Source organism: Phaseolus vulgaris, chromosome 3 (assembly GCF_000499845.2).
Source record: "Phaseolus vulgaris cultivar G19833 chromosome 3, P. vulgaris v2.0, whole genome shotgun sequence".
Classification (NCBI taxonomy): domain Eukaryota; kingdom Viridiplantae; phylum Streptophyta; class Magnoliopsida; order Fabales; family Fabaceae; genus Phaseolus; species Phaseolus vulgaris.
In genome coordinates this window covers 16,688,384-16,832,562 of record NC_023757.2, presented here as the reverse complement: position 1 = coordinate 16,832,562, position 144,179 = coordinate 16,688,384, and the positions used below count along the sequence as shown (strand labels likewise).

At 38.2% G+C, this 144,179-nt stretch overlaps 8 protein-coding genes and 1 long non-coding RNA gene across 9 annotated transcripts in view; 3 read left to right on the top strand and 6 right to left on the bottom strand.

The window, feature by feature from the left end:
* The window catches only part of LOC137839232 (uncharacterized), a 4,834-nt gene extending 1,188 nt beyond the window's left edge, over window positions 1-3,646 (bottom strand). The window contains exon 1 of the mRNA XM_068648356.1: window positions 2,086-3,646. Within this exon, the coding sequence (XP_068504457.1) occupies window positions 2,086-3,646 (1,561 nt within the window). The remainder of the gene's footprint in view (window positions 1-2,085) is intronic.
* Window positions 3,647-4,493: 847 nt separating this feature from the next.
* Window positions 4,494-6,260, bottom strand: LOC137839231 (uncharacterized). The gene has a single exon (XM_068648355.1). It carries the CDS (start codon window positions 6,258-6,260, stop codon window positions 4,494-4,496), a length of 1,767 nt encoding a protein of 588 aa, XP_068504456.1.
* Window positions 6,261-35,254: 28,994 nt separating this feature from the next.
* Window positions 35,255-36,508, bottom strand: LOC137839230 (uncharacterized). The gene has a single exon (XM_068648353.1). It carries the CDS (start codon window positions 36,506-36,508, stop codon window positions 35,255-35,257), a length of 1,254 nt encoding a protein of 417 aa, XP_068504454.1.
* A 30,438-nt stretch (window positions 36,509-66,946) lies between these two features.
* LOC137839229 (uncharacterized) lies at window positions 66,947-67,705 on the bottom strand. Its single transcript, XM_068648352.1, has one exon. The coding sequence runs from the start codon at window positions 67,703-67,705 to the stop codon at window positions 66,947-66,949; it is 759 nt and encodes a 252-aa protein (XP_068504453.1).
* Window positions 67,706-79,030: 11,325 nt separating this feature from the next.
* On the top strand, window positions 79,031-80,023 carry LOC137839228 (uncharacterized). Its single transcript, XM_068648351.1, has one exon. It carries the CDS (start codon window positions 79,031-79,033, stop codon window positions 80,021-80,023), a length of 993 nt encoding a protein of 330 aa, XP_068504452.1.
* A 10,098-nt stretch (window positions 80,024-90,121) lies between these two features.
* On the top strand, window positions 90,122-94,281 carry LOC137806797 (heavy metal-associated isoprenylated plant protein 7-like). Its single transcript, XM_068607080.1, has 5 exons — window positions 90,122-90,287; window positions 90,497-90,662; window positions 91,030-91,226; window positions 92,390-92,480; window positions 93,649-94,281. The coding sequence occupies exons 1-5, from the start codon at window positions 90,279-90,281 to the stop codon at window positions 93,969-93,971; spliced, it is 786 nt and encodes a 261-aa protein (XP_068463181.1). The 5' UTR covers window positions 90,122-90,278; the 3' UTR covers window positions 93,972-94,281.
* LOC137806798 (uncharacterized) lies at window positions 93,855-94,985 on the bottom strand. The gene is made up of 2 exons (XR_011080413.1): window positions 94,711-94,985; window positions 93,855-94,310 (listed from the first exon to the last, which is right to left on the bottom strand). It is a non-coding gene; the product is annotated as an uncharacterized lncRNA (long non-coding RNA).
* A 40,207-nt stretch (window positions 94,986-135,192) lies between these two features.
* On the top strand, window positions 135,193-139,521 carry LOC137806794 (oligopeptide transporter 3). The gene is made up of 6 exons (XM_068607078.1): window positions 135,193-135,875; window positions 136,291-136,388; window positions 137,245-137,814; window positions 138,005-138,260; window positions 138,369-138,551; window positions 138,660-139,521. Exons 1-6 carry the CDS (start codon window positions 135,375-135,377, stop codon window positions 139,275-139,277), a joined length of 2,226 nt encoding a protein of 741 aa, XP_068463179.1. The 5' UTR covers window positions 135,193-135,374; the 3' UTR covers window positions 139,278-139,521.
* A 946-nt stretch (window positions 139,522-140,467) lies between these two features.
* LOC137806795 (SNF1-related protein kinase regulatory subunit beta-2-like) lies at window positions 140,468-143,572 on the bottom strand. The gene is made up of 4 exons (XM_068607079.1): window positions 143,290-143,572; window positions 142,846-143,024; window positions 142,598-142,760; window positions 140,468-141,065 (listed from the first exon to the last, which is right to left on the bottom strand). The coding sequence occupies exons 1-4, from the start codon at window positions 143,401-143,403 to the stop codon at window positions 140,745-140,747; spliced, it is 777 nt and encodes a 258-aa protein (XP_068463180.1). The 5' UTR covers window positions 143,404-143,572; the 3' UTR covers window positions 140,468-140,744.
* Window positions 143,573-144,179: the final 607 nt, after the last annotated feature.

The following is a 144,179-nucleotide window of genomic DNA, read 5'->3' as shown; positions in this document are numbered from 1 at the left end:
TACCCTGAGTCTTTAACCCGAGATAACTTGATCATTGTTCCCTCATCTGGGGGTGGAGCCGCCTTTCGGATCCTTCTCTACCTCCCTGAGTTTTAGAACGAAGACTTGGGTGGTGAGGTGTCCTCTGTGAACCTTCCCCAGCCATCCTTTAACTTCTTCCACCCTTCACACCGTACCCGAGCTCATTCAAGACGAGAAGGGTTTTATCTATCTTCACAACGCCCGCAAGCGTGGAAGTTTTAACTGGTCTTACTAGGTCAATATGGATGTTTCACTTAAGGGAAAAGGCGTTTTCCATCAACCTTCCTTTCCCATACTCAAGATCATTAACACCCCTGACTTTTCAGTTTTATCTTGCCTGAACTCACTCGAGGGTGAGAAAGACTTTTCCTGGTGCCTCAACTTGCCCAGGGGTTACATCTCCTCCTCCCCTGGATGCACTGAGGACTTTCAACTTGCCTCAATTTGCTTACGCCAAGAGGTCTTGCAATCTATTCTGGCCTGCACCCGCTCGAGGCGAGGAGGTCCTTTTAATCTCTTCTTGCCTACACTCACTCACGGTGAGGAGGTTTTTTTACTTTGTTCTGATGTCTCCGATCGCACGAGGGCGACGAGGACTTAAAACTTTACACTAGTGCCTCCGATCGCCAGATGGCGATGAGGACTTAAAAACTTTATACTTTAAAATTTTGTACTGAATGCATGCGATCTGAGTTTACCGTTGCCTTAAATCACGCAAGGGCGACAAGGTCTCTTTTCCGAAAACTTAAAAACGATAAGCATGCAAACTTAATGAACTTGGAAACTTTGATAAACTTTGAAACCTTCTTTGTTGGGTGGCTTCGTTAAAAACCCTCCTTAGGGAAAAAAGAGTGCCCCCTTGAAAAGCTGTTTTAACTGAAACTGCTTTAAACTATTCAAGTTAACCACCACTTACAATGTTTTAACTGTAATAAAACTTGAGATGGGTGGCGTTCCAAGTGCGGGGAATCGCCCCTCCTTCCAACGTCTCCAAGCGGTACGCACCGTTTTCGAGTGCTTCGGTTATTCTAAACGGTCCTGTCCACTTGGGCGACAATTTGTTCTCCATCTCATACTGGTGGGCCTTCCTCATCACCAGATCCCCATCTCTGAATTGCCTTGGTTTTATTCTAGAGTTGTACTTGCGTTCAACTCTTCTCTTCACTGCTTCAGCCTTCACCCGTGCTTCCTCCCTGACTTCATCCAGCAAATCCAAATTCATTCTCCTTTCTTCATTCGAGTCTTCTGCCACAAATTTCTGGAATCTCGGCGAGCTTTCCTGGATTTCAACTGGAATCATCGCATCACACCCATGCACAAAACTAAACGGGGTTTCATGGGTTCCCGATTGCTCAGTGGTATGATATGCCCACACTATACGGGGAACTTCTTCAGCCCAAGACCCCTTGGCCTTCTCCAACCTCCTCTTCAAGCCTCTCAACAAAACCCGATTGGCTGACTCCACTTGCCCATTCGTTTGTGGGTGCTTCACAGAAGCAAACACCTGCTGTATTCCAACATCCCCGCACAGCTTCTTCAACAGGTGACTTGTAAACTGAGTCCCATTATCTGATACCAAACGCTTAGGCACGCCAAACCGAAACACAATATTCTTCCACACGAAACTCTGAATCTTGTGCGCGGTGATCTGGGCTACTGGTTCTGCTTCAATCCACTTCGTGAAGTACTCGATCGCCACAACCAAGTACTTCATTTGCCTGATCGCCAATGGAAAGGGTCCCAGAATATCAATTCCCCACGTATGGAACGGCCAGGGTCTGTAAATTGACTTTAGCTCTTCTAGAGGCGCCTTGTGCCAATCGGCGTGCTGCTGGCATTGCTTGCAATACTGGGCATATTTCTTGCAATCTTCCCTCATTGTGGGCCAATAATAACCTGCACGGAGAGTTCTTGTTGCCAAAGCTCGACCCCCGATGTGACTCCCACAAATCCCCTCATGGAGCTCAGCCATAATTCTCGTGCACTTCTCTCCGTGTACACATACTAAAAGAGGATGTGTAAACCCAAACCTATACAACTCGCCATCAACGAGGGTGAACCTACTGGAGTTCTTCTTTATCTTTCTAGCTTCTGTCAGGTCCAGTGGGAGCACGCCATCCGCCATGTAGCGCTGGTATGGCGTTATCCATGTATCTGGCTCATGGATAGCACAAACTTGCATCATCTTTACCTCTCCCACTGGATGTGCTCTAACTCTCGGCGTCCTCAAAGTCTCCTGAGTCAAGGATCTATGACTCCTCGCCATCCCTTCCATCGACTTGCAAATTTGAAGAACCTGGTGATCTGCCACAAATGCTCGAGGTGTCTTCAAAGTTTCTTGTATGACGGTCCTCTGCCTGCCCCCCTTGCCCGAACTGGCGAGCTTGGCTAGCAAGTCAGCTCGGGCATTCTGCTCCCTTGGCACGTGTACCACTTCAAACAAAGCAAAAGACCCCTTTAACTCTTGCACATACTCCCGGTAAGCCGCCATTTGCGAATCTTTGGCCTGAAACTCGCCAGTTACCTGCCCAGTGACCAACAACGAATCACTGTTGGCCGCCAGCACCTTTGCTCCCATTTCCTTTGCCAACAAAATTCCGGCGATCAAAGCCTCATACTCCGCTTGATTATTGCTGGCTTTGAAGGCAAACTTCAGAGATTGTTCTATCAACACACCATTGGGCCCCTCCAAAATAACTCCAGCTCCGCTACCCTGCTGGTTAGACAACCCATCCACTGAGAGCACCCAACGAAAATCATCCCCCTCACTCTGCGCTGTTTCAGAAGAGAGCTCGACCACAAAGTCAGTGAAGATTTGCCCCTTGATCGATCCTCGGGGCTCATACTTAACATCGAATTCTGACAACTCCACCGCCCATTTTACCATCCTTCCAGCTACATCCAGTTTCTTCAAAACCTTCTGGATGGGTAAATCAGTCATTACAAACACTGTAAAACTCTGGAAGTAATGACGCAACCTCCTCTCCGAAAACACAACCGCCAGCGCTGCTTTCTCTAAGGCCTGATATCTCATTTCTGTGCCCTGCAACACCTTACTAACAAAATAAATAGGTTTCTGGACTTGATCTTGATCCTGGACGAGTACCGCACTTATCGCCTTCTCAGTTATGGCAAAATACAACCTGAGGGGCGTTCCCATTTGAGGTTTACACAGAACCGGCGGGCTCGCCAAATACTCTTTGAGCTTCACAAAAGCTTCTTCACACTCCCTCGTCCAGACAAACCTATTATTCCTCTTCAGACATTGGAAGTACGGGTGACCTTTCTCTCCACTGGCAGATACGAATCGAGACAGGGTGGCCATCCGACCTGTAAACTGTTGCACCTCCTTTACGGTGGCAGGACTCCTCATCGCCAAAATGGCGGCACACTTGTCGGGATTTTCCTCGATTCCCCTCTCAGTCAAGAGAAATCCCAGAAACTTCCCTGCCTCCACGCCGAAAATGCACTTCTCGGGATTCAATTTCAGCCTGTACTTGGCTATTATAACGAACAAATCTTCCAGATCAGTAACGTGCCTGCTCTTTTCCAGAGATGTCACGACCATATCGTCGACATATGCTTGCACATTCCTCCCAAGCATAGGCGCAAGCACCTTATCCATTAGCCTCTAGTACGTGGCTCCCGCATTCTTCAGCCCAAAGGGCATCACCTTGTAGCAATAGCACGACCTTTCCGTCATGAAAGCAGTCTTTTCCTCATCCATCGGATGCATCTTAATCTAGTTATATCCCGAGAAGGCGTCCAAGAAACTGAGCAATTTACACCCTGACGCACTATCCACCAGGGCATCTATACTTGGCAAAGGATAAGAATCCTTTGGACAGGCTTTATTTAAATCTGTAAAATCAACGCACATCCGCCATTTCCCATTGCTCTTCTTGACCAGAACGACATTGGTGAGCCATTCCAGATATTGAATCTCCCTGATATGACCTGCCGCAAGGAGTTTCTGCGTCTCGTCCCTGATCGCCTGTCTCTTTTCTTCGTTAAACTTTCTTCTTCTTTGTCGGATTGGCTTGACTTGAGGATCCATCGCTAGGCGATGACACAAGAAATCAGGGTAAATTCCCGGCATGTCTGAAGCAGACCATGCAAACGCGTCCAGATGTCTATTTATTACCTTGGCGATCTGGTCTTGTGTCTCGCCATCTAAAGTCTTCCCCAGCTTAAACGTTTTGCCGCCAATCTTCTTCTCAAGCCAATCCTCGACCGGCTGAGGCCTCTTCTCACTGGCGATCACCGCTCTCATGATTCCTGACTCCCTGGCGACTTCTGGGAAGTCCTTCTCTTCTTCAACCCGAGCGGCGTTCTCGCACCTCGCCTCAACATCCGCCATCACCACATCCCTTTCAGTGGCCACCTCAAATGTTGTGTCCACCACTCGCCGATTTTCCTGTTCAGGCCCCACACCAGGGGGCGGCGTTGTGGTTACATGGCACACCGATCTCTTATTCTTGAGGCTCTTTTTTATCATAGCACTTGACCTTCATGTGCCTTGTTGAAGGAACAACTCCTATCATGTTAAGTGTTGGCCTTCCCAACAGGATATTATATGCCGAAGGAGCGTTCACAACAAGGTACCTGATCCTCTCTGTGCGCGAGGCTACCCCATCCGTGAACGTCGTTCTTAACTCAATGTACCCCCTGACCTCCACTTGATCACCAGCAAAACCGTATAAACAGCCCCCATATGGCCTCAGCTGGTCAAGGGATAGCTGTAACTTTTCGAAAGTCAACCAAAACATAACATTTGCCGAGCTTCCTTGATCGACCAACACCCGATGAACCATCCTCCCCGTCATAACAAGCGAGATTACAATGTAATCGTTGTCATGAGGCACAACATCCCTAAGATCTTCTTTGGTGAACGTGATGTCCACATCGGGTGAGTGATCCTCAAAAGCTTCTATTGACATCACGGACCTCGCATATTTCTTCCGCTGTGATGCATTAGACCCACCACCCGAGAATCCACCAGCTATAGCGTGGACCTCGCCGTGAATGGGTACTTCATGCTGTTGTCCCTCACTGCTCGCCGGTTGTGAACCTGACGACTGCCCTGTTTGCTTCTCCAGCAAATAGTCCTTCAATAACCCACACTTGACCAACTCAGCGAGTTGGTATCCCAAAGCCAAGCACGAATTGATGGAGTGGCCAAAGCTCTTGTGGAACTCACACCACGCGTCCGGTTTTGGCCCCAACACCTTATCCGTCGTCTTCTCAGGTACTTTGAGCCTAGCATCAATGTTCGGAATGGCGATCAGATCAGCCAATCCCATCACAAACTCGTACATCGGCGGGCGATTAAACTCTCTAGGCCGCCCTGGCCCCTTCCCCTTGCTCTTCTTTGGATCATAAGGATGATGCATACTTTGATCCTTCTTCCCTGCCGCTGCCTCCATCACCCTCTGCGGCTGAATCGTCGTCTGAGCGCATGGCTTAGCTGGAGCCACATTTCCTCTCTTCTCGGAAACTTCGCTCTCAGCGGCAATGTGAGCCACAACACGTCGCCGGATTTCAGCGAACGTGGCGGGGTGGCTCCTGATCAGCGATTCACTAGACGGTCCAGGCAACACGCCCTTTTTGAAGGCATGCACAAACATATCTTCATCCTTACCTGGCAAGCGAACAATCTGAGCTCCGAATCTGTTTAAAAAATCCTTCAGAGACTCCCCTTGATACTGCCTCACATTGAACAGATCGTAAGACACCAACGACGGTGCCTTGTTTACTATGTACTGCTCGACGAACATCTTGGAGAACTGCTGGAAGGTGGTAATGTGGCCGGTAGGTAGACTGACGAACCACTCCAACGTTGTTCCACTGAGAGTACTCATGAACACCTTGCAGTAGACTGCATCTGAACCGCCTGAGAGCATCATTTGCATGTGAAACGCAGTGAGATGAGCCTCAGGATCCTCCACCCCGGTGAAGGATGCTTTCACCGCTAGCGTATTCGCAGGAATCACCGTGTCCATGATATCTTGAGAAAACGGCATTGGAAAATTACGCGGTGCAGACGGGGGTGTAGATTTGTCCCCAGTCGCACGCTTCTTCTGTCCCTGAAGGGCTTTGCGTAACTCCTCATTGACTCTATTAAGCTCTTCATTTCTAGCATGTGAGGCCACTAGTGCCTCGTGCATTTTCTCTTGTTCAGAACATGATGCAGCCACGTTCTCCTGCAATGTCCTCATCATTTCCATCACCTGCGCCATAGACACAGCGCCCTCTTCGGTTGACGCTGCGACTGAACTGGATCGCGTTGCCCTCATCCTTTGTCAATAAAATTCAGGAAATCACACCAAAATCGTAATCACAAACACTCCGAACCAGAACAAAGATTCCAAAACCTTCGAACAAACTTCAGAGAGACGATTGATCCAACAATCAATCGATAGAAACTGCAACAACTCAAAGAAACTCCAAACAAACAGTGAAACTCCAGAAAATCGATTGCGACAGCAAGCAGTCGAACAGAAATCACCAAAACTTCAATAAACTCGAACTGTGGTTGGGAATCACCTTTTACACGGCCCTACGCTGGGTGCCAGATGATCCTGCCGGTTGACCAAGCGCAAGAAGGATGCCTCGTCACGATCTTTCCTCACCAGCTTTAACACCACGTGCGCTTCAAGTCCACGCTACAGCTTGTCTCTCTGAGAACCTGAAAACACAGTATGGTGCCTCTGCGGCCGGTGGCGCTCCGACGCTCAAGTCAGTAACAGGAACACCCAAAAACTGAGAGAAAACTAAGTGCTGTAGAACCCTGCTCAAGTGTTCTCAACCAGAAAAAAGAGTCGTAATGAACGTACCTCTACAAATTCTGTTAAGTTTACCTTTTATACCTAGGTATTTTCTCTCTCCAGACAGTTACACTTTGGACGCGTGGATCGCATCCAACTCTACACGTGTCATCATCTGGACTAGAGTGACTTAAGCGCCATTTCTATGCAGCATCCAACCCTACACGTGTCATCATCTGGGCTGGGGTAATTTGAGCGTCATTTCTATGTAGCATCCTGCTATGCGGCCAAATCTCCTATTCAAGGTGTAAGCTAGCACGTAACACGCTCTGGAACGCCACCCGACAAAGCGAGTATCGGATGCAACAAAGTACATCATCTCTGTGATATCGCTTGTCGCAGGTGCCACCTTCCTCCCCGCCACGCCATGCATGTTCTAGCTGGTCTCCATCGTAACCATTTAACCAATTAAGCAACATTTCTTAGTTGGTTATGAGCACATGAAAACCACTTTCATGGAATTACAACATTCACCAACTTCATGCAAACCACATCCACGTTGAAACCAATGTAGAGACATAGTGGTAATGAAACATCAATAATCAATCTTTCTATGTAAATCACCACACTTCAGATGTCCCTCCCAACTCGTTTCTTTCTATGCAAACCAGCTCAAATCCTTCCTAACGAAATGTTATATTAACAAACATTTTCAGTCTCCAAATCTTCTTGCAATTGCAACAACTCCATCCAAACAAACCTGTAAGTGTATATTAGTTTGTTTCTTGCAAAACTAGTACCACAACAGTAACTACAACACAATTAGGCACTGACGATCGAAAATTTGCTCAAAATTAACCTTGAGACTCATTTTTGTCACTTAATCAATAATGTGATCGATCAGCTCGAGAAAGAGGTATCCAACTTGATTTTAATATTGTGCATCGAATTCAATAGTAACATGCAACATGTAACAATTAACTTAATCTAATTAGATAAAAGCACGACTGCCACATTTACTTAATAAATTAAGGTTTAATTACCTTTTTCGTCCCTATATTTATAGCCAATAGTCAATTTGGTACAGTGGTCTTTAAAAAATTCAATTTGGTCCCTAAGTTTTTTAAAATGTATTCAAAATGGTCCTTTCTGTTAAATATCACAAAACGGCGTTAAGTGGTGCTTATGTGGCAGACACGTGTAAGTTACGTGGATGGTGCAAACAGATTAGTATCATGAACAATTAAGAACTTTGATTTGGATAACACAGCAAGAAAATTCAGAGCAAGCAGAGGCCAATCTCATCAAAGACTAAATAAATGAAGGAAAACTGTGATGTTGGGCGATGTGGATGAGGACAAGCGGAAGGCCAATATAATCGCCAGTCGATAAAGCGGCGATCTCTATGTGTAGGTAGTCGGTTGTCGCCGAACGATGAAGCGGCGATCTCCGTTCGTACGTAGTTGGTGATCGCCAAAGTTGTGTATCATCGCCATCCTTGAAGAACAGAAGGTCATTGGAAGTGAGGGGCGATGTGGATGAGGACAAACGGAAGGCCAATATAATCGCCAGTCGATAAAGCGGCAATCTCTGTGTGTATGTAGTCGGTTGTCGCCAGTCGATAAAGCGGCGATCTCCGTTCGTACGTAGTCGGTGATCGCCATAGTTGTGTATCATCGCCATCCTTGAAGAACAGAAGGTCATTGGAAGTGAGGGGCGATGTGGATGAGGACAAGCGGAAGGCCAATATAATCGCCAGTCGATAAAGCGGCGATCTCTGTGTGTATGTAGTCGGTTGTCGCCGAATTTGTGAATCATCGCCGTCCTTGAAGAACATGGAAGTGAGGGGCGATGTGGATGAGGACACGTGGAAGGCCAATATGATCACCAGTCGATAAAGTATTGCGTAGTCGGTGGTCACCGAAGGTATGCATCATCACTGTGACCAACATGATCGCCGGTCGGTGAATAGGCGGTATCTGTGCGTGTGTAGTCAGGGATCGCCGAAGTTGTGCATCATTGTCGTCTTAGAAATGTAGTGGTGATCTCTGAGCGTGAGTAGAAAATAGGGTTTGGGTTGTGTAAAGGGTTGGGATACCCCTCTTGTATCCCCTTAATTTAAATTAATTCTTTGCTGATAAAAAAAAAAATAATAAATAAATAAAAATAAAGGTAAAGTATGTAAAAGTAATACAAAATATATGTAATACATTAGAACATAAAGCACAAACAGATTTTCTTCACTAATGAATCCATAAGAGCTACCACAGTTTGGTCCTATAATAATTGTTTTTCAAAATATATATGTTTAGAAATGAGTGAGTTCACCATGGGGACGCAGCTCACCATCGTAACTCACGATCGCACCACAAAATCGAATGAGGGGAGCACACCTCCGAATGGAATCGAAGCAGGGAAGCGCACCACAAAATCCAACTAGGGGAGCAATCCTAGTATCAGAAACCCTAAATCAGAAATTCGAAATCCCCAATTTGAATAACCTAAACCCTAATTCAGTATTCACCAAAGTAATGTAAGCACAATCCACGTAACTTACACGTGTCTGCCACATAAGCACCACTTAACGTCGTTTGGTGATATTTAACAAAAATGACCATTTTGAATACATTTTAAAAAACTTAGGGACCAAATTGAATTTTTTAAAAACCATTGTACCAAATTGACTATTGGCTATAAATATAGGGACGAAAAAGGTAATTAAACCATAAATTAACAATGACAACAAAAATTAAATAGTTATAAAAGTGAGTACTAAATTAACGAGAGATTAAATTGGATCAAAAAAGAATATATATGATGATTACATAAGAATCACAAATCCATATACATTTGAGCCAAACATGTGAGATTAAACTAGACGAAAAAGAAAAAGGGAAGAGAGAGAGAGATAGAGAGCTTCCGACGAAGGGAAGGGGCTAACACTATGGCGGATACTTCATTTTTTCACAAATTTTCTAGATCATTTTTTTGAAAAGGATCTTTGGAAGGTCTTCCAGAGGTGGGGACGGGTTCTGGATGTGTTTATTTCTAGTAAGCTTAATTCTAGAAATCGGAGGTTTGGCTTTGTTAGATTTCAAGGAGTGGAAGACGCATATGAGTTGGAAAAGAAGTTGGATGCTATATGGATTGGTACATGGAAATTACAGGCGAATCTACCTAACTATAGTAGGTTTGAGCGGGCTGTTAAGAAGAGAGGTGAGCAAAATTGTTTTAGTGAACGGGTGACTAAGAAAAGGGGAGAGTAACGTAGTTTTACTGGGAGGGAGCAGGTGCAACAGATGAGGAGGGTTACGCAAGTACTGGTTGGAGGAAAAAGGAGCAGGTGCAACAACAACTCACTTTTGCACAGGTAGTGTCGCAGAAGAATGCGTGTAGGTCGCAGTCGGAGGAGAGTGTGACTCGGTTTAGAGTTGAGGTGGAGCGTTCTGCTTGGCTAGACAATTGTTACGTAGGTTGTCTGTTAGAGGCATCTAATATGCAATTAGTTAAAGAAAGCTTCGTCTTGGGTGGGTTTGGTGTGGTGCGTGTAAGATATTTGGGGAAAAGTTTGTGCTATTGTCGTGTGAAGAGGAAAGGCTTATCGGAAAACTGTTAGAAGAAAACAAAGATTGGTTTGTTGGGATGTTTGCTTCGGTTGTTCCTTGGAATGGTTCTTTTACAGTACACGAGAGGTTTGTATGGGTAAGGTGTAGAGGCATCTCCTTGCACCTTTGGAGTAGACATTGCTTTGAAAGTGTTGGTGCGCTGGTCGGGAAGGTGGTAGAGGTGGATCGAGAAACTTTAGCTAGGGAAGTGTTGGAATACGTTCGTCTTCGGGTTAGCATTCCGGTAGGTGTTTTTCCTAGCATCAAGAGGGAGGTGAGTATTAACGGCATATCTTGTTCGGTGGTCTTTAAGATGGAGATGTGTATGCCGGATCATAAGCTAAGAAGTTTCTTCAGTAAGTGGGGCCACATTTCAGTACTGGAGTCTGTTGCAAGTTCGAAAGAAGATAGAGGAAAGGAGTGTTTGGACTCCGGGGGTTCACATTGCGACGACGAAAAGGGAAGTAGAGAAGGTGAGGAGCTCACGGTACACTGTCCGGCGGTGCAGGCAGAACCTAGCCTACGCGTGGCTCAACAAAATTGTGTATTGAATGTTGTGTCGGGTCTACGGGAGTAAACCAAGGATGGTAGGTTAGTAATTGAGCAAGGTGCCATACGTCATGAGCTGTGTGGTATTGTCTCTTTGGATTCGTCAAAGGTGGTTGGGAGAGTGAATATGGTTAAGCCATTTAATGTGGAGCGCTCAAATAGGGTCTTACGTAGTGGGGAGATGCATGCAGCTTGCCATTATGGTAATCATGATGGAGAAGTGAATATGGGTAACTCAGTTAACGTGGGACGAGTGGAGTTAGTAGGGAGAAGGGTGTTCTAGTGAGGGAAGTAGTTGAAGGGGTGCGGTCTCCGAGGAGGGATGGCCGGGTGGGACATGAAGGTTCATATCTATGCCGCCAACACAGGGGAGAGGGGCAAGCGGCGGTTGATGGAGATGGTGCGGCGGTGGGGGTAGGGATGGGTTGTGTAGAAAGATCACGGTTGATGGGCGGTTCGGAGAGTATTACGAGAATGGAAAAGGTAAAGGACTTGGCTTTTTTTTTTAAGGCTAATGAAGTTAATGGTACAGAGTTTAGTGGATAGAGAGGTGGAGGGCTTTAGTGAGAAAGAGACAGATTTGGCATCTTCTCCTTTTTGAAGAAAGTAATTTGGTCGAAGTTAGGGTGGTCAGCCAACTATTTGGTTCAGCAGCCGGCGTTGAGGTCAACTCCTATGCAATTGAGAATTGCAATAGAATTTATAGGATGAAAAAAAAGGAGTTTGAAGCAGTTAGAGTTTAGAAGGTTAGCAAGAAAATGGGTTTCACATGTTCTGGTCAAGAAGATACTATCATTAGTAGGCTACAGTCTTTGAAAGTTCGGGATAGTTGTAAATTGAGGAATGACAGGGGAGATCAGTGTATGGGTTGATGAAGATAATTAGTATGAATATAAGGGGGATATGAGACTCCTTAAAGAGAAATTACTTAAGAACGTTGATTGGTAATGAGCAAGCAAGAGACGAAATGTTCGGAGCTTAGTAAGGAGAGTTTTTTTTCTGTTGTGGGGTTCTAATGAAATAGAGCAAATAATAATGTCGGGGGATCATTACGATATGGAGAAAAAACTGTTTTCAGATGTCCAATTTTTTTAATGGCAGAAATTTTATTATCATTGAGAGGTTTTGGAAGGTCAGGACGGAAGTCCTTGTCACAATCGTGAATGTTTATTTTTCTGGGTCAGTACAAGAGAAGAAGGAGGTTTGGGATCACAATTGCCTAAAGCTTGGTGTGTAGTGGGAGACTTTAATTCAATCAGAATACGAGAGGGGAGGAAGACTCTGGTGTCTGTGTCCGACTATAGTAAAGAAATAGATGGTTTTAATGCTTTTATTGAGAAAACAGAATTGATAGATATCCCACTGACTAGCAGGAAATTTACGTGGTACAAACCTAATGGTTTAGTGAAGAGTAGGATTAACAGGGTTCTTGTGTCAAAGGAATGGGTCGAAGCATGGCCGCATTGTAAATAGTGTCTATTAAGTATATTTGTTTCCGATCATTGCGCAATCGTCATTAGAAATGAGTACGTTGATTGGAGCCTGAAACCGTTTAGGAGTTTGGATGTTTGGCAGAGCGATAATAGATTTAAGGTGTTTCTGAATGAAAAATGGCCCAAATATAATGTACAAGGTGGACGTATATATGTTTTCAAAGAAAATTTGAAGAAACTCAGCTGATTTAAAACTTTGAATAAGGAGATTTTTGTGGATGTGAATCAGGAGGGCGAAGGATTGGAAAAAAAGGATCAGGGAGTTGGATGCAAGAGATTATGAGCTTGATCTGAATGAGCACGAGAGAGAGGAAAGAAAATTCCTGTAAGCATATTTTAACAAAAATATTTTTAAGCAAGAGGCGGTTGTGAATCAAAAAGCGAGGCAAAAATGGTTAAAGTAAGGAGATCTTAGTACGAAGTTCTTCCACTCGGCTGTTAAATGGATGAGGGTTAAGAACGAGTTACATGAGGTGCTAGAGAATGGTCGGTGGAGTGAGAATAAGGATGAAGTTAAGGATAAGGTCAGATATTTTTTTGAAGACAGGTTTGTTGGGAATGAAGAGTTTCTGTTAAGTTAGAAAACGTTTGTTTTAACTCTATTTCCGAGGAGGATAATCAGATGCTGGTAGGAGCCTTTCCAGAAGAGGAAATTAAGGAAGCAGTGTGGAGTTGTGATAACTCGGAGAGTCCTGGTCCATATGGCTTTAATATGGGCTTTATAAAGTTTTGTTGGGATTTTATTAAAGCGGATGTTATGGCGGCGATGAAGGGTTTCGAGTCCTGCAGAAAATGGCTTCGGGGTACAAATGCATCGTTGATGAGCATATATTTATTCACACTCAATAGCTTTAATCATGGATTATTAGACTATAATAATAAATAAATCCATTGTTTTAATTTAGATTCATATAATTGGGTTTATTTGGGCCTTAACTATTATTATTGTTAACTTTGTGTTTTTAGAGTAAATTATTCGGAGGAAGCATCTACCTTTGTGAATGGGCCAAATATGCAAAAGTCCAAGTTGCTTCTTGAACCAAAACATGAAACAAATTTTGAGGAGAAAAAAGAGAAAATAAAATCTACAATATCTTAGAAACAGAATTGGAAGCAAATCTTCTACAAAATACAAGAATTCTGGGAAGTTGGAAACTTGAAAACTGTTAACAAAATATAAACTACAATATTTTCCCAAGATCCTTGGAGCAGAAAAGCCTATAAAAGGACATAAGCATGAAGGAGAAAGGGGGAGCTTCATAGGGTTTTCTTAGTTTATTTTTTTCTTTGTAATTTTTTTGTTTTGCCTCTGCATGGAAGGCTAAATCTTTTTGGTTGATTATTTTGTAATTCCCCATTGAGTTCTGAGGTTTTGTTCAATAAAAGTTTCGATTTTAATTCTTTATAACAGTTGTTTTAATAGTTTAATCTCCTAGAAAACTGGTTTTTGTGAGAGGTTGTACTTGAACGCATGATTGAGAGTCTTCCTTATCTTAAACTTTGGTTTCTTAGTTAGTTCGCATTGTTCAAATTAATTTCTTGGGCGCATGATTCAAGAGAGAGGAGGTAAGCATTCTCATGGAGTATACGCATGGAACAAAGTGAGTATTGATTAAACTAGTAGATGCATGCTTTACTGTTGAGTTTTAGTTGAATTAGATTGGGGCATGTTCAATCTAGTTTAACTCTGTTGGAGGATTGAGAAAAGATTAATCTTTAGAGAACCTGTTAAGAATTCAATGGTGGAAGAACTTGGGATCAACTGCTTTTTATTTGTTGTTTCAAATCTCTTTTATATTTCCGGCATAACTATCTTAACCCCCTTTTTATTATTATTATTGTTATTACTAACTTTTCATTGCTTGCAAATAGGTTTTGAATTCGGTTAACTGAATCACTATTGGATTCGTTGGGAGACGACTTGGGGTCATCTGACCACAATTATACTATCATATCTCTAGTGTTAGACAAGTCTACGCTAGAATCACATTTAATTTGACTGCTAAGAGATGAAGAGAAGGAAGACAATTTGTGTCATCTTCAAAGTTGATTTTGAAAAGTCATACGATTCTGTGAGATGGGAGTTCATTTATTATATGTTAGAAAGGGTTGGTTTTTGCAGCAAATGGGCTCGTTGGATAAAGGGATGTTTAGAGTCAGTCTCGGTTTCAATTCTTATAAACGGTAGCCCGACTAAGGAGTTCTTTCCAAAGAAAGGACTTCGACAAGGCGACCCATTAGCTCCTTTTCTATTTCTTATTATGACGGAAGGCTTGGCGGGAGTGTCCAAGATGGCGATTGAGAAGAAGTTGATTGATAGCTTGGAGATTGGTAGAGAGAAAGTGAAGGTAAACATGTTGCAATACGCTGCTGATACTATTTTCTTTTGTGCAGCAAATGTTAAAAGTGTTTTCGTATAAAGGTGGCCTTGAATTGTTTTGAACTCTCTTCCAGGCTTAAGGTGAACTTTATGAAGAGCAAGATAGGCGGTTTAGGGGTAGAGCAGATAATGATTCAACGGTTTGCGACAATTCTTAATTGTGAAGTGATGATAATTCCTTTTGTATATTTGGGTTTGTTAGTATGAGAGTGTCATAAGAGAATGGCGTTTTGGGCTGGGGTGGTAGATATATTGAAGAGAATATTAAGTAGGTGGAAAGGTAGATTCTTGTTTGGCAGGGAGGATTTGCTTGATTAAATCGAATCTTTCTTCTATTCCATTGTTCTATCTATCTCTATTCAAAATGCCTATTGCGGTGATAAATGAGATAGTGAGAATTCAAAGGAATTTCTTGTGATGGTGGGGTTCTGATGGTAGAAAGGTTGCTTGGGTTTCTTGGAAAAATGTGTGTAAAGCTCGTGTGGATGGTGGTCTTGACATCATTGACTTAAGGACTTTCAACTTGGCGTTACTCGACAAATGGATTTGGTGTCTGGAGTCGGATAAGGGTGGTCTGTGGAAGGAGGTAATTGATTCCAAGTACAGGGGTTGGAGAAGCCTGAGAGAGGGAAGTAAAGATAGTAAGTAATGTTTGTGGTGGAAATATTTGAGAGAGGTCTGGAGTTTGGAAGGTTGGGGTGGGAATTTCGAAAAAGCCATCAAATGAAAGGTGGGTATTGGGAAGGACGTTTTGTTTTGGGAAGATAATTGGGTGGGTAGTGGGGCGTTGAAGAGTGTTTTCCCGAGGTTGTTTTCCCTGAGTTTATCAAAAGCTTCTACGGTGGTAGAATTTGGGGCTTGGAACAGCAGAATTTGGGATTGGAATTTCGTTTGGAGAAGGAATCTTTTTGAATGGGAAAAGCATTTAGTGTGTCTACTTCTTCAGGAAGTCCAAGGTGTAAGTGTTGACTTGGAAAAGAAGGATAGATGGGTGTGGAAGGAAGGGAGGAGTTAGGGTATACAGTTAAATCTGGGTATCTCCGTCTAAAGGGGGGTAGTCAAGGGGAGAACGATACGGTGTTTAAGAAGCTATGGAAGAGTAAAGTTGCACAAGTTACCGCTTGGAGGGTGTTGGTAAATAAGTTAGTCACTAAGGCTAACTTGGAAAAGCGCGGGATCACGGTTAAAAGTTGTATGTGTAGTCTTTGTGGGGTGGTGGAGGAGACTAGTACCCATCTGTTCTTTGAGTGCAAATTTTCTTGGGTATTGTGGAACCAATGTTGTGTATGGTTGGGCGTGCAGAGTGCGTCCCATAACGATCCATTGCTAAATTTATCCTAGTTTAGGATGTGTAATGCGCCTGCTTCGATAAATGAGGTTTGGAGAGTGATTTGGATTGCAGTTGTCAACGAGATTTGGAAGCATAGAAACAATGTAATTTTTAAAGGGGGTGTAATAGATGTATTGGAAGTGTTTGCTTTGGTTCAACAAAAGGCTTGGTCTTGGATTACATCCAAGTCACATTCTGCGCATTTCTCATTCTCTGATTGGTGCCTTGATCATTTGGTTTGCATGGGGATAATTTCATGATATATTTTTTAAGCTGTATGAGTGATTTTTTTAGGTGATTTTTTTCCGAATTTAACTAAGAGAGAGAAGTTAAAGGTTGTGTTTCATGTATAAGGTTAAATTCCTAAAGTAATTCATATTTTTTATTTTTTATTACCGATAAAAAAAAAGAAATGAAAAAAGAAATAGGAAAATCCATTTCGATGATAAGTGCTACGTTACCAAGATGCAGTTGTCAATACAAAGAGTCGTATGGATGAGCTTATATAGTAGCAAGAACTAGGACTGTTATTTTATTAGTTTTGAAGACAAAACTAAATCAATAATATAAAATTTAATTATTTTTATATAAAAAAATTAAACTAAACTGTTATAATTACTTAATTATTCTTTTATGGACCAAAACTAAATTGAAAATCAACACTAATATATACTCTCTCTTTTTCTTAACAAAATAGATGCAGGAAAAAATAAATAAATAAAAAGTGATAAATAAAAAAATTATATAAGTTTTCAAAACAGTGTCTGGGATATGAATTAAACTGCATAGAAGCTAAACCAAATTAGAAAATAATTTCCAAAATTAAACTGATCCACGATGTAATTCAAAATTAATTTTATAATTTTAACAAATCAGATATTAATTTTATGATTCTAATAAATCAGATATTAAACTACTTCACTAATTTTTCAATTAAAGGTGTAGGGAAGCAAATATAAGAAGAGATATGTACGAATCTATATATGACAAACTACACATTACATCACACTGTTTGGCCATTTATTTAACTTTACTTTTCAACAGCTGACACCAACTTATACAACTCATAAATATCCACACTTCGTGTGTGTGTGTGTGTATATATATATATATATATATATATATATATTTAAAAATGTTACAAAGTAAAATCTTAATCGGTTTTTAAAATAATTTTGAATAAATAGGAGTTGAAAATTGTTTTTCTAACTTCAAAAACTTAATAATTGATCCCTAAATCTGGTTTTCACCACGATCCCTAAATGATTAGATACAAGGATAATTAGTTATCTGGTTTCAAAAAAAAAATTGCGTTAGGTGAAGTACATAATAACCATTATAATTAATTATACTCAATTATCATAATCATTAACCATAATAACTTTTCTTAAACAATTTTAAAAAGGCAAGTATTCTACTCTTTTTTTTTAATTACAAATACATTTAAAGAAATATTATTGCTCAAAATATTATTCAACAAGTTATAAGTGCTATAAATTTTATGTTATAATTCTATTACAAATGTTATAAGTTTTTATGTTATAATTCTTTTAAGGGGCATTTGTTACTCTATTGATACCTTTATTTTTTTTACAATATTCTTTGTTGTAATATGAAGTTAATTATTTCAGTGTTTTTCAAATTCTTTATTTTTTAAGGGTTTTCTTAAGAAGGATATTTCAAGTTTTTATATTAGTTTGCAAATGTCACTAAAAAAATCATTCAAAAAAATCAAGTTTACAGACAAAAAATAATTAGTTGTTATAGTGACTAAATTAGAGACTATTTTAGATACTAAAAAAATTATTGGTCTCTAAATTAGTTTGTATTATTGATAAATAGTTTCTAAATTGGTATCTAATTAGCTAACAAGGTTCTAATTACCAATTATTTAGATTCTAAATTTGGTAGAAAAACCTTGGTAGCTAAAAACTTCTCACCCAAACGCTTAAAGATTTATACTGGTACTTCTCACTCCCTGCCCTTATGAGACAAACTTTTCTATCAGTGCTAACCATTTATTCTCCTTTCTTTGTAGGGAGCATGCTATCTCAATTTAACAGGAAGGAGCTAGAGGAGATGGCCAAAAGGATGAAGGCGGCTTCTAACGCGCCTAAGGACCCAAAGATGAAAGCTCTCCTAACTGCCCAGGCCAGTACTGATAAAGAAGAAACTACCTCAGGGCTGGTTTTCACGAGGAAAAGGAAGATCTTAGCAACCACCACCGACCACTCATTTTCAGTTGGACGAGCTCCTTTCTACCAGGAGATGGCCAAAAGGATGAAGGCGGCTTCTAACGCGCCTAAGGACCCAAAGATGAAAGCTCTCCTAACTGCCCAGGCCAGTACTGATAAAGAAGAAACTACCTCAGGGTTGGTTTTCACGAGGAAAAGGAATATCTTAGCAACCACCACCGAGCACTCATTTTCAGTTGGACGAGCTCCTTTCTACCAGGAGATGGCCAAAAGGATGAAGGCGGCTTCTAACGCGCCTAAGGACCCAAAGATGAAAGCTCTCCTAACTGCCCAGGCCAGTACTGATAAAGAAGAAACTACCTCAGGGCTGGTTTTCACGAGGAAAAGGAAGATCTTAGCAACCACCACCGAGCACTCATTTTCAGTTGGACGAGCTCCTTTCTACCATGTTGTTCCATCTGGAGGCCAAACTACCCCTCTGAACATGGTAGATGTCTAGGAGTGCGAAGAGAGGAAGAGAGGAAGAATGATGCAAATCAAGTCAACAAGAAGATACCCAAGGATGTTAATTTACACAAAGAGAAGTCATCACAAAGTGGAGACCTCACCGGAGAGAGAATTGGACATAGACCAGAGCATCTAAAGTTCTTCCTACTAGTCTTCTTAATGATTAGAAAATGTTGTAAATAAATTGGGCTCACTTTAGGGGTCCAAATAGTAAAGATAGGCTAGAATAAGGCACCATTAGCATAATAGGGGGTGTGGGTAGCATTTTAGCTTGTTCCTAGCCCTTTCGGAAGACATTTTGACCTAGTTTCTAGAAGGACAAGCCTAGGATGCGGGTTTGACTTAGTCAAACCCTAAGGCTGCCCATTTTTTCCCTTTTCCCATCCTACCCCTTTAGCTTGTTATCTGAGTCTCCTTCACCTATAAATAGGGGACCTATGAATGAAGAGTAAAGTTACTATACAGACATTGTGTTAGAATGTGTGAGCATTATCTCCCTAAACCTTTGTCTGATCTTGTGAGAAATTGAAAGCTCTCAAGTGGCGCCATTCATACTTATCTTGGAGCAAATCACCAATCCAATTGGCGTGTTTCACCTTCTCAAGCTCATCTCCTAAGTTTCCTTTCACTCATCTTTTTCCATTCCATTTCCATTTCAATTTCAATTCCAAAATATGTCTTGTTCTTGTTTTGCTCTTTGAATTCAATTTGGTCCATGTATTGCTCACCTTGTGTTTGTTTAAATTCTGCACCTATTTTTGGCATTCATCTTCACCATTAATTGTGTTTTTCCTTTGGCCTTATGGAAATGAACCTTCACATCTACTTAACATTTGTTAAGTTAATGTCCAGTGGGAATTTTCATTAGGCTTTTCACTCTTAATTGTTTAACAATCTCAATCTTAAATCTAAAGTGTCATCTAAATGAATCAATCTAAAATCAACTCACATCAAAGAAGCTCATGGCCCACGATGAAAACCACTTGTTTCGTGAAGCCATGAGACAGTTTAGCCAAGCCCTTGCAACCAGCTGCTTGGCTACTACAAGGCTGAAAGAGAGGATGGCAGCAGAGGATGCATGAACTCAAAAGACTTCCAGGTTGCACAAAGAGGTAGAAAGGCTGTAGAAGGAGCTCCAACTTTCCAAGACTTCTCAACAAGAAATGGAACAACACCTAGCTGCCTTGACGAAGACTCTTGGCCGAAGCTGCAAAGCTTAAGGAGGAGTTGTCCAACCCGAATGAAGAGTTCACCAAGAAAGTTGAAGCTTGCAAGCAGGATGCCACCCGGGATTTCCTTATGGGATTTGAGGCGGCTGTAGAACAAGCTTCAGGTTTTCATCCAACATGGACTTTCTGAACTTGGCCCGAGAAAAACCATGGTCAACGACCAATTTGTGGAAAAGTAGTATTCTTGTACAACTTACCACATTTTGCAGTACTCTGAACAATGCTAACTTATTAAGTATTCTTATGCATGCATACTGTAGCATTTCTTCTGCCTATTTAGCCTTTTATCTTTGACAAACTTCAACTAGTGTTATTCATGCTTAACGAAAACATACCAATTCATACTTATGTTAATCCAATTAAGCTTAAAGGACAACAAACTTAAAACTTCCATCAAGCACAAAAATTCACAATTCTTTGGAAATCTAACCTTGGGATGATCCATACTCTCGGGCTACAAAGAACCTCTTGATTTGCCTGAGTGCTCTTCAGCTACCTAAATAAGGAACACCTACTTTGATCTTGTTAAACAGGGACTTTCTTACTCAGAGATTCGCATTTGATCTCTTCTCCCTATGTTAAGGATGACTTGTTTACAATCATGACACATTTGACTCGAGCGTTGGCTTACGCCTCCAGTTGATTCCTAAACAATCATCTTCGCTTGGAACATCTACCTTGAGTGTTGACTTATTCACCAAGTAGACAATTATCCGGGCTTATAACATCTAACTTAAGCATTGGCTTACACACCAAGTAACATTACCTTTGTTTAGAGCATCTTACTCGGGTATCGGCTTACATCCCACGTCAACTCTTAAACTTTCACCTTCATAGTGCATTACTACTCCACGGGTTTAATCTCAGCCTTCATCTGTAGAACACCCGAGCTCGGGTGGTTTCTCCAACACTGAGGTGGGTCGTATTACCTGCTCATAGATGGAGAATCTTCCTCTAAACACCTACCCCGTTATTCTAACCGAGTAAGGTCGTCTTATTTGCGTTTAGCCAAACGATCTTAGTTACAACTAATAGTGATTATGGGTATCTGGACTCAGAATCTTATTGAGGAAAGATCGTGCTACCTTATGGTGGATACTCAGGGCGCCTACTCGGATATCTTACCGAGACAAGTCGTCTTACCTGACTTAAACCAAACAATCTTAGTTATGGAAAATAAAACTTTAGAGCGCCTGAACTTAGAGTCTTACATAGACAAGGTCGTCTTACCTTACAGTGCATACTTAGGGCACCTGCGCGGATAAGCTTACCGAGACAGGTCGTCTTATCTAACTTAAGCCAAGCAATCTTAGTTATGGCTGATTAAACTTCAGAGCGCCTCAGCTCAGAATCTTACTGAGCCAAGGTCGTCTTTGTTGAATCAAGTGTGTTCAAGCTTTGAAGAATCCAAATCCTTTGTGTTTGATGGAAGGCTGGAAGTGCTTTAGAATAGGATCTGGGGTAGATTATATTTATAATCCACTCTTTGTTGAATCTAAAGCTTAAGTGCTTTCAAATCTTTTAAGTTTAAAGTGTTTTTCAAACTAAGTAAAAAGCAACCTGTTGTTTTGTCGAAACAATCGATTGTTTTATACTTAGGTGTTTTTGAAAAATTTTGAAAACTGTTTTGGATGGTTGACTTGCTGTCAAACCCAAACAACCGATTGATTCGCTATTTCAACCGATTGTTTGTTTGGAATCCTTACAAAAACAATTTTGTTTGTTAAAAGAGCTTTAATTGATTTCATAACTGAATACGCTCCTACTTTAAATGTTGTGACCAAGATTTGAATACTATAAATAGTTTGTTAATGTTTTATAACAAATATCAAGAAAGAAAAACAGATTTGATTTTTTCAAAGTGTTTTCAAGCATTTGAACTTTCACTTTGAGCTTTGGTTATTCAAGAGAGAAGTGGAATAGGATTACTCTGTATTGATTTTAGTTGATTCTGTAACAGTGTAATTCGTTCTGTGATTTGTGTACATTCTGGTGTTGTAAAGCCAAGAAGGGTTGTGTGCTCTTGAGGTTGTCAAGATCAACATTCTTGGTGGTGTACGTGCTGAGCCAAAGTAAGTATGTGTCTTGAGGGGATCAAGGTCACTTCTTTGGTGGTGTGTGTATGTAATCTGGATTTGATTACCTAGTGGATTCCCCAGTGGTTTCTGGGAAACTGGATGTAGCTCTTGGGTTAAGAGTGAACCAGTATAAACTGTTTGTGCATTTCTCTCTTCCTTAAACTCTTCAATTTCAGTTCCTGTTACTATTACTGGTATAAACAACCGATTGTTTCTGCGAAAAAACCGATTGTTTCTGCGAAACAACCGATTGTTTTTCTGTTGCTTTTTTGTTTAGAGCTTTGTCCTTGGCAAACTAAATTCCTCAATCTGGTTTCTTGCAAAGAATTTCATTCTATCTTGAAAAGTTTGTGAAAACCCTCTTTAAACCATTCACCCCCCCCCCTCTAGTTTAAAGCCATACATTCTAACAGTCTTACCGGACACTACATAACCAGTTTCACACATGACGCTTACTCAGATAATATCATCGACAAGTTGTCTTATCGTGCGCTAACAAACAAATAATTCTAATGCATCATCTTTCTATAACAAATTTCCATTCGGTGACCTCGTTAAAAAACCCTCGAAAGGGAAAAAGAGTGTCCCCTTAATTACCACATTGTTCATAAAGAAAACATCAGCAAAACATCTTAACTGAAATAAAATTTAAGTTTCCCCATATTCCATGTTCGGGGTATAGCTTCCTCTTCGAGGGTTTCAAGCCTGTAGGCTCTGTTCCCGAGCACCTCCACCACACGAAATGGGTCGGTCCACTTTGGAGACAACTTATCCTCTAGCTGATAGGGGTGAGCCTTTCGCATCACCAAGTCGGCAACCCGGAACTGCCGAGGCTTCAACTCAACCCTTCTCTTTAAAGATTCAAACCTGATAAGAGCTTATTTGCACAACTCATCTAGCAGATCCAGGTTCACCTTGTTAAGTTTGATGGCTACAAGAGGGGGGTGAATTGTTTTCAAACTATTTTCACAAATACTTGGCTTAGAATAAAACTTTTTCAATCAACCCAGAAAAGCAATTCAGAAAGCTAATCAAATTACCAAACAGAAACAGAAGCAGAATTTTAATTGGTTAAAATAGCGATTTAACCGGTTGTTTATGATAGCAGAAAATACAAACAGATATAGAGAGAAGGGATAGAGAGAATTACATACAGAGATTATACTGGTTCACTCTATCACAGAGCTACATCCAGTCCTCAGTCAAACCACTGAGTTTTCACTATGTAACCAATCACAGAATACACAAACACCACACACAAAGAGGTGACTTTGAATCCCACAAAGCCTACTCACCCTCTTTGCACACAACAACCACCTCAAGCCAGAATCACATTGACTTTACAGGATTTTACACAGTTATACAGAATGTTATATGAACAATTACAAGAACTTGAACAGGATTAGAAAACACCTGTTAAAACACAATATACCAGCACCCTATAGATCAGTTCTTTGAAAGATAGCAAAGCACAAAGGAATCTTGCTACAAACTTGGTAGAAACCTTTTCACAAACAGTTTTGTAATCTCTCAAATCAATCTCAACTCAGAGTATCAAAAGATTTTGTTTCATCAATCTTTAAACGTTTGAATCAAAAACATATTTATAATACTTGAAATGCTAACGTTAAAGCAAATCTAAACAACCAAGTCAGTTAAAACAGATTTTCAAAAAGCTGTTACAAGGACATACATTTAATCGGTTAAAACCACGATTTAACCGGTTGAATGCTCTTGTCAGTTATAAAACAGTTTCAAAACCTTCTTTGCCAGCTAAGTTGCAAACAACAGATTATTTCGAAACTTTAATCGGTTGTTTTTCCCTTTGCATGGAAAAACACTTTAATCTTTAAAACTGATTGAAATGAGCTTTGTCTGAGATTCAAAATTGATCTTTACAAAGATTCTAAACCCCAAACCAAACCTAAACCTAAAACATCACACAACTTAAGGCTTCATTTGGATTTGACACATCAAAGCTTCCTATCTTCAACACACCTTTCTTCCTTCATTAGATTCCTCTATCACGAACTTCTGGAACCGAGGTGAGCTTTCTTGCATCTTTACGGGTATCATGGCGTCTGGCCCATATACCAAACTGCAGGGCGTTTCCTTGGTGGTGGATTGAGGAGTGGTGTGATAGGCCCAAAAAATTTGAGGCACCTCTTCTAGCCAGGTCCTCTTGCCTTTCTCCAACCTCCTCTTCAATCCTCTAAGCAAGACTCTATTGACAGACTCGACCTGACCATTTGATACGACCCAAATCCACAAGAAGATGACCAAGGATGCCAACTATGAAGGGTCATCTCAACAATCAAGGGAAGACCTCATCAATAGGAGGAATGGACAAGGACCGGAGCACCTAAAGTTCTTCCTACTAGTCTTTTTAAATATTTAGAAAAATGTTGTAAATAAGTTGGGCTCATATGAGGGGCCCAAATAGTAAAATAAGCAAGAGTAGGTTTAAATAGCATAATTAGGACAGGATTCCAACTTCTCCAAGGTGATGTTCTACTCATCTTCTTCTGCATAAACCTTTGTAAAACCCTGATCACTACGAATGATTTCATCAAACACCACATGTACAGACTCCTCCACAGTTATAAGCCATCAACAACACCAGATCAGACTCTTTATTCTTGAAGTTTCTTTACATAGGTCATGAATTTTAACTTGTCAAGAATATGAGTAAGGTGTATATGCTCTTGAACCATAAGCATCACTTTGATCATTCTTCATCATAGCACCTGTACTTGAAAGGTTCTGTAACACAGAATTGATGCATATACAAAGCAAGTATAGCACCAAGATAACAAGACACACACAAACTAGTTTTTTGCATATACAACTTTAGCAGAAAAAACTAGAAAATTTGAAGTAATCAAATGCTTTCAAGTGCAGAGAAGCAACAACATAATGCAATAGTTTTTAATGCTATCTTATACAACCAAATCAAGCATAAACAGCTCCCCCTATTTGCTCTCACAAATAGACAATGAGAAGGGTTGTACAAAGCAAAAATCAGAATGATAATATAGTAGACCCGCAGTACAAACAATGTTGACATTTCAAGAATAGAAAATGATATAGAGCTTTCAAGAAAACAAGTGGATATAATCTTTTATTATCAAATTCTGAGGCACATTCAATGTATATTTGTCCAAAAGCAAGATTTGAAAAAGAGGAATGGTTTAATCATGCATAAGCAAACTTGGCAGCATTACACAGAGGTGCCAGAGGAAAAACAATCGGTTGTTTCGAAAAAACAATCGGTTGTTTCGAAAAAACAATCGGTTGTTTCAAAAAAACAATCGGTTGTTTCGAAAAAACAATCGGTTGTTTTACTGTGACAGCAAAAAAAGAACATTTTCATAACCATAAATTATCTTTTAAATTGATGAAAATGCAGTATGCAATTTGTTCATACCTTTGCACAGAAAACCCCAATAGATTCACTCAAAAAGAAGACTTTGAGATGTTCATATGTTCACAAGGCACATTTACATAAATTAAGAAATGAAAACACACATACTCTCTTTGAAGTTTCTCTTTTGATCAACACTATGCATGTGCCAAGGATGTCTATTGACATTCAAAGAACCTTGCAAGACATATACAATTGAAAGTACAAGCACAGATACAAACTTTGTTTTTGATGGTTTTCCCTTTAGCAGTCACTCTTCAAGTCCAAAAGTAATTCTTCGCTGCCAAGGATACCTACAACAAAAGATTAAGAAGCAAGATTTGGTCCCCTTATGAATTTGGGTCAAATGATGTTAGTAGGAACCTTAGGAACCCATTTCAAAATACCTTTAGGAACAGAAAACCTTCTTACTCTGCAGAATCTAATAGTGTGGCCCTTTTTCATGCAGTAATGACAAATTTCAACCGGTTGTTTCGATAAAACAACAGGTTGTTTTTCAAAGAAACTTGAAAAGGGTTTTGAAACAGATTTATTCTTATTGTTTGGATTAAACCCCAACCCAGCCTTGCCAAAAACACATTTTTGAGAAGCAAGAACAGTTTCAAGATTGGATTGGCCTTTGGAAAACTTGTCCATGGTTTTTAAAAGATAGTGAACCTTCTTTTGAAGAGATTCAAAATTTTCACAAAAGCTAGAATCACACTTGCAAGAAGAGTTTTTGTAAATCATTTCCAAACTTTCAAAATCTGTTTTTGAATGGTTCAACTCTTCTTCCAAAGTCTTGACTCGATTTTCCAACCAGTTGTTTAAACCTTTCAACCGATTGTTCAAAAGGGCCAACCTATTAGCTTCTTCATAAGTCTCATTGAAGGCCTCAAGAAGTTAGCTATAATTTTCAACATTAATGGAAGATCTTGAACTTACACTGCTTGTGTCACTTTCCTGTCTTGTCATTTTACATAAATTTGCTTCTTCTTCATCACTTGAATAGGAGCTTGACGAGTCATCATTCTAAACTCTTTTTGATTTTCCTTTCTTCTCATGCTTCTTGAAGTTTTTCCTCTCTTTGTTGGGACATTCAGTTTTAATATGACTCTGTTCACCACATCCAAAGCATGTATATTTGTTAGTATTAAACTCAGTAGGTTTCTTGCTATCATACCTGTTGGATGAGTCACTTTTATTGTTTCTCTTCTTTAGGAACTTGCTAAATTTCTTAAACAGCAAGCTAAATGTTTCCTCTTCACTCTCATCACTTGAGTCTTGACAGTTTTTGTTTCCAGCAGCTTGACTTGATCCAGATTCTTCTTTTGTCATAAGACAAACCTCCTTTCTGGATTCTGAAGAGAAAGATTCAGAAGAAGATTCTTCTTTGTCCATGAAGGCACTCCTTGGATTCTTGTTGTACCGACCAGGTCATCAGGTGTGATGACGTCGACAAAAGAAAAGTAGTTGGTCCAGAAGTCAACGTAATCGGTCATCGGCAAGATGAGTCATCGCCAGGAGAAGGACATCGTTCGAAGAATCAACCCGCGTGACAGAAGCATTTCACAGAGAAGAGGGCCCACACGATGGAATAACCCTAAGTTGGGTGGCGGTGTTGTGGGACCCTCCACACAGAGTAAACGATCAAGTCAAAGGGGGCACGTGACAATGCCCACGTGCTCATTAAAGACCTCCAAGGAAGGCTGCATGCATGACACGTGATTAATTAGGGCACTCAAATAGTATGATGGCGCGAGAAATACAGTACCTAAGTTAGAGACCAAGTGGCCGCAAGGTGATTCATTGCACTCTAGATAAGGGAATCCCATGGGCCAGATACGCTAAGATCCTAAGGATAGCGGCGCAAGGACCTTCTCCAAGGAACCCTAGATAATAGCAGCAACACAAAGGTAAACCCTAGTTTTCACCTATATAAAGGGCACGAAGAACCCTAGTAAGGTACGTTTTTCACAGTTTACAAGCTTTAATCTAGTTCTCATAAAGTTACTCAGGACATTAGACCCTAGTTGTTCTTGACGGCGCACCCAGCTATGAGCACAAGCAATTAGGGCAACACAGTTTTAGCCACACAGTTTCAGTCATTGAGATTATCATACAGTTTCAGTCACTTTGGTGTTTCTCGCTAGCTGACTTGATCGTCGGAGTGCAAACGGCCGCGAGGGCGCCCCTTTGTTCACTTCTTTCAGGTACTCACAGACGGAGCAGGACGAAGGTGCCCTAGCTCGCGAGGACAAGCCACGCGCAAAGACGATCCCAGTCAACCGGCAGGAACATCTGGCGCCCACCGTGGGGCCGATATAAACATCGGTTCCACCACACAAGTTTTCAATTCCAGTTTTCAAAACCCAAATAAATCGAGAGGATCTCTAGAGAGCCATGACCACCCGACTAGTACGCGCCAGGAGCGAAGAGATGACCTTACAACAACTCATGGGTATGGTGCAAGGGCTGCAGGACGCAGTGGCAGCCTCAAAGGTGGAGCAGGAGCGCATGCAGGACGCAATGGCAGCCTCGAAGCTGGAGCAGGAGCGCATGCAGGCGGATCTGGCAGCTTCTCAAGCAAGAAACGACGAGCTCCACCACGCCAAAGAAGAACTACGTCGTGGATGGCGTGGCAGAGACGAGCCTGAGGCTGCATCCCCACCCAGGGAATTCACAACACCGTTTTCACAGGCAATTTTGGAGACAGCGATCCCCAACACGTTCACGGGACCCAAAGCGACCTTCACGGGGGTAGAGGATCCCGAGGCACACCTCACAGCGTTCCACACACAGATGTTGCTGGTAGGCGGTTCAGACGCCGTGAGGTGCAAGCTTTTCATGAGCACCTTGATGGAGATGGCTATGGATTGGTTCATCAGCCTCCCAGAGGGCCACGTCACGTCCTTCGCCCAAGTCTCACAACTATTCAGGGAGCAGTATCTAGCCAACAGAACTCCTGCCCCAGTCTCATATGATCTCTTCGACGTCAAGCAGTTCCAAGGCGAAACCTTGAAGGAATACATAAGCCGTTTTGGGGCACAAGTGGTGAAAGTAGGCACCTCGGAAGAACCCATGATCGTGTATGCATTCAGGAAGGGGGTACGGCCCGGATCTTTTAGTAAAATGCTCAACTGCAGTCGCCCAAAAACTTTCGTTGAAATAAGGCAACGAGAAGTAGAGCACATTGCCTTAGAAGATGAGGCGTACGAGAAGTGCACCAAGCCGCCCGCGCGGCCCAAGGCACAGATACGAACACAACCCGTTAGGGTTCACCAAGCCGCCACGGAGAGGAAACATTTGGACAGGAAGCGCGCCTACGAGCCAAGGAGGACCCAGCCTCGGGGTCGAGCAGAGGGGAGAAGAGAAGGGAACAGGCCACCGAGACACAACTTCGTAATGGAACTCAAAGATCTGATAGCGGTGCCTAACATAGCCGACAGGCTGAGGCCACCTGAGAAGTCCGACAGAATGCTGGGACCCCACAAGGAATTGTGGTGCGAGTTCCACGAAGCATTTTGACATCGTATTAACAATTGTTTAGCGTTGGGTCACCAATTAGACGAACTCGTGAAGAATGGTTTCCTGAAGGACTACTTGGTGGAGAAGCAGGCAGGACAGTCGTCGGTTCCACAACCGGCGAGCGGCGAGGGACAGCAGCACGAGGTGCCCATCCACGGCGAGGTCCACACCATAGCGGGTGGGTTCTCGGGCGGCGGATGTACGACATCGCAACACAAGAAGTATGCTAGGTCCGTAATGTCAGTGGAGGCTTTTGAGGATCATTCGCCCGATGTGGACATCACGTTCACTAAAGAAGACCTCAGGGATGTCGTGCCCCACGACAACGATCCCATCGTGATCTCACTTATCACGGCGGGAAGGATGGTTCATCGAGCACTGGTGGATCAAGGGAGCTCGGCAGATGTGATGTTCTGGCCAACGTTCGAAAAGTTACAGTTGTCCCCAGACCATCTGAGGCCGTATGGGGGCTGCCTATACAGCTTTGTTGGTGACCAACTGGAGGTCAAAGGGTACATCGAGTTAAGAACGACATTCACAGACGGGGCGGTGTCGCGAACAGAGAAGATCAGATACCTGGTTGTGAATGCCCCCTCGGCATACAACGTCCTGCTAGGAAAGCCAACGCTCAACAGAATAGGAGTTGTGCCCTCCACTAGGCATATGAAGGTTAAACTACCTTCAAAGGAAGGGGTGGTCATCACCATCCGCTCCGATCAAAAGGAGGCAAAGAAATGCTATGAAAACAGCCTCAAAAATAGGCGATCAGTGTACCATGTAAGCACAACGCCACCCCCTGGTGCAGGTCCCGGCCAGGAGGACTGGCGAGTAGGCACAACGCTCCAAGTAATCACTGGGGGAGATGCGGCGATGCCAGATGCGGCGAGCATCGCAGAGATAGAGGAAGAAGGCGACCGCCTGGAGGCCACCAGGGAGTCAGGAATCGCAAAGGCGATCATCGCCAGTGAGAGGAGGCCCCAGCCGGTCAAGGAGTGGCTCACAAAGGAGATCGGCGGAAAGACATTCAAGCTGGGAAAAGCCCTAGACGACGAAACGCGGGATCAAATCGCCAAGGTAATAAGTAGACATCTGGATGCGTTTGCATGGTCCGCCTCAGATATGCCGGGGATTGATCCCGACCTCTTGTCCCATCGGTTGGCAATGGACCCCCAAGTCAAGCTGGTCCGTCAAAGAAGGAGGAAGTTCAATGAAGAAAGAAGACAGGCGATTAGGGAGGAAACACAGAAACTCCTATCCGCATGTCACATCAAGGAAGTGCAGTATCCAGAATGGCTTGCTAATGTTGTGTTGGTAAAGAAGAGCAACGGGAGATGGCGAATGTGCGTCGATTTCACAGATCTAAACAAGGCGTGCCCAAAGGATTCCTACCCTTTGCCCAGCATAGACGCCTTGGTAGACAATGCAGCAGGGTGCAAACTGTTAAGCTTCCTGGATGCCTTCTCGGGGTACAACCAGATAAAGATGCACCCCATGGACGAGGAAAAAACTGCCTTCATGACAGAAAGGTCATGCTATTGTTACAAGGTGATGCCTTTTGGGCTGAAGAACGCGGGAGCTACGTATCAAAGGCTAATGGATAAAGTGCTCGCGCCCATGCTAGGGAGGAACGTCTAAGCTTATGTCGACGTCATGGTCGTGACATCCCCGGAAAAGAATCGGCATGCCGCCGATCTAGAAGAATTATTCGCTACAATAGCCAAGTACAGGCTGAAGCTAAACCCCGAGAAGTGCATTTTCGGCGTGGAAGCGGGGAAGTTTCTGGGTTTCCTCTTAAATGAAAGAGGAATCGAAGCGAACCCTGACAAGTGTGCTGCCATCCTGGCGATGAGAAGCCCTGCTACTGTCAAGGAGGTACAACAGCTTACAGGTCGGATGGCCGCTCTGTCACGATTCGTATCTACCAGTGGGGAAAGGAGCCACCCGTATTTCCAGTGTTTGAAGAGGAATAACAGGTTTGTCTGGACGAGAGAGTGTGAAGAGGCTTTCGTAAAGCTCAAGGAGTACTTGGCGAGCCCGCCGGTTCTGTGCAAACCTCAAGTAGGAGCGCCCCTCAAGTTATACTTCGCCATCACCGAAAGGGCGTTGAGTGTAGTGCTCGCCCAGGAGCAAGATCAAACTCAGAAACCTATCTACTTTGTCAGTAAAGTGTTACAAGGTCCAGAGGTGAGATACCAAGCCTTGGAGAAGGCGGCCCTGGCGGTCGTGTTTTCGGCGAGGAGGCTGCGACATTACTTCCAGAGTTTCGCGATATGGGTGATGACTGACTTGCCCATCCAAAAGGTCCTAAAGAAACCAGATGTGGCCGGGAGGATGGTGAAATGGGCAGTGGAGTTGTCCGAGTTCGACATCAGGTATGAACCCCGAGGACCGATCAAGGGGCAAATCTTCGCCGACTTTGTGGTCGAGCTGTCCGCTGAAACAACGCGTAGTGCCGGAAACAACGATCAGTGGATACTCTCGGTTGATGGATCGTCCAACCAGCTGGGTAGTGGGGCTGGAGTCATTCTGGAAGGACCCAACGGCGTATTAATAGAACAATCCCTGAGATTCTCCTTCAAAGCCAGCAATAATCAGGCGGAATACGAAGCATTGATTGCCGGTATTCTATTAGCAAAGGAAATGGGGGCGAAGGCATTGATGGCCAAGAGCGACTCTTTGCTGATCACCGGGCAGGTAACCAGCGAATTCCAGGCCAAGGATCCGCAAATGGCGGCCTACCTAGAGTATGTGCAGGAGCTAAGAAGTTCTTTCGCCTTGTTCGAAGTGGTGCACGTGCCAAGGGAGCAGAATGCCCGAGCTGACTTGCTTGCCAAGCTCGCCAGTTCGGGCAAGGGGGGCAGGCAGAGGACTGTTATACAAGAAACTCTAAAGACACCTCGGGCTTTCGCAGCAGATCCCCAGGTTCTTCAAGTTTGCAAGTCAACGGAAGAGATAGCAAGGGGTCATCGATCATTAACTCAGGAAACCTTGAGAGCGCCGAGAGTTAGGGCGCACCCAGTGGAGGAAGCGAAGACAACGCGAGTTTGCACCGTTTACCAACCAGATACATGGATAACGCCATACCAGCGGTACATAGCAGACGGCGTCCTCCCAGTAGATCCAACAGAGGCCTGAAAGATAAAGAAGAGCTCCAACAAGTTCACCTTGATCGATGGGGAGCTATACAGGTTCGGATTTACACACCCCCTATTAGTATGTGTGCATGGAGAGAAGTGCGTAAGAATTATGACTGAACTCCACGAGGGAATCTGCAGAAGCCACATCGGAGGTCGAGCCCTGGCAACAAGAACTCTCCGCGCGGGCTATTATTGGCCAACCTTGAGGGAAGATTGCAAGGAATACGCATAACGTTGCAAACAATGTCAACAACATGCTGATTGGCACAAGGCGCCCCCAGAAGAGCTAAAGTCGATCTATAGCCCCTGGCCATTTCATACGTGGGGAATCGATATTCTGGGGCCCTTTCCATTGGCGATCAGGCAAATGAAGTACTTGGTCGTGGCAATCGAGTACTTCACGAAATGGATTGAAGCGGAACCAGTAGCCCAGATTACCGCACACAAGATTCAGAATTTCGTGTGGAAGAACATCGTGTGTCGTTTTGGTGTACCAAAGCGTTTGGTATCAGATAATGGCACCCAATTCGCGAGTCACTTATTGAAGAAACTGTGTGAGGATATTGGGACGCAATAGGTGTTTGCTTCTGTCGAGCACCCACAAACGAATGGACAAGTGGAGTCGGCCAATCGGGTTTTGCTCAGAGGACTGAAGAGGAGGTTGGAGAAAGCCAAGGGGTCTTGGGCGGAGGAAGTCCCTCGCATAGTGTGGGCATATCATGCTACCGAACAATCGGGAACATACGAAACCCCGTTTAGCTTGGTATACGGGTGCGACGCCATGATCCCAGTCGAAATCCAGGAAAGCTCGCCAAGATTCCAGAACTCTGTAGCAGAAGACTCGAACGCCGAAAGGAGAATGAATTTGGATTTGCTGGACGAAGTCCGGGAGGAGGCGAGGGTAAAAGCCGAAGCAGTAAAAAGAAGAGTGGAACGTAAGTAACCCTCCCGGATGAAGTCAAGGCGATTCAGAGACGGCGACCTGGTAATGAGGAAGGCCCACCAATACAAGATGCAGAATAAGTTGTCGCCCAAGTGGACGGGACCATTCAGAATAACCGAAGCGCTCGGAAACGGCGCTTACCGCCTAGAGACATTGGAAGGAGGGGCGATTCCCCGCACTTGGAACGCCACCCATCTCAAGTTTTATTACAGTTAAAACATTTTCAAGGGGGCACTCTTTTTCCCCGAAAAGGGTTTTTTAATGAGGCCACCTAATAAAAAGTTTTCGAAGTTTATCAAAGTTCCCAGAGTTATTTAAATGTACGCTTATCTTTTTAAGTTTTTGAAGAGAGCCCTTGTCGCCTCTACATAGTTTAGTGCAAATGTGAAAGTTAAAAAATTTTCAAGTCCTCATCGTCAGTTGGCGATCGGAGGCACAAGTTAAGTTCCAAGTCCTCATCGTTAGTTGGCGATCAAAGGCACAAGTTAAGTTTTAAACCCTCATCGCCACCTGGCAATCGGAGGTGAAAATTAAGTTTTAAGTCCTACTCGCCTAGAACGAGTACAGGCGAGAACAGAATAAAAAGTCCTACTCGCCTAGAACGAGTATAGGCGAGAACAGATTAAAGGTACTACTCGCCTAGAACGAGCGCAAGCGAGAACAGATCGAGTATAAGCGAGAGTTTAAAGCAAGATGACAGGTATGACCAGTATGAGTTAAAATCCGGGCGCCTAGTCCTTGAGCAGGGGTTAAGGGATTCCTTCGGGACGCCCCCTCCTCAAGTATGAATAGCTAGCCCCGGTACCAGAGAAAGTCCTCCTCACCCTCGAGTGAGTTCAGGCAAGATGAGATTAAAAAGTCCTCAGTGCATCCAGGGAAAAGGTAGCCCCTGGGCAAGTTGAGGCACCAGAGAAAGTCCTCCTCACCCTCGAGTGAGTTCAGGCAAGATGAGATTAAAAGTCCTTAGTGCATTCAGGGAAAAGGTAGCCCCTGGGCAAGTTGAGGAACCAGAGAAAATCCTCCTCGCCCTCGAGCGAAGTTGAGGTCAGTTAATAGTTATCAGTTAAATCCTCCTCGCCCTCGAGCGAAACTGAGGTCAGATATCAGATAAATCCTCCTCGCCCTCGAGCGAAGCCGAGGTCAGTTAAATAGTTATGAGATAAATTCTCCTCGCCTAGAGCGAGTGCAGGCCAGAACAGAATACAAGACCTCTTTGCTTAAGCAAATTTAGGCAAGTTCGAAAGTCCTCAGTACAGAATCAGGCCAACAAAGTTTTAGGCGATGACCTAGAAATACACATGTCACTTGGCAGATCAGGCAAGCGAGATTTCAGATGCTAAAAATGACTCCCGCCTACTGCTCAATAAGTAATTTCGTGTCAAATGTTATTGCTATAGACTAACCGTTTGTTCAAGATAAGTTGATTTCCAGGAAATTAAGCATCAGTTTGTGCTAAGTTAATTGGGTTGAGTAAAAACCAACCAAGTTATCAGGTGATCGCACAACGGATAAGTTATCAGGGTGGAAGAAGTCACAGGGTGGCTGAGGTAGGTTCGTAAAAGACACCTCACTACTCAGATCAAATTGTTTCAGATTAAAGGCTCAGGGAAGGCAGAGGGGGGTCTGTTAAAGGCAGCTCTCCTCCCAGAATGAGCAGAATTGATAGCTCAAGGTATGAGGCCGCTCCCCAGAGGACGCCTTAGCAGATAAAAAGGAAAATAGCATCCAAAGAAGCCCACGGCTTTGTGATTGAAGCTCGAAAGAAGAAGTACACGGCGAGAACTAAGTTAGTAGAGTTTGAGGGGATGACATAGAAGTGCGCATGTCACTTGGCAGATCAGGCGAGCTAGATTTCAGATACTAAGACTGACCCACGCCTATTGCCCATTGGCGCTAAGTCGATTTCTTTAAAGCAAAAGTCAGTCGGTTATATCATATCAGATGATTACGCGACAGATAAAGGCGAGGTCATGCGCGTATATTAAAGCAGTTTTGAATAAAGAGAAAGTCGTTGCAAATAGATTCGTTACACATAAACCAAGGGCGAATATATAAGTCTTTCAGGGTGTTTTAACGGCAAATGGGAATGTTAATCTGAGGGTACAATTTTGCCGTCTACCACTTCATGGCAAATCGAGAACTGAGAGAGGTCCAAGTCGGGATAAGCGCAAGGGAATTGCTCCAAGGCCGCGCCAAACCCGGAAGTCAGGACGTTTGCAGCACTAAGGTCGAGTTCTTCAATTTGTTTCTTCAGTTTTTCATTCTCCTCAAGCGCCTGGGCAAGCTTTGTTGCAGACTCGTTCAGCTCCTTATCTTTCTCGCTCAGTTCCTTGGCCTTTTGGTCTTTCTCGGCTTCGATCTTGCCCAATAGGTCCTCCCTCTCAATCGACTTGGATTCGAGCTCATTCACGTAGGCCTTTTTCGCCTCAAGTGCCTCCTCCATGACCGCTATTTGTTCCTGCTGAGGCACGAGCCTGCTTTCGAGTTCAGCGACCTCTAAGAGTTTATCGTTGAGCTTTTTGTGTAGCTCAGCGCCATTTTTGCGTTTGTTCCGCAGCTTGTCCTTTAGAGCATTCTCTAACCGCGAAAATTCCAATCCCTGCATCGTAAGGTCACGCTTAAGTTGTTGGACTTGGTCCTTCGCATCACCGGCTTCGGATTCATACTGATTTAAGGAGTCCTTTAGAGCCTCGCCCATCATCTTGTAAAGGCGCTTCTCTACACACTCAGTGGTCATAGCACTGAGGTAAGCGGCGTGGGCTTTCAAAACCTCCTCAACAGGGGCTGGAAGAGCAGAAATTGGGAGAGGGGTTGAGGGTTGGTTCTCGCCACCACCCTCATAGGAGTGAACGACCAAGGAAGCGTCGGGATGTGGCGGCGATACGTTTGGCTCCACTACAGGTTGGGGGGACGATTGGACATCCACAGCCTGGTTTGGAATGCCTCCGGCAACTGAAGTATTTGACGGCAGAGTATCCCCAGCGCTCTCAAAGGGTGTGGAGGCATTGGGGGGATTCTCCGCGTAATCTGGGCCAGCACTTTCGATTGTTGGCGGCTCGGTGGTGGTCGCCCTGTTCCTTTTACAGACAAGCCCATCTTCAGTACTCTCGTCCTCCCCATCGTTCGACACCACTGTGGGAATCTTCCTCTCGGCCCTCTTTGGTGGCAGTTTCTTTCTCACAGGGGCAGGAGGGGCGACGAGGGAAGGTGAGCCCATGGAAGGGAGCTCGCCCCGAGCAACGGCAGCTTCTGCGATAGAATTCGGGATAGTCTGAGAACCTGCTGCGAGATTATGACGCTTGGCTAAGGAGCGTAGCCTGGCCATCTGATCTTTTCCCAGCATGGTATCTGCACAAAGAGATCAATGTTTACAAATCAATCCAGTTTCAGGTAATCGGTAATACAGGGACCAAGCAGCCAAGAATAAACAGGGGACAGTGTAATGCAAATAAGTTTGATAAAGGGCAAAGTGGACTTGGCACAGGAAGAGAGATCCAAATAGAGTAGAAGGGCAGACCTATGTAAAAGACTAGTTGATCAACATAGAATTCGAACTTGATGATTGAGGTGGTGGACAAGGTGGTATTGGTGGAGGCAACTTCTTTCTAGAAGTTGCACAAGTCTCTGTCAAGCTCCCCCATCTTCTCTGGACTCCTAGCTTTCCGAAAATGATCCTTAGAATCTTTCTTTCCCTTGTTAACCCAGTACAAGGGGAACCCATCAAGAAGCGCAGGATCCCGATCATTGCAGCAAACATGGACAAACTTACCCTTCCAGTCCTTATAAGATTGCTGGAAGATTGAGAGGATGGACCTCCCAGCAATTCCATTGAGGCTTACCCACAGGCGATCCCCTGGGTTTTTAGCCTCGAACAGAAATAAGAACACATCTACGGAGGCTGGATGGCCTAGGTGGGCACAGACAATTTGGTATGCTCTGATGAACGCCCAGCCGTTGGGGTGCAGCTGGGCAGGGGCAATATCAAGCTCGGTTAGGAGCTCCCTCTCGAAACGAGTGAAAGGGAACCTGAGCCTAACCTTCTTGAATACAGTTGCATAGATGAAGCAGAAAGGGTGGTCGTCGTTGCCATCATTGTCAGTACAGACAGGTTCCCCAGGAGGACAAGGATGAATGGCAACCTTGTCGTCATGCTCCTTATGAAAGGTAAGATGGGTCTTATCTCTCAAACGGTGAATGGCGGCCTCAGTATTAATCGAGGAAGTCTCATTCAACAAGGCTGGAGGAGCCCATGGGTACAACAGTTTATAGTCAGGAATGGGGCGTACAGTGGCATTGGCTTGTGGGGAGGTTGATTGCAGTTGGTTAGGTTGAGAGGGCGCAGGCCTCTGAGCCCGGTTTGAAAGGACAGCGGGATCTCTAGGTGGGTTGCGAGATGTGGAGGGGTTTCCTGAAGAAGGTTGTTTACGTGACTTTGGAGGAGGGTTTCGAGAGAGGGCAGGGTTGTTTGGTGTGGCCCCCGCACGAGCTATCGAGAAACTGCAGGGAAGACGACAAGAAAATGAAAAAGGGAAAAATAGAGGGTTGATAAACAGAAGGACTCGATTGAAAGACGGAAAAGGAAAACAGCATGAACAAAGGAGGTCGCAAAGAGGAAAAGGAAAACCTAAAACGCAGGAAAATGCAAGACAGGAAACAAGCAGCCCACAACGTATGCTCCAAGCAGTTAATAGATGATGCAAGCCGATTCAAATGCGGTAAGCACTAGCGAGAGTAATAAAAAGGTCACCTTTTGATGATCGAAGGAGCGCGCGGAGAAACGATGATTGGGGAGTCAAAGCGTTCACCAGAGCGTATAGAAAGTTTGAAAGTGAAGAAGAAAGATAATGAAACAGTGTAGTGGCGCGAGAATTTTTAGAGTTTCGAATGTTACGAGAAGCGCAAACGACACAAGATAATGACCATCGATGAGTCCACGTGTCAGTTGATGGGGGGGTTGGTAAAGTGTCAAATCAGTTACCAGTATGGGCATTAGCGCGCGAAGCCACGTAGATCGCCGGGGTTTAACTTATCCTCCTCGCCAGAAGAATTGCAGCTTGCATATCAGTCGAGTCATCAAAGGCGATGACATAATCAAGAACTGCGTATGATCGTCGGTCGTGTAGGGGGCGGTCTGCCATGTGTGCGATCGCCGCCAGATAAAAGACCAGGCGATCTGACGTCGCTACAAGCAGCACATCGCCAACTATCCCAATAAGCTCGGGATAAGCTCGGGGCGAAAACGCCAAAGGTTCAAGTGAGAAAGCTCAAACGAGCAGGCATCCCTCACAAAAACGAAGGTCGGGCAGGGCCATGAGTAAGATATTTAAGAAATAAGGAAACAAGCAAATGCTATCTAAGGAATTCACACCGAGCATAACGAAGGGGATATCGGGAGTAACGCGCGCGGCATGGCAAAGAACTTTAGCATGCAAGTATAAGTCGAACAACATTCAACGTAATGAAAAATGTAAAGTCAACGTTAAGGTTACAGACGGAGTTTATAACAGGTGCAAGATGAAAATATAGTCCTACACACATCCTAATGTCTGCACAGGAAGCAAGAACATATCACTCATCAGTGGCCCCCAGAGTTTGAGCAATACGACGAAGAAGCCCTGTCTCCGAACCTCAAAGCCTGAGTCAGCAACGCTCTCTGATGATTGTTTATCTTCGAACCTACGTAAAAAAAAATGGAGTAAAATACAGTAAGAGACAGACGTGAAACAAGGCATTTCCGAGCAAAATCGTACAAAAATCCAGCAAGAACAGAAAGAAGGAGAGTCATAAGGAAAGCCTCACACACATATGTACTTCCCCAAGAGCTCGGCATTATACTCTAAACTTATCAAGGCAGCCGCGTCGAGACCTCCAGCACCCGCCAGGATCTTGCAAGCCTCCTGATCCCTTGGGGATAGCTTCTTGAGAGGCTTAGCTTTCAAGGCTCGAGCGTCCTTTGTCCACTACAAAGGAAAACCGTCTAGAGCAGAAGGCACAAGGCTGGAACAACACACCTTGAAGAATCTACCTTTCCACTCTCTGAAGGTTTGTTGGAAAGGGGTCAAAAGAATCCTGCCAGGAATGTTGCTAAGAGTTACCCATAGATTGTTTCTCTGCCTCTTCACCTCGAAGAAGTGAAGGAAAATATCTACGGAGGGTGCCCATCCAAGAAAGCCAAACAGGATGTCAAAGGCCTTCACGAAGGCTCAACTGTTAGGATACAGTTGGGCTGGGGCGGTGTTCATCTCCGTTAACAGCTCCCTCTCGAACCTGGAAAAGGGAAGGCGTACGCCGACGCACTTAAAGACTACTTGGTAAAAATAGAAAAAGGGGACCCCATTATTGGATCGTTCATCCCCGCACACCGACTCCCCTATGGAACAAGGGAGCACGACGATGTCATCATCGTGCCTCTTTGCGAAGGCACGACGATTATAGGAACACGCTTCCCCCACGTGTTCCCTCAGGGCCCTAGTAGAAAGTAAGCAAGAATACTCGTCAAGGAGTTCACTCGAAGCCCAAGGGTAAAGATCTTTATGAGCCGCTCTGGAAGAAGCAAGGTTGGCAGGCATTTTAGAACGTGCTATCGGTGAAGGAGCTAAAGACCAAAGAGGAAGGGCTCAGCAGTAGAGTAGGGGAAGAAGAAGGCAAAGAAAGAACACAGGGGAAGTTCTTGAGAAAAAGATGAATAGTGCAAGAAAGATACAAAAGAGGTAAAGACAGTGAGTTAAGGTACAGGGTTTCCAAAGATCCGAGCGCTACAATTAAAGCAAACGTCCTACGACTGGGCCACGTGTCACGAAGTTAAGGTGCGAACTGAAGTGTCACTTTTCTCGCTCAGAGAATATCACATCGTCAGAGTCCTTGAGGGTACGCTGCGCCGGCGACGCAGAGAATGTCACTTCAATCGGTCAGGAGGCGACACATCATCAGAATGCCGCGGGGGCAGTAGGGCGAGGCCTTAGTCTTTTTGCTGAAAACAAGTTATCAGCTCAAGACTGGGGGGCTTGTGTACCGACCAGGTCATCAGGTGTGATGACGTCGACAAAAGAAAAGTAGTTGGTCCAGAAGTCAACGTAATCGGTCATCGCCAAGATGAGTCATCGCCAGGAGAAGGACATCGCCCGAAGAATCAACCCGCGTGACAGAAGCATTTCGCAGAGAAGAGGGCCCACACGATGGAATAACCCTAAGTTGGGTGGCGGCGCTGTGGGACCCTCTGCACAGAGTAAAAGATCAAGTCAAAGGGGGCACGTGACAATGCCCACGTGCTCATTAAAGACCTCCAAGGAAGGCTGCATGCATGACACGTGATTAATTAGGGCACTCAAATAGTATGATGGCGCGAGAAATACAGTACCTAAGTTAGAGCCCAAGTGGCCGCAAGGTGATTCATTGCACTCTAGATAAGGGAAGCCCATGGGCCAGATACGCTAAGATCCTAAGGATAGCGGCGCAAGGACCTTCTCCAAGGAACCCTAGATAATAGCAGCAACACAAAGGTAAACTCTAGTTTTCACCTATATAAAGGGCACGAAGAACCCTAGTAAGGTACGTTTTTCATAGTTTACAAGCTTTAATCTAGTTCTCATAAAGTTACTCAGAACATTAGACCCTAGTTGTTCTTGACGGCACACCCAGCTGCGAGCACAAGGCAATTAGGGCAACACAGTTTTAGCCACACAGTTTCAGTCATTGAGATTATCATACAGTTTCAGTCACTTTGGTGTTTCTCGCTAGCTGACTTGATCGTCGGAGTGCAAACGGCCGCGAGGGCGCCCCTTTGTTCACTTCTTTCAGGTACTCACAAACGGAGCAGGACGAAGGTGCCCTAGCTCGCGAGGACAAGCCACGCGCAAAGACGATCCCGGTCAACCGGCAGGAACACTTGTGATACTCTTCAAGGGTATTCCACATTTCTTTGGCAGAACTACATTTTGAAACCTTGAGCAATTCATTAGAATCAAGTGCAGATACAATGATGTTCATAGCTACACAATCAAGATGTTCTCTTTCAGAAGAAACATTTTTAGATATAGGCATGAGATAGCTATTTGTAATAACATTCCAGATTTTTCTATCTATAGATTCAACAAAGAATTTCATTCTAACCTTCCATAATTGATAATTCAGTCTACAAAATAGAGTTGGCCTGTTAATTGAGGTACCCTCCCCAAAAGGTAGTTTTTCAGCCATAGAAAAGATTTAGGATCGAAAACTTGAATAACTTTCAAGAACTTAGCTCTTGATGCCAATTGTTAGAATATATGGCCTTAAACGAGAGGGGGGTGAATTGTTTAAGAGGGATTTTCGCACACTTTAAAGGTATAATGAAAATCAATGCTGAATTACAGAGAAAAGAATCAAGGAAACAAATACCCAAAACTGTTTTAAGATGATATCAGAAAAACAATCGGTTGTTTTGTCGAAACAGTCGGTTGTTTTTATCAACTGTTAATAAAAACAACTTAAAACAGATATAAGAGAGATCAGGAAAAGAGAAAATCACACAAACAGATTTATACTGGTTCACTCTTACACCAAGAGCTACATCCAGTCCCCAGAAACCACTAGGTAATCCACTATGCAATCAAAACCAGATTACACACAGCACACACCAAAGTAGTGACCTTGAACCCCTCAAGAAACACACTACCTTTGGCAAACCACACCAAGAATGTTGATCTTGAACACCTCAAGAACACACAATACTCCTTGGCAACACAACTACAGAAATACATTAATCAATGAAGAAGGGAATAGAATACACCTGGGTATTACAAAGCTTAAAGTTCAGAATTACAACCCAATCCTATTCCACACACTTAAGAATGATCCAAAGCTTTTTCAAATCTTGGAAAAACTATTTTGATAAACTCTTTCTCTTTCTTCAAGATTAGGAGCGTAAAACCACCTTTATATGGACTAACCAAGTGGTCAAAATCATTTAATAAAGGAGCCAAGTTAGTTAGGATCATTTAAAACATATTAAAACCGCTTAACAAAATTTTGTTAAGGTTTTCGGGAAAACAATCGATTGTTTTGTCGAAACAATCGATTGATTTGGTTTGACAGCAAAGTCAACCAAGTCAAACAACTTTCAACCTTTTTCAAAAACTACTAAGGTTTCAAACAACCTGTTGATATTTTGACAACTTTTTAGAAAACACATCTTTTCAAAAGGTTAAAGATTCAAATGAACTTGGATCATCTTAAGGAGTGAATTAACAAGTTTCAAACAACTAGACAACACACACACACCCAGCAGCAAGGTCTTCAAGCTTTCCTCTTGGATTTGGAGACATCAAAGCATCTTGTTCAACACAAATCTTCATGGAAGGATACAAACAACATTTCTACACAAATTTCTCCTTCCAATTGTTCAAATGAAACCACTTCTCACCACAAAGTTTCTAAACACACTCCTTCTACTTCTACCCCTAAGTCACCTACCAAAACTTCAAGCACAAAATGTTTTAAATGTTTAAGTTTTGGACACATAGCTGCCAAATGTCCAAATAAGAGCACCATAATGTTACAAAAGGTAAATCAAGACCACAATCAATTAAAAACCAAAAGTGCCAATGAAAGAGAAAAAGAAGGACAAGATACAAAGGGTCTCATCCTTTCACCTCAACGATGTTTTTCTTCCTTTTCTTTTTCATTATCAAATAATTCTAAATACTTGACATCTTTGATAAAGAAGTTTAGGGATGATCTTCAAAGACCTCCCAAAGGTTCTACCCTTCTAAGAGGATTTTCACAAGTACATCATCTCTTCCCTAAACATTCTCTACAAACATGCCCTGTATCTAGAATTCACCCATGTGAACTCCCCAAGCTTCATGAACATAAGTTTGTTTCACATCCTAAACTTCGAAATATTTTTTGTGTACAAACTCAATATGTTATTTGCAAGCGTTCTAAATTCGAGCTTGAATTCTCTCCAACCTGGGGGGCATGATACGACCCAAATCCATAAGAAGCTGACCAAGGATGCCAACTATGAAGGGTCATCTCAACAATCAAGGAAAGACCTCATCAGTAGGACAAATGGATAAAGACCGGAGCACCTAAAGTTCTTCCTACTAATCTTCTTAAATATTTAGAAAAATGTTGTAAATAAGTTGGGCTCACATGAGGGGTCCAAATAGTATAATAAGCAAGAGTAGGTTTAAATAGCCTAATGAGGAGGTGAAGACATAAGAATGGGCCATAAGAAGTCCATTAGGCTAGAAAGGAAAACCTAGATTCTAGAATGTGTAGGATGGTGCGGTTTTGACCAAAGTCAAGACCTAAAATCGCACCACTTTGGCTTTTACCCTTCTACCCTCTTTTCTTCTTTTCCAAGGCTCCTAAATCTACAAATAGGGAGGCATACCTCATGTATCCATATGTTGAATGAAGAGTAAAGTTACTATACAAAAATTGTGTTAGAGTTTGTGAGCATTGTCTCTCTAAACATTTGTCTTATCTTGTGAGAAATTGAAAGCTCTCAAGTGGCGGCATTCACACTTATCTTGGAACAAATCACCAACCCAAGTGGCGTGTTCATCATCTCAAATTCCATCTCCTAAGTTTCCTTTCACTCATCTTTTCCATTACATTTCCATTTCAATTCCAAAATATTTCTTGTTCTTTCTTTAGCTTCCTTGTTTTCAATTCAGTCCATATTCTTGCTGACCTTGTGTTTGCTTAAATTCTGCACACCTAATTTTGGCATTCATCTTCACATTTAATTGTGTTTTTCCTTTGGCCTTATGGAAATAAACCTTCACATCTACTTCACACTTGTTAAGTTAATGTCCAGTGAGAATATTTCTTAGGCTTTTCACTCTTAATTGCTTAACAATCTCAATCTTAAATCGAAAGTGTCACCTAAATGAATCAATCCAAAATGAATCAATCAACTCACATCACCATTCGTCTAAAGATGCTTCATAGAGGCAAACACTTGTTTGATACTGAGCACCATGCATAGCGTGCATAATTGCTGACTTGCAAACTGGGTACCATTATCGGATACCAGGTGGCTTGGGATCCCAGACAATGTTTCTCCACACAAAGTGGTACACCTTGTGGGCAGTTATCTACGCAACTGGTTCAGCTCCTATCCACTTGGTGAAGTACTCAATAGCTACAACGAGGTACTTCATCTAATGAATTGCTAGAGGGAAAGGACCTATGATGTCTATTCCCCAAGTATAGAAAGGTCAAGGGCTGTGTATTGACCGCAACTCCTCAGGGGGTGCATGATGCCAATAAGCATGCTTCTGACACTGTTCGCATTGATGTGCATATCTCATACAATCCTCCTTCATAGTTGGCCAATAATACCCAGCTCGAACTGCCTTCAGCGATAAAGCTCTTCCTCCCACGTGGCTTCCACAAATGCCTTCATGGAGCTCTGCCATGATGTGGGTACAGTGATCCCCACTCACACAAGTGATGGGTATAATATGGTTTTGATTGCATCATGGTTGACCTCTACTATTCCCTCCGCAACAGTCCTGGGCGACTTCAAGGTCTCCTGAATGATTGACCTTTGTCGACTTCCCTTCCCCGAACTCGCTAGCTTGGACAATAGGTCAGTCCGAGCATTCTGCTCTCTCGGGAGATGCACCAGCTCGAACGTGGAAAAAGCTTCTTTTAAAAACGCATTATACCTGAGGTACGAGGCCAACTGTGGGTCTTTGGCCTGGTAGTCACCTGTGACCTGCTCGATAACCAGCAACGAATCACTCTTTACCAACAAGCTTTGAGCACCCAACTCCTTGGCCAACAACATTCCAACTATCAGGGCTTCATACGCAGCCTGATTGTTGTTGGCCTTGAATGCAAATCTTAGGGCCTGCTCGATCAACAATCCACCAGGTCCCTCTAGAATGACCTCAACACCGCTACCTTGCTGGTTAGACGATCCATCCATCGAAAGGACCCACTAGAAGTCATTACCATCTGCCTGGGGAGCCTAAGATGATAGTTCTGCCATGAAATCAGCATATACCTAGCATTTAATAGGCCCCTGGGTTCGTACTGCATGTCAAACTCAGACAACTCAACTGCCCAACGCACCATTCAACCTGCCATGTTGGGTTTTTGGAGGACCTTGCGGATAGGCAAATCTGTCATCACTATTACAGTGAAACTCTAGAAATAATGGCAGAGTCGCCGAGCTGCAAATACCATTGTCAATGTTGCCTTTTCAATAGCTTGATACCATACCTCCGACCCTACAACACCTTGCTCACGAAGTAAATAGGCCTTTGAACCTTATCCTGCTCTTACACAATGACCGAGCTGGTTGCCCGATCGGTGACTGCGAAATAAAGACGAAGGGGAGTACCTTGCAGCGGCTTATAAAGGACAGGCGGGCTGGCCAGGTACTCCTTCAACTTGACGAATGCGTCTTCACACTCATGAGTCCATATGAAACGGTTGTTCTTTTTTAGGTATTGAAAATAAGGGTACCCCTTAGCTTCTCTATTTGATAAGAACTGGACAAGGCGGTCATACGCCCAGTCAGCTACTGTACTTCCTTCACACTGACAGGGCTCTTCATCCTTATGATTGTTGCACACTTGTCCGGGTCCACTTTTATGCCCCGTTCAATGAGCAGAAATCCAAGGAACTTCCCTGCTTCCACCCCAAACACACACTTCTCGGGGTTCAGCTTTAAATTTACTTGGCTATTGTTCTGAGCAGCTCTTCCAAATTAGCAACGTGCTAATCCTTTTCTTTTGAGGTGACGACCATGTCATCCACATACGTCTGTACATTTCACCAAATCATTGGAGCGAGGATCCTATCCATCAACCTTTGATAGGTGGCACCAACATTCTTGAGGCCGAAAGGCATGACCTTGTAGCAGTAGCTAGAGAGCTCGATCATGAAGGTAGTCTTGCTCTCATCTCGGGGGTGCATGCGGATCTGGTTGTACCCCGAGAATGTGTCTAGGAAACTCAACAATCAACAACCTGAAGTGTTGTCCACCAAGGAGTCTATGCTAGGCAGCGAATAAGAATCCTTGGGACAGACCTTATTCAGGTTTGTAAAGTCGACGCACATCCTCCACTTCCCATTGGCCTTTTGTACCAATACCACGTTTGCTAACCACTCAGGGTATTGAATCTCCCTTATGTGGCCAGCCTTCAAGAGCTTTTGCGTCTCTTCCCTGATGATCTGACGCCTCTCCTCATTAAACTTCCTCATTTTCCGCATTATCGGTTTGACCTTCTCATCCATAGTAAGTCTTTGGCACAAGAAATCTAGGTTTATCCCAGGCATATCTGCGAACGACCAAGCAAAAGCATTCATATGCCTCGATATTACTTCAGTTATCTTGTCTTGTAACTCTCGACCTAGTGACGTGCCAAGTTTGAACTTCTTACCTTCAATTTCTTTTTCCTAAACCTCGCCAGCAGGTCCAAGTCACATCTTGTTGGCGACTTCAGTTTTTGTGATCACCTCTGTCTCTCACGCCTGAGCAGTGATCGAACACACTCCACTCCTTCTCTTCACGCTATTCTCGTAGCACTTCCTTTTCGCCTTCTGGTCAGACTTGATGACGATCACCCCTTCATCAAGGGAGGTTAACCTCATCTTCATATGCCTCAAGGCCACCGCGCCTAACATGTTCAAGGAGGGCCTTCCTAAAACAAAATTATAGGCCGAGACAACATTAACTACTAAATACCTGATCTTGATTGTGCGAGATGAGGCACCATCTGAGAACGTCGTCCTTAGCTCCACATGCCCCCGCACCTCCACCTGATCTCCGACAAAACCAAACCATCATAGGGTCTTAACTGATCAGGTGACAATTGCAAGTTATTAAACGTTACCCAGAACATCACATCAGCTGCGCTCCCATGATCGATGAGAACTCAGTGTACCCTTCTTCCCACGGTGACCATGGATATCACTACTAGATCACCCTCATGTGGGACCACGTCTCCCAAGTCCACACTTGTAGAGCAGAGGTCGGGATCTGCCGGCAGGTCAGACCTCCTCGCCTTTACTACCATCACCTCTCTCGTGTACTTCTTACGCTTGGAGACAGAGCATCCTCCTCCCGAGAATCCTCCCGAGATGGTGTTCAGCTCGCCATGGACTAGTACCTCATGCCCTTGGTCCGCTAAAGCACTCTCTTCCTTCGACCCCTCCTGGCTCCCTTCCAAATATTCCTTCAAGAATCCATATCCTTTACCAGGCCTGCTAACTGATAGCCCATAGTTATACAATGTTCCACGTCATGCCCAAACACCTTGTGGAACTCACACAAGGTCTCCTTTCGTGGCCCCAAGTTCCTGTCAGATTTTAGGGGGAATCTCAACTTATTCGCCATCCTTGATATGCTCAACAGTTCCTTGTAAGTCATCTAGAACCTTGGTTGAAATGGCATGTCTTCCTTTGTCTTCGTCCTGGGCTGGTTCTTCCTAGCTATGTAGGGTGCTCGCCTTGCGTCTGACCTCTTCTCGGCCGCAACTTCGTGGATCCTCAAAGGTTGAGCTCGGCTACCTTCTTGGGGCTTGGCTTACCCTAGGTATGTGCTGTCGCGCTTCACAAATACTGCTTCTTCTGCCCCAATGTGAGCGATAGCTCGATGTCGTATCTCCTCAAACGTTCTTACTGGATTTCTGATCAGTGAGTCATTGAAGGGTCCTGCCATAATCCCCTACCCAAAGGCGTGGACCATCAAGGCCTCGTCCTGAGTCTGGAGCTTCACTGTGAATGCCCTAAACCTATTCAAAAAATTCTTCAAACACTCACCTTGTTTTTGCTTTACGCCAAAAAGATCGAAGGAGACCGGTTGTCGGGCATGGTTAACAATGCATTGTTCCCTTAACAGCTCAAAATAATGGTTGAAAGAGATTATGTGGCCATCAGGAAGGCCGCTAAACCACTGCAACGTTGTGCCTGTGAATGTACCCATGAACATCTTGCAATGTATGGCGTTTGTTCCTCCCGAGATGATCATCTGGGCGTTGAACGTTGTAAGATAGTTCTTGTGGTCTTCTACGCCCGTAAAAACAATCTTGGGCATTATGTAGTTAGTTGGTATGATAGCGTCCATAATATTGGGACGAGCTCTTAGCTGAGAAATTGGGCCTCGCTCCCTTATAGAGCGTTCACCAAGTTGTTGTAAGTTCTTGTGTAGTTCCTCGTTCGCCTTGCGCAACTCTTCACTGCTTGTTCATGAAACGTCTATCTCTGCCATTAACTAATCTAGCATGAGAAACTGCTCAGCTCGAGCCTCTGCTATGAGTTTTTCCTGCTCAACTCTAGCGATTGCCATCGCTTCTGCCACTACATCTGCTGTCAGCTTTTCCTACTCAGCTCTGGCCTCTCGCTGGTACTGCTCATTGGCTTCCTAGAGAGCCTTCACGGTTTCCATGAGTTGTTGTAGAGTAGGGGCGTCGTTCCCCTCAGATCTAGTGGACCTTGCCATATGTTCCTCATCACGTTTGAAAACTCAGGCACAACTGTGGATGACATCAGGTTTTACTGGGTCCCACGGTAGGCGTCAAATGTTCTTGTCGGTTGACTCTGGTAACAAGCTCTAGCTCCACCTGTCTCTTTATAAATATGTCCTATCTCTTGTAGTTCTGGAACATAGCTCCGTTGAAATAGAGGGGACCCTACCTGTTGATTGCACTCCGACGATCAAGTCAGTAAAGGGCTTACTAGAATTTAAGAAGTATTCAGTTTCAGTCTTAGAAAAAACGTACCTTAGCCTGGGGTCTCGAGCCCCTTTTATAACTTACCTCTTATAACAGCTTTCTCTCCCGAGAATCTCATCTCAACGAAAAGCATACTCAAAAGGAAAAACACATTATGTTCAGGGGCACCTTCTCTCAGGGTGCTACAACATAACGTCTATCTCTGCCATTAACATGAGATAAATATTTTCTTTTAGAGATAAAAGTTAGGTTATATTCTATAAAATGAAAAGGAGGTCTTTAAAAAAAAACAAATACAAATTTTATATTTCATTTATTGTCACTCATTTTCAAATAAAATAAATGAGAATTCCAATAATTTAATTTTTCAATAATTTTTAAAAAAAAATTAAAAATCCAAGAAAGATTATTATATTTTATTTTTTATGTAAAATATTAGATGAAAGATAAAAAATAATGAAGTATAAAATTAATTAGAAAGATAAAGACCGTATTAGAAAGTTACCTAATCTTTCTATGAAATTTAAAATATTGATTGATTTCCATGTTACTATATCAAAACCTTAAGTATCATATAAATTAATATAAATTAATAATATATAGAAATATTTTGTATTTATATTTAAATATAAAGTATTTAGAATTAATTTTTTCAGGATAATAACATTCAATTTTTGTGTGCAATGTTTTATTAAAATATATTTAATATTATCTAGACTTACTTATAAGTCATTTTTATAGTTATATAATTTTAGTAAACTAATTAATAAATGATAATCTTTTAATAATTAAGTTCAAAACTAATAAACTAGTAGGAAAATTTAAAATGACATTAAAAAATATAATTATATAAATAATATTTTGTATTTTAGAAAAATATATTATTGTTCTCGCCGGTTGACTCGCTTTGCTGGTTGACTCGAACGGCAGCCTTTGGCCCTTCTATCTTCGCCTGAGAATCGTACTTCCTTGATCAAAGAATCTCTCACCTGCAAGGACAAAGGGCGCCTTGACAGTCGTTTGCACTCCGACGCTCAAGTCAGTATAAGGGCAAAGAAACACTAAGTGTATAAAGTAGTTTCAGTCCTAGAAATTGTCTATCTTGCTAGGGTTCTTAGCACCCTTTATATAGGTTGAAACTAGGGTTTACCTTTGTTCCCTTACCCATATCTAGGGTTCCGTGGAGAATGTCCCTGCGCGGCTATTACATAATCTTAGCGTAATCTGCCACATGGAACTTCTCTTAACTGGAGTGCAACGACTAACAGAATGGCCGCCTGGGTACCAACTTGTGCACCAAGTCTCTAGGGCCATCTGGTTTGTGGGTGTCCTAAGTATTCACGTGCCATGCATGCAACTTCCTTCAGAAACCCTAACCCTAATGGGCCTTAGCGCCTCCAAGGATTATTTACTCGTGTCGCGCCTGAATGCGCTATACACACCATTTGCATGGATCCCTCATGACTTAGGCTTCCCTCATATCTGATGTTTTCAACTAATAACTGTGTAATTCTGGGACCCACCTTACATGGCCCAATATAATTGTTCATATCGTCGACGTCCGATCTCTCCCTCTTCTAGCGAGGTCGGATGTCGATCTCCAATGTCGAGGTCCATTATACCGATCTCCGAACACTAACCAACACCCTGATATGTGTATCTGGGGCCCACCTTACATGGCCCATCTTTACTATCAGGCACCAATGTGCGATGTCTGAGGTCAATCACTGGAATCGATGGCCGAGGACTGGTCGGTACACAAGCCCCCCAGTCTCGAGTTGTAACTTGTTTCAGCGAAGAGACTAAGTGGTCGCCCTAGGCAACCTACGTGGCACTGGTAACGGGATGTGAACAGTACACCGAAGTGACGTCTCACCATACTTTCTAAATTAACGTACATGTGGCAAGATCAACGGCTATCACTTGTTGGAGTTTGCGCTTCTTCGTATATTGTTCAAACCTTTAAACCCTTACGCTTTCTTCATTGTTTCATTACTTTCACTTAAGCAAAACATTTCCAAGCATTCCTCTCGTTGCTCTCTCTTCCTCTTTCAAAACTCAGAACTTCAAACCCCACTCGATCAAAGGTATGAACTTTACTTGTTTCTTGCTCTTACTTTATGACTCCACTGCTCATACATGCTATAACTGTTCTGGGACTGTTTATCTTTTCTGCACTTTACGTTTCCTCTGTTTTTGCTTTGTGTCTTTGTTTTTCTGGGTTTTCTAAGTCGCGATATCGTCTTCTTCTAAACCCTCATTTTTTTCCCTTCCTTCTCTTTTTAGCTTCCTTCTTGAGATGGCCATAACGAAAACAACACCGAACCTTCCACCCTCTGTTAACTACAAAGCCTTCTACCATTGGGCCCCCAATGACCTCTTAGCGGAAACCTCCAAATACACCTCCGACCAAGACGTCATAACGTACAAGGAGGGTGAAGCTGATGAGAAGTGTCGTGTCTTCGGGAGGGAGCACGACGCGTACGTATCGGTTCTGCCTTGTGAGAAAGGTGAACCTGTGTGCGCTGAAGATCGCGCAAACCTAGCTAGAGGCCCCTTCTTTTTCATGTCTTCTACCATCTTCAAGCGACTCAAGCTTCGCCTGCCACTTACAGGGTTCGAGCACGCATTGCTCACAGAGGTCAACGTGGCCTATGCCCAGCTGCATCCCAATAGCTGGGCCTTCGTAAGGGCCTTCAGCATTTTGTGCAATCACCTCGACCACACACCCTCCGTGGATGTCTTCCTATATTTCTTCGAGGCAAAGAATCCCGGCAAGAGGCTATGGCTTAGCTTCAATGGAGTGGTGGGGAGAGTTCTCCTCACTCTTTTTCAGCAATCCTACAAGAGCTTCAAGAAGAAGTTCTTCAAGGTGAGCTGCAGCGTCCACGACCCCTCCCTTCTAGACGGATTCCCCCTCTATTGGGTGGAGAAGCCCGGTCTTAAAAAACCTAGGAGTCTCGAGGACCAGACCCCACCCGATCGCAAGATGTGCCAACTCTTTTCTGGCTTGGAAGCGGTGTTTGACACCGTCAAGCTGATCAAGCTTGAATTTTGTGCCAAAACTCTTAAGAGCTATATTGGTACAGTTCTTATTTCTGCTTCACATTGATTGTTTGCATGTTTGTTTAGTTTCTTATCCTTTCTTGTTTCTATGCAGATATGACTTTTAACGCGGAGAAGAAGAAAAAACTGGTCGAGCTGCTTGCCAAGCGAGGGCCACTGTTGCTGGTGTGGGCACTTCTTCCCCTGCAAACCCTCTTCCTCTTACTACCTCTGCTCCCAACTCCTCTGAACCAACCCCTGTTGGCGACAGGCAGAAAGGGGTGGTGGTGGTGGCCACTGGCTCGGAGGACGAGGACACCTACACGGGTCTCGTCTTTAAAAGGCCAAGGCGGGTGACGTCGCGGCGCCAGCACACTCCGCTTTCGATGGCCATGCGTCATCCTTCCGAGACAACCCTCCCAGCGCCCCTCGCAACCTTATCATGCATGAAGGCGGGGGGAGAGTGCCCCTAAAGATCACCAAACGCCTCCCGTTGTCGAGCTCCCCGCCATCCTCCAACGAGCCCTTAGACATTTTCAAGATAAAGAGGTGGTGGAGGGCTTGGGTGGGAACTTCCTCCAAGACCGTGTGGCTCAAAGCCTCAGCGACTTCCTCATCGCGTCCAGCCTTGCTCTGAGTAAGGCGCAAGACGCACAAGACTTGCAAGCCGACAGCGAAACTGAGGGAAGAGCTAGCTCTTCAAGCCAGGGCTTTCCCCAAGCGCGAAACGACCATTTATCAGGAGCTGGCAAGCCTTCGCCAATCTGAGAAGGAGGTCAAAAGGCTTCTTTTTTAGAAGTCTCAAAAGGCCCTTCAACTTGAGGTGAAGATCTTACCTCTCCGCAATGAGGTGGTCGACCTCAAGGAGAAGGTCGAGGATATGCAGGCAAAAATGGTCAAGCTGGAGGAAAGGGCCATCCAGCGTGAGGTCCAACTGGGCCAAGTGGAGGGGGAGCTTGCTGAGAAGGTCGAGCTCTTCAAGAAGACAGAAGAGGAACTCAACAATGACGTCGCTGATGCCTATGACGAGGGGTTCCATGATGCCATGGCTCAGTTTGCCTGCGTGCATCATGAGGTGTATCTTTCCCCTTTCGCAGAGTCGAAGTGGATCGTTGATGGGCAACTCGTGCCCAGAGGGTAGCCTCCTTTGTAATTTAATCTTCTTGATGACTCGTACGTTGTACATATATATATGAACATCTGTCATTTCTTTAATCTCTCTGTCTTGATCATTTTTACTTGCATTAACTTCAACTAACAGTGTCTTTGACATAGATTCGCCTCATAGGTAGCACGCTTAACTTCATCTGCTTTAACTTCTCTTGACCTTTATTGTCTTCAAGGCACGAGTGACACGTGCACAAACCCTTAGCAGGCCTAATCTTTGTCGTACGAGGATAAGGAAAACTCCTCCTGCTGTTTTTTATCTTCTTCTTGCAAGATAAGGGAAAGGTCTCCCTGCTAATCTCGCCTCTGCCCTATTTAGGTCATTGGGTCTGCCTTGTTAGTAACATTGGTGAACCACATTGTTCTTCGACCTTGCTTCATGAGGTCAAGAGTGAAATTAACTGGTGAACCATACTGTTTGACCTTGGCGTTCCCACGCAAGAGGGAGGCTCACTGAGGAACCATACTATTCCAAACCTTGGTGTTTCTAACTCAAGTGAACGGTTCTCAACTGACCTCGTCTTCGCCCATGGGGCTAGGGAGGATATAACTGTCGAACCATGCTGTTCAACCTTGGCGTTCCCACGCAAGAAAGAGGCTCACTGAGGAACACTTGTGATATCTTTGAAAAACAATTTCATGTGTTAAAATTGTGTTTTGATATGTTTATTACTTCTCTCATTTACAATCTGAGGTTTTACAACCTAGGAAACTATAAGAAAGTGAATGTTCTGTATAATAATAGTTTAAAAGTATCTTAACTGTCGAAAACAAGCGTATTGCTTAACTAAGTGTTTGCAACTTGTTCTTTTCGCTATTAATTGATTGAAAGCACTTACGATATCTTTGAAAACCAATTTCGTGTGTTAAAATTGTGTTTTGATATGTTTAATATTTCTCTTACAATCTTAGTCTATTAACTGATTGAAACACTTATGAATATCTTTGAAAAACAATTTCATGTGTTAAAATTGTGTTTTCATATGTTTAGTACTTCTTTTACAATCTAAGGTCTATTACTTGATTCAAACACTTGTGATAATACCTTTGAAAAACCATTTCATGTGTTCAAATTGTATTTTGATATGTTTTAATACTTCTTTTACAATCTAAGGTCTATTAATTGATTGAAACACTTGTGATATCTTTGAAAAACAATTTCATGTGTTAAAATTGTGTTTTGATATGTTTATTACTTCTCTCATTTACAATCTGAGGTTTTACAACCTAGGAAACTATAAGAAAGTGAATGTTCTGTATAATAATAGTTTAAAAGTATCTTAACTGTCGAAAACAAGCGTATTGCTTAACTAAGTGTTTGCAACTTGTTCTTTTCGCTATTAATTGATTGAAAGCACTTACGATATCTTTGAAAACCAATTTCGTGTGTTAAAATTGTGTTTTGATATGTTTAATATTTCTCTTACAATCTTAGTCTATTATCTGATTGAAACACTTATGAATATCTTTGAAAAACAATTTCATGTGTTAAAATTGTGTTTTCATATGTTTAATACTTCTTTTACAATCTAAGGTCTATTACTTGATTCAAACACTTGTGATAATACCTTTGAAAAACCATTTCATGTGTTCAAATTGTATTTTGATATGTTTTAATACTTCTTTTACAATCTAAGGTCTATTAATTGATTGAAACACTTGTGATATCTTTGAAAAACAATTTCATGTGTTAAAATTGTGTTTTGATATGTTTATTACTTCTCTCATTTACAATCTGAGGTTTTACAACCTAGGAAACTATAAGAAAGTGAATGTTCTGTATAATAATAGTTTAAAAGTATCTTAACTGTCGAAAACAAGCGTATTGCTTAACTAAGTGTTTGCAACTTGTTCTTTTCGCTATTAATTGATTGAAAGCACTTACGATATCTTTGAAAACCAATTTCGTGTGTTAAAATTGTGTTTTGATATGTTTAATATTTCTCTTACAATCTTAGTCTATTATCTGATTGAAACACTTATGAATATCTTTGAAAAACAATTTCATGTGTTAAAATTGTGTTTTCATATGTTTAATACTTCTTTTACAATCTAAGGTCTATTACTTGATTCAAACACTTGTGATAATACCTTTGAAAAACCATTTCATGTGTTCAAATTGTATTTTGATATGTTTTAATACTTCTTTTACAATCTAAGGTCTATTAATTGATTGAAACACTTGTGATATCTTTGAAAAACAATTTCATATGTTAAAATTGTGTTTTGATATGTTTATTACTTCTCTCATTTACAATCTGAGGTTTTACAACCTAGGAAACTATAAGAAAGTGAATGTTCTGTATAATAATAGTTTAAAAGTATCTTAACTGTCGAAAACAAGCGTATTGCTTAACTAAGTGTTTGCAACTTGTTTTTTTCGCTATTAATTGATTGAAAGCACTTACGATATCTTTGAAAACCAATTTCGTGTGTTAAAATTGTGTTTTGATATGTTTAATATTTCTCTTACAATCTTAGTCTATTAACTGATTGAAACTGTTCCGTCCGGTTGACCAGGACGTCTTCGTGCACGACCTCAACCGTCAGCTGGGGTCTCCTTCCCGCTGGTTGCCCGCGGATTCCTGCAAAAAAGGGGACAAAGAGGCGCCCTAGCGGCCGTGTGCACTCCGACGCTCAAGTAAGCCAGCAAGAAACACCAAAAAACTGTCCACCCACGTATCTGAGCACCGCCTGTGGCACTCTGAAGGTGGTAAAAGAACTGTGTATATGTATGTGTGTTGTCTCCTTCAGGCAAAAATATTCTCCAGTCACTTGTACGTAACCTTAAAGCACGGGCAAGCAACCAGAGAGTTTCTCGTAAATTTGCCAAAGGTTCCAACCCTTTTTCCGACATTCCCAACGCTATTTAAACTGCCCCAGCATTTAAAGCGCCTTAAAGCGCTTTTAATCTCAAACGTAACGCACTCATTAAAGCGCTTAATTACGAAACGTAGCGCATTTAAGACGTTGAAACGCTCGGGAGCCATAATAGTACCTGAATGCTCGAAAGGGAAACTGTATTGAATATCTTTAATTACCTGGCACCTGACTAGAGGGTGTTTCTATTCCGGCATGGCTGTCGTACACGTGGAGAGCCTCACGACGCCATGACCCCATCTGGGGGCGTTTCTGCCCATCTGGGGACGTCTCTACGTGTGAGTCCTCCTGCTTGGGAGTGCTACTGCGCTAGGGGTGACTTTTTGGGTGCGAACTCATGCCCCCAAGTATCTAGCCACTTACTTTGAGAGCGTATCTTCCTTTCTCTCGTACCCTGCACCCGCTTACCCTGGGCGTGACCTTCCTCTTGGGTCGTATCTGTCCCGAAAGCGTCTCTGGGGTCGCAGGGGTACTTCACGAGTCAGGCTGCCCTACCCTGAGGTCATCACTATGGCCTTGAAGCCACCTCTTTTTTCTCTTTATCACTTTCCCGAGATATCGGGTCATAAGGCACCCACGGCGTCGCTCCCTCCATGGTCTTTCCTACCCAGGGGTATCGGGGAACCACACCGTGAGTGCCTTACTTTTACACTGTTTGATCTGGCTACGCCCTGGTTGGGCGACGCCTCCACCCAGGCGACGCCTTGCCTTGGCGACGCCTTGTCCTGTCTTGGCGACGCTTCCTCTTGGCGTCTCTACAACTGGGCGTCACCTTGAGTTGACTTTGACTTTCCAGTCGTTGACTTTGACCTTGACTTAGTCAACGCCCTGATACGGGACGGTACACAAGCCCCCCAGTCTTAAGCCGAAGACTTGTCTTCAGCGCAAAGACTAAAGCCTTGCCCCCACCATCCACGTGCCTTCCTGATGACGTGTCATTCTCTGCTGACTCAGCAATTTTTCGAATTACTGACGCGACATTTTCTGAACCACAGGGGTATCCTTAATGACCGATTGGACATTCCCTGAAATGGGCATGATAACACCTTTTGGGCTACCCTTGATCGCGCGCCACGTGGCCCATCGCGTGGTCCTCCTTTAGAGACCTTTGCGTTTCCCCTGGGCAATCGACCCTCTGACGCGTGGCCCGATCCTAAGGCCCTTAGTTAGCACCTCTTGAGTTGCGAAATGTAACGTTTAAGCTACTCCAAACCCCGCGCTCACCCTACTGTTACATTCGCTCACTCTGCTACTTCGCACTATTCATCGCCTCCAAAACCTTTTTTCTCTGCAATTGCGATTCTCCCCTTCCTGCGCTCTCCTACTGCCTCCATTTCAACAACAAAGGTATGGTTCCGAGCACTCACAACTCTTCACTTTTGTCGCATTACAGGAAACTGCCTGGGACTGTTGTTATTCTTTCTCTGGATATTGTTTGTATGTTTCGTTGTTCCTCTCGTTTCCCTTCGTTCTCTTGTGGGTAGGGCGCTCCTAGGGCTCTTCCATTTCTCCCCTTTCTTCTCCCAAAGCCCTTTTTCTCTGAACCCTTTCTTTCTCTTTTGATCTTCAGTATTGGCATTGATGGCGAAAACTAAAATCACCGCGCCTCCCCCGCTCCCCAAGTCTCATTATAAGGGCGAATATGACTGGGCCCCCGACGAACTTCTGGACGAATGTTCCCTCCTGAACTCTGTTGAGGACGTGGAGGCTCATAGGGGGACCCTGCCCTCTATAACTTCAATGCGTTCCACAAAAATCAAGACTCCCAAGTCCTGGTAAGCCGGGTGCGACCTGGGATGCCAGTTTGTGCGGACTCACGGGATACTGGGGGATGCCCTTTCTTCTTCCTCTATCAGATGGTGCTCAAGAGGGTGGGCCTGCGTCTACCCCTCACTCCCTTCGAAAAAGAGCTACTGACAGAGATAAACACTGCTCCCGCCCAACTCCATCCCAACAGTTAGGCTTTCGTGAGAGGGTTCCAAATTCTCTGCGGCTATCTAGGCGTTCCCTCCTCTGTGGACGTTTTTCTTCACTTCTTCGAGGTAAAGAAGCAAGGGAAGAGCCTTTGGATGAGCTTTTCTGGCATCGCCGGGCGCATCATCCTTACGCTCTTCCAGAATTCGTTCAAAGGATGGAAGGGGAAATTCTTCAAGGTACGCGCGACCAAGCGCGATCCTACCATCCTAGAGGGCTTTCCCCTGTACTGGACAGACAAACCCGTAACCATGAAACCCTTGGCTCTGGACGAGCTCGCCCCGCCTGACCGGGATGTATGCAAAGCCTTGGCAGGACTGGGAATAGTCTTCGATACCGCCAAACTCATCGCGAACGAATTCAATGCCCATGGGCTTTCTACCTACTTTGGTATCTGCTCTTGGTGATTTATGATGCATTAGTTGTTGTGGTTATCTGCATGTATTTGGCCATAGAATCTTCCTTCTGATTCATCTGAATTAACCTTATGCTACTGATCCGATCGGTCATCGGTGGTCGATGACGTCAGCAACAGAGAACCACGTGGACCACTCGAAGGGTGACACGTGGACCAGGTGGCAGAGAGGTCGGGGGGACGATCGCCAAGAGAGGTGATCGGTGGCCAGTAACCAAGTTACCACCGACAGATCAGGCGGCAGAGAGGTCGGGGGATAGATCACCCAGAGTGGTGATAGGTGGTCAGTAGCCAAGTGGCCACCAGCAGACCAGTTCCCAGACTCGCGCCCGGAGGCAGAGCGCGAGAAGCGAATAAACATTGATCAGTCATCGGGTGTATTGTCATCGGGGTCTCGTGTTACACGCAGTTAAACTGGGACTGAGGTTCCCAGCGAGAGTGTTACGCATGGATCTCGCATGAGCACACCTCAGGGAATCATGCACGAGAGTGGCCTGAGGGAACTAGTAAGCCAGTCAGTGATTGGTGATTCCCTCAACCCATTACGTGCGTGGCATCGTGAAGGGTAAGTCGCCTACGCAGGGAGCAACGTTTGGTGAGTGTGCCTAGACCAGCCACACCCGACGTTCTCCTAAGAGTATGCGATTTACCCAGATAAGAGAAATATCATAAGTTACTCTGCAAGGGCGTGACTTAGGCACACAAAGAGAAGCGCTAGAGCCCTTCCAGTAAGTGACACGTGTGTGGTTAGATGTGAGTTGCAGGCCTCCACGTGTCACCATCTGAGAGGGGTGCGGTCCAGACAAAAGTGCACTCCGTACCATTAAGGGTACAGACAGGCGCAGCCCAGCGCAGAGACGCGCGGACACGCACAGACACCCACACTCTCTGATTCTGCAGGCACACTGTCTCTGAAAAGCGTAACAAGTTTCTGACACATGCCAGAAAAGCATAACAGAATTCTGTTATGCCCAGAAGCAGAGACAGAGAGATAAAAGGAGGAATCAGGGAGAGAAGTGAGAAGAGAAAAAGAGAGACGAAAAACAGAGTGCAAGAGTTCTCACACACACATTACTAGTTTTCTAGTTCTTTGGTGGTTCTGTGGACTAACTTGATCGTCGGAGTGCAAACGGCCGCTAGAGGCGCCGTCTGTGCGTTTTACAGGTCACGTTCGGAGAAGCAAGAGAAGGTTCTGAGGGTGATTCTGCAAAAGACGCAGTCGCGTAGACAGGGCAGAGAGTACTACGGAGCGATTCCTCCACGTTCGAGTTGCCGGCAGGATCACATACTATTCTCAACCTTGGTGTTTCTAACCCAAGTGAACGATTCTCAAATGACCTCATCCTTGTTGTATGAAGTCAAGGGACAGGTCTTAATAACTAACCGCAACCTTGTTGTATGAAGTCAAGGGATAGGTTTTCTAACGGTTGAACCATACTATTCTCAGCCTTGGTGAGCTCAGACAAGAGGGAGGCTCACTAAGGAACCATACTATTCCCGATCTTGGTGTATCAATCTCAGGGAGAGGTTCATTAACTACACTGCACAACGTGTTTCTTAACTGAATAACTGAAATTTTATTGGGTGACCTCGTTAAAAAACTCTTGTAAGGGAAAAAGAGTGTCCCCTAAAACTGTGTACAATGCAAACAACTTAACTGAAATAAAACTTAAGGTTGGTCGCGTTCCAAGTACGAGGGATCACCCCACCTTCTAATGTCTCGAGCCTGTACGCTCCATTCCCAAGGGCCTCTGTCATTCTAAAAGGACCAGTCCACTTGGGGGACAACTTGTTCTCTAGCTGGTACGGGTGGGCCTTTCGCATCACCAGGTCGGCGACCTGAAACTGCCGAGGTCTCAGCTTGGAGCTGTATTTGTACTCCACCCTTTTCTTCAAGGCCTCAGCCTTGATCCTTACTTCCTCCCTTACTTCGTCAAGTAGATCAAAGTTCACCTTCCTATCTTCATTGGACTCTTCGACCACAAAGTTCTGGAAACGTGGCGAGTTCTCCTGGATTTCTACTGGAATCATCGCGTCTGAACCGTACACCAAGCTAAAGGGTGTTTCTCTGGTTATGTACTGGGGAGTAGTGTGGTAAGCCCACACAATTCTAGGAACTTCTTTTGCCCAGGTCCCTTTTGCTTTATCTAGCCTTCTCTTCAGACCTCTAAGCAGAACTCGGTTGGCAGACTCGACCTGCTCGTTTGTCCGGGGGTGTTCGACAGATGTGAACACCTGCTTAACTCCCAGCTTCGTACATAGTTTGCCCAACTGTTGGCTCACAAACTGGGTACAATTATCAGACACCAACCGTTTTGGGATTCCAAAGCGGCACACTATGTTCTTCCACACAAAGTGTTGGATATTGTGGGCTGTGATATGCGCTACTTGATGGAAGAGGGCCCAAGCTCACCACACTATGAAAGCCAAAAGACTAAGACCGTCTAGCTTCACAAAGGAGCGTCTAGCCTCTCAAAGGAGCGTCTAGTCTTCCAAATGGAGCGTCTAGCTTCACAAGGGAGCGTCTAGCCATGGCTACATAAGGAGCATCTATGAAGAGTCCTAGACCGTCTAGCTTCACACACACATGAGCCAAGCTACGGTTTGGGAAGAGAAGGCTTTGTTGCATAAAGGCCCATTAGGGGTACTTAGTAGATAGGATAGTGTAGAAAGCACTTTGTGAAGGAAACATTCTAGAAACTAGGTTTGTGTGGCCGGTCATTGCACATGGCACATGGCTTAGGTTTTACATTTAATTTTTGTTTTCTTTTCATTAGAAAGTAGCTTACCTTTTACGTCCAAGATGGCCTATAAATAGGAAGGCTATCTCATTGTATTTGACAAGTTTAATTGAGTATTGTTATGCTGCCAATTTTGTGCACTAGCTTTACTTCTCCTAGAAATCTAGGCTATAAACTTCAATCCTTTCACCTTTCTCCCTTGAGCTGGCCGAACCTCTCAAACCCATACTCATCATGCACCTTCAAAGCCAACACAACTCCTAGGAGGGCTTTGTTTCACTCACCCATTGCTTCCGCATCACTTTCACTACTTTGATTCAAGAAGAACACATGAAATGCCATCATTTGGTATCAGAGCTTTTGGTTCTTCAAGATGAGTAGCTTGGTCTTTTAATTTCAGTTCTTCTTTATTTCATCTTTGTCATTTCAATTCCTTACTTGTCTTGCTGTTTTTATATTTTAAATTGTTCTTGGTGTGCTTATGGAAGATCCAACCAAAGCACAATTGTTCAATTGATCTTGAACAAATTCTGTGCAGCTTGTGATAGGATTCCTTACACCATTGTGTGGCTGTTTTTTCTTTTAGGAAATTGAGTCCTTATTGCTTTCTTATAATTGCTTCATTTTATGCTTTGAGTCTTTATTTTCTGAATCTATAAATGTTGTGTCAAGTCATGTGAGTCCATATTTGTCAACAATTCTTAGTAGTCCTATTATTGGCTTGATTGTTTCTTGCTTTTGGGTCTCTTTATATTGCTTTAATCTGCTGTTATTTTGATCCTTTGGTGCTTTTTATTTTTAGTTTGAGTTCATAATTGTGTCTTAGTTCTTACACAATTTCCATTCTTACATTTCCATTGTGTTAATTTTGGTTATCTTGCTGTTTTCTTCCAGTTTTCCAGATTTCCCCTGTATCATCTCTCTGTTCTGGGCTGTTTTGTTTAAAAAAATATTTCTATCCATAGGAAAATTCTGATTTTCTGGAAAATGCAAGTTTAAAGTGTTATAGAAAAGACAAAAAAAGAATGAGGTCAAAAGAAGCAACAGAAAAAAAATGATAAATCTTACAAAATCAGAGTGCAAATCTTGAGCGCTCCAGCTGGCCTAACTGCACACCAAATTTGCAAAAATTATTAAAAAAAAATGGTGCATGCGTTTTAGGTGATTCCAAAGCCAAAATTTAGATAAGATCCTGAATTTTCTTGCATCCAAATTTCAGAAACAAATTTTTACAATTACAGCTCAGCATAAATCGGGGAACAAACACGTTTTCTGGCCCACAACATTTTCCAGTGGTGCTGTTTTTTTTATTTGGTCATCTAATCTAGTGCTTTTCTTTAGGAATTCCTTTTGTGTGCCAACTTTTATTGAGTACCTTTAATTGTTTGTTTTAATTTCTTGAATCTCTTTCTAAGTTGTCATATTATAAATCCTTTTGGTGGTACTGTTTTCTTTCAATTAAATTTGTTTCTTGCTTTTGTTTCTTGACCTCTCATTTTGGGTGCTGGAATTTAATTCTCTCTTGGTGCTTATGTGCATGGAAATTGACTTGGTTTAAGGTTAAACCCTTGTGAATAGGTGCTGGAAATTGGAGAATTAAAGCCAACTTTCTAAAGAGGAGTCAAAGCTAAGGCCGAAACAAGCTTCCTTGAAACAAACACTACAAACACCTAGAAGATCAACAATCAAGACAACAAAGAAAGTGCACTAACCAAAAAGAGGAACAACAAAGGGGGTTTTCTTATCTCCTTTACAACTTGGTTTAGTGTTAATTACCTCTTTTAAATTACGTTTTAGACGGTGAGTGTGTCTTCAAGGGCTCAAAGTGTCCAAGAAGCCTCACCTAGGGCCGAATAGCATAGTAATTTTGCTTAGAATTTGTTACTTGTTTGAACTTGTTTTTCTTTTGTTTTGGTAGAAACGTTTTGCATGCTTAGTATTGTTTAATTTTGTGCTATACCGACTAGCTTTGCTGCATATCTAGCTTACATAGTTTTCTTGCTTTTTGATTTCTCAACTTCTTGTGTTCTAAGTGTTCTACTAAGAGAAAATTTTGTGTGAAGTCATTGGAGGAAAGTTTTTGGCAAGGAAAAGGCTTGGTACTTAAGTAGTCCATTGTGACTCACCTCCCTTACCTGGAAAACTACCTTCTCTAGCTTTCCTAAACTTTCTCAAAGTAAGACATCTAACTACACAAAGTTCTAGCCATGTCTTCTTCTCCTCATTCTCCAAAGTCTATGGAAAGTGAAGTAAAATCTTTGAAAACCCTTTTAAAAGAAGTATCCCAAGCGGTACAATTAATTTCCTTTAGACAATTGGAGAATGAAAACAAAATTAATGAGTTGGCTAGAGCTCAAGAAGAGAAATCCCAAAAATCTCAAAAATCAAAAAAAACAAATACTCATGCATCACAAAGTATTGCAACTCTAGGGGAGGGAAGCCTTAGAATTAATGATTACTATCAACCACCCCCTAGAAGAACTAGACAAAGGGAGCAAGAGAGCCCAAAGGAAGTAAGGGTAGACCTACCCCATTTCTATGGTAAGGAAGACGTAGAGGCCTACCTAGATTGGGAGATGAAAGTAGAGCAACTCTTTGCTTGCCATAGGGTGAGTGAAGAGAGGAAGGTACCCTTAGCAACCCTTAGTTTCCAAAGCAATGCCATGTATTGGTGGACCTCTTTAGAGAGAGACCGACGTCTTCATAGGGAGCCTTCCATAGAATATTGGAATGACCTTAGGGGAGCCCTAAGACGTCGCCACATACCTTCCTACTACCATAGGGAGTTGATGGACAAGCTCCAAAGACTCCAACAAAAGAACTTAAGTGTGGAAGAGTATAGGCAGAAAATGGAGCTCTACATGATGAGAGCATCCATTAGAGAGGAAGAAACCACCACCATATCTAGGTTTCTAAGTGGGCTCAACCTTGAGATAAGGGATCGAGTAGAACTATTACCCTACCAAGACTTGAATGATTTGGTTCAACTTTGCATTAAAGTTGAACAACAAAATTTGCGCAAAACTTCAAATCTAAGGGTGGGTTCTTACTCAAACTCTTATCCTAAGAAAGACTTTAAAAGGGAGGGTAGTACACCTAGAGACGAACCCAAAGAGACTACCAAACCCTTAGTGAAAGATGCCTCCACCCCATACATCCGTGCTAGGGACACCAAATGTTTTAAATGTTTTGGAAGAGGGCATGTGCAAGTACAATGTCCAAACCAAAGAATTTTGTTTTTAAAAGGAAAAGATGAATACACAAGTGGTGAAGATGAACCTAGTACCCAAGAAAAAGGGGAAGGAGAAAGGATAAATCCTTTGGAGGGGGACTTATTGATGATTCAAAGAATCCTCCACAATCAACCTAGTGCACCCATTGAGACACAACGAGAGAACATTTTTCATACTAGATGCAATGTTTTAGAAAATATATGCTCTCTTATTGTGGATGGTGGGTCATGCTGCAATTGTTGTAGCACTAGATTGATTGAAAAATTACAACTACAAGTAGTTCCTCATCCACAACCTTACAATTTACAATGGATCAATGAGGATGGAGAACTACGTGTAGACAAACAAGTGGAAATCGAGTTTTCTATAGGCAACTACAAAGACAATGTTTTATGTGATGTAGTACCTATGGAAGTTTGCCACATCTTATTAGGTAGACCATGGCAATTTGATAAGAAAACCTCCCATAATGGTCTAACTAACGAAATTTCTTTTATCCACAAGCATAAAAGGTTTGTACTTAGCCCTTTACCACATTCCCAAGTGGTAAAAGACCAAATACAAATGAAACACAAAAGGGATGAAGAAAAAATAGAAAAAGAAAAAAAAAATTGGAAACAAAAGGCGTGGGAGAATAGTGTTCCTTCCCACAAGGTCATTCAACAAGTCAAGCATATTGAAAATACCTTTACAAACATGCTTCTTGTTGAACAACCTAGCCTTTCCTTTTGTAAAGGAACACTTGCAAGCATGAGCACAAAAGAAAAGTCCTTACAAGAAGCTTGCATAGATCAAGAAGGAGAACTCATGGGACAAAAGAAAGTTGATCAAACGCTAGAGCTTTTAAGAGGAAAACTTTTGTCACCCATGAGAAAAGAGGTTCAAAGACATTACTTTAAGTACAACTCATGTTTTCAAACTACACCTAAAGTAAAGTCTCATGAACTCTATACTCTTTCACCTTTTGCAAATGATCCTTGGGAAGATACAAATTTCATTTTAAAACTCCCTAGGACAACAAAAGGTTTTAATTCAATCTTCATGGTTATGGATAAACTCTTCTCTAGAGAAGTGATACATCTTCATGGTTTATTTTCAAGCATAGTATTGAATAGAGCTCCAACTTTCGCAAACCATGATTTGAGGATTTCCTTTGGAAAACTTGCAACTAAGTTGCACACTTTAAATGCTTATCATCCTCAAACGCATGGTCAAAATATTTTTGAAAATATAGCTCTTTCTATTATGCCTAGAATAATCATGAAGTGCACACACAATTTTAGAAATGAGCAAACATACCATCAAGTAGTTCACAAAACTACTTCTACTTTTAAAGTTATGTGTGTGCTCAATCATCTTTCTTCTTTTAAGTTGTTACCATCTCCTATAGGATTTATGCCTCAAGAGAAGGTAACCACAAATGACCATTTTAAAATACAAAAGATGATTAGAGGCCACACACAACCCTTAAAAGAGAAATCTTGTCCAAGGTTGCCAATACCAAAAGACAAACAACAATGGCAACCTAGTAAAATTAATTTGCAAACTAACACCTATGCTTTATTTGATTATTTCTATAGGTGGACGTTTGATCCAGGAGGACAAGCTTTGAAGAAACAAGATGCTGCTATCCGAGATCAAGCCTGAAGATCTGAGGATAGATCTTCTCAAAAGAAGGAGGAGATGATGGACACCATCCAGCCACAACCATTTCCCTAAGCAAAAGCATTGGATTTGAGGACAAATCCTTTTCAAGAGGGAGGGGATGATGGAAGAGGGCCCAAGCTCACCACACTATGAAAGCCAAAAGACTAAGACCGTCTAGCTTCACAAAGGAGCGTCTAGCCTCTCAAAGGAGCGTCTAGTCTTCCAAATGGAGCGTCTAGCTTCACAAGGGAGCGTCTAGCCATGGCTACATAAGGAGCATCTATGAAGAGTCCTAGACCGTCTAGCTTCACACACACATGAGCCAAGCTACGGTTTGGGAAGAGAAGGCTTTGTTGCATAAAGGCCCATTAGGGGTACTTAGTAGATAGGATAGTGTAGAAAGCACTTTGTGAAGGAAACATTCTAGAAACTAAGTTTGTGTGGCCGGTCATTGCACATGGCACATGGCTTAGGTTTTACATTTAATTTTTGTTTTCTTTTCATTAGAAAGTAGCTTACCTTTTACGTCCAAGATGGCCTATAAATAGGAAGGCTATCTCATTGTATTTGACAAGTTTAATTGAGTATTGTTATGCTGCCAATTTTGTGCACTAGCTTTACTTCTCCTAGAAATCTAGGCTATAAACTTCAATCCTTTCACCTTTCTCCCTTGAGCTGGCCGAACCTCTCAAACCCATACTCATCATGCACCTTCAAAGCCAACACAACTCCTAGGAGGGCTTTGTTTCACTCACCCATTGCTTCCGCATCACTTTCACTACTTTGATTCAAGAAGAACACATGAAATGCCATCACTACTGGCTCAACCTCTATCCACTTTGTGAAGTATTCTATGGCAACCATGAGGTACTTCATCTACCGCACTGCTAAAGGAAAAGGCCCCAAAATGTCGATCCCCCAAGTATGAAATGGCCATGGGCTATAGATTGACCTCAGGTCCTCTAGAGGCGCCTTGTGCCAGTCAACATGTTGCTGGCACTACTTGCACCGCTGTGCATACCCCGTGCAGTCTTCCCTCATGGTCGGCCAGTAATATCCTGCACGAATGGCCTTTGATGAGAGAGATTGGCCACCGATGTGGCTACCACATATCCCTTCATGCATCTCTGCCATAATGCGCGTGAATCTCTCACCACTTACACACACCAGGATAAGGTGGGTGAACCCATGCCTGAATAACTTTCCATCGATCAAGGTGTACTTGCTCGAATTTTTCTTGATTTTCCTAGCCTTTGTAGGCTCTAGCGGGAGTATCTCATCAGCCAAATATCGTTGGTAGGGTGTCATCCAGGTTTCTCCTGTTTCGACTTGGTAAACCTGCAACGACCTTTCCCCAGCAACTGGGTACGCGCTTATTCTGTGCGTTTTTAACGTCTCCTGCGTTAACGACCGATGACTCCTCCTCATCACTTCCGATGTGCTGATCTGCTGGACTTCTTGCATATTGTTTGTGGTAGTTTGAGGTTTCCTCAGGGTCTCCTGAATAACTGTCCTCTGTCTGCCCCCCTTACCCGAAATGGTGAGCTTGGCAAGCAAGTCTGCTCGGGCATTCTGTTCTCTGGCTACGTGGACTAACTCGAACACCTCAAACGTCTCCCTCAAAGCTTGGACGTACTTTAGATATGTGGCCATCTGAGGGTCTTTAGCCTGATATTCCCCCATGACCTGTCCTGTGACTAACAAGGAGTCACTCTTCGCCAGCACACCTTTCACACCAATCTCTTTTGCTAGCAGCATTCCAGCGATAAGGGCCTCATACTCTGCCTAGTTGTTACTGGCCTTGAAAGCGAACCGCATTGCCTGCTCAATTAGCAACCCATCTGGCTCTTCCAAGATCACTCCAGCCCCACTACCTTGTTGGTTGGAGGAACCATCTACAGAGAGAACCCATCCGAAACCTGCTCCTTCTTGGTGCGTGGCTACCGAAGAGAGCTCTACCACGAAGTCAGCATAAACCTGGGCTTTAATGGGGCCTCTAGGCTCATACTGCACATCGAACTCTGATAGCTCTACCGCCTATCACACCATTTTGCCTGCCACATCTGACATCTGTAAGACCTTGCAAATTGGAAGGTTTGTCATCACTATTACGGTAAAGCTCTGAAAGTAGTGGCGAAGTCTTCGCGCTGAGAACACTACTGCTAGAGCCGCTTTCTCTATGGCCTGGTATCTCACCTCTAGCCCCTACAACACTTTGCTCATAAAGTAGATCGGCTTCTACACCTGGTCCTGCTCTTGCAGCAGAACCGAACTGATCGCATTTTCTGTAACCGCGAAGTATAGACGAAGTGGAGTACCTAGTTGTGGCTTGCACAACACTGGTGGACTATCCAGGTAGTCCTTCAGTTTTAGGAACGCCTCTTCGCACTCTCAAGTCCATACGAATCTGTTGTTTCTCTTCAGGTACTGGAAATAAGGATGCCCCTTATCTCCCCTTACCGATACGAATTTGGACAGAGCGGCCATGCGCCCTGTCAATTGATGCACCTCCTTAACTGAGATCGGGCTCCTCATTACTATTATCGCAGCGCACTTCTCAGGATTCGCCTCTATCCCACGTTCAGTGAGTAGGAAACCCAAGAACTTGCCTGCTTCTACTCTGAACACGCACTTCTCTGGGTTCAGCTTTAACCTGTACTTGGCTATCATGGTGAATAGCTCCTCCAAGTCTACTACGTGTTGCTCCCTCTGCTGGGAGGTGACCACCATGTCATCCACATAGGTTTGGACATTCCGCCCTAACATGGGCGCTAAAACTCTGTCCATCAGCCTTTGGTACGTTGCCCCTGCATTTTTAAGCCCAAAGGGCATCACCTTATAATAGTAACAAGACAACTTTGTCATGAACGCTGTCTTGCACTCGTCCCTGGGGTGCATCATGATCTGGTTGTAACCAGAAAAGGCATCCAGGAAGCTGAGCAGTCTGCAACCGGACACGCTGTCCACCAAAGCGTCAATGCTGGGCAGCGGGTAGGAGTCCTTCGGACCGGCCTTGTTGAGGTCTGTGAAGTCGACACACATCCTCCATTTCCCACTGGCCTTCTTCACTAGCACCACGTTCGCCAGCCACTCAGGGTACTGAATCTCCTTGTTGTGGCCAGCCTTCAACAACTTCTCTGTTTCTTCGCGGACGACCTGGCGCCTCTCCTTGTTGAACTTTCATCTTCTCTGGTGAACAGGTCAGACCTGGGGGTCCATGGTGAGACGATGACACAGGAAGTTAGGGTCTATGTCAGGCATGTCAGAGACAGACCATGCAAAAGCATCAAGGTGTTGTGCTATGACTTCAGCAATCTGATCATGTGTCTCTTGGCCTAAGGATTTGCCAAGCTTGAACATCTTCCCACTGATCCCCCTCTCCAGCACTTCTTCAGCAGGTTCGGGTCATCTCTCCCAAACGATCTCTGCACGAGTGACCCCTTCTTCCTTGGGAGGCTAAGTGGTAACAGCGAACACTCCTCTCTTTGTCTTGAGGCTATTCTCGTAACACTTCTTAGCCTTTTTTTTATTAGACTTGATGGTGATCACTGTACCCTCAAGGGAAGGAAGCTTCATCTTCATGTGCCTCGTAGAGGCCACCGCTCCAATCTTGTTTAAAGCAGGCCTGCCCAAAAGTATTCTATAGGTTGATGGAGCGTTAACGAAGAGGTACCCGATGTTCATAGTACGTGAGGTTGTGCCATCGGTGAAGGTTGTTCTCAACTCTATGTGCCCACGCACCTCCACCTGGTCTCTAGCGAAACTGTACAAGCAACCGGTATAGGGCCTCAACTGTTCTGGAGACAACTGTAACTTGTTGAAGGTCGACCAGAACATCACATCGGCCGAACAACCCTGGTCCACAAGGACGTGATGCACCCTTCTCCCTGTTGTTACTACCGAAATTACCATTGGATCGTTGTCGTGTGGGACTACGTCCTGGCGGTCGGCTTTGGTGAAGACAAAGTCGACATCGAGAGTATTATCTGCCTTCTGCACCTCTATTGCCATCACCTTTCGCGCATACTTCTTCCGCTGGGAGGCGGTGCATCTTCCTCTTGAGAATCCTCTAGAGATGGTGTTGATTTCACCATGAACAGGCACCTCGTGCCCCTGATCTACCCCTGCGGCCACCAACGCCTGATCTTCCTGCGGCTCCTGAGGTAGTCCTTCAAGAAGTCGCTTTATACTAACTCGTCCAATTGGTGCGCCAGTGCCAAGTAGTTGCGTATGGGGTGGCCATATGCTTGGTGAAATTCACATCAAGCGTTCTTGTTGGGCCTCATCTTTGTGTCTGTCTTGGGGGGAATCTTCAATCTCGCCGCTATGTTAGGAATAGTGATTAGCTCCTTGAGCTCCACACGAAAATTATGTTTTGGGGGTGGGTCCCTCCACGTGTGTGCTCCAGTCTAGGGCATCTCGTAGGGTTGCTGCTTTCCCGCGCCCTTCTTCTCTGTGGTCGCCTCATGTACCCTCATGGGCTGAGGTCGACCTGCTGCTCGAGCTCGAATAGGAACGATGAGACCACATTTCTTTGTGACTCGATCGTCCGCAACGATGTGCGCCAAAGTCCGACGCTTGATCTCGCTGAACGTTTTTGGGTAGAACCTGAGCAGTGATTCACTGAAGGGTCCTGGCAGCATTCCCTTGATGAAGGCGTGCACCATCATGGCCTCATCTGTGGGTTTCAATCGCACTACCTGGACTTCAAACCTGTTCAAGAACTCCTTTAAGGACTCTCTTTGGTACTTTTTAATGTCAAAGACATCATAAGAGATTCGAGTGAGGGCCCTGTTAACGAGGTACTGTTCTCTGAACAACGTCGCGAACTGGTCGAAGGTAGTGATGTGTCCGTCAGGGAGACTAACGAACCACTCCAACGCCGCGCCTGCCAACGTGCTCATCAACAACTTGCAGTACACAGCGTCAGATCCCTCTGTGAGCATCATCTGGGTGTGGAACGCCGTGAGGTGAGCCTCTGGGTCCTCTACACTTGTGAAGGTGACTTTCGGGCCTAGAGACGTGGTTTGCAACGCAGTATCCATAATCGCCTAAGAGAACGGCATGGGACGTGCCCTGAGTGGTATGGGTGGAGCACGCTCATCCACCGCACGCTCCTCTGCTTGTTGCAAATCTTTGCGCAGTTCCTCATTGGTTCTGCGCAGTTCTTCATTGTCTGCTTGTGACGTGGCTATTTCAACCCTAGATGTCGCTACCGCCTCCTGGAGGGCGAGCATGTCTCCATGAGTTGTTGCATGGTGACGTTGTCCCCTCCAGGGGGCACGACACCTGAAGCCACAACAGATCCTTGCCTCGTACTCCTCATATCGTTGGTAAAAACTCTTAACACGATTGCGAGTGGGACCTTGTTTTATCGGGCCCCACGGTGGGCGCCAACTGTTCTCGCCGGTTGACTCGCTTTGCCGGTTGACTCGAACGACAGCCTTTGGCCCTCCTATCTCCGCTTGAGAATCGTACTTCTTTGATCGAAGAATCTCTCACTTGCAAAGACAAAGGGCGCCTTGACGGTCGTTTGCACTCTGACGCTCAAGTCAGTATAAGGGCAAAGAAACACTAAGTGTATAAAGTAGTTTCAGTCCTAGAAACTGTGTACCTTGTTAGGGTTCTTAGCACTCTTTATATAGGTTGAAACTAGGGTTTATCTTTGTTCCCTTACCCATGTCTAGGGTTCCTTGGAGAATGTCCCTGCGCCGCTATTACATAATCTTGGCGTAATCTGGCACATGGAACTTCCCTTAACTGGAGTGCAACGACTAACAGAATGGTCGCCTGGGTACCAACTTGTGCACCAAGTCTCTAGGGCCATCTGTTTTGCGGGTGCCTTAAGTATTCACGTGCCATGCATGTCGCTTCCTTCAGAAACCTTAACCCTAATGGACCTTAGTGCCTCCAAGGATTGTTTACTCGTGTCGCGCCTGAATGCGCTATACACACCACTTGCATGGATCCCTCGTGACTTAGGTTTCCCTCATATCTGATGTTTTCAACTGATAACTGTGTAATTCTGGGACCCACCTTACGTGGCCCAATATAACTGTTCAGACTGTCGACGTCCGATCTCTCCCTCTTCTGGCAAGGTCTGATGTCGATCTCCAATGTCGAGGTCTATGGTACCGATGTCCGAAGTCTGACCAACACCCTGATATGTGTATCTAGGGTCCACCTTACATGGTTCATCTTTACTATCAGACACTGGTGTGCGATGTCTGAGGTCAGTCACTGGAATCGATGGCCGAGGTCTAGTGGGTACAATTATTATATAGTTATAATTAAATTTTTCTAAAACTAATTAAAATCTTATTAAAAAATTTATTATTACTATTTAATTTTTAAATGTTGCATGTCGTTTTTTAATTAGACCGATAATTTTATTTAAACTACTTAATTTAACGAGTATTAATTAACTTTAACTTTTATTTATTTTCAAATTTTGAATTTTTTTTATTAATACTAAAAATTATATTGTATTTAATTTTCTATGTGAAATTGAAAATAAATGATAATAAGTAAAAAATCAAGGATAATAAGAAGATTTATTGAAAATACAAGAGATAATAATAAATAAATAAAGTAAATTAGTTAGCTTGTAGATTATGGGTTTGTTTGACCAAATTAGCTTAAGATTGATAAGTATGAATTAAGAGTGTTTGATAAAACTAAGTAATAAACTAGTTATTAAATGTAAAATGATATAATTATCTAAGTTTTATTATATAATGAATTTTGTGTTTTTTAAAATATATATATATATATATATATATATATATATTGTTATGTAATTATAATTTTAGATTTATAAAATAATTAAATTTTATTGAAATTTTTAGTTCTTATATTTATTTTTCAAAAGTATATATTTATTATTTTAAAAATCATTTTATTTAAATGAGTTGATATAATAAAAACTAATCAAATTTAATTAACTAATTTATTTTATTTTTGAATTTAAACTAATGTTATATTGAATTTCTTAATGAAACATCAGTTACTTTAACTTATAATGTTAAATATTTTTTAATTTGAATTATAAAAGAAGTAATACTAAAAGTAGTATAATAATCAACTATCTTTGAAAAATTGAAATAAGTAATAACTGATAAAAATAAATGAGGTACAAGAATGAAACTCTAAATTTCTCCAATCAATTTTAATGGCCCAATTATAAAAATCCAGCCCATGAGTTCTCAAATTTGTTTCATGTAGGGCTGCTTCTTCCTGCATCCCCATGACTTCTTTAGGCACCTACATTAAATTCAAAATTCTAAAATTGCCCTTCAGTAAAAAAGTTAAAAATTAAAGGCATTGACATTGTTTTACGATAGGTTGGTGAGTGAGGAGAGTGTCTGGACTGAAGGTGGTGGTGGTGGCAATTGGTGGTGGTGGCATCTTTGGTTAGTTTTTAAATTTCTTACCCATGTTTGCATTGCATAGGTGCCTTGGATTTTTAATGTTCTGGATTGGATAATGTGACACATATATGAATAATAGAATCCATAAGTTAAAGATTTTAGAAATTATATTTTGGATTGTGAAAAAATGGAACTCATTTTTAAATTTGGATTTCTGGATTATATAATCGTAATATAAATATGTATTATGGATCGTATAAGTCAAAATGTTAATTCAAATTCTGGAATGAGTTTTGTGTTACACAATTGAAAATAAAATTACTGAATTTCGTAACTTACCAATTAAATTTAAAAATGTACGAAATCCATAATGGAATAAGAATAATGATAACTTATTGAAGGTATTTTGAATTATCAAATTTCATACTGAATCATATAATCTGCAACATTGAAATTTGAAAAAACATGTAACAGATTACCTAATTCATAAGGTACTACCGTATTCGAAATTATCTTTCAGAGTGTAATCTAGTACATTTTTTTTTCTCTAAAATAATGTAATTTGTTTTCGAAATTATTAGAATAAAAAAAATGTTAGAGATCCCACATCGACTAAAGATTAGAGTCTTTCATTGTATGTAAGTGGGTGTAAACCTCAACCCTATGAAGTCCTTATAACATCCCTCAGAATCCCTCCAACTACTACATATCGGTCCTGACTGATGTGGCGAGCGCCAACAACATGCTAGACGTGATAACGGTTGATATCGAGAAAATGAACAACTTGTTCTCAAACTTGCAAGTTTCATACTTCTTCGTAGACACGTAGAGGATCGATTTGATTAACGAGCTAGCGAAGGAGTTTGTCTCAGTGTATATCAAGTTGACCAACTAAGGAGCTCGCATTTATTTCTTAAGTTATTTTCATGCTAATTTCATCCTGGAACTCCTCTTCTTCTTGGCAATCCAATCACATAATTAAACCTTATCCAGTAATTTCCATTAACTTATTTCAGATTCTGTTTTAGTGGAAAGGAACCATAATTCACATGTTATAACTCATTTACTTCCTTTGTTTCTCTGTTTAGGATTTGTTTCATTACAAATAAGTACAATTATATTTATTAATGTTGGGATCAACTTATTTTATGAAAATAGTTTATATAATATTTAAGGATTTATTACAAATATTATTTTTGGTACTTTCAGTTACTATCTTATTTTAGTTACAACATATTTAAAGGTTCAACATGATTAATGAGGAAAACAACAAATTTCCTCAATTTCATTCAGCATGTTTGCCGAGAAGGAAAAAAAAATCTTTATTTCTTTATAGATTATCAAGAGTAATTTATTATTTATCTTTAAATCTTTTTAACTATTTTCCTTAATTTTATGTAAGCATGATTGTTGTCATTTTTTCTTAGAAGTCAAATAATGATTATGAAATATGATCTATGAATTTGTCAAAATTATTGAAAGAAGATTCTCTAACGTTCAAATCATACTACATAAATAATTATTATAAATATATAAAAAGGTGTGAAAATTGAGTAACTAATACATGTGATTGATAGGTATTTATAGATATTTTTTAAATTGGACTAGAGTATTAAAAAAATATTTAAAATACATAAAGTATATGATTGATTATTTATCTTTCAATCAACTAAGTTATACCGTTTAATCTTATTTGATTAAATTATATCTTTTTATATTATTATACATATTTTTGCATATATATATTGAATACCTGTAAGTATAATAACTTATTATAAAAGATTGAAATAAAAAAATCAGTTAATAGAGTGATTAAGTTATTATAGAATACCAATTGTATATAGTGAAATATTTTTAGTAGAAGAAAAAAACTAAATTGTCATTCCATCAATAAAATATCTTATTTCAATCAATAAAAGATTCAAAGAATAAAATTCAAAACTAAAATAACATAATTTTATAAATATAAAACCATTCATAGTTATTATTAAAATATAAGTTTACTATTTATCTTTTTTATTCAGTATTAAAAAATATAGCACTGTTTTCCAAATGTGTTTAAAATAAAAACAACAACATGTAGATAATAGTGTTTTCTTTGAGAACGTTTTCTTCTATTTTTAATGTTTTACACATAATCGGTTTCTATAGTAAGGCTAGAATATAATTTTATGAAGTTATTACTGGAACAAAAGTAATATATTAGTTTTATTAGATCATTTAATAAAATAAAAAAAATTGGTAAAAATAGCAAATTACCTTTTTATTATCATAAAACTCATTTAAACATTTTCAAAATAATTATCACCAAAAATTATATTTAGTAATTTTTAAAAAATTATGAATATTTTATGATTTTCGGAAACCATATTTAAATTTAGAAAGACTTTTGTTATACCAAATGTTCCTTAGTATGTATTTGATATAATGATTTTTTTTTCATGATCTCACATCATTATTTTTTTGGAATCATAAATATGTTTGATTAATTATAAAATTCTTAAGAATATTTATCTATGTTCATTGAAAATAAAAATCTTCATGTTTACTATTTTAGAGAAAATATTTTGCGCATTGATATGGTAAAACAATTCCAGATTTCATTTCATCATGAATCATCGATGAGTTTACCGATGCAGAAAGGGTTTATAATGGTGGCAATTTTATATTTACAACAACGGCTATATAGTCGAATTTGTTGTACGCGTAGTCTTAAATCGAAGAGATATGAATGCGGTTATTTAGACGCACTTGTAAATGAAATTTATAAATGCAACTATGGTAAATAACCACATTCCTATATGCTTCTGAATGATTTTATACCGGGACTAGTAATGCATTTATGAATGTGGCTATTACCATAGCGGCATTTATAAATCTCATTTACGAATGCGGTTGTGGTAAAGAGCCGCATTAATGAATCTTGCGTTGGATTTATAAATGCGACTATGATAAATAACTGCATTCGTAAATTGTTGTTTTTTTAAGTGCAATATGTTTAATGCTAATTCCCAATTAAATTGCTCACATATGCTAAGGCTTCCGAAGACATTGGTTGCTCATTCGTGAAGTACTATATTACAAAATAAGGTTCACATAAATTAGTTTTAAGATACATATATGTTAAAGAATTATAAAAATAATTTACCATCATGTTACCTCATGCCAATCACTTTTAAGGCCTAGTCTTACAATCGTAACCATCCATTGCATAATGTAATATCCACACTCATAGCTTTTGGTTGTTTATTACACTATAATTCAATAAAAAGTAAAAGTTAATATAGATAAACAATGAAAAGAGAAAGACAAAAATTACAAACCTTTAGTTTTATCCACTTCAGATTTTGAAAATTTGAATTTGATCGACCTTTTAGAATGTTATATCCACATCATGAACTGATTAATACCAAAAACCGTGTTAGTAGATGCTTAATTATTAACATACAAAGTTAAGTTTATAGTATACTTACCTATCAATGATATTCTTCAAATGTGTGGATGGCTTCTTGTGTAGGGAACAAAACCACATAGTAGTCTTTTCAACCATTGATAAGACAAGTAACTGTCAATGACCCCTATACCATCCATGAAAAGAGTTAGTAAATATTTAAAACATGAAATAGTAATAATTGATGACTTATAATTAAACTTACTCATGAATATAAGGGCATAAAAAAAAATTCTTTTCCCTCTTTTTCTAGGGTGTTAGTGATGTAAGATTGGGTTTCATTTACCTTTTTTCCAGTGGGATTAGTATATGCAAGATCTAAGAATCCATACACATTTTCCTTCCCCTCAGTGAGACAGACTCCATTCAAAAACCTACAAGTTATTAGTTAAAGCATAATCAATAATAATTTAACATAAAGTAAATTGAAATATAGGTAAAGATACTTACATCATAAAAAATTGAATTATATTTATATTGAGCTCCTGATCCCCAGCTACATATTCAAACAAATATGTCATGTATATTGTCCCGACCAGTCCTCGGTCATCGACCCAGAGGCTGACCTCAAACATCGAGCACCGATGCTTGGTAACGGAAGGGGGCCACGAGGTGGACCCCAGACGCACTTATTAGGGGATTAGGTTAATCTTTGGACATTGGTTTCCTAAGCCGATGTTGGAGATTGATATCGGACCTCACAATGGAGGGAGAAGGTCGGACATCGGTCTTCTAGACTTTGTAGAAGGCCATGAAAGGTGGGCCTAAGAGTTATGATAAGTTGACAAGTTAAAGACATGAGATATGTGGAAAGCCTAACTCACGAGGGATCCATGCACGTGGTGTGTATGACACATGAAGGCCCAGCACGTGAGGATAATCCTGGGAGGCGTTAAAGCCTATTAGGATTAGGGTTTCCAGAAAGGCTACATGCATGACACGTGAATAATTAGGGCACCCACAAAGCAGATGGCGCAAGAGAATAGGAGCACAAATTGGTACCCAAACGGCCACTATGTTATTCATTGCACTCCAATTAAGGAAGGTTCCATGTGCCAAATACGCTAAAATTACCTAAATAGCGGCGCATGGACATTTTCCAAGGAACCCTAGATGAGGGTAACAACACAAAGGTAAACCCTAGTTTCAGCCTATATAAAGGGTGCCAAGAACCCTAACAAGATACGCAGTTTCTAAGACTGAAGCTAATATACACACTTGGTGTTTCTTTGCCCTAATACTTACTTGAGCGTCGGAGTGCAAACGGCCGCTAGGGCGCCCCTTTGTCTTTGCAGGTGAGAAGTTTCTTGATCAAGAAGGCAAAATTCTCAGGCAAGATCGAAGGGCCAAAGAAGCTATTGGAGTCAACCGGCAGGAAGATTTGGCGCCCACCGTGGGGCCTGTTAAAGAAAGGTCCCACTCGCAACGACAAGGTTAAGAGTCTTTACTACCAATATGAGGAGTACGAGGCAAGGAACCGCTGGATCTGCAGGAATTGTGCCCCTTGGAGGGGACAACATTACCACGCAGCAAATCTTGGACACGAGGCATGCCCTCCAAGCAAAGGTAGCGGCATCACGAGCGGACAACGCAGAGCCAATGAAGAACTGCGCAGGGATTTACAACAAGTAGGGAAGCGCGCAACGGACGAACGTGCCCCGTTTGTACCTCTTAGGGCACGTCCCATGCCGTTCTCACGAGCGATCATGAATACGGCGTTACCAACAACGTCTCTGGGCCTGAAAGTCTCCTTCACAGGAGTAGAGGACCCAGAGGCCCATCTCACGGCGTTCCACACCCAAATGATGCTTACAAGAGGGTCTGGCGTTGTGTATTGCAAGATGCTTATGAGCACGCTGTCAGGCGCGGCGTTGGAATGGTTTGTTAGCCTTCCTGACAGACACATCACCACCTTTCACTAGTTTGCAACACTGTTCAGGGAGCAGTACCTTGTTAACAGGCCCCCACCCGGCTTTCCTATGATGTTTTCGACGTCAAACAGTAACAGGAGGAGTCCGTAAAGGACTACCTGAACAAGTTTGGGGTCCAAGTGGTAAGATTGAAACCTATTGATGAGGCCATGATAGTGCATGCCTTTGTCAAGATTACCTTCAAGAGCTGTAGAATGATCAGGCGTTGGTAGTTGCAAGGACAGATCAAGGGCACGAGGTGCCTATCCATGGGGAAGTAAACACCATCTTTGGAGGATTCTTAGGGGGAGGGTGCACCGCCTCCCAGCGAAAGAAATACGCATGAAGCGTAATGACGGTAGAGGTACAACAGGTAGACCAAACCCCCGATGTTGACCTCGTTTTCACCAGGGCCGACCTCCAAGATATCATACCCCATGACAATGACCCGATGGTGATTTCAGTAGTCACAGCAGGAAGGAATGTGCACCGCGTCCTCGTGGACCAAGGAAGTTCAGCCGACGTGATGTTCTTGATGACCTTCAACCAGTTACAACTGTCCACGAACCGGTTAAGGCCCTACACCGGATGTTTGTATGGTTTTGCAGGGGACCAGGTGGAGGTTCGTGGACACATCGAGTTGAGGACGACGTTCACGGATGGCACGACCTCACGCACTACCAACATCAGGTATTGTGCTGTTAATGCTCCCTCAGCCTACAATATATTGTTAGGTAGGCCAGCTTTAAACAGGATAGGAGCAATCGCCTCCACGAGGCATATGAAGATAAAGTTGCCTTCCCTTGAGGGTGTGGTGATCACCATTAGATCTGACCAAAAGGAGGCGAAGAGATGCTATGAAAACAACCTCAAAACGAAGAGAGGAGTGTTTGTTGTCACTACCAGACCCCCAAGAGAAGACGGGGTATTCCGCGTGGAGATCGCCCGGGAGAACCGACCCGAGCCCGCAGGAGACGTGGTGGAAAGAGAGATCGGTGGGAAGACGTTCAAACTTGGGTGGTCCTTGAGCCAAGAGTCGCAGGATCAGGTTGTTGAGGTCATAGCACGACACCTTGACGCTTTCGCATGGTCTGCCTCTTACATGCCCGGTATAGACCCTGACTTCCTGTGTCATCGTCTCACCCTAGACCCCCAGGTCCGACCTGTCCGCCAGAGAAGGCGAAAATTCAACGAAGAAAGGCGTTTGTTCGTACGAGAAGAGACAAAGAAGCTATTGAAGGCTGGCCACTTTAGGGTAATTCAGTACCCCGAGTGGCTAGCCAATGTGGCTTGCGGTTTAGCACCTAAAGGTCATTGGTGCATGTGGCAGGTGGTTTTCTGTTAGAGATATAAGATAATGTGCTTATTTTCAGTTAAGATTTGCTTATCTCAAGTGCAATTGTTGCATGCGCAGTTATAAAAAGAGGCTGAAACCCTAGGTGAAGGTACGATGTTTTTACACATTACACTAATAATTATTGTTGCTTTTGTGAGCCCTTACTAATTTGATCGTCGGAGGGCGATCGCCCGTTAGGGCGCCCTCTGTCTTAACAGGAACAACATCCAAACATTAAGGAAAGAACGAGTTCCACCACAAGGCAGACGGAGTCCAAGTTCGCCTGCAGAAGTTTACCGACAACCAAGTCAACCGACAAGAACATTTGGCGCCCAATAAAACTAGGTCCCACCCACAATCGTGATCAAAGCTATCAGGTGATATGAGGACTACTAGGCAAGGTCGGTATAAGTGCGAGCCTAGCTCGGTATAAGTGCGAGCCTAGCTCGGTATAAGTGCGAGCATAGACGCTCTGTGGGATTGATTTGTTTGTTGATTTGCTTAAGCACAACACAGGTAAGTCAACCTAGCTCGGTGTCAGTACGACCACTCGAGTATAGGCGCCCCGTGAGTAAATGATTACCTAGTGGCAGGTAAGACAAGGAGCATGTGTACCATCCAGGAGAGCTCGTCATCTCGACCCAAGTGTTTAGGGGAGGTCATCCCGGTGTTTGGGCACGAGAGGTAAGTCATGAGCTCGGCTCAAATGTTGGTCAGCCTAGAAAAGGTAACAAAGATAAAGGAATATTTTATCTGTTGCGATATTATTCTGAAGATAGAAGATAAAGAAATATTTTATCTGTTGCGATATTATTCTGAAGATAGAAGATGAAGGAATATTTTATATGTTGTGATATTATATTTTATTTGAGGTGATATTATTATGAAGATAAAAGGTAAAGAAATATTTTATCTGTTGTGATATTATTCTGAAGATAAAATATAAAGGAATATTTTGTTTGTTGTGATATTATTCTGAAGTTAAAAGATAAAGAAATATTTTATCTGTTACGACATTATTCTGAGGATAAAAAGTAAAGAGATATTTTATCTGTTGTGATGTTATTCCAAAGATAAATGATTATTATCTTTTGAGTATGTTGTGATATTAGTCTGAAGATCAAAGATATAATTATTATTGTTTTCATATTATTATGGAAATAACGGATGTAAATCTATTATCTTGTTACTCTGAAGATGACGTGAATGATTAATCATCACTTAAACATGTTGTGATATTGTTATCATGATCATGATCTCTCTGAGTAGAGAAGTTATTCTTGTAACTGGATATAGAGCGTAGTAGTGTAAGATTACATGTCTAGGAAGGCTCTACCGAGGAAAGACTTGGTATTTAAGCGCGTCCATTGGTGACCCACCTCTCTTTCCTGGAACTTACCTGGTGTACTAGTTCACGATCTACAATATGCAACAGAGATCAACTTTAACAAATTTTCCAGAACTCGTGTGTCGAGAGTGACAAATGATTATGTCCTACCGTAGCTCGAAGGTAAAGGACAATACAACATCAAACTTTTACACCATGCAGGGTCATAGAAGTGTTGGACGATGAAGCCTATCGGCGGAAAGTCAAGCCATTGGAACCATTCCTCTAATAGGGACATTGCGACTCAGGATGGCGACTTGGCTGGAAAGATATCCACGAAAGTGCCTTGTGTGTTCGAATGAGCAAAGATATTTTCCCTTTGGGAACACTCCAAGTCTGGAATCGTGCAAGTACATTGCGGCTCAGGTGCGCTGACCCTTGGCTTAGAGACAATTTGGACATGGGCACCCCTGATCGCAGCTCGCCACCGTTGTGGTTCGAGCCTTCGAACAGGTACATGGCGACTCTCAAGTCTCAACTCGCCACCGTTGAGGTTTGAGCCATTGAACAGGTGCAAAGCAACTTAGTGATGGAAGAGTGCCTTCATCCGTTGAGATTTCTTTGGTGGATTGACGAAAGCTTCATGGATTGTAGCGGACAAGAAGCTCACTTAGAGCTTGTAGATTCCTTAAAGGTGAAGGATAGGTATGGAGAGTGATAGGTGAGGCCTAATCACTTGGTCTAGTGGAAAATTGAAGATCAAACATTTATCCTAGGGAGGGTAGGAGACAAGAGTGTAATTGACACAAATTTGGCAACAATTCACTCATTGATTAATCTTGAAAATACATTAGCCAAGAACCTCATTATATAGCAATTTGAGGGCTGAAAATTCAAAAGAAAGTGAAGGGAAATTCAAATGAATTTCCATCCAAAAGTGGCATCTAATTGGGCACATGGGAGGGGTGTGACTGGTGTTACACGCTCACCCCCTCTATGGGCTTTCCAAACCGGCCTTGGTTGATTTAGAGGTTTTAGAAACCCTAAATTAACTTAGGTTGGTGTTTTAGATGCCAAAATTAATTCTAAGAAAAAATTACAAATAAAATTCTTAATCTAATTTTGACAAGAAAATAAATTCTACTCTACACTAAGTTATGGCATCTTTGAACATATATTAGGAGGTTTCTATGCCATCAGTAGTTGTATTCCAGTCCTCTTGAACCTTCTTTGCCATAGCTTTAGTAATTGGCCCTGATCTTCTATTTGTTGTTGTGCTTGTACTTGGTCTTGTGCTTGGGCCTCTTCCATCACTTAGTCTCTTCACTGAAACAAGTTTAGCTTGAGACTAGGGGGCTTGTGTATTGGGCAGGAGCTCGGTCCTCGGTCTTGGACCAGTTACTACTCGGTTCTCGGGTAGGGTAGAAGTCAGCTCGGCCATAGGGAGGTGTATGTATAACAGAATGTGTCTTGCAATTTAGCACCTAAAGGTCATTGGTGCACATGGCAGGTGGTTTTCTGTTAGAGATATAAGATAATGTGCTTATTTTCAATTAAGATTTGCTTATCTCAAGTGCAATTGTTGCATGTGCGGTTATAAAAAGGGGTTGAAACCCTAGGTGAAGGTACACTGTTTTTACACACTACACTGATAATTATTGTTGATTTAGTAAGTCCTTACTGAATTGATCGTCGGAGTGCGATCGGCCGTTAAGGTGCCCTCTGTCTTAACAGGAACATCATCCAAACATTAAGGAAAGCACGAGTTCCACCACGAGGCAGACGGAGTCCAAGTTCGACTGCAGAAGTTTTCCGACAATCAAGTCAACCGATAAAAACAATTAGTATCATCATCTTTTTGTTTCAACTTATAACGTGATAACCCACACCTTGGACAACTTTTCAACAATTCAAAATCTTTCCTGTATAATATACAGTCATTAGGACATGCATGTATCTTTTTATACTCCATACCCATTGGACAAAGAATCTTTTTAGCGTCATAATTACGATTAGGTAGAGTTTCCCTCTGGAAGCATATCCTTCAACAACTGATGCAATTTCGTGAAGCTTTTATCAGTCCATCCATTTATTGCCTTCAAATTCATCAATCTTAACACCACTGGTGCAAAAATATTAAAAGACAGCGGCTTTATAGCCGCATTTGTTGTACACGTAGTTGTAAATACAAGAGATAAGAAGGCGGTTATTTAACCGCATTCTTAAATACCATTTATAAATGCGGCTATGGTAAATAGCCACATTCTTATTTAATTTTTTTTAAAAAAGAAATAAAACTCTAAACCCTAAACCATAAACCCTAAGGCAACAATGACGGAGGCAACAGCGACAGAGCAATGGTGACCTTTGCCAATACAAGAAAACAAACAAATAAGAGAAACAAAAAAAATATATAAACTAATGGTGAAAAAGAAAGAGAGTTCAAAACGTACTTCAATGGCATGAAGAAGACAATGAAGGGTCGCAGAAGATGAGAGGAAGCATGAGAGCACAAGAGAAAAAGAAGCGTTAGAGAACCCTTCACCAATGCAAGAAAACAAACAAATAAATGAAACAATGTATAAACCATTGGTGAAGAAGAAAGAGAGTTGATCGAAACGAACTTACAATGGCACAAGAACACAATGAAGCCCACATTAGAAAATAGGAACACCAAAGCAGAAACAGAGAGAAAAAGTGAAGGGCCAAGAAGAAAGAAACTATGAAAGTGTAAGTGGCGCGCTTCAAAATTAGGGTAAAAAATTATTTAAGAAGACGACTATTTGTAATAGCCGCATTCTTAAATCAAGTTAATTTCAAAAATCCACTGTGTTTTGAAAGACAACGTCTAACCCTAAAACCGCATTAAATAGTGAGTCGTTGTTTTAAACTTTTGTACTAGTGCACTGTCGACAACCGTGTGAAGTTAGTTGATCCAAGATACAATGGAGTCTCTGCATCGCTTGACATACTTCCATATCCATGCACTTATGCAAAAGACTCAGCTCCCACATCACAAATCATGTTCTCCAATCGATCATTATCTACATCATCATGTACTGCATCATCCATGGTGGACCCCACATATTTTTCAGTTACGAAAACACGTGGTAAATTTAATAATTCACCATGCCATGTCCAAGTTGTATAAGGACGAAGAAACCTATCACAAAGAAGGTGCTCCCTCATTATCTTAACATCCAGTATTCCTTCCATTCAAACAGTTAACGCACGAATACCTGATCTTTGCTCCATCATGACAACTATTATTCGCGTTACGTTGCACAAATAGTATAAATTCTTCTACTCCTCTTTCATACTCATCACTTATTCGAACAAAATTAATCCAATTTCGATCCATTATATTCTGTAATAGTCATTCAAGTGTTTCTAATAAGTGTTCTATCTCACACATTTTTCGATGGTCGAACACCCCCGAACTCAAAACCAACACGTATCAATTGTCGAGGGTCGAAAACTCTCAGACCCAATACCAACACGATAATTTTATTATAAACTAACGACTAACATAATAAAAATTAATAATAAATAAAAATTAATAATAAATAAAAATTATAATAAATACTAAATAATATAAATTTTAAAAAATACAAATTATAATAAATAAAAAATAAACAAATTCATAACATTAAAAAAATCAAAAAAAAATTAAAACGCCAACTTTGTGCATGAAGGCAACGTTTAGAGTGGCACAGAAGCGGCAACAATGGCAACGACAGCGGACACGGCAGCATCGACGGAGCGAGGGAGCAATGAAACGCGAAGGCAATGAAACAGTACATCGACCAATGCAAGAAAACAAAAAAATAGTAAGAGAAACTAACGAACTTAACAATGGCACGAAAACAAGAAGAAGAAGCAGAGCTCGAACGAACTTACAATGGCACGAAAACAAGACAATGCAGCTCGCAGAAGAAAAGAAGAACAAAAGAGCAGGAATAACGAAAGAAGAGGAAGAAAGTATGAAGCGTAAGTGGCGCGTTTCAGAATTAGGCTAAAAAATGATTTAAGAATGCGACTATTAAATAGCCGCATTCTTAAATCAAGCGTTTTGATTTAAGAATGCGGCTATAGAAAAAATCGCATTCGTAAATGAACTTAATTACAAAAATACCATCGCATTTTGAAAGACTGCGTCTAACGGTAAAAACATATTAAAAAAACAGTAGTTATTTTTACATTTTGCACTTGATATTTTATTATTTTGTATGTGACAACGTATAACACTTTTATAAGCTGTAATAAAATTTCTAAAAAGAGGTAGTTATTATATGGATACAAAAATATTTTTAATAAATAATATATTTCCTAAAATGTCATTTTTAAACAATTAATAATTTCATCTTCTAATAGAAAAAAAAAATAACTAAGGCCTCATTCAAATGAGTTTTAGTTGTAAGATCATTTTTCTAAAAATACCATTAACAATTTTTTTTTAGTTTTAAAAAAAACTTCTCATGTTTAGTATAAAAACACTACCAGCACATAAGATGCTTCCAAAAAAAATCAAAGATAAGATGATAGTGTAAAAGTTGGGTAGGAGACACTCACATTAAATTTGGTTTAACGTTAAACATAACACCTAAAAAGAAAAATTTTATTGGTGTATTAAGATTATTATTATTATATTATTGTTATTATTATTATTATATATTATTATAACTAGCAGAAATATAGACGTAGACAAAAATCATTGGATCGATGTAACGATGTTTTTGGATTTCTACTGATTGGATCAGGTTATGGACGCGAATATTGTCGAGATTGATGCAAATTATCATCGATGAGGCAAGAGGAAACAAAGGAGACGAGCGAGTTAAAGAGATTTGAAAAAGAAAAGAGATACAATAAAGAAGAACAAATAGAGAAAAACAATAATGATATCCAAAAAATCGAATTGGAAGCAACCGTCAGTAAAATATGAGAAAATGACAATATATTTTATTTAAATCTAGAAAATTGTTATAATATATAAAAATTATTTTATTTAAAAATAAAAAATTATTCTAACAATTACTCTACTAATTACAAAATGATGGAATAATTAAAATAAAATAATAAAATAAGATGTTGATATAAGGATAAAATAAAATAAAAATTATGTACACAAAAATAATTCTAAAAAAAATCCTCTATATATATATATATATATATATATAAATAAAAGTATAAATTAAAAAAATTATTATAGAAAAGTACACATTTGTATTTTTACTGCACTATTTATTTATATTTTACAATTTTTGTTCTCTTCCTATATTCTAAGTTGTAAATAACCAAGAAGTTTAGGTAAAAAGGTATATCATGGATGGTTGGTTCATGGTTAGGCACTAGAAGTAACCTATAGAAGGTTAGATAAAAATTTCATATTTATTGTTTCGTAGCAAAATTTTTGATTCAGTGAAGAGTTAGTCAGTGTGTAAAGTTAGATTTAGCACATGTTTAATTTTCAGTTTGAAGACTCAAAAGTATGTTAAAAAAGTTAAGTTAAAAAAAATCTATTTGCTTTTTAAATGAGTGTGAATAAAAGAATTGGTCTTATAGTTTACAAAATAAATATCACCTAAACTTAAATAGAGAAACTATAAAGTACACACAGCTTTAACAATTAATATCATTTTTATTAAATGGATATAGATGGAAAAGTTGCACTTTATTTCAATTAAACTCCTTTAGTTAAATTCTCAATTGAAATAAATTTGAAAATATGGTCTAATAAAAATTCTTTACATATCATGGTATTTCGCTTGCAAAGATTACCATACCATTTCATATAATACCAACTCCATTATTGCCAAACTCCAAAGTTTCTCAAATGTGTTTTTAGTTGTTCTTCTTATATATGAATTATATGAAAATATGAGACAATTATTTGTTAAAATAATGTCTTCATTGATTATTTTGTAATTCATCATATATGTAGGAACTAATTGAAGGAAATAAGAGAAGACAAAAGATTGTAGTAACTGAATGAATGTAATTGCACATAATTGCAAAACTGATCTTATTCATTTTGATTCACTCAGTCATATATATAATAATTACAATTACTGGAAGCTATAAACTAGGAATACTAAAAGGCCTGTAAATTGACCATTAATGCAATATAACGGTAAAATAGTTTAAGGGTAATAAAATATGAATTAATAATAATAAAATCTGAATTAATAACCAACATCCTCCCTTAATTCTGATTTGGAACAACCTTCCCAATTTGAGTCATGATATTGTTTTTCTCAATCGCCATCAATTCTTCATTCATAGCCTTTTGCCATTTGGGGTGTTGAATGGTATCGGCAAGTCTCACAGGTTCTTATTCTGCAAGAAAAAGCAAAGTGAACCAAATCTCCATTGTCATCAACTTCATCATCAAGATTTACTTCGCAATCTTGAAGATGTACAGGTTGTCGTTGTTGCCTTCTTGGTCGTTCCATCATAGTTGCAATTGGAGTTGCAACTTCAGGTTGAATTACAACTTCAGGTTGAACTGTAGGTGCTTCAAGAGTGACTCTATCTTCCACATCATCGTTCAAAACGTAAATATATCGTTTTTCGAATCCATTTCAGCTGTTGCATTCCATTGCCATTCCTCATCTTCGGCAAATGTAACATCACGACTAACAATCACCTTCTTTGTCATTGGATTGTACAATTTGTATTCCCCATGCTTATATCCAATGAAAATGGTCTTCACTGCCTTATCATCCAACTTTGATCTTGTTGCATTGGGAACATGAGCATAAGTAATTGACCCAAATACCTTCCAGTGTTGCACATTGGGTTTGAATCCACTCCATGCCTCAATTGGAGTTGTGTTAGAAACACTCTGAGTGGGTGATCTGTTTATCAAATATACCGCACATGTTACAGCCTCAGCCCAAAAATAATTTGGCATACCTTTCGCTTTAAGCATGCTCCTCGCCATGTCCATGATTATTCTATTCTTTCTCTCAGCAACTCCGTTGTGTTGAGGTGTGTATGGGCAAGTTATGTTATGTTGCAATCCAAGTTCTTCACAGTGTCTCTAGAATTCATTAGACTTGTACTCACCTCCTCCATCACTACGCACCATCTTAATTTGTCTGCCACTCTCTCTTTCAACAAATGCTTTAAATATTTTAAAGCAGTGGCCAAGCGCCTCCATGATTCTGGCCACCACGACCTTTGCTGAAATAACTACCATGTTTATGATAGGAGCTACCAATTGAGGCTTGTGCTTGTAAAGCCTGTTCAATTGGTTTTTCAATCTTATTGTCATTCATCCGCTGCTCATGCGCTCGTAGAGAACCAGACAATAACCTTACTGTCACTTTTGAAATGTCATTGGCCTCTTCAATTGCGGCAGCAACATGTTCAAATCTGGGAGTTAAAGACCTCAAAATCTTTTCCACCTTTGCCTGCTCCGAATGTGTTTCACCATTGGTCTTCATTTGATTTGTCAGGGCAATAACTTTATTTATATAGACATCAATAGTCTCTGTGGTTTCCATCTGCAGCAGTTCATATTAGCGTCTTAGGATTTGAAGACGCACCCTCTTGATCTTATCATCACCTTTATAATTGGTTGACAAAATTGTCCAAACCTCACTGGCAGTTGTTGCTCCTTCTATCTGCTCAAACGTCTCGTCATTCATCCCTTGATGAATGAGATACAAAGCCTTATTGTACTTCTTCTTCTGGTCACGATGCACTACTCATTGCGCCTCATTAGCAGCTAATGCAGACACTCCACTTTCAACGACATCCCATAACTCATGATAATCAAACAAAACTCTCATTTGCACACACCACCGATTGTAATTTTTCCCATCAAGGATAGAGACTGATAATTGGGTAGAGTTCATGATAACAGACTAGCTCTTGATACCAGTTGTAGGAACTAATTGAAGGAAATAAGAGAAGACAAAAGATTGTAGCAACTGATTGAATGTAATTGCACAGAATTACAAAACTGATCTTATTCATTTTGATTCACTCAATCATATATATATATATATAATAATTACAATTACTGGAAGCTATAAACTAGAAATACTAACAGGCCTGTAAATTGACCATTAATGCAATATAACGGTAAAATAGTTTAAGGGTAATAAAATATGAATTAATAATAATAAAATCTGAATTAATAACCAACAATATAGACATGACTATAAAATTAATAGATTATTAAAATTATCATATTAATTACACTACTTATTATTTAATGGTTTGAATACCATTTCTGATCTCAAAGACAAGATAGTCCTTTTTATTTATATAAACCAACATCCAAACATTCTTTTCCTACAACTTTTAATATATATTCCTTTTCACATGAATTAACCAAACATTTGCCAACATAGATCGTTATGACGACATGAAAGAGGGTGAGATTCGGCTGAGAGAGACTAGATTGAGGCACGACTAGTCAATGTTGATGATGATCTAGGTAATAGCCATAACCATTGGTCTACAATAACTTGAAAAAGAGAAAGAACAAGAAAATTCTGTGTTTTTATTCGTTATTAGACTATAGTGAGAATTATTTTACAACAAAACCAACCAGTAACGGTAAAAAATATTTGACCATCAAATTAAAATATTATTATATTAAATTGTCTGAAATGATGTTTCAGCCATGCAAACTACCTATATACTAATTCACCCTAAAATATCAGAGTAATAAAAATGTTTTTTTTAAGTTTGTAGTTGATTGTGCAGTAAAAATGTCCACGTCAGATTTGCAGAATCCCTTACACGTTAAATGTTCTGCTCAGTCCAACATTGCTACGATGGACAGAGAGGCAGGGAGAGAGAGTGTGTGCATAAACATAAGAGTTCTTTTCTACACTCAAACCACATAACATTAAGATCTGTGTTAACCAGTAAACTCAACTCTCTCTCAAGAAGAAGCCATTGTCTACTGTGACAGGCATGGGTGAAGTAAGAGTTCTCTCCTACACTCAAGTTCACACACACGCATATTTTAAATCAACCTCTCTATCTTTGCCTGTTCCTTTCACTTTATTTTTTCCCCAGTTATTCATAACTTTCTGCTGTTACAACCATCTTTATAATCTTTTCTCAATTCTGCTGCTACCGAGTTTCTTTTTCTTTCTTTAACTCCATGATTATGTGATGTGTTTGCAAAGGAAAAGAAGGAAGAAGGAAATAAAGAAGAAGCCAAAGAGGAAAAGGAGGTAGAAGAGAAGAAGGATGAAAGCAAGGAAGAGCCACCACCGGAGATAGTGCTCAAAGTTGACATGCACTGTGAGGCCTGTGCAAGGAAAGTTGCAAAAGCATTGAAAGGATTCCAAGGTCATTTCCCTTCACTTTTCATCTATTATGTTTGTTAATGACCTCAGTTTTAACGATGAATGCACTCACGAGGAACGCTGTTATGGCTAGTTAGTTTTGGGTTTAGCTTCAGCTAGTGTTAATTAGTAGTTTCCATCGTTTTTTCCCCCATTGTTAGAGGCATCAATTCAGTATCCACATGATAGCTTTTGAATTTCACAAAATAATGATGAGATGATTTTGTCTTAGATGTGCATTATTCATGTAGAGACAAAAGATCATGATTGCATCCGTAGTTAACAAAGGTAAAGTTGTTTTAGGTGGTGGAAAAGATTGATGAAATGGGGTTAACGTTTTTAATCTAATCTGTTTTTTGAGTGTGAAACAGGAGTGGAAGATGTGACTGCGGATAGCAGGACAAGCAAAGTGGTAGTGAAAGGAATGGCAGCAGACCCCATAAAGGTGCGTGAGAGGCTACAAAAGAAAAGTGGTAAGAAAGTGGAGCTTATTTCACCGTTGCCAAAAGCTCCAGAGGAGAAAAAAGAAGAAACCAAAGAACCACCTAAAGAGGAGAAAAAAGATGAGGTAAATCTAAAATCATTCAGCTTTGAAACTTTTTTCTTGTTGCGTAGATGCAAAATGTGATGAATATTCAGCAAGCACGATAAGTTTCTGCAGTACAGTCAATCATTCTCATTGACCAACATTCGGTAAAAAGCTTTCAAAACAAGAACTAAAGTCTTAAGAGTTTCAAAAACCAAAGTCTTGATAAGTTAGGAGATTAAGAGGCACATTGCTTGGCTTGAAGTGTGAGAGAGAGTAATTTGCACAGTGGGTAGTTTTTAGTATTTTTGGTGTATTGTTTTGCGATCCATTCCAGGGTGAGTGCTGACATGAAAGTAACGAAACAAAGTGATGCCCCTTTGAAAGGCACACGTAACGAGGTGAACGGCGATGACAAATGAGAGGGTTTGACCCCACTCACTTTTTGCAAGTTGCAACTTGACATGCTGCTTTGCTGCAAAATGGGGTCACGGGTGCACTACACCTGATTTTACCGTGTCCTACTTTCATGACATTCACTTCCACACAATGCACACATGACAGTAAATAAATTTGACACCACACAACCATGGTCACCATGGTGACGTATTCTGTATGGAGGTTAAAAGTTAAAACTACAGGCGCCCAAATACAATGGATGACAATGACATTCTAAAGGTCTGATCCAATACCAGTCAGCTAGGCTGCTACTTCAATGCCAATTGCTAATAGGATGGCAAAAAGAAAATACTCGTGCATTAAATTATTCACAAATTCTTAATAATCTGCGTAGTAGTATATTGGGTTAATACTTCTAACTTGAATACACCAGTTTTATGCTGGAATTTTCAGAGTGGGGTGACTTGGCGGGAATGGATCAACATGGGTTGCTAAAGTTTGCCTTTTTGGTTTATTTTCTATTAAACTTGAGATGAAAGTTGGAAACCAGGCCATGACCTTTACCTGACTTGACACATTGTAAGATAGTGGGATCTCTTTCATAACAAATTCATGAAAAATAAAGAAAAACTCAAGAGAAGAATTATAATTGATTTTGTATTCAATGTTTTTTTTTTTCTGTGGGGGTTTTAAGTTTTCCTTATGCATTTGGTTCAAATCGACACTGCTTTAGATATTCTGATTGACCAAAGTTATTTTGCTGGTGGTCTAATTCCTATGCTGTGGTTGTTTGAATTGCTGGTCAGCCTCCTTCTGTGGTAACAGTTGTGCTAAAAATTCGAATGCATTGTGAAGCATGTGCTCAAGTTATACAGAAACGAATCCGTAAGATTAAAGGTGCAAAGATTCGTATCCTCTCTTTCTCTATTTCTTTATTTCTGCTGCGTCCTATTTCACTCGTGCACTAACAAGTACAACAAACACGTTTTGGATCAATTCAGCTAAACTAAATCCCAGGTCCTACATGAGCCTGTGCCTTTCAATCATTATTCGTTATCATGATTACTAATTACTAATGATTTACGAGAATCCCAACAAAACTGCATTTCATAATTGAAAAGAAAGAGTTTAATTGCCCCTTTAATTTGATTTACGCCTTTCTCTTCTCTCAAGTTTACCATGGAATCTTATAATCGCTAATAATATACTTTTTGATACTTACTTTTCTAACACATTTTTAATTGGTAGAATCTCATGAAACCGCCTTTATTACAGAGTGAGCCCACGTTACTGAGTAAAGCTGCAATTCTTTTATCCAAAAATAAAGATGGTACTGAGAAAGGAGAATGCGTTGTTGTGAACTTTATTTGTAGTTACAAAGTTCATGTTTAGTTTATATTTATAATTTTTAAATGTCTTTCCAAACTGCAATGAAGCCATTACAGCCCCCTTAGGAATGTGGCACGCATACGTAATAGTTTTAATTACAGGTTCACGTGCACGTAATGTTCTGTTCTTTTTTTCAAAGTTTGGGCATAAGAATCCTATTCTGTGGCGCTAATCGCGTTCCTTTTGAAAGCGTCGAAGTTTACAAGGTTTTTGTCTCATTCAAAAAAATTCGAGATCTTACTATTTTTAATAGGATATAGATAATTATATCAGTCTCAGTGGAATAAAATTATCATTTTTAGCTAAAAAATGAAACCACATCAAATTAATGATCCCTCCATTTCATTTTACTGTAATATTCTCAAATAGCAGTTATTTAGGAGTGGAGGGGGCTATCTATTTCAATGCTGGAACTTGGTACGTAATTTCAGCCGCATGTTGTCTCTTAAAATGCCATTGCAGCTGATATAAGTACTTTGGACATTTGTATCAAGAGTGATTAATCTTAAAACTTTTTTATTCATTTGGTATTAAATTATTCATCTAGGGAAAATAAAATACATGTACTAAATAAATGTTATTGAAGAAAATAGTTAACTTTTTGTGTTTCATTCTTGATTGATTCCATGAATGGTACGTGATTTGAGACATAGTAATTAATGGCTTGCATGTGCAGGAGTAGAATCAGTGGAAACAGATTTGGCAAATGATCAAGTCATAGTGAAAGGTGTGATCGACCCTGCGAAGCTTGTAGATCATGTATATAAGAGGACCAAAAAGCAAGCCTCTATTGTGAAGGAGGAAGAAAAGAAGGAAGAAGAAAAGAAAGAAGAGGAGAAAAAGGAGGAGAAACAAGTTGAAGAAGAAAACAAGGAAGAGGAAGAAAACAAAACTGAAATCAAGCGAAGTGAATACTGGCCAGCCAAAAACTACATCGACTACGCTTATGATCCTCAGATTTTCAGCGACGAGAACCCAAATGCATGCTCTGTCATGTAAACAAGCAAGTGATTACGTATTGTGGTTGGAGTGGTAATTAGCTCAAGTAATTTTCTTTTCGATGTTGTTTCTAAGAATATGTAGCGGTGTGAGTGTGTTAAGGGTATAATCCTTCCATTCCATACCGTCCCTCAAAGCTAAATGTCTTGTTTCTTGTGCTTTTTGAGGTTTCAGTGTATTCCTTGACCAAGGGTGGGTAGAAGTGCTTCAGTTGGTGCAAGAGTTAAAATGCATCACTGAATTTTGGAGTAAAATCTCTTTGCCCATGAATGTTGACGTTGAAAATTGCATGCAATCGTTTCTCTCTTAAGACTTTTCTCCTCCCTTCAACAAGTAGCACTGTTAACAAGTACAAATTTACTTAATTTCAGTTTTCAATTTATAGGCTTCGTTCAAATTAGCTTGTCATCTGTGATCTCTTTTCAATCACAAGAACTCTTACGTTGGTTGATCAGGGTTCACACATGGGTGAATCTGGTGCAAAGTGACAAAGGTATTGGTCATCATTAAATAAGGATCATCGAAAGGGAAGGTTAGGTAGGGAGAGTTGACTAGACAATTCATCTATAGATGTTCAAAATATTGATCAATTATAGTTGTAAGAATTTATAAGGCTTAGAAGATGAGGCTTAGCTTAGTCTAAATTTCCTAATCAACATATTGTTATTCCCTTCTAGTGGCCCATTAACTCACATATGATTACGGGTTAAGACTTGAAACAACATTTGAAATGGCTTACCTTGTGTAATGTCGGTGAGCTGAGATTCCTAGATCCACTTCTGGCCAAAGGAAATGGTGGTCTTGCAAGTTGACCTAGCAGCTTAAATCCCGCTCTAGATTGAGATAAACTAAGGACCTGGCACTCTCTCTGTCCTTTTAGGCCAACACTACCCTTGTAGCTAAAACTAAGTGCTCAGTACAAGTGGTGATACTGTGATCACAGTTTTTGACCTGCCTCATTTCAGATTTCATATAAGTCTAGCCTGCTAAGAAGACAGAAGACAGTGCAGAGGCTTATGTAGTGCGTGGTATAATGGTATATATAGGCTGATAACGTCAGAGGAAATAGTGCCTCTTATCTCTTGGTTTTGGCAGTACATATACTTGGACCACAGGGCAATTATTGAAGTAGATGTATAATACTGTAGACAATGAAGTCGGAGACAAACACAGGCATACAAAAGAAGACTAGTTCAGGTCCTAATCACACACACACACTCAGATATTGCGGTTGTGGTACCATGACTCAAGACAGAACAGAATAATGCCAAAGGTAGAGTAGGTGCTATGCTATGCACATCTTAATGGCCTTTCCTTTGTGTCCCAGCTTGAAGCATTCTCTAGCTGAAAAGTCTACCTCCCTTTTAAAGATTTCCCTTTGAAAAAGAAACCCACTAAACAACCTTTTCTAATTCCTAGTCATTTGGGAAGACAGAGATTTGGGTAACCATTAACCACACATTTTAAAGAACCAATTTGGTCTGTACAAAAGGTGCAATCTCTCTCCCTCTCTACACACAACTCTGTGCACAAGTGTTGTCCGTCAAAATACTCAATGTTTAATCCAAAACAATCTACATATCTTATCCTGTTTATATATATTTTCTTCCATGTACATCATATATATTGAAAACACTGCATTTCACGTTTGCTAGCACTTGCTTTAACTACCTGGAATTCGTCATGATTTGTCTTAGTGGGTAAGGGTGAATTTGGTTATATTCAACAGATGGGGAAGGAAAATTGAAATTTTTAAAGATGGATTTACCAATTCATTCTTGTCTTCTCTGTGTTATTTCTCTGACATTTTTTTGTTTACACAATAACTATTTTTTGTTCTTTTATATCCTCAGTTAATCAATCTTAAAATTTCTGTACAATTTGTTAATTGCTAAAACTGTGTTTACTTTAAAGGTTTCACTACTTTCAACGCAGTTAAACGGAAAAGTTTGTCTTTTGGTGGGTTAGTTTCAACTAGAGTTTACACCTCGAAATATAAACATGCACTAAGAATTTTAGGAATTTGTATAGAAGATTTTACAGTGTTTGCTTCTACTTGCACGGTTTCTTTTCTTGGTGATCATCTTAAAGCCTGTAAAATATCATTATTTTTGTTTATTTTTTGGAACGGTTCTATTTTTTCATCTAAACTTTCACCAATATATTTAATCTATAATTTTATTGAATTAAGTAATATTTTTTTCACATTCTTACAAAAATTTATTTTAGGTAATTGAAGGAAACCAGTTCGTCTTTGCTTTTAAGAAATAAGCGACTTCAGTTCTAATAACAGATTGGAAGAATCGATTCATTTGAAAAATAGGGTTTACAATTTGAAATAGTTCTATCCATTTACCTTAAGATACCAAAGCTAGTGCAATGAATGAGTGTCAATCAAAAAGACGAGTGTTTTAGAAGTTTATTTTTTCAGTACGTTTAAGAAAAGATTATTGTGATTGGTTAGGTTAAAAGGGGATTTTCTCCCCTAGATTCATAGATTAGAGTTAATGTTATTGCTTCTGTATAAATAAATTGAGCAAAACAAGTTTTATTGGCTATGAATTTGAATGCAAGGAAAATTCTTCTAGAGCCACAGTGATGCATGAAATTGTGTTTTTATTTGTCATTGTGGAGTATAAGGTATTTTTTTATATTGTAGCATATCTTCAATGTTCTATTCTATTGATTTTATTTTTTGTTGATAAATTTTTTTATAAAGTATTTTGATATTTTTCTTAAGAAACTATGTTTTTTTAATTATATATATTTTTGTTGCTAAAAGTTAGAGGTGGGTAAAATGTACCAATTGAATTGAAGTAAGTAAAATTAAACTAAACTTTTAAAAGTGATAAGAGAAAAATTTAAACAATTGTATAATTGTTTAAATAAATTGAACTACTTTGAATTATTTACATAGTAATTCAGTTTTCAAAAACTAAATTAATATATCAATTTAATGCCGCTGACTGTATTATCGTTATCTATAAAATAAAAAATATATAATTACAAATATTTGTAGAACGTCATGGTGAATTGCATATCTGACCTCTCTTTTTGGATATGATATGTAGAGAATGAAAGAAGTTTTTAAATTGGTATATGTGTGAGCTTTGGGTGGTGAGGTTAAAAGTATTTGCAAATTCATGCACTTAAAAAGGCTATTTAGCTTCATTCTCAATGCATCTAACCCTTATTGTCGAACCCACTTCCACAACTAACACAAAAGTAGGAATATCACCTTCATATCACCAACACCAAATCAAAAGAAAGTGGTAAAAGTGGAGGAATTATTATGTTATTCACCAATTTATTCAACTCACTAACAGTACCATACATGATAATATAAGATAGCAGAATTTAAATTTTACAAAAACTTCCCTAATTACGTCTTTTAAATATTAAAATACACTACAAATCAGGGGGAAATATTATAAATTATTCATGTAAAAAATATTAATCAATGCAATATTAAATTATTTTTTATAAAAACTAAAAATAAAAATATAATAATATTATTAAGAAGACTTTAAAATAAAAATAAAGTCACTATAAAATACATTTTCAATAGATCTTTATGGTAGAACTGTAATTAGAAAAATATCAAAATGATTATAGAAAAATTTAAATAATTCCACATAATTTAAATTGCATAACTATAACTTCTATTAATTTTTTTCAAAAATATAAGAAAACGAAGTAGATATGAAACAATCAGTTGAATGAGAATGGAGATGTTATTAAAAAACTTAAAACTAAAAATAAAATAATATATCTTTTTACTTTATTTATTAAACTGAAAATTTACGTGATCAAACACTAAATTAAGAATAAGATATTTTCATGAGACAAAAATTAAAATATTATAAATAATTAAATGTGTAAAAGAAAAAAATTGATTTCATGAAGATTTTCATTTATTGAAATGTAATAGATTGTTGAAATAAAATGTAACAAAAAAAGTCTAATCATAAGTTGTGAAAAGTGGAAAAAGTATCTTTACATGTAATAGTGAACTTAGTGAATTTCAAACTAGTTTAACAATTGGGAAAGAAAATAAATAAAAAAATATTTAAAAAATTTTTTTTTTTTAAATTGAACAAATCAAACAAAATAGTAAAAGTAGGATTATTAGTTTAGTTAAGATGTTTTATTTTAAAACAAAGATGAATACAAATACAAGATTGATAGGTAGATATTCATCTTCCTTCTCATATTTAATTTAAAAAACTAAAATATTAATTATAGTGGAACCAATATTTTATGAATGTAAAATATTTTTCAAATCTATGTAAATATTTTTCATAAAAGTTAAGACTTATTTGTGTGTAGCAGAAGCAAACAATAGTGAAAAAGAAGTATCGAGCGTCTTAACTACAAAGCTTTTTAAGACGTGGGTATCGTTAGTTGTTTCTTAGGTGGGAACTCTAAAAAGTCCCTCCCATCTGATGCAACCAAAATCATAAAATAATTATGTGTGTGGGCCATAGATGATAAAGGTGTGGATCCTATCTTACAAATGGGCCAAGCCACGATGCTCAAACAGGCCTTCAATGTTCAATAATCTATTTTAATGGAAATGCATCTACTAATAACTAATATGTTATTTTTGTCCCTTTACCAATAACTCATCATGTGGAATCCTTCTTCCTATTTATATTTTTCCATGGCCAAATGGCCAAAGCTTAAACACCAGACTTTAAAGAAAGAAAAATTAGAGATAACTTTTATATATAAATAAATACAAATATCATTTTATAAGTTAATTTTATAAAATTAAGTTAAATTTAAAATATAGTTTTTAAACTGTAATTGAAAATTTAAAATAATAGATAAGATTAGTAATATCATAAGTGTATGCAAAGGTCACCAAAACAACCAGGTTCGTTTTGAAAACAATAGGCATGACACGTCTGCATAGTTACCGTTATTCTGGAACGGCTTTTGTTTGAAATATGGCCATGTATGCCAAATTTTTATATTATAAACAAACTTTGTTCTCTTTCAGCGGCAACAACAATTCTCCGACAAAACAAAATTTTGTTATATACTCATGTGTGACGAGAAGTTAAAACGTGTTTTTTTATCCAAGTTAAGACATGTTTTAAAAAAAACCATTCCATACTTGTTTTGTAGAATAATTTTGAACATTTAATATGATGTATTTAATGACATAAAGTTCATCAAGTCATAACATGTATTTATAATAATGAGTTTATAGATCTAGGAAAAAAAGAAATAATTATTTCAGAAAGGTCCAAAAGGGGACCCGTGAATGTGGTTGGTGCAAGGTCATATGCCTTGGGGATTAGGACAGCTTTTGGCCATGGTGTGAAAGCAGGGAAAATATTTCTCTCAATCATTTAGCCTATGAATATTAATTCACATCCACATCCACATATCCAGGGGTGTTTTAGTCTATCACACTACTATGGACTTCATTAACTTCTCTTCATTTTTATCCATTTTGGTGAACACTGGTTTTTGTAAGAGAAAAATTATCTACCCTATGCATCTTAATTGGTTGATAATTTTTTTTATCAACTTTGTAAACAGTTTACAATTTTAGAATTCCATATATTCTTAATTACTTACTTAAATTTAATTTTATGATGATGTAGCATCAAGTCTTTTCATAAATTATAGTTTTATACGCACATTATATTCATCACTTTCTTTACCGTCACTAACTCCATAGAATTTTGTTGTGTTAACAAAATTAAACGTTATTATTTAGTGAGAATAATTGAAAGATTGGATTCTAAGGAAAAAAATTCCCACGAACCAAATACCCAAATAAAATTATTGAAAGTGCAAGTTTTGGAAGATATATTGATGTTCAACGTTCATTGGTCCTCCATGGGTGTTTATGTTTGAGATGTATAAAAGAAAATTAAAGTTTTTTGTTTAACCCACTTGGTTAGTAATCATGTTCCAGATGCAGTACTCTGATGGTGACAAAAGAGTAGAGAAGAATCTGGCATTGAGAAATAATTTTTTGTTGAGGGTAGACCTCAAAGTGAGACATAGTAAACGAACTCGAGTCCACGTAAGTGTGTGGAACTAAGTTAATACGAGGTCTTAGGTGGGCTATTTTTTTCCATAGCTAACTCATGAATCACTCTTTCACACGTCTCTGTAAAATTTGTTAAATTACAAAAAATGAAAAAGTTCCGTCAATGAAAATAAATTCATGATGTTTGTCGATATCTGTCAAAAGAGAAATTAATCAAGTAAATTATACAACCAATTTCCAAAACATTCAGCACATAAAGTTCCTTAAGACGGTATGATAAGCACGTCCTTATTTAACAAAAAATAGTTGATTAAAATCAAATTCTCATTATTTTTGGTGCAGTGTTTTTTTTTCTTTATTTCGGTGTTCAATTTCTCAATTAATATGTTGAGTATAAGATAAACTAATTAGAAAAGCATGTGTTTTATAATTGGATTAAAATAAGGACCAACAGGGGTTTCAGATTATGATTTTTTTTCTTCTTTTTGATAGATTATTTCCTTTATCTTATTGTTTTTTTGCACATTAATTATAATATTAAAACCGTAAGTAGAATCGAGCATGGGTTCAGAAATTTGATATCTATTGTAAATATATACCATTATAGAATGAAAGAATGTGATGGAGAGAAAAAACTATATTAAAAATTCTTTTACCAATATTAATAATTGAGAGAAGATATTACGTAAGAATAACAAAGATAGAGAAATAAAATTAATTTAAGTACATGGATACATTTTTATAAGGATTTATAAGGATTAGAAGAGATGGTTTAAAATTTATGAATGATTAGGTTAAAAAGGTTATATATATATATATATATATATATATATATATATATATATATATATATATTAAATCATTTTATTTATTAAAGGATACGGATACCAGAGTTATAGAAGGATCCTAATATTAATTGGATGTCTTTTCTAATTATCCGTTGTTCCTCTTTATAAAAGAGAATAATTTAGTGTCTTTTCTAATTATCAGTTGTTTCTCTTTGTAGAGATGAATAACCTTTATTTTGTTTTTGTGTGTTATGATTCTTGTATTTAATTATTGATTTTTTTCCTCTTTAGTTAAACCTAGAATGAGTGTACTAGTATATATTCAGACCATTTGTTTTGATTTGAATAACAAGAAAAGAGAGATATTCATTCTCATATCTTTTACCTTCCTTTTACTCTTTTGTTCATCTTTTGTTCTCTTTTATTCATGTTTGTTCTATTTCGTAATATGGTATCAAAGTCATTTAAAGTCTATCCTAACGAGTCTTTGTTGGGCTTATCAAACCACCTGCTATCGGGCCGTTATCGACCACCCATAATATGTTATCCCACGCACGAGCTGTCACTCTCGACGTGAGGGAGGTGTGTTGGAGATCGCACATCGACTAGAGATTAGGACATTTCATTGTATATAAGTGGGTGCAAACCTCACCTCATGAACCGATTTTATGGGGTTGAGTTAGGCTTAAAGTCCACTTCGTAATATTGTTGGAGATCCCACATTGACTATAGATTAGGACATTTCATTGTATATAAGTGGGTGCAAACTTCACCTCATGAGCTAGTTTTATGGGGTTGAGTTAAGCTTAAAGTCTATTTCATAATATGGCATCAGAGCTTTGATTAGAGCTCTGGTTGCTACATTTATCTATGGGTGAAGTTGTTAATCCCTCACAAGATCTTTGTTCACCTTACCATGTTAGTTCATCAGATAATTCATCCTTGAATAGAGTTTACTCTCTCATTACACAACAAGAGAGGCAAGTTTTTGGTGATCAATCCAAGGCAATGATTGCTAATAGCAAAGGAGGTTATAAAAACAATGCTACGACCAATGACATGGGTGGTGGATATGGAAGAGAATATACTTCCAAAATTTGCAATTATTGTGGAAAGATAGGGCATACCATTTATACATGCTATAAAAAACGTGGTTTTCCACCTCATTTCAAATTTAAAAATCAGAACCATCATCAGAATCATGCAGCCTTTCACAATACAAATTTTAACAATAATGAGCAGAATCATGAAGGTTCAAAGTCAGAAGTGGAGTCTCAACAAATTGGTTTTACTCTTGAGCAATATCAAACATTGTTAGCTCTTTTACAACAGGTCAAATCCAGTGACAATGTTTCTAGTCAAGTCTCTGTTATTCCTTCCAACATGACAACACAAACTGGTAATAACTCTATTTCTTCTTTTAGTTTTTGGATTATTGATAGTGGTGCTACTTATCACATTTGTTCATCCTTAACTTACTTCACTTCATATCATCAAATTGCCTATTTATGTCAAATTACCCAATGGAAATTAAGTCATTGTCAATTATTCTGGAAGTGTTTTTCTCAATCAAAATCATGTCATAAACAATGTTTTGTATATTCCTTGTTTCACTTTTAATCTTCTTTCAGTAACAAAATTGATTAATAGACTATCTTGTGTTCTTACCTTTGATTCTAATGGTTGTCACATTCAAGACAAAAACTCATTGAAAATAATTGGTTCTACTAAGATGCAAGGTAGACTTTATATACTCAGGATCCCATCTTACCAGAAATTTCAAATTAAATCCCTTAAATCTACACACACCATCAATATTGTTAATGTCAGTGCTAGTGATCTAGAAACCCTTTGGCATTTTCGATTAGGTCATATTTCAAATAAATGTATTGATGTTATCAAGAATAAATTTCCTTTTGTTAAATATAAGAAATCTTTTGTTTGTGATGTTTGTCATTTTGCAAAGCAAAAATGACTTTCTTTTCCTATTAGTACATCTAAATCAAAAATATGTTTTAATTTGATTCATGTAGATATTTGGGGACCATACTCAATACCATCAATTCATGGTCATAAATATTTCTTGACCATAGTTGATGACTATTCGAGGTACACATGGATTTTTCTTTTGAAACAAAAATCTAAAGTTGTTAAGGTTTTGGAAAATTTTGTTATTTTTGTTCAAACACAGTTTGAGACAACAATAAAAATAATGAGAAGTGATAATGGAACTGAATTTTTCATGACTAATTTTTTTGTCAGTAAAGGAATAATACATCAAACATCATGTGTCAATACTCCACAACAAAATAGTATAGTTGAAAGGAAACATGGTCATTTATTAGATGTAGTAAGAGCTCTTATGATACAATCTCATTTACCCAAAATTTATTGGTCATATTCTGTGATACATGCTGCGCATATTATAAACATGCTTCCCACACATGTTTTAAACTATTCTTCTCCTCATGAAATATTTTTCGAAACTAATGCAGATTTTAATGGATTAAAGGTGTTTGGTTCTTTATGTTATGCTAGCACTTTGTCAACAAATAGAAGAAAATTTGATCCAAGAGCATCAAAATGTGTTTTTATTGGTTTTCCAAGGGGGACAAAAGGATATATTTTGTTGAATATTCAATCAAGAGAAATTTTTGTGTCTAGGGATGTTGTCTTTTATGAACATGTTTTTCCATACCAAAGGGTTCAAGATACTAGTAATGAAACTAACAGTCCTGACATTGATGATCAAATTTTGTTTGCTGAAGATCAATCTGTCTTAAGTCAGCCATCACAAGTCATTCTTGCACCTTGTGATAATACACTTTGTGATAATGTTGAAAACAACAGTGATAATAATTGTGAGTCACAAATTGAGGTTTCAGAAGTAGATTGTTCCCATATAGATCAAAACCTCAATGAAAATCATGATATAGAACAAAGTTTTGAATCAAATCCATCTGTCCGAATGAGCACAAGAATAAAAAGATCACCTGAGTATTTAAAGGATTATCATTGTAATCTTAATGTTTATAGTACATCTTCAAGAGTTAAATATCCTTTGAATTATGTTTTGTCTTATAGCAATTTATCACCTTCTTACAAATCTTTTGTTATGCCTCTTTCTTCACATATTGAGCCAAACACTTATTCTGAAGCTGTGAAACATGACTGTTGGAGAAAAGCTATACAATGTGAGATATCTGCTTTAGAGTCAAATCAAACTTGGGAGACTGCTCTTCTTCCTAAGAACAAAGTTGTCATAGGTTGCAAATGGGTATTCAAAATAAAATATAAGACTGATGAGACAATTGAAAGGTATAAAGCAAGGTTAGTGGCAAAGGGATATACACAAATAGAAGGCATTGACTACCTTGATACTTTCTCTCCAGTAACAAAGATGACCACCATAAGGTTGCTTATTTCTTTAGCTTCTATTTATAATTGGGAATTGAAACAATTAGACATAAACAATACCTTTTTACATGGAGATTTGAAAGAAGATGTATACATGGTTGCTCCTCCTGGATTGACTTCTATTCCACCAGGAAAAGTTTGTAAACTAAAAAAAGGCTTTATATGGGATATACTCAATCTATGAATGATCATTCCTTGTTCATTAATTCTCCAGAAGGATCTTTTACAACATTATTGGTATATGTGGATGATATAATATTGGCAGGAAATGATAAAGAATAGATTGCTCGAATCTAACAAGCCTTGAATCAGACATTCAAGATTAAAGATCTTGGGAATTTAAGATATTTTCTTGGTTTAGAAGTAGCAAGAAGTAAGACAGGAATAATGGTAAATCAAAGGAAATATGCATTGGAATTATTAACATATGCAGGTCTTTTAGCCTACAAACCTGCACCCACTCCTATTGATAATCATGAGAAATTCTCTTCTACTGGAAGTGTTCCTTTCACAGATATTCAAGCCTACAGAAGATTGATTGGAAGGCTTATGTATCTCACTAATACCCGACCTGACATAACATTTTCTGTGCAACAACTTTCTCAGTTTCTTGCTAAGCCTATAATTGCTCACTATAATGCAGCGATTAGAATTCTCAGATATATCAAAGGGGCTCCAAGTCTTGGTCTATTTTTCTCTTCCACTACCTATGTTCATCTCAAAGCCTTTTGTGATAGTGATTGGGGCACCTACAGTGATTCAAGACAATCAGTGTCTGATTTTAGTGTGTATCTTGGGAATTCTCTCATATCTTGGAAATCAAAGAAGCAAGGAACAATATCAAAGAGTTCTTGTGAAGCTGAATACAGGGCAATGGCCACTGTTACATGTGAAATTCAATGGCTAACTTATCTTCTTCAAGATTTCAAAGTTCCTTTTGAGCAACCATCTCTTTTATACTGTGACAATGACTCAGCAAGATACATTGCAGCAAATCCAGTGTTTCACGAGCGTACAAAACATAGAGAAATAGATTGTCACGTGGTCCGGGAAAAATTAAAAAAGGGTCTCATCCATTTGCTTCCCATTTCCACCACAGAGCAACTGGCTGATATTTATACCAAAGCTTTAAGTCCTCAATCTTTTAAGAATATTTGTTCCAAGCTGGGTCTCATCAATATTTGCTCCCCAGCTTGTGGCGGGGTATTAAAGGATACGGATACCAGAGTTATAGAAGAAGGATCCTAATATTAATTGGATGTCTTTTCTAATTATCCGTTGTTTCTCTTTATATAAGAGAATAATTTGGTGCCTTTTTCTAATTATCAGTTGTTTCTCTTTATAAACATAAATAACCTTTATTTTGTCTTTGTGTGTTATGATTCTAGTATTTAATTATTGATTATTTCCCTCTTTAGTTAAACCTAGAATGAGTGTACTACTGGTATATATTCAGGCCATTTGTTTTGATTTGAATAACAAGAAAATAGAGATATCCATTCTCATATCTTTTACCTTCCTTTTACTCTTTTGTTCATCTTTTGTTCTGTTTTATTCATCTCTGTTCTATTTCGTAATATTACTTTTAATTTTTTTAAATTTCCGTTTTAAAAAATATATAAATTCTTGAAGTTCTTTTAACTTATCTTTTTTGGAAAATGTCTTTTCTCTCTCTCTAAAATTACGAGTTTAAAAACATATGAGAGTAAACTTAATTCACTCAAGGTAAGTTTTTTTTATTGTATGTGATTTTTAATTCTCTTCTTCGTTTTCTTTTATGATCTATAAACATCCTTACTTATTTTCTTTTTCAAATGTAGATTTCTTGAATAGCAAAGTATTGTAAAATAAGAAAAGCTAACATAAAAGTATGAATTAAGTTATAAAATAGAGAATAACAATTAGGTGCATACTAAATTAAATTGATGATATATAATGTTGTATAGTTCATAATATAAATTTTAGGTTCGGATTAAATATGCGAGTTGTTGAATTATTTTAAATGTGAATTGTACTAGTAAATGGAAAATGTGTTGAATTAAATTGATGATATATAATGTTGTATAGTTCATAATATAAATTTTAGGTTCGGATTAAATATGCGAGTTGTTGAATTATTTTAAATGTGAATTATACTAGTAAATGGAAAATGTGTTGGGTCTATTAGTGTCTAAGTTCAAGAGGGGAGGGGTGAATTGAGCTTATAAAACTTTCGCATGAACACACAATTTTCAGTATACCAGAGGCAAAAAGAACAGATTGTTTTTACATAAAACAGTTTGATTCTTCACAGCAGTCTAGCACAATTTGAATTTGTTCAATGTAAAATTGTGATTAACAGAGAATTACAACTGAGTTAGATCAGCTGATTATTATGAGGATGAAGAATACAGTTATGCTTAGAATTCAAACAAATTTACTCAACACAAGGTTCTAAGGAGAATGGTTCTTTCTCAGATTTTAATGAATGGACTGTTTGTTCACAGATCACTTAAACCATCATATACAACTGCCTTGTTTGTGATTAGAAAGCTTTAACAAATCAGGAAGAACAGTTTTTACTTAAACCCAGAATTAACAGATTCAATTTCAAAAGAACAGATTTAGTTCTTGACAGAATTAAGCAAAACCAGAAATGAGTGCAAGGATGAGAAGAAAAGGCACACAAGTTTTTATACTGGTTCACTCATACAGAGCTACGTCCAGTCTCACCTTACCCCAAGCTGGAATCCACTAAAAACAGTGCCAATTACTTACCATCACACCAGTTCTTGAACACTACAAGAACAACACAATCAATGCTGAAAAAACCCTATTTCAGCACACCTTGCACTCCAAGAAACCCTATCAAGGAGTGACTAACACTTACACCTTTACAAACCAGAATAAAGGAAAGATTACACCTGAAAAGAAGATGCAAGAACTCAAAACCAGTAGTTCAATGTGCTGCAGAACTGCACCAGCACCTTCACCAAGATCAAAGGTTTCCTAGAACAAGCACACTTGAAAATCTCTTTGGAAAACCTTTCAAAAATCTTTCAATCCTTCTTCTCACATGGAAATTGTTTGATCTCTGTCAAAAACGTAATTGCACTGCACTCTTTCATGTGAGAGAGACTTTTCTTTTTATAGAAAACAGTTTCTAACTTCTTTTCAAAAAAACAGTTGAAAAACAGTTATGAAAACAACAGATTCATTTTTGAACTTAACAGATTTATTTTGTGAAAACCGCCAACTCAGCTAACTGAAATAACTGTCTGAGTTGTACCTTTGGTGCCCTAACTAACTTGTCAAAAACCTTTCAGCTGACCAAAGAATAAACCTGTTCTTTCACAGTGAAACAGATTAAAATATAGCAAACAGGCCAGCTCAGCTTTAACTGAAATAACTAACTAAGCTTTACCTGTGGTGCCCTAACAGAATTTTAGAAAAGCCTTTTAACAGAGAGGAAATAAACCGATTCTTTCTCCATAAAACATATTTATTTTTTTGTACTGATTTAAAACTTTTAAGAGAACTTTTAAAAGCTTTTCAAAAACCATTTAACCACATCATGTGCTTGATCTAGACTTGGTTAGGCATCTAGGATGGGTTATACAGCAAAAGACAACCTTACACATTTACAAACCTACATACAAGAATCTAAAAACCTATTACAATCTTTAAAGCACTCAAGCTATTTTCTTCATCAAACACACATCAAGCCTTGGTAGGGAAGAAGCTTCCTCCAGCTTCAACAATCTCCCCCTGTTTGATGGAGACAAATTCCCTTTGCTTTGCACAACTTTGAAGAAAGATCATGACCAAATATGTACAGTACTATATACTAGAAAAAAATACACAGGTGTCAAGGCAGAACAAACAGATTTAGAATTGATCTACCTGCAGATTTTAACATCTGAATCATATCAGCAACCTCTGTGAATATCAGCTGTAGAACCTGTACCGGGCTATTCTTCTCCCCCTTTGGATTCATCAAACAGAATGGGAGCACAAGATACCACAGAGATCATAGCCATACATAACAGTTCAAATAAAACCAACATAGAGGTTCATTACAAACCACATATCAACTAAAAACCAGTGCAGAATAAAGACAAAACAGATTAATCCCAAATATTTCAACATCATATAAAAGATAAAGACTTAGAAAAAGGATCACTTGTTGTTGTAATAAAGCTCGGCTAGCTGCACTTGAACTCCTTCAAGTTGGTCATCCAAGTGTTGAAACCTGGCGTAAGTCATTTCATAGTGTGCCTTCTGCTCATATGTGAGTGTGTCCAGCCTGCTTAGCACTTGTCTTTCAAACATAGACAGAGGTTCACCTCTGTACTCAGGTGCCTCATATGCAACCATTGCATTTTGGCTTGTAGCAGCAACATCTTCATGTCCAGCAGAGTGCCCTGGTGATGCATCCATGTTCTGCACTCCATTAACATTTTCTTCTTCATTTTCTGGATCAGCTGCTTCATTTTCAGCCCTGTTTGCAGCATTCCTTCTAAATACCCAGTTGTCATCCTCCTTTTGAAAGCCCATCTTGAGGACAGTGGAGTTGTCTATTTCACTTGCTGCCTTAATTGTGTCATTTCTTTCATTTGTAGTGTCAACTTCAAAGTAATCAATTAGCTTTGACACAAAAATTGCATATGGAAAGCGATAGTCTGGTAAACTTGTGGATTTGAGCATATGCTCTACCATAGTACTCACCCAATTTACCTTGAGTTGATTCATGATGCAGTACAGCAAAATCAAGTCCTCTTCATGGAGAGTTGCATGATTACTTCCTCTTGGAGTAAGCTGCCAAGCAATGATGTAGGCAAGGAATCTTGGAATGATTGTGAGATTTCCAGCATGGAATCTAGCCACTGGTTCAGTAGGATTCCTCACACAACTTCTGTAAAACTGCATCTTGTTGAATCCCTGAATTCCAGCAGTGTTCCCTTTGCTTACCTTCATTCCAGAGTACTTGATTCCTCCCACATTGCTCCATATTTCTCTTGTAATCTTCAGCTTCACACCTTTCACATGGGAGACCAGATTTTTTCCATCTTGAACCAAGTTGCTGTAGAATACTTTCACCAAGTCTGGATAGACATTTCCAGTCATTTCTAGGAAGTTCTTCAGCTTTTGATGCTTGAGCAAGGTTTTTGCTTCAGTCAGATTTTCTTCTCTCAGCCAAGAAAATTCCAGCACTTTGGGCGCATTGACTTGCTTCCTGCTTGTCTCATGGATGTACCTTGTCATTGCTTCAGCATCTCCAGCAAACCATTTTTCCAGAATGCCTTGGTTGCTGCTGGATTGCTCCTTGGATTTCTTCTTTCTGTGTGATGAGGATGCCATGCTCAATCTGTTTTTACCTGCACCAGTTTATTAATATACAATTCTAGCTAGAAAAAAAATTGCAATTCAGATTAACACTCAAAACAGAAACGAAACCTGTGGTGAAGCAAGTGTGAACCTGGACAGCTTATAGCACAAGTGAGAAGGTGTGAGAGAAAAGCTAATTTGTGCTAGGTTTATATAGAATCATTAAACCAAATTTTGAAAAACACAGATTTTAACGAAGGGCAATTTGATCAGATTTTGGAAATTATGAATTTTGAAGGAAAATAAAATCTCTCAGATATGCTACAGATTTTATTCCAATGGTGCAGCAGGTTCAGGTGTGGATTCACGTAAGAATATCTTGGAACCTGATTTTGGCACATCAAATCTGTTGCATCTACACAAAATCCAATTAGTTAGGATACCCACACATTAATTGGCATAGACCTGCTGGTCAATAACCGTAAAAGCAGTCAACAATAAAGTGAGAGAGAGAAAAGTAAATCTTTCTCTTTCCTAGTCAGAGCTGTGATTTCTGAAACAGGGAACAAAACATGTTAAGTCATAAAACAACAGATTGAAATTTTCACTGCAGAGGACAATTTAAGCTAATAATACCCAATTCATTTAGAAGAAAGTAAAACCTGTCTTTAGCAAGTGGTTTAGTGAATAGATCAGCTAGTTGAAATTCAGTACCAATGAATTGTATATCACATGTTCCATTAGCTATATGTTCTCTTAAAAAGTGATGTCTAATTTCAATATGTTTAGTCCTTGAGTGCATGACAGGATTCTTAGACAGATTTATGGCACTAGTATTATCACAGTTTATAGGGATCTTGTTTAACAGAATTCCAAAATCACTTAGTTGTTGCCTTAGCCATAAGGTTTGAGCACAACAACTTCCAGCAGCTATGTATTCTGCCTCTGCTGTGGAGAGAGCAACACAAGCTTGCTTCTTGCAATGCCAAGAGATTAGACTTGATCCAAGCATGTGACAAGTCCCACTTGTGCTCTTCCTATCAACTTTGCAACCTGCAAAATCAGAATCTGAAAAACCAGTCAAGCTTAAAGATACATTGTTAGGATACCATAATCCAACATCTTTAGATCCTTGCAAGTATTTCAAAATTCTCATTGCTGCATTGTAGTGTGATTCCTTTGGATCAGATTGATATCTAGCACATAAGCACACAGCAAACATAATATCAGGCCTGCTAGCAGTTAGGTATAATAAGGAACCAATTAAACCCCTATACTTGGTTTGATCCACTGATTTTCCTGCAAAATCTTGATCCAGCTGGCAGCTTGTTGAAATAGGAGTGTTGATTGCTTTGCATTGGTCCATATCAAACCTCTTAAGCAGTTCCTTGCAGTATTTTTCTTGGCTTATGAAAATTCCATCCTTGAGTTGCTTAACTTGTAGTCCAAGGAAGAAATTCATTTCTCCTAACATTGACATCTCAAACTCACTTTTCATGGTTTTCACAAAGTCTTCACACATCTCTTCATTTGTGGATCCAAAGATAATATCATCTACATAGACTTGCACAAGTATGATATCTTCTTTTTTCTTCTTTATAAAGAGAGTTTTATCAGAATTGCTACGGCTATATCCTTGAGAGAGCAGAAATTCACTTAGCCTTTCATACTATTGCTTAGGTTCTTGCTTCAATCCATATAAGGCCTTCTTAAGCATGTACACATGTTCTGGATTTTTGTGATCTTCAAACCTGGAGGCTGAGATACAAACACCTCTTCATTGATGTAACCATTTAGAAATGCACTCTTGACATCCATTTGAAACAGCTTGAAACCTTGTATGCTGGAAAATGCTAGAAGTAATCTGACAGCTTCAAGACGTGCTACTGGTGCATAGGCTTCACTAAAATCAATACCTTCTTCTTGATTATAACCTTTAGCAACCAGCCTTGCTTTATTTCTAGTGATAGCTCCATGTTCATCCATCTTGTTCCTGTACACCCACTTGGTTCCTATGATGTTCATCTCATGCTTTCTTGGAACCAAAGTCCACACTTCATTGTATTCAAACTGGTTCAGCTCTTCCTGCATTGCTGTTATCCAATTGTTGTCTTGCAGTGCTTCTTCCAGACTTTTAGGCTCAATATGTGACACAAAAGCTACTGTTCTGCAGAAATTGTTGAGTGAATTCCTTGTTGAGACTCCTTTCCAAATTTTACCAATTACATTGTTAAGAGTGAGATCCCTTGGAGTCTTCCATTCTTTAGGCAATCCTGCATTCACAGTAGATTCTTTGATAGAATTTGAATTAGTTGTATCAAGCTCACTAGATTGATTCTGTTGCATAATGGTTCTTAAATCATCCATACCAGGTTCATCCAGAACAGATTTGGGCACAGAAAAATCGGTTTCATCAAATACAACATGTATAGATTCTTCAACTGCAAGCAATCTTTTGTTATACACTCTATAAGCATGACCATTTATAGCATATCCAATATGTATTCCTTCATCTGATTTAGGATCAAATTTCCCCAGATTATCTTTACCATTATTTAAGACAAAGCATTTGCAGCCAAACACCCTAAGATGACTAATGCTAGGCTTCCTACCTTTATACAGTTCATAGGGAGTTTTCTTAAGAATTGGTCTAATCAATGTTCTGTTAAGCACATAAGAAGCAGTGTATACAGCATCAGCCCAAAAATATTTAGGTAAACCAGATTCATTTAGCATAGTCTTAGCTAACTGTTCTAGTGATCTATTCTTTCTTTCAACAACACCATTTTGTTGGGGGTGTCCTAGGAGCAGAATAACTATGTATGATTCCATGTTTTTCACAATATTTATCAAACTTTGCATTTTGAAATTCTCCTCCATGATCACTACGAATCTGTTTTATCCTATTTTCATTTTCATTATGCAGAACCTTAGCTAGTTTCTTAAAGGCTTTATATGCATCATTTTTAGAAGCAAGAAACAAAGTCCTTGTATATCTTGAAAAGTCATCTACAATCACCAAAGCATAGTAATTTCCAGCTAAGCTAGCAGTCCTAGATGGTCCAAACAAGTCCATATGCAAAACATCCAAAGTTTTATTTGTAGAAATCATATCTTTTGACTTAAAGGTAGTTCTAATCTGTTTTCCCTTTACACAAGCATCACACAATCTGTTATTTTGAAACTTTATGTTTGGTAAACCAGAAACAAGTTCCTTAGACCTTAGCTTATTCAAGTGATTTGTGTGAATATGAGCTAGCCTCCTATGCCACAACCATGACTCATCATTTTTGGACAACAAACACTCGTTTTCAGAACAACTCTTTATAATATCTAAGAGATAGATGTTATTTACCCTTTTTCCAGTGAACAGCACCTTACCAGAAATTTCATTTGAAATTGTACAAGTGTTGGCTTCGAAATTGACCTTGTATCCCTTGTCACACAACTGGCTAATGCTTAGAAGACTATGTTTTAGCCCTTCAACATACAATACATTCTCAATAGTGGTTGAGTCTTTAGTACCAACATCTCCTCTTCCAAGAATTTTTCCTCTATTGTTATCTCCATATGTGACATGCCCTTCAGCTTTGAGTTTCAGATTTATGAACTGAGTCACATCACCAGTCATGTGCTTTGAGCAGCCACTGTCAAGATACCACTGGTTTCTCCTGCTGTTTTTTGAGTCAGAGTTAGATCCTTCATCATTCACCATGAAGCACAGATTTGCTTTTTCACTTTCAGTTGAGGAATTACTAGATGAGGATACATCATTTTCTTCCCATGAGATGTATGCTCTTCTACCTTTGCCTTTGTCACTCCTCTTGCGTGCTGATTTTTCTTTATTTTGATTGTTTGGACAATCATCTTTTATATGACCTGGTTTACCACATCCAAAGCACGTGTAATTGGAAGAATTTGAATCAATAGGTTGTTTGGAATACCTCTTTCTTTGCTGAGTTCTGTCACGGTTTTTCTTTCTAAGAAACCTGCTGAATTTTCTGGTGAGCAGACTCACGGTCTCATCATGTTTAGGATCAACTTCTTCCTCACTTGTATCATGTTCCATGGTAGTTTTCAGAGCAATTCCTTTGGCCTTCTTCTCCACAGTTTCTTGTTCTTTCAATCTTTTCAGCTCTATTTCATGCTCTATCAGCTTTCCAAAAAGTGCAGCAGTGGACATCTTGGATAAATCTCTGGATTCTGAGATTGTTGTTACCTTAGGCTGCCAGCTCCTATCAAGACATTTTAGTACCTTTATGTTAAGCTCTTCCTTATCAAAGACTTTACCAAGGCCAGTGAGGTGATTTACAATGTGTGTAAATCGTTTCTGCACATCTGCAATACTTTCTTCAGATTGCATTCTGAACAGCTCGTACTCCTGAATTAGTGAGTGCTTCCTTGCCCGTTTCACATCATCAGTTCCTTCATGAGTCACCTCTAGTACATCCCACATCTCCTTTGCTGAGTTACATTGAGAGACTCTAAAGAACTCATCCATATTCAGTGCAGAGGTGATGATATTCTTGACTAAGGAGTCAAATTGGGCCTTCTTCTTCTCGGTTTCACTCCATTCAGACCACGGCTTCTTTATTGTTTCATCTTTGACAACCTGCATAGGTATAAAAGGTCCACTGACCACTGCATCCCAGATTCCCATGTCAATAGACTCCATAAAGATCTTCATCCTGATTTTCCAGAAAGCATAGTTAACACCACCAAACATAGGAGGTCTATTAATAGACGCACCTTCAGCAAAAGGCATTTTAAACTCAGACATCATGCACACACTTGAGCAAAATACAAGCCCTAGCTCTTGATACCAATTGTTGGGTCTATTAGTGTCTAAGTTCAAGAGGGGAGGGGTGAATTGAGCTTATAAAATTTTCGCAGGAACACACAATTTTCAGTATACCAGAGGCAAAAAGAACAGATTGTTTTTACATGAAACAGATTGATTCTTCACAGCAGTCTAGCACAATTTGAATTTGTTCAATGTAAAATTGTGATTAACAGAGAATTACAACTGAGTTAGATCAGCTGATTATTATGAGGATGAAGAATACAGTTATGCTTAGAATTCAAACAAATTTACTCAACACAAGGTTCTAAGGAGAATGGTTCTTTCTCAGATTTTAATGAATGGACTGTTTGTTCACAGATCACTTAAACCATCATATACAACTGCCTTGTTTGTGATTAGAAAGCTTTAACAAATCAGGAAGAACAGTTTTTACTTAAACCCAGAATTAACAGATTCAATTTCAAAAGAACAGATTTAGTTCTTGACAGAATTAAGCAAAACCAGAAATGAGTGCAGGGATGAGAAGAAAAGGCACGCAAGTTTTTATATTGGTTCACTCATACAGAGCTACGTCCAGTCTCACCTTACCCCAAGGTGGAATCCACTAAAAACAGTGCCAATTACTTACAAACACACCAGTTCTTGAACACTACAAGAACAACACAATCAATGCTGAAAAAACCCTATTTCAGCACACCTTGCACTCCAAGAAACCCTATCAAGGAGTGACTAACACTTACACCTTTACAAACCAGAATAAAGGAAAGATTACACCTGAAAAGAAGATGCAAGAACTCAAAACCAGTAGTTCAATTTGCTGCAGAACTGCACCAGCACCTTCACCAAGATCAAAGGTTTCCTAGAACAAGCACACTTGAAAATCTCTTTGGAAAACCTTTCAAAAATCTTTCAATCCTTCTTCTCACATGGAAATTGTTTGATCTCTGTCAAAAACGTAATTGCACAGCACTCTTTCATGTGAGAGAGACTTTTCTTTTTATAGAAAACAGTTTCTAACTTCTTTTCAAAAAAACAGTTGAAAAGCAGTTATGAAAACAACAGATTCATTTTTGAACTTAACAGATTTATTTTGTGAAAACCGCCAACTCAGCTAACTGAAATAACTGTCTGAGTTGTACCTTTGGTGCCCTAACTAACTTGTCAAAAACCTTTCAGCTGACCAAAGAATAAACCTGTTCTTTCACAGTGAAACAGATTAAAATATAGCAAACAGGCCAGCTCAGCTTTAACTGAAATAACTAACTAAGCTTTACCTGTGGTGCCCTAACAGAATTTTAGAAAAGCCTTTTAACAGAGAGGAAATAAACCGATTCTTTCTCCATAAAACATATTTATTTTTTTGTACTGATTTAAAACTTTTAAGAGAACTTTTAAAAGCTTTTCAAAAACCATTTAACCACATCATGTGCTTGATCTAGACTTGGTTAGGCATCTAGGATGGGTTATACAGCAAAAGGCAACCTTACACATTTACAAACCTACATACAAGAATCTAAAAACCTATTACAATCTTCAAAGCACTCAAGCTATTTTCTTCATCAAACACACATCAAGCCTTGGTAGGGAAGAAGCTTCCTCCAGCTTCAACAAAATGTGTTGAACTTATAAATTGAGATGTTATGTTAAGATATCAACTATATGCTTACACTAATAATGAATGAATTTGTATATATTAAAATATAATTTTGTTAATGTATAAAAATTGTTTTAAATTTGTATCGGTTGGAGTTGAATGAGTCACTCACTCAGCATCAACTGACTGACCCGGTGATTAATCACATAACGGGTCGAATGAGCAGCATCATTTACTGACCGACTAGGTGATCAATTACATTACGGGTTTGAATGAGTCACGTACCTGATATCATTAACCGACCGAGTGATCAACCACATAAAGAACAAATTGACAAATAAATGACAAGTAAGGAAACTATTACGAAGTGGACTTTAAGCCTAACTCAACCCCATAAAACCGGCTCATAGGGTTGAGGTTTGCACCCACTTATATACAATGAAAGGCTCTAATCTCTAGTCGATGTGGGATCTCCAACACACCCCCCTCACGTCGAGACTGCCAACTCGTGCGTGGGACTATATATTATGAGTGGTCCGATAGCGGCCCGATAGCGGGTGGCACGATAGGCCCAACAAATACTCGATAGGATAGGCTCGAAATGGCTCTGATACCATATTACGAAGTGGACTTTAAGCCTAACTCAACCCCATAAAACCGGCTCATAGGGTTGAGGTTTGCAGCCACTTATATACAATGAAAGGCTCTAATCTCTAGTCGATGTGGGATCTCCAACAGAAACATCCTATAAATCAGGGTAACCTCCTTACAAATTTGACCCAGAAAAATCAACTAGCACTGATTTATTGAACATATGTGTCAGATACGACTCATGAATCAAATAGCTCACTACCAAACTATAAATAAGCCTTCTACAAAGTAGTAAGATACACTTTTATCAATTATATGTTATAATATAGAGTACTTACTTGATCTTCGGATAACCTTCTACAGGTTAACTCCTGACCTAGCACCAAGAGTGAGCGACCAAATACCAAAGAGCAAGTAGATGAAAAGTAAGGAAGAACGATTGAGTACTATAAAGTAAGTACGAGAATAGTAAGGAGAAACAATTGAGATTTCAACAATATTTATTATTGTCAATTTCAATTTCAATTCTAAATACTATCTAGACCTTTTGTCTTTTTAGTCTATACAAGTAAAAAATCTAATTTCTATCTTATATTTACAAATTTAAGAACTTAAAAACTCATTTAGAACATTCTAATATTAACAAGTAAAAAATCTAATTTCTATCTTATATACAAATTTAACAACTTGAAAACTCATTTGTAACCTTCTAAGATTAACTTGGAGTATATTTGATATGACAATATTTCAAATTATTTGTGAATTAGATTATGATAAAGCGTTAGTATTGTTTGTTTGTGGTTTAGTGTTTATTTTTGCATAGAACTTTGTTAAGTATATGTATTAAGGATGGAGACTTTAGTTATAGATTAAGTGTTAAACTTACTCCATACTTGTCTTTTAGAAAGTTATCCAATCTTGTTTATTTGTGATTGAGTGTATATTATGTTGATAATGATAATGGAAAGTTGTGAACTTTGGTGAGACTTTTTGAACTGAAAAGTCTTTGATAAGACAAGAATTGATATGCTGTTCTTTGATGTGACAAAATTTAATGCATTTAATTTAATGATATTTTCTATAATATTGTTTTCTATTATCTTACACTGAGTTTTGTGATAATAGATAACTATGTAATGACAATATTTAAACAAAGATAAAAAATTAATATTACTTTTTTTGAAATTTTATATCAAGAAAATATTCTACTCCATAATTTACCTTGTGGTGGTGATAAATAGTAATATTTATATATATTAATGATTATATTTTATTTTGTTTTAATAACGATACTAAGATGGTTAAGTTAAATTGTAATGAACTTTTATTTAAAAATATTTTCATTTTATAACAATATTGATATTTTATTTATTAAGTGAACTTATATATAATTAATTAAAATTAAAAACTAAAATAATACATCTACACATATTACGTTCTACCAGAATAATATCTTAAAATAACTTCTTATCATATAAACATAAACATAACAACATAATATCTTAAAATAACATCTTATCATATAAAAGTAAACATAACACTTGTTGTAAATAAAACTATTTTCCCTGAGTATTCATTATTGTTTATAATATTATATTATGGTGATTTATGAGTGAAATTAACATATGTAATTTAGAACACATAAATTTAATTCCCACCACACATATTCCCTTACAAGGTTATGGAATAAAGTGATAATAAATATTTTACTAAGATAGGTAATAATTGAGATGGTGTTGTGGAATATGGTAGAGAGATGGAGGGAGGCAGGGAAAGGTTGCATTTGTGTGGAGGGAGAAGAAGAAGAAGAAGAAGAAGAAGAAGAAGAAGAAGGGTTCCCACTTTGGATGGCGTAGGCATTACAATCTCTGTTGTGTTATGTTGTTCAAACTTCCATCTCAAATTCATTTCACTCAGTTTTTCATTCTGTGGGATCCATGCATGGAGCATTGCCTTAACTAGCAGTACCTTTATTTTTAGGATAATTCTTTTTTATTCTTTCTTCTCTCTATTCTCATACTTCTTCATCCCTAACCCTATCTTATCTACTTTCGACTTCCCTCGACTTCACTGGGACCCCCCACAACCTTCGGTTCTAAGCCACTCCTCTGTCTCCCTCACTTTCTCCCCTTTTCCCCCCTTTCTGTTTATTCTAAATATTATATTCATATATTATGATGCCTCACACAACTCATAAAAAAAAATAAGTTTAAGATATCAATTTTTTAAGTTTTTCATTATAAAACTAAAACATCATTTTTTTTTATCAACAAGTAACTATCTATGTAACACGGGCAAGTAACTATCTAGGTAACACGGACACTGATACGACATATACACAAACACGGAGATACGTAAAATCTCTAAAATGTAAGACACAGGAATATAAATCTATATATTATATAATTATGAATTATATAAATTGACAATAAATATTTATGTGCACAAGTATGTTCCAGATTATTTTTTGGAACAAAAAGATGTTTTTCATGACTGATTCACAAAGATTTGTTTCTTATTTTTATAATCATAATAACAATTTATACAATAAAATTTGAATTTTTATAAAATTAATATTTTTTTAAAAAATTATGTTAGAACTATACTAGAATTGTCAGAAATCTAACAAATATTTTTTAAACTAAACACTTTACGGAGTGCTATAAGTGTCATACAAGTGTAATTTAATATGAGTGTCCGAACTTGATATAACTAGTTTTTCGACATCCGCCATATTCAACTATTATACAAAAATATATCATAAACCTCGTCACTTTGTTGGCATTCCAATCCAACGTGGTATTTTGTTTTTCCATTTGGCCTTTTCTTAATTTTACACGGAATGAAATTCTCTCCGCTCGCCACAATACCACAACCATCAACTTATTTCTTCCCACTTGTTTGTTTCTATTTCCGGGTAACGTGATTAAAATTTGTAAACAAACTAATTAAGGCTTAAGATTGTAATTCGCTAAATAATCTTTAAACTGTCTTAAGTGTTGTTTAAAGAAAATAGTTTAGGTACTAATATTTTAAAATCATGTTTTATATAAAAAAAATTAAACTCTATTTTTTTAATTGATAAACTGCTTCCCTTTTTTCTTAATTTGAAAACTACCGTTGACGGCGAGTAATGAGATTGACTTGTTTCCTTCTGACCGATTAGGTGGGATAGCCCACACAGTTCCACACAAGTGCCAAATCAGTTAGAAAAAGCACATGGGTGAAAAAGAAAGTGGAATAAATATATGAAAATGAAACATAGTTGATAGAAAAAAAAAACGAAGACCTGTTTTTATTATAATATTATTTTTTATTTTTAGTGTTATTTTATTATTAAATAATTTGAAAAGAGTTTCAAATTTTATAATTAATTTTGAGATTGTTTTAATTTGAAATGTATTATGATATAAATCATTATGTTAAAAAATATTTTAAATCTAACTCATGAAGCTAAATATTTGGTGACATAATAAATCAATAAAATCTCATTAAAATAAATTGGTATATCATCTTAAAAAATAAAATTAAGTCTAACTCATTATATATCTAATTAATATGGAATTTTGAATATATTCTCTAAAAAATTTCATTATTTTAAGTATTCGATTGGAGAATATAGCTATAATAGAAAATTGTAATGAATTATGAGGGTTGGACATTTCTCGTAACTGTCGTGTCCATGTTGGACACACGTATCGGACATCGACACTTACACGATACTAAAAAAATTGAAACATATTTGTTCACATAAATCTTTATTGTCAATTTATGTAATTCATAATTATATAATATATAAATTCATGTCCTCGTGTTCTATATTTTAGAGATTATACGTGTAGTCCTTGGGCGTCGTTGACCATTGGTAATGTTGGTGCCACGTAAGCGGGGTCCCACGAGCGGCGTGGGCCAGTATCTCGCGAAGCACGTGCGCTAAGGAGCCAAAGAGTGGTCAGACATCGGTCGCCAGGATGTACCGACGTGCCACTAGACAGTGTGGAGAGGTCGGACATCGGGACCCGAACAGTAGAGCTGGGCCACGAGAGGTGGATCCCATACCACACACCAATTATCAATAAGGGAGAAGCCTAGGTCACGAGGGTCCATGAGTGTAGAGTGGATGACGCGTTTAGGCGTAACACAAGTATATAGCCATTGGAAAGATATGACCTGTGAAGGTCGTGTTCCAAAGATGAGTTGCATGCATGGCACGTGAACAACTAGGACACTCCCAGAGGCGGGTGACCCCAGAGATCAGGTGCACGAGGAGGCACCCAGGTGGTCACCTCGTTAGAGGTTGCACTCCAGTTAAGGAACCAACGCACTAGGTTATCCTAAAAGTAGGGTAACAACAATGTTGAGCCCGCCTTATTAGAGCCCATTTTGGGTAAAGAGGAAACCCTAGTTTCAGTCTATAAATAGTAAGGTAACAAACTTGGCAAGGTAGGCTATTCATTTGCGCCGCTTAACATACACAGTGACAATTATACAGTTTGGTGTTTCCTAGCCCTAAAACTAACTTGAGCGTCGGAGTGCAAATGGTCTCTAGGGCGCCCTTTGTCTTTGTGTTTTCAGGCATTCATCATAGGAAAGACACGTGCAAACGCAGAGATTTTGGACGTAAGAGTGACAGAGGCGCACGAAGGCGTTTCAGGTCAACCGACAGGAACAATACGTATCTTTGTATCCGTGTCCGTGTCTATCAGTGTCCATGTCAGTGTTTGTGCTACACAGGTAACGAATGAATTGATCATGTTTAAGTTAATTTATTGTGGGCTTTCTTTATCTAGGAAGAAAATGCTAGTTTTCTATATGTATAGTTATTTTGTTATATAAATTGTGGAATGTAAATATATTTTGAAGGAGAAATTTATATTATATGTGGGATGTCACATGAATTCACCAAATTTCAAGAGTCATCACTTCATATCTTTCTTATTGTTGTTTGAGTGAATCTATACTTAATATGATTGAAGGGAGCACAATTTGAAACATTTGACACGTGTCATAACCACATTTTTCCAAAAAAATAAATTACTAAAACAAAAAATTATACATGTGACGCTCATAAGTTACTTCCTCAGGGTTTAGTGGAAGACAATTGGCCCAATAGCAAATGGTTATGAATAGAAAATTAGGATTTCCATTTACAGTGTAATTAACCTACAGGTCTAAGGTGCTCTGAACTAGGTTTCCGTTCTTCACTCAACAAAGCCTAATTTTGGGTGTTTTCCCTGTAAATGTGTTTGCAGAACAATTTGCAGAAGAATCACAAAATTACATAAACAAGGTAATGGTTTTTGAAATTCAAATTTGATTTCAAATGAATTGTGGCGCCTTTTTTAGACTACATATACCTCATTTTCTGAGTGATTTGGCACTACTTTTTGCAGTACATTGAATATCAATTTTCATCCTGTTCAAAACTTTTGATCTTTCCACAATAACAACACTGAAGTTTCCTCTTCTCTAACCTCACCTCTGCTTTGTATATTTTCTTTCTTTGGTAAACCTTTATTTACTTCTTTCCTTACGTAACCAACTAAAATAACCTAGTTGAGATTGTAAGGCGCCACACAAAAGGTAGGTTCAACACAATGAACATTCGCAATGAGTTTTTTTTGTTTCATTATGTTATACATATGTTTTAATCTTTTACTCATTCTTAATACTTTATTTTCTTAATGTACAATGATGAAGGTATTGTCGATTGTGGCTTTGCAATACTATTTCAGAGGGAATTGGGTCCTGAATGGACTCTGGCGGACCATAGAGGAATCTTACATGTGGTAACGTACAACGTGGATTTGCACTTTCCTATGATCATTGAAGGGTGGGTAGAACTACTAAGTTTTATGGCTTTGAAGGAGAACATCACATTATGTTTTGTTACCTTGGCGAAAATTGTTTCCATATAACCATCTTCAAGGATAAGTCAAGTGAACGTTCTATGTTAAATTTCTTTGTTGATTGTGAAGGTCGTTACCCTATCACCAATAATCCTCTGGTGCATTTTACACTGACGCTCTCTATTTACCAGTGCCACACAAGTCATCTAGTAAGATTTTGTTAACAGATTTTTGATTTAATTATACTTCGTTAAAATCTAATTTAATTTGTCACACATGCATGTATTTAATTTCTTATACAGTTGAACTTTGTGTGTAGGATTTGCCTCTTGCTTTTGCGAATTATATCGTAGAGACAAATTCAAGAATATGGTTTTGCATGGGTCTAAAGAAGAGGTGATCTGCAAAGTTCTTGTCAGAAAATTTTCTTAAAAGATATGTGAAAATTGGAAGCAGATGGAAGAAATTTGTAATGGACATTCACTTTAAAAAGAAGATCAACTTATCTTTGAGGGAAACGTGGACCATCCTGTTCACACTTTAGGTTATTGTTATGAAAACACAAACTTTTTTTTTTGAGTTGATATGAAACTGTATAGGTTGTTCGAACAATGTTAATATTTATGTGTTTTATATTGATGTTTGTTAAACAATATTTTTTTTATGGACTTATTTAATCTGCAGGAAAACCCAAAAATGTTATTCCAGGTGTTTTGTATTTTGTTAATATTACATTATCTGGCTACAAATTAATGTGTTGCATAATTATATGAGTTCAACACTACAAATTACAGTATATCAAACCTTATTACTGTTTCATATAATTCTTCCTATTTAAGTTATTTAATATTATTATTGCTTTATTTATGCATATGTTAAAAACATAAAGCCATGTTGATCGTTTCTTTTAACGAGTTGTATTGTACTGTAAGTATAGCATTCACAGAACGGTAGAATTCTTAACACTTTAATATTGTTTATTTTGTTCTTATTACCACATTATTATTGTTTATTTTGTACTTATTCTATTAACATCTGGGGATTATATATTTTTTTATGTGTGTTATTGTTCATGTTGGTATAATTTTATATGCTCAACACAAAATACTTCGGATGAAAAATACACATAATAATTTCTTTTCATATTTTAACATTTATATTTCCTTATCATACTTGAACCTAATTCAATAATTTCAAATGTGTATGCTGGAAAAAAACATGTATGTAGAAAAGACTATAACTTTAGTTGAAAGCCGAAAAAATACTTCATCATTTTATATTGTATTGGTCCTATAAATTTATTTCTATACAAATTGTTACTCAAACTTTACAATTTAATGTTGTTTTGTAATTCGTGTTTATGATTTTTAATAATCAATATTTAAAAGTTAACAATGTGTCATTTATAGTCTTCTAACAATTTTTAATTGAAATTTTAATAACTAGTGGTCATTAAGTGAATAAAATCAATAATATAATTTTAAATTCATAGATACAACGAAGTTAAAATTTCATTATCAAAAACTATAAACCATTACAGTGCTATAAACATTCATAAAATTAACAACCTGCATAAAAAAAAATCATTGATGTACTTAAAATGACAAAGTAAATACTGCATACTTTATATATAAAATTAACAACCTGCATAAAAAAATCTTTATTGATGTACTTAAAATGACAAACATAATAAATGCTATTCTTTTCTGACAAAAGAACACAATCCACGAGCATAAATAATTATTTTTTTCTTTGTGCTGTTTATCTTTCTTTTAAAAAATTAAGTTTATTGAAGTTTATGTAAAAATATGAAAGTTTATTTAAAAGTACAATTTAATATAACCTTTTTTTTTGTAAGTACAAGATTTTGAAATGGTGTTGGTTCAAGATTTCAATGATCAAAATATCAAATGAATTTAATTATTCAAAACAAAACATATGCTACACGGTTTTGTCTAACATTAATAGCATTTGAATTAATTGCTCATTTACTCACACAAAACTTCTAAACAGGTCACTATTGGAAAGCAATAAATTGAAACAGTTCACCCTTCGAAAATGCATTGAATTTTCGTTGCAACAAACAAATTAATTGTTTAAATTCCTAATATCACATTTATCACCACAAATTAATTCTCAATTAAGAATTAGCCTTTTATAGTCAGATAATAACATTTTACATTCCCATCTGAATCCTCTCCTGATCTAACTCCTTACTATCCTTTCCTCAAAATTTGTTTTGCTGATATTTAAAAATTTCTTTATATATGTGTACTATCTATATTTATGAATTGTTTATGCTAATTTTACAGTGTTTAGTTTTTTTAATTTAACCGTATATGCAAATTTTATATTCATTTTCTATTTACATTTATTTTTATTTATATATTCTTTTTATATTTAATTATATAAATTATTTGTTTATTTCTTTATAATTCATATTCTACATGCTAATTAAATTCTTAAACATCTTCGTAGTTCAATTAATTAATTTAAGTATTTATGCCTTTTTTATACAAATTATTAATTAATAATTCATATATAAATATTTTATTTTAAATCAAAAATTAAAACTTAATAAATAATTAATATTCTGTATTCATTTTTAGTGCATTACACAGGTTAAAAACTAGTTTGTTACATAAGAGCGAATAGATATACATTGTTTATACGTATTACTGTACAATGTAAAAAAATAAATAAAAGTATTCTATACACAAACCACCTGATAAATTTAAGAAAGGAGTTGTAATAATATTTTAAAAAGAATAATTACCCAAAATGTTTGTGATTTTTTATATTATTTTATATTTATGGAAAATCCTAACACGATAATAACCATAGAAGAGCACATGTAAGTATTTTAATGTGGCTATTTTATAGTATTTTAACTTGGATTAAATATATTTTTGATAGTTTTATTAAATAAACAAATTTTACTTTTGGTTTCCACAGAAAAAAATTGTTTTATTCCTTCAAAATATTAATGAATACTTTTGATCTTAGAGCATCACAACGCATGACATTTATTGATTAGTGTGTAATAAGATGTCATTATATGACTCTCAATACGCGTAATTAACTGTCAACTGTTATCAATTTTAAAATTAATATTTTTCCTTGAAATTAATTATTTTAATTTGTGGAGAGATAAACATATATACAACTATACTAAACTAGAAAAAAAAAATAGTGTAATTCAATGTAAATATAATTACAATTTTAATTTTTCTTGTTTTCCAATGCTTAGCGGTGATACTTGTAACATTCTCAATTTTTATCCATATATAATAAAATAAAAGTAAAACAAAAAATATCTAATTTACATATAAATATATAAATTACACAATTACATTATACCAAAGCGTAAAATTTCAAACCATTCAAAATTTCATCCGATAATCACATAAATATCTAATTAAGGGATTTTTTAATTAAATATACATAAAATAAAATTCTACATAATTTATAAGTAGAAACTATACGGAAAGAAATAAACAACCTTTTAAAAGCAAATATGAAAAAAAAATCAGTATTTTTCTTTACAGAGAGTCGTCTAGCTTGAGTGAGAATTTGCTCGCTTGCGAGACCCATTCTCGCTCAAGTAAAAATTCTCCTGCTTGAATAAGAATCAATCCAAGAGCACCCAAAATTTCATCCTAGGCTTCGCTTAAGCGAGATTTCTTCTCGCTTTAGTGAACACTCTTTTTCAGTCAATCAACTACTATCCAGATTGCATCATGACCCCTTACTGATCTTGGTAAATGAGTAACAAAATTCATAGCAATGCTATCCCATTTCCACTCAGGAATATCCAACTTCTACAAAAAACCACCAGGTTTTTTATGCTCTACCTTTGCTTTCTGACATGTTAAGCATGTAACAACATACTGAGTTATTTCTTTCTTCATGCCTGACCACCAAAAGAACTCCTTCAAATCTTGGTACATCTTATTTATACTGAGATGTAGACTAAGATGACTCTTATGACCCTCTTCTAGGATCATTCTCTTCAACTCTTCATTTGCATGTATGAAAATTCTGCCATTAAATCTCATGATCCCATCTTCTACCATCATAAGGTCTTTAGCTTGATTTGTACCTAGTAACTCCACAATGTGCTTCAGACTAGGATCCTCTAACTGATTTTCTTTTACCATTCCAAGAAAATCATTAGTTATAGTTAACTTACTAAAACTAATATGATTAATATGGAATTTCACTCCCAAATGTAGATCCCTGAACTGCTCAATCAACTTTTGTTCTTCAATCATCATGGCTGACATCTGTACTGACTTTCTACTCAAAGCATCTGCAACTACATTAGCCTTCCCTGGATGACACATCAATTAGAAATCATAATCCTTCAAAAACTCCATCCATCTTCTTTGTCTCATATTCAATTCTTTGTGATCAAACAAGTATTTCAGACTTTTATGGTCACTGAATACCTGAAATTGAGCTCCATACAAATAATGCCTCCAAATCTTCAAAGCAAACACCATAACTGCTAACTCTAAGTCATGAGTAGGATAATTTCTCTCATGAACTTAGAGTTGCCTTGAAGCATATGCAACTGCTCTTTTTCCGGCATCAAGACACAACTCAATCCCTGATGTGAAGCATCACAGTAAAGCTCCAAAGGTTTTTCTATATAAGGAATCACTAACACCAGAGCACTAGTTAACCTTTTCTTCAGCTTTATGATATATTTGTCAGTCCAAGCAAAAGGTTGATCTTTGCGAGTTAACTATGTCAAAGGAGCTACTATCCTGGAAAAATCTTCAATGAACCTCCAATAGTAGCCAGCTAGACCCACAAAATTGCTTATCTTCGTGATTGTCTTAGGGCGTTCCCACTGAAACACTGCCTCCACCTTGGCTGGAACCGCTAAGATCCTCTGAGTTGATATTACATGCCTTAAGAAGTTGACTTCCTTCAGCCAAAACTCACACTTAGAGAACTTAGCATATAATTGTTTCTCCCTAAGAATCTCCAACACTGTCTTCTGATGTTCTTCATGTTCTTCCTCGGCCCTTGAATAAATAAGTATGTCGTCTATAAAGACTACAACAAACTTATCCAAGAAATGACAGAAAATTCTATTCATGCAATCCATGAACAAAGCTGGAGCATTTGTTACTCCAAACGGCATCACCACATACTCATAGTATCCCTAACGAGACCTAAATGTTGTCTTCTAAACATCTTCAGCCTTTACCAAAATTTGGTGGTATCCAGATCTCAGATCAATCTTTAAGAACACTAAGGCTTCATGTAACTGATCCATCAAATCATCAATTCTGGGCAGAGGATACTTGTTCTTGATGGCCAACTTATTCAACTGCCTGTAATCTACACGCAACCGAGACCCTCCATCTTTCTTTTTAACTAGAAGCACTGAAGCGCCCCATGGAGATACACTGAGCCTGATGAACTGTTTCTCCAATAAATCTTCAACTTGCTTCTTTAGTTCAATCAACTTAGCTGGAGCCATTCTGTAAGGTCCCATTGACATTGGTCCAGCTCCAGGTACCAAATCAATAGAGAATTCCACTTCTCTCTTAGGAGGTAATCTAGGTATTTCTTCTGGAAATACATCCATGAAATCCTTCACCACATGTATACTGCTCATTTCTTTTTCATTCTTAACTTCCATTTGAGTTAAGATTAAAAAGCATCTTGATCCTTCTTTCAATTCCGACCACACATGGTGAGCAGACATCACATTTAACTCCCTGGAATGTGAAAACACTATTTTCTGTTGACCACAATCTATGAAAATATGATTGGAAGGTAGTCAATCCATTCCTAGGATAACATCCAGGTCCTGAATAGGTAGATAAATCAAATTTATTTTGAACCTGTGTCCCTCTACTATTACTGGACATTTAGAGCAAACTATAGAGGTCAATACTTTTCTTGATGTAGGTGTAGAGACCAGCAGTTCAAACAACAATTCCTTAATTGGAAGACCCAACTCAGCTACACACATACTTGACACAAAGGAGTGTGTCGCTCCAGAATCAAAATCATTTAAAATCAAACAATCAATTATTATCAAACATTTCATTTAACTTGATTCAACAAACTATTCTAATACATTTATTAACTCATTCAATTCCAAACTCATATACTTTCTACAACATCTACTATATCTAAAATTTCACATTTCAAGTTTAATCAATTTCCAATATACTCAAAACAAGAAATCCTGCAAACAAAAATTTGGAACTCGTGACCACGTCACCCCCACATCCAGATCTTCTAGCCTAGCGTTCTATTGAAAATTTTAAACTAGGTTCCCTTACCTTTACTTGAGCAGATGCTCACTCAGAACTCCAAATGTACCAAAAGCTTCAAGAGTAGCTTAACCTGCATCATAGAGTCCTGATAAAAAATCTAACTATGTCACTAGGACTCTGAGCTAACAAAGACTAATCCTAAAGCTAAAAGGGTCACTTACGTAAACTTAGATCGAGACAAACCTACAAGTTCAAAATTTAACTAAAAGAAAATAGTAAAATTGAACTTACTCTATTAAAGATTTTGATCAGGCAATCTTGTAGTTTTCGTTGCTAGGAGTCTAATGGGGGATTCTGATTGTCAAAGTGATGAGCAAGAATGTTAGAATCTTAGAGAGAAGGGAAATGAAAATAAAATGTTTAAAGAGATGGTAGTTCTTTTAAAATGAAACATGAATTAACTGAATTTTCTATTTATATGTTCTTTTCATTTTAATAATAAAATATTACATTTAAAATGTATCACTTCTCCTCTAAAGTAATTTTTTTAATCTTTACAACCCTCGTTCTAAAGTAATTTTTTTAATCCTTACAACCCTCGTTAAAAATGATGTCACTAATTGAGTTATTAACTCACTTTCTCAATTTAATTATAATTTATATACTAAGTGAAGTAAAAATTGAATCTTTGAAAAGTAAAGATGATGCAATCATCAACCATAATCTCACTGTCAAAGTGCAATAATCAATAAGTAATCACTTTAGTTAGATTTGCTTGCTTGCGCGAATCACAGGCCTTTTAACCCACGTCGCAATGACGTGTTTAATATGATGCCACGTCCCGTTTAAAGCCCAGGTGGAGCCATAAATGGCGAAACGCCGTTAGGGCTCCGTTGGTTTGATCCTACGTGTAGCACTATACTACCCTAGGTTTCCTCCGTAACGTGTCACAAGCATTCAAGCGTGTGAAACACACGCTTCATGGTCGTTCAAATTACCTTTTTCATCAATTTTAAATTAAAAACGTACTTAAAATTCAACAAAAAGAAACTTCATATGAATGTTTTCAAATCATCTTCGTGTTTTGTTAATTAATTTACTGATAATATTATTTTATATTCAGATAAAATCAATTTATATTACATATATTTTTTATTTCTTGGCTCTTATATATTTTCCCGAAATTAAAACACTAAGAGGTATTATATATATAAATTCTTCTCCATCGATCACTCTCATTGGAAATCACTGTTGCCATAATTAACATCAACTTGTTCTCTCCCGATCAATTACACACCAATCTATTCTGCCACAACCTATAATATCATTTTGAAAGTTATCCAAGAAAGTGATACAATTTTTAATTATTTAAAATAATGTTTCAATAGTTCTTATGTTAATAATATAATGAATATTTTTCATTAATTTAAATAATATGAATAAAACAAGTTTGTAGGTAACTATAACTCTTACAATCCACCACTCTTGAAATATTAATACAGCCTTTCTAAGTGTGAATGATATAATGCACACTTCATTTCTTATCTATTTAAGTGGAATGTGAATGATATAATCTACACATCATTTCTTATCTCATCGGAGTGGAAATAAAATATTGAAAAATATTTATTTTCAATATAACTCTAAATATTTTTAACATAAAAATAAATATTTATAATATACTGATAACTAAAAAAAATAGAAATTATAAATACTTTATTAATAAAATTTTACCAATTGAATTGATGAAATGCATTGATAATTAATGGTAGACATGTATTATTTGATAATTGTGATGTATGGGTATGTGTATATATAACTTAAATAAGAAATTATTTTAGAAGGAATAGCATGCGCAAATCAAATTAAAAATTATACAAATCCATACAAAATGAATTCCACTGGACTAAGACAAGTTCTATTATCCTTATGCTGGCTCAATTGAGTTAGAAGGGATGCTTCATAAATCATATTGCAAAGTTCTTAATATAAGAATAATATAATACATCGATAGGCATGTCTTTGCAAACTAGCATAAAGTCATAATATATGTAGACATCAATTAAAAAAAAAGCATATTAAATGAAATTTTGCATCAATATCTTTCACCAAAAATGTGATTTTTGAATTCTTTGTCTTGCTAATAAATGGCTAAAGGTACATTTCATCACAGATCAAAAATCGATAAATTAGAAAAGTAAAACAAAAATAGCATAGATAACATAAAATTATTATTATCAAGTGAACTTTAAGCCTAACTCAACCCCATAAAACCAACTCATGAGGTTGAGGTTTGCACCCATATATACAATGAATTGTCCTCATCTCTAGTCGATGTGGGATCTCCAACACATAAAATATTAAGTTATAAGTTATAATGCAGGAGTAAGGAGATTGATGTACACCATGGATTAATAAATATAAAGTTTGAAGCTTTAAATATTTTAGCCTATCACATGAAATTAATAATTTTATGTAATTTATACACTAAAAAAATCATTAAATAAAAATTAGTTTAAAGATAAAAAATAATTAAGAATTATATTAATTAATTTAAATATTATTTTATAAACTAAAAATTAATAATATTTAAAATAATTTTTATTATTAATAAAAATAAATAAATAAATTTTTAAATTAATATATAATATTAGTTAATTTTAAATTAATATTTAATTAAATTAGTGACTAATTTATAATTTAAAATAGTTATTAATAGATAAAATATTAGTAATTAATGTTAAATATTAATTTATAAATTACTTTATAAAATTTTATTATTAATAAAAAATATTTTAGATATTCATATTTTTTATTTTATAAAATAATATTTAACTTAATTAATATAATAATTAATTATATTTTTATCTTTGAATTAGTTGGTATTTAATAATTTTGATAGAAATTTTAATTTAGGTTTTGTAGTTTCATTTATTCAATCTATTTTTATATAATAAAAACAAAATCATCGTTATGTTCTCTTTAAAACACGGGTTTTCGTAATTATTCATGCTAGTTCATATTTTTAAGTCGTACCTAAATTTAAATAATATTCACATAATATAAATAATTTTTCGTCTTTTCGTAAATATTTGTCTATTAAAATTTAATTATTCTTTTACTTCCGTGTATGACATCATAAGTTAATAAATGGAGAAAAAGATGAAGATTATATGGCCACTTGCGGTGAAAAGAAAAACATTATAGTAGTGGAATTAATGCATCATTCAACCGAAAGTTATGATAATATTATTTACTTATATAATAATTACTTCTTTAAAAGGCTATCATTGAAACAATAATTCTTTTATCAAATTTTAATCTTATTCATATAATTTTTGTCCATAATTTTGTTCTCCTTTTTGGATGATTTTTAATTAGATTTCATAAAATTAGTCTTCAATTTATACTATGTGTATATTTAATATATAATAGTTTTAGTCTTTAAGTTATGTATATATAATATTTTTTTTACTAATTGAACACTATATTTATCGTGTTCATTTAAGATTTCATTAAGATATTAGTTAAGTATAAAAAATAACACACACAAACATATATATATATATATATATATATATATATATATATATATATATATATATATATATATAAAGATGCATACAAAGATTAATCAAAATTATAAATATTTAAAATATAAAAACTAAAACCGCAAGAAAAACAGAACCTTATATAAAAATTAAAAGAAGATCAAAATTATAGTTTAATATTTTTTTATTTAGCTTCAAATAAATCATAATGCTGTTCTTTTATATTGCATATATTCACTTTTCCAAAATTAGCATTATTCATTTCAATAAATGGTTTAAGTTTTTTAAAATGTTAAAAGTCATTCGCTTTATGGATTTGTAAATGAGATTAATTTTTATAAATAACTTTTCTTTTGCATCTTTGTTTCTATATTTATTAATGAAAACAAAAGTATCTACACTATGTGTATTACATTTTTTAATAATAATGAAAATTAAAAAATATAATTAAACATTTAATTATTAATAATTATTAAAATACGAAATATTGTTTCATTAAAACCTTAATTTCAGTCACACAATACAAAAAAATGGTAAAACGCAAAAATGTTAGAAAAAGACTCCCTTGTTAGTGGACATTATAGGCATATTAGATTTTAAAAAAAAATTCTACTACTCCAAATGTTATATCTTCCACTTTTCCTTTTTTAATTATAATTTTGTTTCCGCAGTACTAAATGCAAGAGGACATTTACTCATAAAATTGAAAAGAGTGGGACACTAAAGACCAATGACATATGCAGACACTAAATAATTGGCTATTCATAGAGATAAAAAAAAACTTTTTTTTCTTTATATATTTAAATAAATGAATTATTTATCAAAAATATTATATTAAAACTAAGAATGAAGAATTTTTGAAAATTAATATTAGAAGTCTTTTACTATAGAAAATTTTAGTTAGAAAAAAGAGGAATATAAGTGTTTTTGTCTTTGATTTATTTTTTTAAAAAAAATCCAATAAACCATGTTTCTTGAAATATTTTTTAACCGTTCGTCTCCTGAAATTAGTTTAATGGAACATGAAAATTTATCTTTCCTGAGTTAAATTATTTTATTTGAGTAGAAACAAAATTATAAATAGTTTCTTTACTAACTAATAATTTTTTTACTGTGCAAGTTCAAAGAATAAAATTAAGAAAAACAAAAAATGATCAGGGCATCGAATCTAAACAAATGAGAATTATTTTAACCATTTTATTTTTAACCTAGATATATGAATAGAATAAATACAAGTTAAATGGTATGATTTACTAAAATTGATTTATTAAATGTTAAAGTCTGATTCTCCTAATAAACAACAATTGTAGCAATCTCACAAAAAATTATAATTTTAAGTAAATTTAAATTAAGATATATAAAAAATTAAAATAAAAAAAGTTGAACAACCGTATAAAAATTTATTTATCATTATTTTTGTGTTGATATATCCTAAAATTAGTATTACATATTTTTTTTTCCAAAATTGAATTTATGATCATATCTAGAACCTTTTTGACTAAACGAAGACGTTGGAGAGTAGCGCATATATAGAGCATATCATTGGAACATGATAAACTTTATGTTTCATCACCATACACTTGTAACTGTTACAATCAAATTCAAGCAAAAAAAAAACAAACATTTTGAAAACTTTCCTCACAAATAATTTTAAATACTAAAAAGGAAGAACTAAGCAATAGTTATCACTTTAATTCCCAAATAAAGCTAAAAGTAATTTGATAAATGTGATATAAACTTTGAAAAAATAGTAGTGTGTTAAGAGAAACGTGGATTCCACTAAAGTTTAACGTAGTCTTTCATGTGTAGAACATGAGTCCAGCACGAGGTTTCCTCCGTTTTGCTGATGTGGCATTCCAACTGTCATCTGATTTGGTGCTTGGAATGCCACGTGGACCTTCTCGCCCCACCTTGTAGTTTTCCTTGGGCCGGAGATTAGAAGGTAAGCGTGTGACACTCTTCTCAGCACGTGTCTTTCACACGCAGGAGCAGGCAAGAAAGATAGAAGTTCAAATACGTTACTGCATTAATTTCATTTCTAACCATGCAATTAATAAAGTCATTGTGTTGGTGAAGAAATATATATATATATATATATATATTAAAGTGAGATAAATATATTTTTAATTTAATATTAAATTTAAGTAAAATGTATCTTTTGAAAAGTTTAAACATATTTTTGAAGTGTAATAAATATAAAATCTATTTTTTTTAAGTTGATATCAAACTAAATTAAGTGTATCTTTTGAATTAAAACATATTTATGCAGTGTCACATGCATTAAAAATACTTATTTTTTTATAATATCTTAACATTATCTCAGAAATTTTTTTAATTAATTGATAATGTAATTTTTTAATTGATAATGCAACTCACAAATGAAATTTACGTTAGTGTTTTTTTTTTTTTACAGGTTTGACTAAAATAAATAAGAATAGAAGTGATCGTTAGTCTGCGGAGGTCAAACAGTGTTCTCGGGAAATGCATAGATATATAGAAACGGTGGAAATTCAGGAGCTGATGAAGTCATAAATGAAAGAGACCAGTTTTGTAAGATACTTTATTAAATTTTTCTGACATGTCTACTAAAATTTAAAAAAAAATATGAGTTAAATTATATAATCTTATTATAAAATTCTTTTATTGAAATAAAAAGGGTAATAAAATCTTAAGGGTAAGTAAAGGCTCGAAATTTTGTAATCAAGTCTTCAAAATATTCACTTATTTGCTTTATTTAAAATCTATTTTTTTATTATTTTTTTATCTGTCATTTTTAAATTTTATATAATAAAATATACTTCGCAATGATATGTTTATATCCAACAAATCATTTACAATTAAAAAATACCTTTTTAATTATCATATTACTTTTCAAACGAGATTGTGACGTTGAAAGATGATTTTGCTGTATGATAAAAATTAATTATGATGGTTTAAGAAAACATAATTACCAATACAGAAAACAGTAGTTACCAGTGATTTAAAAGATATAGATTTCCTTAATTATAAAATATTTTGTTCTGAATGAAAAATAACATAAATGACTGTCATAGGGACACTCTGGGAATATCACATAAAATCTCACATTCCTTTATAAGGAGGAGCAGCGAGGGACATTTTGCCCATGTGTTAAGGACAAACAAAAAGAAAAACAGAGCTACTCTCACTCTCAGAGAAACAGAGCACTCTGTTTTTCCTCACAGCTTATCTATCCATCTACCATTTCCTTCCCACCCTTCACTCAATGGCGGCGGCCAAGACCACCACGAAGGATTCTGAGAAGGCGGAGAACGGAGAGTCTCCTCCGGACCGGTGTCCGGTGGAGGAGGTGGCTCTGGTGGTGCCGGAGACCGACGACCCATCACTTCCGGTGATGACTTTCCGGGCATGGTTTCTGGGATTGGCATCATGCGTGGTCCTAATCTTCCTGAACACGTTCTTCACGTTCAGGACTCAGCCACTCACCATCTCGGCCATTCTCATGCAAATCGCGGTTCTTCCCATAGGAAGGTTCATGGCCGCGACGCTTCCCACCAAAGAGTACAGCTTTCTCGGGTGGCGCTTCACCTTGAACCCTGGACCCTTCAACATGAAGGAGCATGTCATCATCACAATCTTCGCAAACTGTGGTGTGTCCTTTGGAGGGGGTGATGCTTACTCCATTGGTGCCATTACTGTCATGAAGGCTTATTATAAACAGAGTTTGAGCTTTCTCTGTGCCCTGTTCATCGTCTTAACTACTCAGGTTTGCTTACCCTCCTTCAAATTTTGCGTCTTTTCCTTCTACTCATTTCTTTTAAACAGGTGGAACTTTTAGAAAGTGTTTGGTTTGGTAATATTTATTTATTTATTTCCTAATGGAACTTTTAAAGATAATAATTATTTTTTCTTGTGTTGGAAAGAGATTTGCGGGTGATGGGGTTGATAGGAAATAAATAATTCCTTCTCTGCATGCATATTTATTAAAGATTAAAATTAAGTCTGGCTTTGAGATCTGTAAAGATTGAAGCTTTCTCGCATGCTATGTTGTCTTTTCAATATTAAAACCTGTTTCTTCTGATATGTTTTGTTTTTGTTTTCTTTGGAGCATATATTCTGATCAATCTGTTTCTTAAAATTTTCTTTTAAAACTTATTATTGTTGCGAATGTTGAGTTGCAGATGTTGGGGTATGGGTGGGCTGGGATTCTGAGGAGGTATCTGGTTGATCCCGTTGAAATGTGGTGGCCTGCAAACCTTGCTCAAGTCTCGCTCTTTAGGTTCATTCTTCCTCTTTCCTTCAATATTACGTTTTAACAAATTGGAACTGGTTGCTTATATTTCTATTCATTAAGCTCTCACCATTTCCAAAACCACGGAAAACAATTAATAGAAGAAAACCTCTACAATAATTGTACATCAGGAACAGTTAGAAAACAATTATTACTTTAAACTATCAATTAGTTAAATTAAATATCATGGTAAATAGGATAACTTTTACAAAAAAAACTATTAAACTTAATATACATGACAAGTTAAAGTTGATGACTGTTTAATTATGTGGGATATCTCTTCTTGCCTAGTGCTAAGTACTATGCTAACTGCAGAATTGGAACTTTCCAAAGAACTATTTAACCGTGTGCGTTTACACGTAATATGTGAGTAAAAAGTTCAGTCCAACCAATGAAGGCAAAATAGATGAAGATTTTTACTTATATTCTTATTCTATGAACATATGGGAGGTGGTGTGGCTGCAAAAGAATTTATACCAAGTTGAAATCAATAAAGATAAATGGAATCAAGTCCGTCGTTGACTAAATTGACTGAATTGTAATTTGATTGAATAAACGAATGGTAATTCCTAGCCCAGTGCGCACAACCAATATGTCAAAATTGTTGTAATATTCCCTTTGCAAGTGAGCATTGAAAAGGTAAAGTAGAAGATATATGAACACTACGTTGTTGTCAATGTTGCATCGGCTACTGTAGAATTGACCTATAGCCAATTATTTAGTATCTTCTCCAAAAGAGCTTACGCAACAGCAGAACCATTATTTTTATTAAAGGTTCTTCTATTTAGTCGTTTATTTTATCCTCTAATGTTACTTTGATTACATCAGTAACCTTATGCTACAGGGCTCTCCATGAAAAGGAGCAGAAATCAAAAGGTTTTACGAGGATGCAGTTTTTCCTCATTGCCATGGGTGCAAGCTTCTTGTATTATGCACTCCCTGGCTATCTGTTCACGGTCTTAACATTCTTCTCGTGGGTTTGCTGGGCATGGCCACATAACATCACTGCACAACAAGTTGGATCAGGTTATCATGGACTTGGAATTGGTGCCTTCACAATTGATTGGGCAGGGATTTCAGCTTACCATGGGAGCCCCCTTGTTTCACCATGGTCTTCCATTGTTAATGTGGGAGTTGGATTTATCATGTTCATCTACATCATTGTACCTGTGTGTTACTGGAAGTTCAACACTTTTGATGCCCGCAAGTTTCCTATATTTTCTAACCAGTTGTTCACGTCCTCTGGCCATAAATATGACACTACCAAGATCTTAACCACGGAGTATGATCTTAACATTGATGCATACAACAAATACGGCAAGTTATACCTTAGTCCTCTGTTTGCGTTATCAATTGGATCGGGTTTTGCAAGATTTACTGCTACCATCACTCACGTGGCACTGTTTTATGGAAGGTAGGTTACTTTCAAAGCTTTTACCATGACTTTATCTCTTACTTGATTGCATGAAATCACTTTGATATAAGATCACTTTGAAATCACTTCAGAGTGGTTTTTTTTTATATATGAATGAATGATGTGCTATTTGTACATGTTAGTAACAGATGTAGAATAGTTTGACACTGAAATAGTTTCCTTTTCCCAGGGATATTTGGAGACAGAGTAAATCCGCTATGAGTAATGCGAAATTGGATGTCCATGGTAGACTCATGCAGGCTTATAAGCAAGTACCTGAATGGTGGTTCCTCAGTGTATTGTTTGGGAGCATGGTACTATCCGTTGTAATGGCCTTTGTGTGGAAAACGGATGTGCAACTGCCATGGTGGGGTATGTTCCTTGCTTTTGGTTTGGCTTTTATTGTTACCCTCCCAATTGGTGTCATTCAAGCAACTACCAACCAGGTACTATCTCCAATATTCCTGGCCCCTCCACTATTATTTTGATGCTAAGTGGGAAGCAATAGAGATTTAACATTATAACACGAGTTAGTTTTCTGAATCATGTGGCAGCAACCTGGATATGACATTATAGCACAGTTCATGATTGGGTATATACTTCCAGGAAAACCAATTGCAAATTTGCTCTTCAAGATTTATGGGAGAATCAGCACCGTCCATGCTCTCTCTTTCTTGTCTGATCTCAAACTTGGCCACTACATGAAAATTCCTCCACGATGCATGTATACCGCTCAGGTCTGTGCACCTTCAAAATCTCCAAATCCAACTCTTTTCACTCACACTAGAATTTTTTCCTTATTTTCTAGTTACTTAATTCATTTTTGGCTTATAATTTCCAAACAGCTGGTGGGAACTCTTGTTGCTGGTGTAGTGAACCTTGCAGTGGCTTGGTGGATGTTGGATAGCATTAAGGACATATGCATGGATGATAAACTTCACCATGACAGTCCTTGGACATGCCCCAAATACAGAGTTACCTTTGATGCATCTGTTATATGGGGTCTGATTGGACCAAAGCGGCTCTTTGGACCCGGTGGGTTATACAGGAACCTTGTGTGGCTATTCCTGATTGGAGCAGTGTTGCCGGTTCCTATTTGGGTGTTGAGCAAAATCTACCCTGAGAAGAAATGGATACCACTGATAAACATACCAGTTATAAGCTATGGCTTTGCTGGAATGCCACCGGCAACTCCTGCCAATATTGCAAGTTGGCTGTTGACTGGAATGATCTTCAATTACTTCGTCTTCCGCTACAACAAACGTTGGTGGCAGAAGTACAACTATGTACTATCTGCAGCACTGGATGCAGGCACAGCTTTCATGGGTGTTCTAATATTCTTTGCCCTGCAAAATGCTGGCCATAATCTCAAATGGTGGGGAAGTGAAATGGACCATTGCCCATTGGCTACTTGCCCAACTGCACCTGGGATTGAGGTTGATGGGTGTCCAGTATTCACATAGAGAAGAACCACAATGGGTTTAGCCTTTTTCTTTTATGTTTGTTTGGGGTGGGGACAAAGCTAGGCTTTTAGTACAGCTATAACCTATATGGGGTGAAAGCGAAAGGAATAACCAATTGCTTAGCAAAATTCTGTACATGCTTGCCATTCTGGAGGGTTTTCTATTTTCAACTATTGTTGTTATATATGCCTCATAATAGATGATGAGGTCTTTTTGGTAATGGAACGAAGTATGACTTGAAATACTTTTTGAAGGCTTGAAAAAATTCACCAGCACTCATCTTTCCACACTTCAGAAATCATTATGGTATTGCAATTATGTGGCCTTTGATAGAGAGACATGCTTAGTAGTGGCGCGGAATCTAATTCCAAAGACAATAAGATATGCTTGTAATCTCAAATAAGATGTGGTGTTGTAACTCATTTGAAAGTATAAAATTTTAAGCGTTGACTCCTTCGAATTTGTACATGCTACAGTTATTTTGCAGGTTAAATTAAAAGTGAAAAACCTGATTTTTTTCTCTTTTTTTTTTGTGTATATCGGAAGAAAATTCTTTAGATCAGAGACAAACTTAAAAGGGCTAAATTAATTCCACTCCATTTGACCATTAATATCCAACTTTACCAGTCCTTAATAATATATCAGTGGCTTTTTAAATAGAAGAAAATGTGTTCATCCATCCCTCTTACAGAGGAGAGGATCCATATCTGGAATTCACATTTGAAGTTTTCATGGGCTTCATTCAATTTTTACATTTTCCAGTGGCAACCTATTTTCCAAAAATATGAAATTTAAAGCACAAGCAAACAAATTCCAAAACAGCTTTCCAGCAATTCTCAGATTGAAAAGTAAGCAGCGAGCATCCTGTTTTATTCGTATTTAAGCTTCCAATAAACGCTATCCCATAAAAACATGACATTATAGGCAAACATGAATGCACATGTAAAACTGCGTGGCCAACATATTAAGAACAATAATAAAAAAAACTCTATCTCCAGCAAGATAAAGAGAAAAAAGAAGCTCAGTTATATACCACCAGAGGTCAGTTCAAAGTAAACGAATCATCTGACCAAAAAGGAAGGAAATGAATCGCAAATATCCTTAAAACATTCTCACACATGGAATAATAGAGCACCAAATTCAACCATCAGGGTACGCAAAATTAGAAAATAAAAATAGGGAACGGAAAATGCATGTGATAAGAACCTCTTATAAATTATTTTTATCCTCTTAATCACTCAACCAAAATTCCTAGAGAACAGCACCACCAAATAATTAAGAGTTGAAACTAAATTGTTTGATGATTGACCATCAAGCAATTGCATTATATATAATACAATCTTGGCTTGTGGTGATCCTTATGTAGCTTTTCATTTCTCTCTTATAACTATGCCTACGCAAAACTCTCTATAAACTAATAGAAAGGGCTAAAATTGTGTTCCATATGATTTATGTATATGGTTTACCTTACAACGACTTGTACAGCACCACAGTGACATATTTGGCTAGAAACCGATGAGTTGTACCAAGGCCAACAACTGTAGGACTGCTCTTTCCTTTCTGCGTGTAAAGATGATTCAGCACTCCATGTTGAGGTCTTGACAGAGGATGTTGAATTTCTATATTTGTTCCAGGCACATTTAGCAGTGTCATTTGCAAGAGTGGAGGAACCAACGGTGGCTCCTTAGCATAATCTTCAGAACTAAGCTGTAAGTTATCATAACTTGACTCAGGTGATTGAGGAGGCTCAAAACTAGAAATGCTTCCAATATCTTCAGGAACATAATCCTACACATATAGTACATAAATTTGTTATTCTCAATTTAGAAATCAATGGCTTCTAGCAGTAAAAGAATGCAAACTTCAATTTTACTCACAGAGGATACGCTACGAGATAGATTACTGGCTAGTTTTCATGTGTTAATTCAGTCCCATGAGAGCATTTGAAAAATAAGTGGCTATGTAAAAATGAAATATCAAAACACTTGATATGGAAAACTATTCTATAACAATCATCAGAAAAATCAATTCATGCACATCAAAGGCCGCTATGCTATAATCAAAGAAGATTGCCACAGTTACCTAGTTAACAAGTGAAGCAAAAGTACCAAGAGGCTATGATGCATCTTGACCCCTCAGGTGCAGCTTTTTGTATAAGAATAATAATAAAGAAAAGACTCTGAAATACCACCTATCTAACCTAACCTAAATTTTTAGGAGCCCAAAATAGAAATAGAAAAAAAAAAATATTTCGTTGATTGAATTGAACAAAGGTTAAATATTTCTTCTTCCCATTTTAAAGCCTTTCTACACTAAGGAGTGTGCTTTCCAGTGACTCTCGCCTCAAGTCGTTAAAAGAACCCAGCAGCTTTCGCCATTAACTACTTTGGCGAACAGACGTATTCGTTATAATTAACCAATTTGACTTTTATTTAAGCAGGAGATAGCACAAAAATAAGTATTTAATTTTCTTTTACTCCCCTATCCCCTTCTTCCCAGAGCTTTTTTATGCTAATACCCTGAAGACTACGACCCAATCACTCTCTATAGCATTTCACTTGAACCAAGATTGATCAGAAGCCCATTTCAAGTGGATTCCATATCAATAAAGTGATCATTATGTGTTGATAAAAAAAAAAAAAGCAGACATGCTGAATCTAAAGCTTAAAAATATTTGGTTTAGTACTTATCAAAAAGTATTTAAACACTGATGACTCCGGTAGTCGGTGTTTTGCTAGAAAGGGGAATTCAAAGCTTTATGCCCTCTGTGCAAGATCAGACACAGAGTAACAAGAATCCAATCTATTAGTAAGGAGAAGTGTTACCGTCGAAAAGGAATAGAAAAACACCAAGTTAAGCCCTGCCGACTTCCCTTGACTACTCAATGAACGGAAAATATTCACCCGGGACAACAGTTATGACAAGAAATCCAAAAAAATGTCCCTGAAATCAGTTTTGGATCATATTCATCTGAAACAAAATTCTTGCAGGAAGTTAAGGGACGTGCAATCGAAGAGTGTGAAAAGGAAGAAAATAAAAACCTCCAGGAATAACTCAACCGTAGGGTTATATGTAGACCAAAAACGGGGCACTAGCTCCAAGGAAAAGTGAAAAGGAACAAAGGTTTCACATTATCAAAGGAGGTTAAAGTGCATTCAAGTTACTGAAAACTAACAAGGCTTGCCCTTTACAATTTAATCTCACTGGATTTTTACATTTTTGCAGCATTAGCATAATTATTTTCTCAAAACGACATATAATGACCTCAAAATTTCAATTTTGTTTGAATGCAGAATATGTCAATATATATGAAATAATACCTGTAAGTCCAAGATGTTGTAAGCATTCCCGGCATCATCATGGGCCCAAGGCGAGTCTGGAGTATACCTCCTCCGTCCATCCACAATAAATCTGTACTGATAAACCCCAGATGGCAATACCTTCATTACTGCAAAGTCTTTCCCTGATCTCTGTAGGGGCATTCTAACGAACAAGGACTATCAGAATTCAAGAAACAAGGAAAAGAAGACATTGAAGACTAGTAAAGAAGATCTTAAATTTTTTAAACCTGGTTTTCCAATTATCCCACGATCCCTCCACAGCTACTTCCTTTCCACCATAACTCCAAGTAACCATAGTTGGAATTCCCAGATCACTGAACATATCTTCATACCCTGAAGTTGTCTCCATCGAGGAATAACTGGGAACATGCATCTCCTCATGTGTTTGTAGCGGAACCACAGGAAGCTACACAAGGAAAAGGGAATTCTTGAGAATTGATGAAAACAGAGAGTCCACGGAACAACAGTATACAAAACAGGTAGGAAAAGGACCACATCCAATCCAATAAAAAGAGAACGAAATTGAGAATCGAGCTTGGTAAAGAGCAAGCACCACAACACATGTAAATTAGAAGCAGAAGAGAAGCAACAAAAAAGTTGTATAAAAAAAGAGAGAAATTGAATGAAAAGGATACGGCTAAATTCGGATATTATTGAGAGAGTGTAAGAACCTGAGGAGAGAAGACGAAGGGAGAGATGGTGGGAGGGGAGTGAGGCATGGTGTTCCCATCAGCAGAAGCTTCTTCTGCTTCTTCTTCAGAACCACGCACGTTCACATTACCCATTCTCAACTCAAACGAAGAATGACGAATGAAAGGGAAAAAGCTGCAACTTGAAGAAAAAAGAATAATAATAAGAAGAAGAAGATTCTCCGACGAGTTTGGAGGGGGGAGCAACACCCTGCAGCAGCGTCACCACCTCCTCATTTCTTTTCTTTAAGATACTTTGCTACTTAACCACCTTTATAAACAAAAAACTAACTGTCATTCTTAAAAACCAAAATTTCCAGAACATCCTTAAAATACAAACAATTTTAAAATATTAAAAAAATTTAAAGATGCTGTCAAATGGAAACTGAATTTTTAATAAAACTGTATAAATACATTGTTTTATGAATTTTTAAAACCCTTTTATACATTTTTAATAACAAGTTTTTTAATTCTTTAATTAATCTATAACACTGATTAGTGAGACCATAGAAAAAACCAAACCACTCCGATTCTATACGAGTTACTTTAAAGATAGAAGTAAATTATTAATTGCTTGATAATTTTTTACTTACTAAAGAATTATAAATAAAAAACTATATTTAAAAATAAAAACAATATGAGAAAAATGTCAAGATTCGGTATTAATATTATAATGCTTGTAGACTCAAATTTTTCAAATGTCCGTTCTCAGGCTTATCGTCAATCCTCGTAGTTTTTAAATATTTTATATAATAATTATAATCGTAAAACTTAAAAATTAAAGTATTTAATTACAACTACATTTATAGGTGCTTTTGAGTATGATAAGGTTTCATCAAACCTGTTGCTCAATTGATAGTAGACTGAGTCAG

Coding starts and splice junctions, on each gene's coding strand:
- LOC137806797 (XM_068607080.1), top strand. Junction 91,227..92,389: donor AAGAGGAGAAAAAAGATGAG/GTAAATCTAAAA, acceptor ATTGCTGGTCAG/CCTCCTTCTGTGGTAACAGT. Junction 92,481..93,648: donor ACGAATCCGTAAGATTAAAG/GTGCAAAGATTC, acceptor TTGCATGTGCAG/GAGTAGAATCAGTGGAAACA.
- LOC137806795 (XM_068607079.1), bottom strand. CDS start 143,403: ATGGGTAATGTGAACGTGCGTGGTTCTGAAGAAGAAGCAGAAGAAGCT. Junction 143,025..143,289: donor CCTTCGTCTTCTCTCCTCAG/GTTCTTACACTC, acceptor TTCCTTGTGTAG/CTTCCTGTGGTTCCGCTACA. Junction 141,066..142,597: donor ACAACATCTTGGACTTACAG/GTATTATTTCAT, acceptor CTATATGTGTAG/GATTATGTTCCTGAAGATAT.
- LOC137806794 (XM_068607078.1), top strand. CDS start 135,375: ATGGCGGCGGCCAAGACCACCACGAAGGATTCTGAGAAGGCGGAGAAC. Junction 135,876..136,290: donor TCATCGTCTTAACTACTCAG/GTTTGCTTACCC, acceptor GTTGAGTTGCAG/ATGTTGGGGTATGGGTGGGC. Junction 136,389..137,244: donor GCTCAAGTCTCGCTCTTTAG/GTTCATTCTTCC, acceptor CTTATGCTACAG/GGCTCTCCATGAAAAGGAGC.
- LOC137839230 (XM_068648353.1), bottom strand. CDS start 36,508: ATGCTGGGAAAAGATCAGATGGCCAGGCTACGCTCCTTAGCCAAGCGT.
- LOC137839231 (XM_068648355.1), bottom strand. CDS start 6,260: ATGGCGCAGGTGATGGAAATGATGAGGACATTGCAGGAGAACGTGGCT.
- LOC137839229 (XM_068648352.1), bottom strand. CDS start 67,705: ATGCTGCTAGCAAAAGAGATTGGTGTGAAAGGTGTGCTGGCGAAGAGT.
- LOC137839228 (XM_068648351.1), top strand. CDS start 79,031: ATGACGGTAGAGGTACAACAGGTAGACCAAACCCCCGATGTTGACCTC.